General features: G+C 43.5%; 1 protein-coding gene across 5 annotated transcripts; it reads left to right on the top strand.

Moving 5' to 3' along the window:
- Positions 1-4882: 4882 nt before the first annotated feature.
- LOC132886368 (NACHT, LRR and PYD domains-containing protein 3-like) lies at positions 4883-88886 on the top strand. 5 transcript variants are annotated; one of them, XM_060920938.1, is made up of 20 exons: positions 4911-4974; positions 6453-6547; positions 9506-9622; positions 10072-10126; positions 10298-10502; positions 10740-12519; positions 15614-15787; positions 25297-25470; positions 56034-56207; positions 56974-57147; positions 63782-63883; positions 71012-71080; positions 76545-76584; positions 77427-77497; positions 77609-77826; positions 85960-86219; positions 86478-86588; positions 86671-86815; positions 87422-87460; positions 87846-88886. In XM_060920938.1, the coding sequence occupies exons 3-20, from the start codon at positions 9510-9512 to the stop codon at positions 88109-88111; spliced, it is 4170 nt and encodes a 1389-aa protein (XP_060776921.1). In that variant the 5' UTR covers positions 4911-4974; positions 6453-6547; positions 9506-9509; the 3' UTR covers positions 88112-88886. The 5 variants fall into 5 exon arrangements, with proteins under 5 accessions (XP_060776920.1, XP_060776923.1, XP_060776925.1 ...); XM_060920937.1 differs by lacking the exon at positions 6453-6547 and having other exon boundaries at positions 4883-4974; XM_060920940.1 differs by lacking the exons at positions 6453-6547; positions 56034-56207 and having other exon boundaries at positions 4883-4974.
- Positions 88887-144179: the final 55293 nt, after the last annotated feature.

Here is a 144179-nt window from a genome sequence, read left to right on the forward strand (position 1 = left end):
GACACTGAAATTTTTGCCCATTCTTCTTTGCAAAATAGCTCAAGCTCAGCCAGATTGGATGGAGAGCGTCTGTGAACAGCAATTTTCAAGTCTTGCCACAGATGCTCAATGGGATTTAGGTCTGGACTTTGACTGGGCCTTTCTAACACATGAATATTCTTTGATCTAAACCATTCCATTGTAGCTCTGGCTGTATGTTTAGGGTCATTGTCTTGCTGGAAGGTGAATCTCCTTCCCAGTCTCAAGTCTTTTGCAGCCTCCAACAGGTTTTCTTCCAGGATTGCCCTGTATTTAGCTCCATCCATCTTCCCATCAACTCTGACCAGCTTCCCTGTCCCTGCTGAAGAAAAGCATCCCCATAGCATGATGCTGCCACCACCGTGTTTCACAGTGGGGATGGTGTGTGCAGGGTGATGAGCAGTGTTAGTTTTCCGCCACACATAGCACTTTGCATTTAGGCCAAAAAGTTCAACTCTGGTCTCATCTGACCAAATCACCTTCTGCCACATGTTTGCTGTGTCCCCTACATGGCTTCTTATGCCCGTCTTTCAACAATGGCTTTCTTCTTGCCACTCTTCCAAAAAGGCCAGATTTGTGGAGTGTACGACTTATAGTTGTCCTGTGCACAGATTCTCCCACCTGAGCTGTGGATTTCTGCAGCTCCTCCAGAGTGATCATGGGCCTCTTGGCTGCTTCTCTGACCAGTGCTCTCCTTGCTCAATCTGTCAGTTTAGGTGGACGCCCATGTCTTGGTAGGTTTGCAGTTGTGCCATACTTTTTCCATTTTTGAATGATGGATTGAACAGTGCTTCTTGAGATGTTCAGAGCTTGGGATATTTTTTTTATAACCTAACCCTGCTTTAAACTTCTCCAGAACTTTATCCCTGACCTGTCTGGTGAGTTCTTTGGTCTTCATGATGCTGTTTGTTCTTCAGTGTTCTCTAACAAACCACTGAGGCCTTCACAGAACAAGTGTATTTATGCTGAGAGTAAATTACGCACAGTAGGACTCTATTAACTAATTAGATGACTTCTGAAGGCAATTGATTGCACTGGATTGTATTTAGAGGTATCAGAGTACAGGGGGCTGAATCCTAATGCACACCACATTTTTCAGATTTTTATTTGTTTAAAATTTTAAAGACCATTTATCATTTTCGTTTCACTTCACAATTATGTGCTACTCTGTGTTGGTCTATCACATAAAATCTCAATAAAAATGTTTAAGTTTGTGGTTGTAAGGTGGAAAAATATGAAAAAGTTCACGGGGTATGACTGTATTCATCAGCCTGTTTTTAAACCCACTGCTCTGCCGAAGACAATGAGATGAATGTGACACAATTTATCACCAACGATGACTTTATGGGTGCATTTTACTTTTTGTGTTTCCTTTTTTATTTAGTTTTAGATGTAACACAACATGCCACTGGGCCAAGCAATAGTGACACTCAACTGTATGGTTAAAAATAAGAATATTCATAATTTCACACAATGAACAGGCATGACATGGCATCATGCAAACTTCACAACACACAATCACACTGTGTCGAGCAACGGTGACACACAAAAGAGAACTTCGCACAATGAACAGGTGCGATTTTGTTCACCACCAACAGTGACTTTAGTGGGTGCATTTTACTTTTTTCCAATTTAGTGATACTCATAACAAAAATGGCATGGCATCATGCAGTCTTCATAACACACAATCACACTGTGTCAAGCAACGACACATAAAAGAGAACTTCACACAATGAACAAGTGCAGTTTTGTCAGCCTACTTGCAATAGTGGTACTACAGTAATATTTACAGATTAGTATAACAAATAGATTTATAGATATAACTCCTTTTGACATTGGTGCCACCACAATTTCTACCACTTCATCACTTTTATCCCCCTTTCCTTCACAATCCACCTGGAATAACCTCCATCTCTCTCCATCGCTTTCCTTTCTACTATTCCTTCCCCAGACACTGATTTCCCATCTTACTTTCCAGAAAACTGGCAAAGACCAGACAAAACAAGTTCTTCACATCACAACAGGGAATCAATAAATATCATCAGAGCAGACTTGCCCTCATTCTTGGCATTACAGTAAGGCAGGCCTACTGGGTTTGAATTAAATGATAGCTAACATTAAGCTAGCTGATACGTCTCCTAACATTGACTAGCCGGCTCACTGCACTAACATTTCCATTGGGACAAAAGAAACCCGTCCTGTGGGGAAATTCTGACTGACTTTCCACTGCTTTGTAAAGAATGTCCTTATGTCCATTGTGTCTGGGGAGGAGCAAATACTGCAAACAATTCATCATCAACCAAGAATACCCCATTAGGCTAAGCTTATTTCATTGTTTAGTTGAACATTAATTTAACGAGGCCGAGGGTTAATTTTGAGGGCAGATAACAAAAGAATAAGGTTTTAGCAAAAGCCAGCCATTGTGAGGTGGCGATGGGGATGACGTCACCTCCTCCACTTTCCAGCAGCTGCACCAACATGTCTGAGCTCGCGCTGAGGCCCTGTCCACACGGCAACGGATTCGGGTGACTCCGATACAATTGCTTATCGTTTAGGCCTGGCGTCCACACGGCACCGGCGTTTTGGGTGCCCAAAACGCAATCTTTTTGAGAATGGGTCCCAGAGTGGAAAGATCTGGCAACGTTGCCGTTGTGAAGTCGTCTGGATGAGTAAAACGGATTTGTTTACGATGACGTCACAACCACATGACTGTGAGTGCTTCACGCTGGGTAGAAGTGTAACGAATATCACCAGGAAAAAGCCTTACAGAGCACTAGTGAGAGTGAAACACGAGCTTGGATATTATTATTATTATTATTATTATGTTCAGTGTTAGTTCACAGTAGTAATGCAAGAAGCAGAATAGTGACAGTAATAGTGAAGCAAAAACATGCAATTGTACAAACACTGCAGCTCTACAGCAAAATATTCATTTATAAAATGGTCTGATTCTTAACACCAGTAGTGCCAATGATCTCATTGCGATGCGATGCGAGTTGTCAAGAAATCCTATAACTTGGTTCATGAAACGCGCTTACAAAATATTTTCACTGTGAATATTTATTGTGTAATGCCTGGTGCAAAGTGAGAGAGAGAGAATAGCCCTTAGGGCAGAGTCAATCCCGCCAGCAAAAATAAGGGGGAAAAAGGAGCGATCTCACCTCTTCAGATGATGGTTTAAGTCCTACAATACATTCCTCAAAAAAGGGCGTAGAAAAGCAAATTAATCCATCAACGTGTATCATTCAATTTATTCCGGACAATTAAAGACGCCGCCTTCCGCGTACGTCATCCTCGTCGCCATTTTGGAAAGGTCAAAGCGGTGAATAAAGATTAGCTGCGTTTAACTGTACCAACAGGTTTACCGTCCAAAGGAGATCACATGGGATTACCTTTCACAGGTGAGAAACAGCAAATTAATCCATCAACGTGTAGTATTCAATTTATTCCGGACAATTAAAGACGCCGCCTTCCGCGTACGTCATCCTCGCCGCCATATTGGAAAGGTCAAAGCGGAGAATAAAGATTAGCTGCGTTTAACTGTACCAACAGGTTTACCGTCCAAACGAGATCACATGGGATTACCTTTCACAGGTGAGACTGGAAAAATACTTTTCATTGTATTTGGTCATTATAATGTAATTTTACGAACAGATTTTCCTGACTTTGTGGCTAATATGAAGTCTCGCGCATAATAGTTTATGCGCATGCGTCCTTACTTCTATTCCCATACGAAAAAGAACAGTGAAGAACTTATAAGAGTTTACCACTGTCTTAGTAGTAAATCCTTATAAATATAAGGATAAATCCTTATAAGGATTTATAAATAAATATATATGCCATGTATGATTTACTCCTGAAAGTGGCCCATTTTGCATTTTCCTCATACAAATTTTTTATGAAAATCTAGTATGTATGAAGTGAACATTGTGCATGGTTTTTACAGATAATGTGTATGATGAATTACACCGTCTTTGTATGCTTCATGTAATGTTTGTAGTTTTAAATTATATTTTACAGTTTAAAATGTATATGCCTTTTATATGTAAATCCACATATGTTTGTGTTGGATTTACATATAAAAGGCATGTACATTTTAAACTGTAAAATATAATTTAAAACTACAAACATTACATGAAGCATACAAAGACAGTGTAATTCATCATACACATTATCTGTAAAAACCATGCACAATGTTCACTTCATACATACTAGATTTTCATAAAAAATTTGTATGAGGAAAATGCAAAATGGGCCACTTTCAGGAGTAAATCATACATGGCATATATATTTATTTATATTTATAAGGATTTACTACTAAGACAGTGGTAAACTCTTATAAGTTCTTTACTGTTCTTTTTCGTATGGGTTGTTCTGGTGTGTCCGAAGGGACCGTCTTACAGCGCCCCTAGAGGTGTGGCATGTGTATTGCATCGTTTTCAGCAAGCGTTGCGTTGCCATATGGACCTGATTTCTACTGATCGTTGCCCATTTGGAGGCGATATTTTTTTTAAATAACATCACGTTGCCGTTGTCGTGTGGATGTGGCCTGAGAGTCGCTTCACTCGCGCGCGGTGAGCTGTTGTCGGGAACACCCGGAAACCCCGGAGTGGATTTTCAGTGCTCTGTGTTTTCTCTTATCGATCAAGTGGAATGGATTCTTTCACGAAGCAACAGAAACGGCGCTGGGTGAACTCATATTTTATGTTCAATGTGGGCGGGTCCAAACGAAGAATTATGAAATGTGAAGGGGACACGCCCCCTCACATTCAATGGTGGCGACGCCCATGCAGAGAACAAACTAATGGATTGGCTCCTACAGCTCATCTAGTGCACTACATGACCAAGTGTGTGTGTGTGTGTGCCCTTCCCCCACCAGAACAGGAAGAGAAAGTAAAACTCAGCAGCTGGATTTTGTGTCGAGGTGAAAATGAACTCTTTTAGGACGAAAACAAGGTGAGTTTCTCCATCTAAAGCTTTAATAAAACCCTCTGAAAGTATTGGAACAGCAAGAACAACTATTTTATTTCTGCTTCACACCAAACACATTTGGGTTTGAGATCAAAAGATGAATATGAGCCTAAAGATCAGAATTCCAGCTTCATTTCCTGATCATTACATCTCGATGTGTTCAACAACAGAACACGACACCTCTGGAGGCAGACCGCCCATTAGGTGAATGAGCAAAAGTATTGGAACAGATAGTCTGCAAGTAAATGAGAAAAATGTAAGAATTGCCCTTGCTGTTCCAGTGCTTTCAGAGGGGTCTGTATAAACACATGAGACATGACGAGTAAAACTAATCACAATGTACACAAATTGATAATCTGAAACCAAATAACAAGGCATTTAATGCCACTTTTTGCAAATGTTCCTTAGTTTTGAACTGTTGGCTTTGATAAGACTTTTATCAGGCTTTGATTTATTTTGAGACAGACAGGGCCGTAACCCAGGGGCGCAGATAGGATTTTTGAACTGGGGGGGACTGAGCTGTCAGCAATATATATATATATATGTGTGTGTGTGTGTGTACTGAAGCTTCAATATACATTTGAATTGTGAGTTTTCTAACTGAATGAACATTGGTAGACAAAGGCCTACCTGGTCAACATTGCTCGGTTTTTGAAAAAATGCTGTAGCTAATTGTTTTTTGTTTTTTCATTGTTGACCCCACCAGGGATTGCCTGCAGGCCAGGAGGACAATGTTAACATCTTGAATCTCATAATTTCAGTTAACAGTTGCTGCTTACTAAAATAACATTATACATAAAAATAACAACATTAAAAGATATTCACCTACAGCCTAGAATGCTGTTATTTTACATTTAGCCTCCTTCAGGTAAGTCCAAATTCCTTATATTATCAGACTAGCTACTCAACATTACAAAACAAGTATTTGTCACATCTGGGAAAGGCAACAGGCAGAGGATATTTACATCTTTTGGTTCTTGAAACAAACGCTGTGATTTTTTTCCCCCTCTTCTCTGGCTTAATGTGGCAGAAAGATCACCAGCTCGGTCATTAGACAGTTGTTTATGATCACTATGGTTACCGCGACAGGCAAAGTCCCCAGCTCCCCTTAGGACCCCGGGGTCGAGATGGTGCGTTACATTTACATTGGAAGTCGGAACTTGGAGCTCCGAGCAACATAACCTCAGAACTGAGCGCTTCCCAGTTTAAAAACTGGGACATCATGGAACATAGAATTCGAAAAAAATGGCCAGTTAATGAAATGAAACGAAAACCCCAACGTTTATGCTGGGAGATGCTGGATTTCAATGCTTTTCCGACTTCAAACTTCCAATTTACGAGTACAACTTAACGCACCATTAGTCGCAGCAGAAACACCGCTGCTATCAAATGGATGAGCTGTGCAGTGTTATTAACCGAGAATTATGTGGAAAATGAACATCTTGCTTTCCCAACTCTGCAAGGATCTGCTCCAGCCTACACCGATTCAAGAAGGGGAAAATGTGGATTGATCACTGACAAGGCTGCTGCTGCTGCCATTTCAACTTTGTGCTGCAGTGTAAGTTAGTCTAACTAACGGAACATTAATCCTCACTTTTTCTACCTATGTGTGGCGCCTTACGTAGGGACGGTGGGTGGGGGGGACAGATGGGGGTCACTATAAATCTGGGGGGGGACATGTCCCCCCCCCGTCCCCTGTGCTATCTGCGCCCTTGCCATAACCAGGATTTTTCAAATACCGAGGTCAAGCATGGCTGACAGCACCGACGCCCCCCCCCCCCCCGGCACAACTTAAATAAATAAATAACAAACCAAGGATAGATTTGGTGGTGGACACATTTATTTTAACAATTCTACAACTGTGGCACCATAACTGTGGTGTTTTATCTGACATAAAAGTAGAAAGGTAGTGAACTCTTGAACTGAGTATACATACCTAAAATACCAGTTACCTAAATTATTGGCATTATTTACATTGCAGCATACACATGGCAGAAAGGGTGTGAACTGCTGAATTGTAAGCTTTAGTATTACACCTTATAATAATTGTGTGTGTGTGTGTGTGTGTGTGTGTGTGTGTGTGTGAGAGAGAGAGAGAGAGTGACAGAGTTTGTGTGTTATTTGTGGGTGTCTGTATGCGGAGAGACATTCTGAGCAGTAATGTAAAAGCATCAGTCTATCTGGCTGTCTTGAATTGAGGTCCATTTGCATGCATTCTCTGAAACACAGTTTTCTCACCATTGCCTGTAATGTAAGTTTGGCTCACAACACATTTACTTCAACAATTCTAAAACTGTGCCATCATAACTGTGGAGTTTTGTCTGACAAAGTCAAAACTGAACTGAACTGAGTGTATTGCTCGGCTACCTGAAGTATTGGCATTATTTACATTTCATTATCTTAAATTACATTAGAATGTAGAGCTATTAGTTCTGTGTGAAGACTATGTATTAGAGAGAGTGTGTGAGAGTGTATTATTTGTGTGTGTGTGTGTGTGTGTGTGTGTGTGTGTGTGAGTGAGAGAGAGAGAGTTATGAGAGAAAGAGAGTTACTCGAACAAGCCCGTTTACTCAGCCCTGCACAGGGTGGCCTGTAACAACGTAGTTTTGAATGTTTCTCGAAATGCTAACTAAAATGTAATAGGCAATGACAATGAAACGTTTCCCCTTGGAAAGTTGGCATGACACCGCCGAACGGTCTGCCACTGCACTGACAATATTTTCTCAGCTTCCCTCCTTCTCTTTCCCTGCTCTTCTGTTGGCTGTCCAAACCTTCATTTAGTTTGTTGCAACGTTTTCATTTTGCACTCGGGTAAAGCTCTATAATGCGATGTGACTATAGACCAGTTCACACATATCGCCACGCATGCGCAGGGGTCAAAGGTCGAGGCCTCATCGGAGATGAAAACATGGCGGCAAACAAGCCAAACCTTAGTAAATACGCCTTATGGAAGAAGGCAGAATTGCAGAGGCGTATGAGAGAACGGGGATTGCCAACTACCATGGGGGTAGAAGAGTTCAGGGCGCTTGCATATGCCACAGATATTTTGAAAATCCAGCCTGTACCGTCCAAGGAAGACGAAGAAAAATCGAGGTATGTAGCCGGTGATACTGCCACGCCCACTGCAGTTTTTGACAGGTCAACGACTCAGTTATAGTTCTATATCTGACACGGAGAAATAATATAAATTGTGCTGCCTACCAGATTACAGTCGTCTGTTTTATTGTATCAGTACTAGTATCACTTAGTATACTCATCAGTCATAGATTAGTCCAGTACAACATGACCAGCTTGCTTCTTTTCCATTTGACTGTCGCAAGTTTTTTCAGGCTGGTACAGTCAAAAATTGAAAAAAGTTTTGGCCTACTAAACTAGTCATCGATTCTACTAGTGTATTAATTGGAGTCGACATGAAAACGTTAGGTAAAAACTTTAAACCAGTACAACCTCTTCTTCAAAGTTTCATCAAATGGTTTTATTTATGCAATTTAAAGCTCATAATACTGTATAACTTTGGTCGAGTAAAAACACTGAGCAAAAACATGGCTGAATCCTGAATGACTCCTATTTGTTTAAATAGGGGACTACATAGGTGGCAAAATGTAGTTTCTTTTTCCCTGCCATGGAAGTGCACTTGTATACCGAGGAGGAAAGCAATTTGCATTACAGCCGTGAGGCGGCTCGGCTCGGTTTTCCCTTTCGGGCGCTCTCGTTTTCTGTTAGAATTTGGTAAAGAAAAAATAAATAAATATTATTTACCAGCTTACCGGGTCCATTAACATAAATCTGACAGCTGACAAGGTCGGGATATAAATGAACTTTTGCGTTAAACTGTGTGCTTGGATTCACATAATTTCTTCTGTATACACTCACCTAAATGTACACTACAGTCTTCTCACATCCACTGTTCAAGCAGTCTATGTCCATTGTGGCAATCGACAACACAACAGTGTCCCCACAGCGAGCCTGTAGCCTCCGCCATTGTTGACGTGCTCTACTTCCGCTCGTTTATGAGGCCTTAACCTTTGACCTTTCCCACAACTCCTTGCGCGTTGTCGTGTTTGTGAACTCGTCTCTTAGCCTACGTTAGGTTAGGTAGGCATATGTGATAGAGCGTAGACTACACCCTGCCTGTTTTATCCAAAACCCAACTTCCCCGGCCGACAGTAGTATAGGCTATGTCGCGTGACGCTGCGTTAGACACAGCAACGATAGAGATAGAGGCTGAGAGATTTCAGATGACATTAGACAAATGTGAATTTTATTGGGGGGAAATACAGATGACATGTGGATCTGGACGCTGCGTTTTACATTGATCACTGCTCGAATCAGCGTAGACCAATTTTAAATTTCTGAAAAAAAGACAGAGGACATGACCTCGGTGTCCTCAATGGTAGTTATGGCCATGGAGACAGAAGTCTTGTGTTATTTTGTGTTTATTAGATGAAGACTGTTGAAGAGATTCTGTGCTAATATCCAATCATCCATATACTCTGTAATTATATCTCTATTGCAGAAGGATGGAGGGAAAGAGATCAGACTCACCAGAACCCAGCTGTGTGTCCATGAAGAGTGAGATGTCAGTGGGACGTCTAGCTGCCTTCAGAGACCGAGACGGTTCTGCTGATGTGAGGTCAGTACAGTGAGGTGATTTACGGTGCTGTTCCACCTGATCAAACTCACTGGTCTCATGATGAAGCCCTTCATGAGCTTTATCAGGTGTTGAAGCAGTAAAACACTAAACTGTGCAGTGCTGCAGCTCTCGGACTGGCAGTGAGGAAAACTGCTGTGAGAGTTCAGTTCAGCCTGCAGTCCCAGAGCTGGAGGGTCTGTGGTGGAACACGAGAACATTTACACCTGGACATTCATCACTATATCACTATTTCATTCATTCATTCATTCATTCATTCATTCATTCATTCATGTGTTTGTAAGTATGTTAGTATCAGTGAGGAAATCCTGAACTCAGTGTATTGTGTTAAGAGGACAGTGTTAAATATCTGTCTCTGTATTTATTAGTGTGTGTTGGACAGCTATGGTACATATAGTCCATATTACAGGATGTGTTTTGTTTGTTCACAGACCACAAAAGAAGAAATCAAACATCAACAGAAGTCAACTGGAGTCCATATTCAAGGTGTGTGTGTGTGTGTGTGTGCAGTTTTATCCACATACAGTTGCATTATGGGTAATCAGACAGAGTTTCAGTTGGGAATAGAAAGAGACTTTTCTTCTTTTCCTGAAATAAATCCTCTCTCATTGTCTAACATGAAAATATTTCGATCTGTTCCTGTGTGTTTCTAACCAGGAGCTGGAACACAAAGTCATCGCTGTGATACAGAAGGAGCTGAAAAGGTTTAAGAAGCTCCTGAGTCCAGATTCCCCAGCATGCTCTGAGAGGGAGGTGGAGGATGAGGAGGATCAGAGCAGCATCAGAGAGGGAGTACTGAAGATCACACTGCACTTCCTGAAGAACATGAACCACACAGATCTCGCTCACACACTGCAGAACAGTAAGACCTCTGAATCATGGCTTTATTTTATCTCCATACGTTTGGTTCATATTTAAATACATCATCTTAAATTTATCAAGCTGAATCAGTCAGTGATTTTAGAACTCTGGAATTAGTTTCAGTTTGCAATGTTTTCAGTTATAACTTTTTATAATTAATGAGAAACGTACATCAATATTTCATTTATATTGTGCTCAGTGATTTTGCATTAAAAGATGTTATGACTTTGTTTGTCAGAGTCTGCGATCTATGTGTATCAGCAAAAGCTGAAATCCCGCCTGAAAGAGAAGTTCAAAAGAATTAATGAAGGAATCTCACAGCATGGAAGCCCAGCTCTTCTGAATGAGATCTACACAGAGCTCTACATCACAGAGGGTTGGAGTGGAGACGTCAATAAAGAACATGAAGTGAGACAGATTGAGACAGCGTCCAGGAGACCAGCAACACAGGAGACACCCATCAAGTGTAATGATCTCTTTAAAGACACGTCCATCAGAAGGGTGCTGACTAAAGGAGTTGCTGGAATTGGAAAAACAGTCTCTGTGCAGAAGTTCATTCTGGACTGGACTGAAGGAAAAGCGAATCAGGACGTCACCTTCATGTTCCCACTTCCCTTTCGAGAGCTGAATCTGATGAAGGAGAGAAATCTCAGTCTGATGAATCTCCTTCATCACTTTTTCCCAGACATGAGAGAACTAGGATTAATAGACTGTAACATCTCCAAAGTCCTGTTGATCTTTGATGATCTGGATGAGTGTCGATTTCCTCTAAATTCCCAGAACAGTGAGAGATTGTGTGATGTGACAGAGTCGGCCTCAGTGGATGTGCTGCTGACAAACCTCATCAAGGGGAATCTGCTTCCCTCTGCTCTCCTCTGGATAACCTCTCGACCAGCAGCAGCAAATCAGATCCCTCCTGAGTGTGTAGACCAGGTAACAGAGGTACGAGGGTTCAGTGATCCTCAGAAAGAGGAGTACTTCAGGAAGAGGATCAGTGATCAGAGCCTGGCCAATAAAATCATCACACACATGAAGTCCTCAAGAAGCCTCTACATCATGTGCTACATCCCAGTCTTCTGCTGGATCTCAGCCACTGTTCTCAAGAGAATGTTGGGTGAAGCAGAGAGTGGAGAGATCCCCAAGACTCTGACTCAAATGTTCACACACTTCCTGATCTTTCAGATCAAACGCAAGGAGCAAAAGTACCATCAGAAATGTGAGCCTGATCCTCAGCAGACCAGAGAGAGTATCCTGGCACTGGGAAAACTGGCTTTCCAACAGCTGGAGAAAGGAAACCTGATCTTCTATGAGGAAGACCTGAGAGAGTGCGGCATTGATGTGAGAGAAGTGTCAGTGTACTCAGGAGTGTGTACCCAAATCTTCAGAGAGGAGTTTGGGCTTCACCTGGGGAAGGTCTTCAGCTTTGTACATCTGAGTGTTCAGGAGTTTCTGGCTGCTTTATACACATTTCTCTGCTTTAATTTTACAAAGACAAATGTGCTCGGGAATCAACCTCCTGGACATTTTAATTTCGTCAGAAAGTCAAACATGTCTGATTTCCTCAGGAGTGCAGTGGACAAGGCCTTACGGAGTGAGAATGGACACCTGGACCTGTTCCTCCGCTTCCTTCTGGGTCTCTCACTGGAATCCAATCAGACTCTCTTACGAGGCTTGATGCCCCAGACAGGAAGTAGCTCTCACAGCAAACAGGAAACAGTCAAATACATCAAGAAGAAGATCAGGGAGAATCCATCTCCAGAGAAATCCACCAATCTGTTCCACTGTCTGAATGAACTGAATGATCATTCTCTCGTGCAGGAAGTACAACGCTACCTGAACAGAAGAGATTCCTGGTGTCTCAGTGGAACCAGACTCTCTCCTGCTCAGTGGTCAGCTCTGGTGTTTGTGTTACTGAACTCAGAACAGGAGCTGGATGAGTTTAATTTGAGTAAATATGACCCATCAGAGGAATGTCTTCTGAAGCTGATTCCAGTGGTCAAAGCCTCCAGAAGAGCTGAGTGAGTATTTTTATTTTTAACTGTATTAGTGCATGGTTTGTTATTTTAATGTGACACTGAACTGCAGTGTTAGGATTAATGCTTGTGAATAATGACTCTGATCATCTGGAAACCAGCCTCTGGTACTTTTACTGAAGATTGTATTCGTGTGTGTGTGTGTGTGTGTGTGTGTGTGTGTGTGTGTGTGTGTGTGTGTGTGTGTGTGTGAGAGAGAGAGAGGTCTGCAGAGCGTCTTTGAACGCGCTCTTCACAATTGCTAATAGGCACATTATTAAGAGTAAAAGCCTTATGTCAGCCATGTCAAAAGTTTGACCTTTTCCCTACATTAACGCTGGCAGCTAACCAACATATTTAACATCTGTCTGAGGAACAGTAAAGTTCGGGAATCATGGAAAGGGGCTTTGATTTATCGCATCCCTAAAAAAGACAATATACCAAACGATCCCTCAACCTGGAGAGACATTTCCCTACTGCCAACAGTATATAAATTGTTTATGAAATGCCTTCTGTCTCGAATCCTGCCATGGTTAGTAGAGACTGAGACACTTTCACAAACAAAAAGCATATATTAACAGACAAGGAATGAACGAGCACGTCTTTTCTCTTAAAACTGGAATAGATGACTTTAAACACTCTTCTGCTAAACTTTTCACTGTTTATCTTGATTTCCGTGATGCATTTGGTACACTCCCCCATAATGTAATGTATCATGCATTAGAAGAAATAAGACTGCCTCGACTGTATACGGACATTATCAAAGATATATACGAAAACTCCTTCATTCAAGTGATATGTGGAAATGCATTGACCAGTCCAGTTCCACTCAAAATTGGCATAAAGACTGGGTGCCCATGGAGCGCCATTAACTTCGTACTGGCAATAAACTCCTGGCTTAAGTGGATGTGCCAGTGCGCGCCAGCAGGTGCGCGCTCCCCGAACCCCGTGCAAGGTTACGCAGATGACGTGGAAATATCATCTAGGGATGAGCGCACGATTTACAACATGCTCATACGCACTGAGCAGTTCATACAGTGGTCAGGCCTGGACATCAAACACACAAAATGCGCTGCATTCTATGAGAGGCGAAGTGGAGGAAATAGATGGTATAAATCAAAGTCTGATAAACCCCCTGCCTTTTCGATATTGAATAATCCCATTCGTGTGTACGAACGCCATGAAACATATCCTTATTTAGGACACAAATTCAATGTCACTAGCGATTGGGAGGAACAAGTGACAGAGCTGTGCCAGGAGTACACTCAAAGGCTCGCAATGATAGATTCTTCTCCCCTTCCCATCCTGATGAAAATCGAGGCCATTAGTGTCATAGCCCTGGCTAAAATCCAGCATCTCTTCTCTAATGTCCATATTGCACAACAGACGCTGGCAATGTTGAATAATGAAACCGTGAGATTGACGCGAAAATGGCTTGGACTAAATAGTCATACGACAAGAGACATTATTCACCAACCGCGCAGAAGCGGGGGCCTAGGTGTCCCAAATATTGAATGGCTTTACACCTCGGTTAGAATTGCCCATCTGATCAATATGCTGAACAATGACGACCCAGCTGTTAGAGAGCTGGCGCGCAAATCGCTTCTCTTACATCTACAGCGACGCAAAATTCCTGCCGCCTCCCTAAATGAGCCCCAGTTTCTTGGGTTCAAACTAAAAGCAAACAGGAAAGCTAGACATGAAGGCGGCTGGATTCGGTGTGCGCTCGGACTGGATCGATCTCAATGACCTTTGCCAACGTACAGGAGTAGAACTCTCCTGGCTAGGACCCGATGGAGCAGCAGCAGCGCTTGAGGACATTCTATCTAACCATCAAATCTCCACGCTGGTGGTCCTGAATACAAATAACGCCCCACCCTGTCATTTACATCTTAAAAACATTAGACATTCACTTCTACATCACAGACAAACACAAAGCGCACAACATTGGAAAAGTCTTAAATTACAGGGAAAGCTAGCACATTTACCATTTGCTGATCATTTAACTTCACATTCTGTTTTAAAAAACAACTTCATTTCAGAAGAAATCCTTACCTTTACAATTAAGGCAAGACTTCAATGCCTCCCAACAAGATATAACCTGGCAACATGGTATCCTTCCAAATCTGCCCTCAATTGCATACTGCACATAAATGATCAAGAAAATGAAACAGTAGCCCACATATTAACCGGATGTAATTATTACAAGGGACAGTATGTAGCCAGGCATGACCGTCTAGTCAGTTTGGTTGCAAATGATTTAAAAAATATAAATCAAGGAAATGATTGTAATGTTTTTCTACACAGTACTGTAAAAACAAATTGGTTTAACCAAAACACAGATAATGACTATTTCAAAAACATTCCAAATACCCCAGATATTGTGACTGTAAACAAATTAGAGAACTCTGTGCTTATTACAGAAGTGGGGTGCTGCTTTGATTCCTATATGGACATTTGCTATTATTCCAAGCTACTAAAATACCAACCATTACAGGAACGCATCCTCCAGTTGGGATATGAATGCAAGCTAATGGTATTGGTTTTTGGGAGTTTAGGTCATATACATAAGAATGTTGTCAGAGGATTGCAGATAGGGGGACTGAAAAAGGGGGGCGCAAAAGCATTGGCAAAATATTGTTCTGTTTCAGCTATCGTTGGTAGCATGCAAATATGGAAACGAAGATGTTTTGTTTATCCTTGAAAGTCGATTGATTTATTAACAACAATATTAGTATAAGTGTGTAAGCCATTAAGATCTGTCAGCCGGTCAATAACCTCTTCCAAGTTATTTGGATCTTGTACTCTTTGTTTTTCTCTTGGGTCCAAATAAAAATAATCAAATGTGTGTGAGAGAGAGAGGCTGCTTGCTCTCACGTGTGTGTTCTGTCCATGAGCTAATGGTGTGATAATAAATTGTAGCTGAGAGATCGTGGAGTGCAGAAAGACGTCGCTGCTCCTGTAAATGTGCTGATGTGGCGTCCTGTCCTCTGATTTCTGTGTGTGAGAGAAACATACATTTCTGTTCCATGCTAAAGTTTAGCTGGATTATCGCTGTGTTTGAGATCAGTGTTCTGATATTTCATAATTTCTCTTCCAGTCTGTGTTGGTGTAATCTGACAGAGGAAAGCTGTAGAGTTCTGTCCTCAGTTCTCAGCTCAAACTCCTCCAGACTGAGAGAACTGAACCTGAAGGGCAATAACCTGCAGGATTCAGGAGTGAAGCTGCTCTCTGCTGGACTGGAGAATCCACACTGTACACTGGAGATACTGAGGTACACACACACACACACACACACGACTCAGATCATCACTTTTTAACTGAAAATCACAAACAGAATTGATTGATTGTGTCTTTGTGACTTTTATCCCAGTAAAATTATGTCCAAGGCCCAATCTTACTTTCTCTCTCCACACTCATGTCAAGTCACTTTATTTCTCCAGTGAATTTAAAAACAGTTGACACAAAGCGCTTTACAGTCGAGGCAAATGCAGTTAAATACATGATAGGCACAAATAAGAAGAATAGAAGGAAAGAAATAATGAGGCAAGACGAAAGACACAAAACCACATAGAATCATGAAAATCAACCATAAGATTGATTGATTGATTGATTGATTTTAAAATAAAAAATAGTAAAATCAAAAGAGGATATATCACCATAGCTGCCGACTACTACGAATAAATCATATTTATTACGATTTGTCGTTTTGATTACGAAAATACCATGGATTAAAGTTTTCCGTCGCTACGACGGATTTCCGTCAACTGGGAGCACTAAAGATCAGTAATGAGATTGATGCAGATCCGAGGAAGAAAAAAAAAGGGGGGGGGCCCATAGGTCTGACACCGACGTGATTTAGAACTTCACCAAGCTGCTCTGATTGCCTGTTGTTGAACCCTTTCTTGTGCTATGTTTGAGTATATGTAAAGGAATAAGTTGTTGCGCTAGATAGGCATAAATAAATAAATAAATAAATAAATACAGCCTCCACTACTGTCTAGTCCCGGGGAGGCTGGGCGTAGACAGCGAGCCGCGGTGCTCGGCTTGAGTTTCGTTTCTATCGGCGGCTCCAGCCCGACTTTGCACGCTCGTAACTCGGCCAGGGGAGGTCCCAGCCTCTCCAAACTTGGCAGCCAGTGACCTCTGCCCTCTCCCCAATGAACCAGCGCTGCCAGGGCGGGCCAGCCCCACGCCTCGGGACACGATTCACCCCGAGGCGAGCCGCGGCGCTCCGCATCAGTTTCCTTTTAACGGCGGCTCCACTGATGAAACAATCTGGCTGTCCTACTACTAGGCAACTACTTGCCTCCTACTAATACTAGGCCTATTGTTGTAGTAGTAGTAGTAGTAGTAATAATAATAATGATATTTGCCTATTGAAAGGTGATCAGGTAAAAAATCTAAACAGCCCTGTTGAAGCCGCAGCAAGATCTATGCTATTAAGCCTTTTGTAGGTTAAACAGGCTTCGGCAGACAATGTTCTGGAAAGGCTGTGTTTTTCTTTGGTTTGATTAGCCTACGATTTAATCTTTAAACATTATGGTTTCAGCAGTTCGCTTAAACATTGGAGGCTGCAGAGTCGGGCTACAAGATTTCCCGATGCTTCGTTAAGATGCCAAACTTCATAGTAAGGAGAAAATAATTCCACAGTATTTAGTGCCTCGTCAGTCTCAAAAATTAATAGTGAAGGACCAACGCGAATTAAGTCCCAAAAAACATCTCGTAGGCCTATATTTTACATTTTAAAAAAAGTCTGGAATTGGAAGTCGGTCAGTGGAGTGTAATGAAGTGTCTCATTCACTAAGCACAAAAGGTCAGAAAACAGTGGAAGCGAATACTCCGAAGCTCAAAATTCAGGAAAGTGGCTCCGGTGTCGCAAGTGCACAAGAACAGTTATTTGAAAGTTAACCTGATGAATTTGTGCGTGCACGTGCGATTTCATGAAGAACCGGGACAATTGGCATTCGGTGAAAGATTCACACCTATGACTCATTATATTCGCGCACGCCCTCTCGCCCACTGCTGCTTCAGTTTCCCGATTTACACGAGTGTCTGAAGATGGAGTTTTCAGAAATCTCCACTCTGCCCAGAGTTTGCAAAAGTAGCTGTTTTCAGTGACTGAAACCTCCATATACAGTACCAGTCAAAAGTTTGGCAACACCTTCAAATTCGATGTTTTTATTTTTAATTTTTTTCCCTACATTCTAAATGAGTACTGAAGTCATCCAGACTATGCAGCAACACGTAAGGAATCATTTAGTAAACTTTAAAATGTTAATCAAACCAAAATATGTTTTAGATTTTAGATTCTTAAAGTAGGCACCTTTTGCTTTGATTACAGCTTTGCACACTCTTGACATTCTCTCAGCTTCATGAGGTCATCACTCGAAATGGTTTTCCAACAGTCTTGAAGTTCCCAGAGGTGCTGAGCACTCGTTGGCTGCTTTGCCTTCACTCTGCGGTCCAACTCATCCCAAACTTTTTCGGACTGACTGACCTTCATTTCTTAAAGTAATGATGGACTGTCATTTTTCTTTACTTAGTTGAGTAGTTCTTGGCATAATATGGATTAGAGCAGGACTCAAATAGGGCCATTCACTGTATACCAACTCTACCTCTTCACAACACAACTGATGGTCTCAAACACATTAAAGGAACAGTCCACTGTATTTCCATAATGAAATATGCTCTTATCTGAATTGAGACGAGCTGCTCCGTACCTCTCCGAGCTTTGCGCGACCTCCCAGTCAGTCAGATGCAGTCAGACGCGCTGTCACTCCTGTTAGCAATGTAGCTAGGCTCAGTATGGCCAACGGTATTTTTTGTGGCTGTAGTTCGATGCGACCAAACTCTTCTGCGTTTTTCCTGTTTACATAGGTTTATATGACCAGTGATATGAAACAAGTTCAGTTCCACAAATTGAAACGTGGCGATTTTCTATGCTATGGAAAGTCTGCACTATAATGACAGGCGTACTAACACCTTCTGCGCGCTTCGGCAGCGCATTGATATCTGAGCTCCGTATCAATGCGCTGCCGAAGCGCGCAGAAGGTGTTAGTACGCCTGTCATTATAGTGCGGACTTTCCATAGCATAGAAAATCGCTACGTTTCAATTTGTGTAACTGAACTTTTTTCATATCACTGGTCATATAAACCTATGTATACAGGAAAAACGCGGAAGAGTTTGGTCGCATCTAACTACAGCCCCAAAAAATACCATTGGCCATACTGAGCCTAGCTACATTGCTAACAGGAGTGACAGCGCGTCTGACTGCGTCTGACTGACTGGGAGGTCGCGCAAAGCTCGGAGAGGTACGGAGCAGCTCGTCTCAATTCAGATAAGAGCATATTTCATTCTGGAAATACGGTGGACTGTTCCTTTAAGAGGTCAAGAAATTCAAGAAATTAACTCTTGGCAAGGCACAGCTGTAAACTGAAAGCCATTCCAGGTGACCACCTCGTAAAGCTGACTGAGAAAATGCCAAGATGTGCAAAGCTGTCATCTAAGCAAAAGGTGCCTACTTTGAAGAATCTAAAATATAAAACATATTCTGGTTTGATTAACACTTTTTGTTTACCAAATAATTCCATATATATTTCTTCATAATGTTGATGACTTTAGTATTAATCTACAATTCAGAAAATTTTAAAATAATAAAAAACCACTGAATTAGAGGTGTTTCCAAACTTTTGACTGGTACTGTAGGTGTGAATGAGAGGTGCAACCGAATAAATAAATATGCGTCTTTTTTATCCGGCTACATGTAGGCTATCACTGGGCAAAGCCTCTAATGTTGAAATGGTAGTAATATTTGTTAAAATAATAGTAGGCTAATTTCCACATTAGTTCCACATTTCTCGGGTGAAGAGAGGGGCTGAGCTGTCAACTGATCACCACCTGGTGGTGAGTTGGATCCACTGGCGGAGGAGGAAGCTGGACAGACCTGGCAGGCCTAAACGTATGGTGAGGGTCTGCTGGGAACGTCTGGCCGAGCACTCTGTTGGGGAGGTCTTTAACTCCCACCTCCGGGAGAGCTTTTCCCAGCTTCCGAGGGAGGCGGGGGACATTGAGTCTGAGTGGACCATGTTCTCTACCTCCATTGTGGATGCAGCTGTTCGGAGCTGTGGCCGCAAGGTCTCCGGTGCCTGTCGTGGCGGCAATCCCCAAACCCGGTGGTGGACACCGGAAGTAAGGGATGCTGTCAAGCTGAAGAAGGAGTCCTATCGGGCCATGTTGACCTCCGGGACTCCTGAGGCAGCCGACGGGTATCGGCGGGCCAGGCGTGCTGCAGCTCGGGCAGTTGCGAAGGCAAAAACTCTGAACTGGGAGGAGTTCGGGGAGGCCATGGAGAAGGACTATCGGTCGGCCTCGAAGAAATTCTGGCAAACCGTCCGGCGCCTCAGGAGGGGGAAGCAGTACTCTGCCAACACTGTTTACAGTGCGGGTGGGGAGCTGTTGACCTCGACTGGGGACATTGTCGGGCGGTGGAAGGAATACTTTGAGGATCTCCTCAATCCCACCGTCATGTCTTCCATTGAGGAGACTGAGGCTGATGACTCAGAGGTGGACTCGTCCATTACCCAAGCCGAAGTCACTGAGGTGGTTTGCAAGCTCCTCGGTGGCAAGGCACCGGGGGTGGATGAGATCCGCCCTGAGTATCTCAAGTCTCTGGATGTTGTGGGGCTGTCTTGGTTGACACGCCTCTGCAACATCGCGTGGCGGTCGGGGACAGTGCCTCTGGAGTGGCAGACTGGGGTGGTGGTCCCTCTTTTTAAGAAAGGGGACCGGAGAGTGTGCTCCAATTATAGGGGAATCACACTTCTCAGCCTCCCAGGGAAGGTTTACTCCAGGGTACTGGAGAGGAGAATTCGACCAATAGTCGAACCTCGGATCCAGGAGGAACAATGCGGTTTTCGTCCTGGTCGCGGAACACTGGACCAGCTCTATACCCTTCATAGGGTGCTCGAGGGTTCATGGGAGTTTGCCCAACCAGTCCACATGTGCTTTGTGGATCTGGAGAAGGCATTCGACCGTGTCCCCCATGGTATTTTGTGGGGGGTGCTTCGGGAGTATGGGGTTCGGGGCTCTTTGCTAAGGGCTGTCCGGTCCCTGTACGAACGGAGCAGGAGTCTGGTTCGCATTGCCGGCAGTAAGTCAGACCTGTTCCCAGTGCATGTTGGACTCCGGCAGGGCTGCCCTTTGTCACCGGTTCTGTTCATAATTTTTATGGACAGAATTTCTAGGCGCAGCCAGGGGCCGGAAGGAATCCTGTTTGGGAACCACAGGATTTCATCTCTGCTTTTTGCGGATGATGTTGTCCTGTTGGCTTCTTCAAACCAGGACCTTCAGCATGCACTGGGGTGGTTTGCAGTCGAGTGTGAAGCGGCTGGGATGAGAATCAGCACCTCTAAGTCCGAGGCCATGGTTCTCGACCGGAAAAGGGTGGCTTGCCCTCTCCAGGTTGGTGGAGAAGTCCTGCCTCAAGTGGAGGAGTTTAAGTATCTCGGGATCTTGTTCACGAGTGAGGGAAGGATGGAGCGTGAGGTCGACAGGCGGATCGGTGCAGCCTCCACAGTGATGCGGTCGCTTTACCGGTCCGTCGTGGTGAAGAAGGAGCTGAGCCAAAAGGCGAAGCTCTCAATTTACCGGTCGATCTACGTTCCGACTCTCACCTATGGTCATGAGCTTTGGGTAATGACAGAAAGAACAAGATCGCAGATACAAGCGGCTGAAATGAGTTTCCTTCGCAGGGTGGCTGGGCGCTCCCTTAGAGATAGGGTGAGAAGCACAGTCACTCGGGAGGAGCTCGGAGTAGAGCCGCTGCTCCTCCACATCGAGAGGAACCAGCTGAGGTGGCTCGGGCATCTTTTTCGGATGCCTCCTGGACGCCTCCCTGGGGAGGTGTTCCAGGCATGTCCCCCCGGGAGGAGGCCCCGGGGAAGACCCAGGACACGCTGGAGGGACTATGTCTCTCGGCTGGCCTGGGAACGCCTCGGTGTTCTTCCCGAGGAGCTGGCCGAGGTGTCTGGGGAAAGGGAAGTTTGGGCTTCCATGCTTAGACTGCTGCCTCCGCGACCCGGTCCCGGATAAGCGGAAGAAGACGAGACGAGACGATTTCCACATTAATTGGTAAAATGGCCCAAGGGATGCGATGGGGGGATGGCCGTTTTATAAGGGGGATTATTTGAGATTTTTATTTCAGAAGGGGGATGCCTCCCCCCACATCCCCCCCTCAACTCGAGTACTGCGTAGAAGGCCATATTTCACCTGACATAGGCCCTTCGATTTCCATCACTAGAGTGCGTCAAATTACTTTCGGTTTTGCCAGCATGGACGCGCTTCTTTTAAATGAAGGCACAGATGTGTCAGACATCGACAAAACGAGAAAGAATAAGTGGAGATGGGCTTGGCTAAATGAAATGGACAATAATGGCAAGCTCCTGCTGCTGTGCCAAGGAAAAATAAACAAAAACAGGCATCAGGTGTTGCCAAACTAGATGCCTTTGGCTTCACTGCGAAGAAGCAGAAAAAGTGAACTTTCACTTTACTTTTCTTGTTTCCTGGCTTTATTTCAACAGATTTTCTTATTTTTCTTTCTGTTCCACTCTTTTGAAAGCATGGTTCAAGTTCGACCGCACTTGCACTTTTCTCTTAACCACTGTTGTGCATTACTAAAGTATTGTTGAAATAAATTTGCACTTTGCGCTGAAAACTTGATGTTTCATCATTTATAGCCAGTAATGACAATGGTAAAGTCTTGCCATAGCTTTAGTCATTGTTAAAATTACATAAATGTACTATAAGTAGGGGCCGAGGGGATAATGGACAACACGGCGTTTAAAATTTGACGCATCGCTGACGTGGTAGGGGCCAACGACATGGAGCTTTTTTTTTTTCAGTCAGATGATTTTTTTTTTTTTTTGCTTTAATCCATGAAATACGAATTTACTACAATAAAATACGATTTTGCCAATCTTCATGGGTCATTTTCAAAGTCTATCACCGGTGGGATTCGTATTTGAACACGTTGTCTTTCAAACTGTCTCTGTGCGTATAGACCAACGCTCTGACCAATCAGCGCAACAGTGACTGTGACGTAGTCAGAGCGACAGAAAGCAGTGGGGGAGGGTAAACCATAGACATATAAACATAGACGCCGCATTCTGCACTGTACCAACAGGTTTACCGTCCAAACGAGATCACATGGGATTACCTTTCACAGGTGAGATTGGAAAAATACTTTTCAATACTGTTCCTTCAGTCTTCAGTTTCCCAGCTCATCTCCACCGAGTAGGTGTAGAGTTATAAGCAGTGAGAATTAGAGAATACAGTGCCACACAATGATGAACGTTTTTAACCTTTCTGAATGTGAAGGAATCAGTGATGTATTTTGTTTTGGTATGACGTTAGAACCTGGCCGAACTCAGTTTGGCGGTCATTCAGCTCACTTTATTCAGCGAGAGTAGGTCTGTGTGGTGACTCAATAAATAAAACAGTACATTTTTATTTTCATTCACTATTCCCAGTTTTTCCACTATTTCCATCATTTATCATATTCAGTCTTGTAGGTTGGTTATTGTGGCCTCAGGTTTTCTTAGCTTGCTACGGTATGCTGACTGATTAGCTTACCTGAGCTATCTATTGCATATCTGTCGCTAGTTTGCAGTGTACAGGGTATTTCGCACACTATTTATAACCATCACATTAAAAGTTATATATGTTGTTTTGATGCCTGTTTGTTTCCCAGGTATATACGTGTGTGTCTTAATGGGTGAATAAGAGGCATCGAGTTAAATATTATTGTAGAAAGGGGCTTTATGAAGTTCAGTCCATTTACTTGCATTGGTTTACGGGGAAGTTTTGCCACATCCAATATGGCGGACACTCTGACGTATCCCAGCAACGGGCCACCAGCTCAATGCGGCGTCCATGTTTATATGTCTATGGGGTAAACAAACAGCATGTGGAGAGGGACACCATTGGAGCGTCGAGTGTTTTGATGAAGATTCAGCGATCATGGAATGAGCGGAGAGCCTCTTCCTGTTCATGTTTCAACGAAAACTCCAAGTCTAATTCTTCTTAAACTGATTCCAAAGTGGAGTCAAACGAGCGCTGTTCAATAGCGCTTTCTCCAGCGTCGTGCAGCCTTGTCGTCACTCCTGCAAAAGCCCGCCCAAAGAATCCAAACAAAAACCTTGCGTTGTGATTGGTGGGCACGATTTGATGCCCGGGGTGTGTTGTTGATTCTGTTCTGTTTGATTTGTAGTCATGTGAAGAAGCAAGTTGAAATTGACACTTTTTTGAGCTGTTTCACTTTGTGCCAAGCATGTTTTGAGACATTATGTTTGGTGTTGATTACAAGAGATTCCTTTTATGTTTGATCTGTGCCAAATTGCTTTGATGTATGTATTCTAGTTCCAGGTAAATTTGTTTCCATTGTTGAAAAGAACTTGCAAATTAATGTAAGATGATAGTTTAGTTTGTAGAATAAATTTTGTCAAACTATTTTGTTTTAGTGTGATTTTTTTTTTTTCAGGGTAGTTTTGCTAGAAAGCTTTGGCGGCGGGGGGACCCCCCCACCAAGACTCAGTACCCAACCTTGTATTACTATTTACAATTTCGGAATGTTGGCAGCTATGTATCATCAATAAAATCATAAAGTTAATCTACAGTGTGATAAAAAAAAATGTAGCTAAATAAGATAAATATAATAAACATGTAAAAGAGGTAAAAATAAATAAGATCAAATAAAAGTATGATCAAGTAGATTATAAAAATACTGGTGCTGTCAAAAATGTCGCATTATTAACGTGTTAACTTGACTCAATTTTAACGGCGATAATTTTTTTTATCGCGAGATTAACGCTCTGTGACATGATGTAGGTTTTTCATAAGCTTTTGAAACTGCCAGGAACTTGGAACAGAGACTTTGCTGAGAAAAACGATAGCAGCTAGACTGTAATGCCACGCCCCTCACAGCCAGAGTCCTCTGCCCTCCCCCGAAGAGCCACGGTGCTCGGCTTAGGTTTCGTTTTCCCATCGGCGGCTCCAGCCCCACTTTGCAGTGGCTGTGACAAGACGTGTTATGCTCTGCAATAAAAAAAAAAAACATTGGTACAACCAGTGTTCGAACTATGCCAATATTTTCGGGGGTCCCTTTTTTCCCTTGGGGGGGTGCTTGCGTTTGTCTCAGAGCGCGGATCTCCATCGCGCGCTCACTTCAGATATGCAAATGCTTCCCGTTACACACGATTGCTATGTCAATAAACAGCATTTTGCCAATATTTTAGAGACCCCCCAACATTTCCCAAATCATGTTTTCAAGGGATCTCCTGTCTGTTTCAGGGGATCTCGGATCCCCCGAGTACCTCCGTAGTTCGAACGGTGAGCAAGCCCATTCACTTTTTTATGCTGATAAGAGAATTACATGGTTTTTCATGTGACAAAAATGTGCGATTAAATTGCGATTAATCGCGAGTTAACTATGACAGTCACGACATTAATCGCGATTAAATATTTTAATCGCTTGACAGCACTAAAAAATACATTAAAAATATAAAATAGAGAATAAATAGATTATAAAAAAAATGTTAAATCCATCGTCTCCTATGAGCTGAGACAGGTGGATCTGTCCAAGTACACAAACACAGTTTCTTTATTTTATATTTTTATTCTGACTTCAGAACCTTGTGTTCAGGGAGACACTTTATTCCCCAACTGCTGGAACACACCTCATTTATCCATCAGATATTCACAGATTTCATCGTTTCTCTTCCAGTCTGCGTCGGTGTAATCTGACAGAGGAAAGCTGTAGAGTTCTGTCCTCAGTTCTCAGCTCAAACTCCTCCAGACTGAGAGAACTGAACCTGAGTGACAATAACCTGCAGGATTCAGGAGTGAAGCTGCTCTCTGCTGGACTGGAGAATCCACACTGTACACTGGAGACACTGAGGTACACACACACACACACACACACACACACACACACACACACACACACACACACACACACACTCTCCAATACAATACAATAGACTGGGATTAATACTAACTCTCCCCTCAAAGGAAAGCACACAGTGTGTTGAGGAATTGAAAAATATATACAGGAAAAATGTGGAAAGGAAACTTATCAAAAAGATTGTATAGAGAAATATTATTTGAGGAAAGGAAACTTATCCATGTGAATATGCTCTAATGAGCTCCTCTAAAAAGATTCCGCACCCACTGAGCAGACATGGTCTGAATTAGCCTATTCACTGGCTTGACCAGTCTACCCTGCCTAGTGCACACATCACCCCCTTGCTGACCAGGAGAACCACCTGATGCCACGTTCCCAGTGTGGGCAGGAAAAGAAACATCTGACCGGGAGTCAACAGACAAACCCACCAACACACACATCCAACACAGCACATACAGGACTCTCGCAGCCAGAGGACACAGAGGCACCCTCGTTTGCAACTTCAACTGAGGCAGGCCCCATCCTATTTCCTCTGTCCACAGTGTCAATATCTCCTGTGCCATCACTGTGTGCATCAGTCACCAGGAAGACCAGCAACCCACCTGACTGTCCTGTCATCAGTGCCATTGTCTAACTTGGTCTGGGAGCTGAGAGCCACACTAACACTGCCCCCAGAAACTGACAGTTGATCATCAGCATCATCAGAGTCATCAAATGGCAAGAAGTTAACTGACATGATAAGGTTCCTCTGCACTATTTTCACATTACCTGATGGACTCTTGATGCAATAAGTGTGAATAGCATCATTTTTTTGAGACAACCATGTACACTGTGTGCTCCCATCTATCTGCCAGTTTTCTTTTTCCCCCAGAAACTGACAGTTGATCATCAGCATCATCAAATGGCAAGAAGTTAACTGACATGATAAGGTTCCTATGCACTATCTATCTTCACATTACCTGATGGACTCTTGATGTGACTAGTGTGAATGGCATCGTTTTTTGAGACAACCGTGTACACTGTGCCCTCCCATCTATCTGCCAGTTTTCCTCTTTCACCCTTGTTGGTCAGTAGGGCTCTGTCACCAACATTAACAGGCTGACCCTTTGATCTCCTGTTATACAACCCCAATTCCAAAAAAGTTGGGACAAAGTACAAATTGTAAATAAAAACGGAATGCAATAATTTACAAATCTCAAAAATTGATATTATATTCACAATAGAACATAGACAACATATCAAATGTCAAAAGGGAGACATTTTCAAATTTCATGCCAAATATTGGCTCATTTGAAATTTCATGACAGCAACACCATACATGTCAACCTTTGGTCAATCAAACCTGTATAACCAACCTCCAAAATCCTTATTTCCCTTATAAAATCCTTATAAGATGCAAATTAAAATAATTTACCTAAAATTTGAATGATAATTAACAATGATATATCCCAGTTACTTTTTATTCAATATTAATAACAATAAACCTTCAGAATGAATACAAAGCTCCAATGTTTGACAAAAACACAACGTGTTACTCTAATGTTCTGAATTGTACTCCATGACAGCTTTTTTAGCAGTCTGCACCAATACCTCACTAGGCTGCATGTCACAGCAAGTGTCTAGCTGTGTTGAGCTTGCACTGCAGTAGGCCAGGTCAGTGTGTCTGCATTCAGGTTCTTTCTGCTCTCTGTGTGTATCTTCCTGATTTGAGAGAAAACTCTCTCACAGTCAGCATTACTGTGGGGTAAACAGAGCACTGCCTAACTTGAACTAAAACGCCCACTACCTTGTGTTTTCTGTCTTTTCCAGTTGTTGGCATATCAGTTTTTGAGTGCGCAAATACTGTCATCAGTGGCTGATTTTGCCTTTGGCTTGCATTCCGCTGATGTAGTTTCGATTTGAAATGTTCTTTCACATCATACACTCCCGATGCTGTAACTTTGATGTCACGCACACACAGTGTGCAGCAGTGGCGGCTGCTGGTTTTTAAAACAGGGGAAGCCCATTTTACGCATTCATCGTAAAACCTGTAGGCCGGATATCAAAGCATAGAAAGGTGTGCCCCATTAGCATAGTGAACTAGACAACCCTACCTAGTGGCAGAAAGTATTTTTGCTTGTACATTTCATGTTATAGTCTGGCTTGCCAGGCTAGTGCCTCATATCCTTAATCAAAAATATCAAACATCCAAAAATCACTGGCTATTCAATGAAGAGCCTTGAACATCACACCCTGATATGCAACACAGAGTCTTTAACACAACACCCAGCTGTGCAACACATCCTTGAACATCTTCTGCAACACAGTCTGGAAATTCATAACCAAGTAGGCTATGCAACACACAGAACCTTGAATATTATACCCAGGTATAACCTATAACACAGAGCCCACCATTCTCTTAACATTACTGAACAATATACACACTTCACATTCATGAACATGAACACTATTTATGCACAAATTCTGCCCTCGGCTCCTTTTCCAGAAAATGGTCTGTGACCCTGTCATACTAGCTGGTTGTGCTTTCCAGAGACTTTACCAATTTCTGTTAGCAGCTAGCACTGCAGATCCCAATAAGGCTCAAGCTAGCCTACAACCAGATTGAACTACAAATTAAATAAACGAGTGAATTCACGAATGATCAAACTGATAGAATGGATGAAAGTTAACGGAGCACAACGAGTAATATTTACATTTATTTACAGAGTAATGTACAGAGACATCAATGAGAAGAAACGTTTATATGAAAAGAAATTCGGACAGCACTTTGGCACACGACTACACTTTCTCAACATCCGCTAGGGACTGACTGATCATACTTCCGTGTTCCTCGCCGAAGTACCGCCCTCCTCATGTCTTTCAAACACTACCTCCAATAATCCTTTATCAGCCCGGCTTCTTGCCCCTCCCACTGTCTCGTTTAGTCCCAGAGAAGCCCGGCTTCCCTGGAAGTGACGATTTTGTTGATTTTAACCAATAACAACTAGCCGAAATTGGCTGTTCAGAGCCGTCTCGTAGACTGCAATGGATACCCGGCTGCCAGTCAGTGTTGCCAGATACTGCTGACGTTTTCCATCCCAAAATATGTTCAAAACCCGCCAAAATGCACTTAAAACCGCCCAATCTGGCAACACTGCTGCCAGTCCATAGAGCCCATTGAAATAAGAAAGGTTACAGCCTGGCAGCAAAAGTGATTCTCGTAGCGAACTGCAAGTTCGTCAGACATCACTCAAATAAGTTACAGGATAGTTATGAACATAAATACAATCTTGGGCATATATTATGTTATGCAAGTTATTGTTTTAATGAGAATTCAACGTCGTAGACGCCGCAGTTTGGGGAGAGAATTTTAGGGGAAGCTTGGCTTCCCTTGTTGTCTCTGAGAAATCGCCCCTGGTGTGCAGTGGGCGTATTCTTCATTTTTGGAGGCTGCCGGTTGGATTATGCCATTGAAAAGGTCCTTCCATTCAGGGAGAAACCTACTACTGGATTGTGTTTTGAATTTCTTTGCCGGAGTGCCCATTCAGAATCTTTTCAGTCGCTAGTGAAAGTCGCTCAGGTGGAAATACACTTTTCAAACAAAATGTTGCGTCACGGTTGGCGGGATCATAGACATATAAACATAGACGCCGCATTGAGCTGGTGGCCCCGTTGCTGGGATACGTCAGAGTGTCCGCCGTATTGGATGTGGCAAAACTTCCCCGTAAACCAATGCAAGTAAATGGACTGAACTTCATAAAGCCCCTTTCTACAATAATATTTAACTCGATGCCTTTTATTCACCCATTAAGACACACACATATATATTTGGGAAACAAACAGTCATCAAAACAACATATATAACTTTTAATGTGATGGTTATAGTGTGCGAAATACCCTGTACTGTGCAAACTAGCGACAGATACGCGATACATAGCTCAGGTAAGCTAATCAGTCAGCATACCGTAGCAAGCTACCAAAACCTGAGGCCAAAATAACCAACCTACAAGACTGAATATGATAAATGATGGAAATAGTGGAAAAACTGGAAATAGTGAATGAAAATAAAAATGTACTGTTTTATTGAGTCACCACACAGACCTGCTCTCGTTGAATAAAGTGAGCTGACTGACCGCCAAACTGAGTTCGGCCAGGTTCTAACGTCATACCAAAACAAAATACATCACTGATTCCTTCACATTCAGAAAGGTTAAAAACGTTCATCATAGTGTGGCACTGTATTCTCTAATTCTCACCGCTTATAACTATACACCTACCCGGTGGAGATGAGCTGGGAGACTGAAGACTGAAGGAACAGCTCCCTCTCTGATCCTGACTGTCTGACCTGTTCTGTCAAAATCCTCCGTTCTGAAGTGTTCACTGCACAGCATGGATGACGGAGTAGCAGAAAACCCTTCCCGTCGCACAGCTGTCTCCCACTGCTTTTTCATGTCTTTATTTTTGGGAAACCTATATAGTATGTGAAAAGTTAGCTAAGCAACTAACAACAATCAGCGTAGTTATGAAGGAAATACTTCGTTGTTTGGAGACAGGTTTCACTGAGCGACTATTATGCGCGAGACTTCGTATTAGCCACAAAGTCAGAAAAATCTGTTCGTAAAATTACGTTATAATGACCAAATACAGTGAAAAGTATTTTTCCAGTCTCACCTGTGAAAGGTAATTCCATGTGATCTCGTTTGGACGGTAAACCTGTTGGTACAGTTAAACGCAGCACATGAATGAGGCATCTTTATTGTCGGCTACTGTCTAGACACTATACCAGAGACGGTTGAAGAATCTCCACTTTGCCACATCCAATATGGCGGCGAGGATGACGTATGATTCTACGCAGAAGGCGGCGTCTATGTTTATATGTCTATGGGCGGGATTCTCGCAATGCGGTGTGCGCATGATCAAAAGTGGAACGAAGTCTCGCTATCACGAGATAATGTGCGATTTCATAAGACTCTTTACTGGCTGTTTGTGCTTTCTGTGGTGTACAGTACGTTTGTAAATGTTATGCGCTCTTATCATCGTGGGAATTGATTATAGCTCTAAATAAATATTGAAGTTTTTTTTTTTTAAGAATCCATATAACTTTATTTGTACGCCCGTATACTACGTTTATTGAATCAAATCCGTATAAAATACGGACATTCCGTATAGGTTGACATGTATGCAACACATCTCAAAAAAGTTGGGACAGGGGCAGTAAGAGGCTGGAAAAGTTAAAGGTACAAAAAAGGAACAGCTGGAGGACCAAATTGCAACTCATTAGGGCAATTGGCAATAGGTCATTAACATGACTGGGTATAAAAAGAGCATCTTGGAGTGGCAGCGGCTCTCAGAAGTAAAGATGGGAAGAGGATCACCAATCCCCCTAATTCTGCGCCGACAAATAGTGGAGCAATATCAGAAAGGAGTTCAACAGTGTAAAATTGCAAAGAGTTTGAACATCTCATCATCTACAGTGCATATCATCAAAAGATTCAGAGAATCTGGAAGAATCTCTGTGCGTAAGGGTCAAGGCCGGAAAACCATACTGGGTACCCGTGATCTTCGGGCCCTTAGACGGCACTGCATCACATACAAGTCAAGTCAAGTGCTTTTATTTGTCACATACATTTTACATGTAGTGAAATGTTAAAGGGGTCATCAGCTCAGCATATAAATAAATAAATAAATAAATAAATAAATAAAGAATAAAAACAACATATGCAAATAAGTAACCGCAATAGAAAAGTAAAAGATGACTCCTGAAGCATGACGTAAAAAATAAGTCTAAAATACTAATGAGTAAGTTAAAATAGCCTAGGGATAACAACAAGATTAAAATGAAATGTGCACAGTTAGAAAGAGGAAAATGAGTCCTCTAACACTGATATAAAAACTGTAGTAAAAGGGATTATTTAAAATGTACTGAGTTTAGCAGTCTAACTGCCTGTGGATAAAAACTCTTCCTCAGTCTCTCTGTTCGTGCATGGAGACTTCGTAGTCGTCTGCCCGAATTCAGCAGGGTAAAGAGGTTAGAGTTTGGGTGTGAGGCATCCTGCATGATTTTCCTGGCCCTAGCTCCCACCCACTTTGTGTATATGTCCATCAGACTCGGTAGGGGGGCTCTGATTGTCCGTTCCGCAGAGCGCACCACTCTCTGCAGTGCTTTCTGGTCACATGCTGTACAGTTCCCAAACCAGGCCGTAATACAGCCTGTTAGGACACTCTCCACCGCTGAGGAGTAAAATGTGGTCAAGATGGAAGGGGAGACCTTAAACTTCCTCAGTCGACGGAGAAAGTACAGCCGCTGCCTGGATTTCGCTGTGAGGTGTTGTGTTTGTAGTGACCAGGAGAGGTTCTCAGTCAGATGTACCCCCAGGTACTTGAAGCTGGGGACCCTCTCCACAGGCTCCCCGCTAATGGTGAGTGGTGTATATGTCCTGCTCTGCACCTTCCTGAAGTCCACCACCATTTCCTTTGTCTTGCTGACATTCAGGGCCAAGTTGTTGGACTGGCACCACAGTGCTAGGTCAGCCACCTCCTTCAGGTAAGCCTGCTCGTTTTTTTGTGAGATGAGACCCAGCACCACGGTGTCGTCAGCAAATTTGATGATGGAAGTGGAACTGCTGGTGGTTGTGCAGTCGTGTGTGTAGATGTTATAGAGCAATGGACTTAAAACACAACTCTGGGGCGAGCCAATGTTGAGGGTCAACTTCCCTGAAGTGACACCCCCCCTATTCTGACCACTTGGGGGCGATCCGTGAGGAAGCTGAGCACCCAATTTCACAACTGGGTGTTAAATCCCAGCGCCCTTCTCTTATCAGCCAGGCGAAGGGGGATTATGGTGTTAAATGCTGAACTATAATCTATGAACAGCATTCTCACATAATTTCCCCTCCCCTCATCCAGATGGACCAATGTAGTGTGCAGTAGGCTTGAGATGGCATCGTCCCTACTTCTGTTTGCTCTGTAGGCAAATTGGTGAGGATCGAAAGAACTGGGCAGGGTGTGGCATATGTGTTTTTTCACAAGCCTCTCAAAGCACTTCATTACCGCTGATGTAAGGGCCACTGGGCGGTAGTCATTCAGGCCTGCTGGCTTGCTGTTCTTAGGCACAGGAACAATGATTGATTTTTTTAAAGCAAGATGGAACCATGGCTTCAGCCAGTGACATATTGAAGATCGCAGCATAAACAGGGGCTAGCTGATCAGCACAGGATCTCAGAATCCTGCCAGGGATCTGATTGGGGCCTGTTGCTTTCCTCCCATTTACGCCTCTGAACACTCCCCTCACATCACTCTCACTGATAATGAAAGGAGGAGTCCCGTTACCACTAGACTTTTCGGTCACAGCTACCATGGGGTTAGCAAGGTCAAAGCGAGCATAGAATGTATTTAGCTCATCAGCAAGTGAGGGGTCAGAGCTATGCATGGAGCTGGGCTTGTTTTTAAAATCTGTCATGACCCGAAGGCCCTTCCACACACTGGCAGGATCACCAGCCTGGAAGTCAGCTTCCACTCTGTCCTTGTAGTGGAGCTTTGCAGCCCTCACAGTCCTCCTTAGGCCATAAACTGCTTCTTTATAGCCTGTCATGTCCCCTGATAGAATGCCAGCCTTGTATGAAGCAGTTCGAGCTGAAAGTGCTTTCCTCACAGTTTTATCTACCCAGGGTTTCTGATTTGGGTAAACTTTTATTTTGACAGTTTGTATGATGTCATTGATAAGGAAGTAAATGTAGCTCCCAACCGCGTCCGCATATTCACTGATGTCATTTGAAGATGCCTGGAAAATCTCCCAATCCGTGTTCTCTAGCGCGCCTTGAAGCAACATTTCTGATTGGTCAGTCCAACGTTGTACTGCTTTCGTCACTGGCGCTTCCTGCAAGATCTTGTGTTTATATTTTGGTACTAGGAAAACCGCAACATGGTCGGACTTGTCAAAAGCGGGCATGGGAAGGGCTTTATAACAGTCTAAAAACGGAGTATAGCAGTGATCAAGGATATTATCACCCCTCGTTGGAAAGTGGATGTGTTGCTTGAATTCTGGCAGACCGCAGGAAAGTTTAGCCTTATTGAAGTCACCGAGGACGATGAAGGCAGCCCCAGGGTGACGATGCTGTTGTTTATTTATAACCTCCTGTAGCTCAGATATGGCGATATCAGTGCTTGCACTTGGGGGGATATAAACTGCAGTCATAATAACTGCTGTGAAATCACGGGGCAGGAAGTGTGGTCTGCATAAGATAGACAAGTGTTCCTGATTAGGAGTACAGGCATTGGAGAGAACAGTGATGTTCCTCGGCTCACACCACCTGTTGTTGTTCATAAAACAAACTCCCCCGCCCTTGGATTTCCCGGACTCCTCGGTTCTGTCCATGCGAAGGATGGAAAAGTGGTCGGCAGGCATGATTGAGTGATCCGGTATTGAAGATGACAGCCAGGATTCAGTAAAACACAGAACATTGCAGTCCCTGATGTCCCGCTGGAAGGCGATCCTTGCTCTCAAGTCGTCCAGCTTGTTCACTAACGACTGGACATTAGCTAGCAGGATACTGGGCAGAGGTGGACGGTTTGCCTTACTTCTCAGTCGATTTCGGATGCCTGCTCGTCTGCCCCTGTGTTTCTTGGTCCGACGCTTGGGCCTACTTGCGTCTTGAGTCCCATCACTGTACCGGAGTATCTCAGGTAGAAACGCCGTGTTGTTGTCAAAGGGCATGTCGCCAGGTAAGCACTGGTTTCTAATTTCTAGAAGTGTCCTGCGATTGTATGTAATCATACTTAAAACTGGTCAGTGAAAACTTAAAAAGGGTAAAAACAAAAAAGATAAGGTTAGATAAAGTTAAAATCTACAGAGCAACCCCGACTGCATCTGGATGCAGCCGCGCCATCTAGTGTTTAGTTAGGCATACAGGCATGCTTCTGTTTGGAAATCACAAAATGGGCTCAGGAATATTTCCAGAGAACATTATCTGTGAACACAATTCACCATGCCATCTGCCGTTGCCAGCTAAAACTCTATAGTTCAAAGAAGAAGCCGTATCTAAACATGATCCAGAAGCGCAGACGTCTTCTCTGGGCCAAGGCTCATTTAAAATGGACTGTGGCAAAGTGGAAAACTATTCTGTGGTCAGACGAATCAAAATTTGAAGTTCTTTATGGAAATCAGGGACGCCGTGTCATTCAGACTAAAGAGGAGAAGGAAGACCCAAGTTGTTATCAGCGCTCAGTTCAGAAGCCTGCATCTCTGATGGTATGGAGTTGCATTAGTGCATGTGGCATAGGCAGCTTACACATCTGGAAAGACACCATCAATGCTGAAAGGTATATCCAGGTTCTAGAGCAACATATGCTCCCATCCAGACGACGTCTCTTTCAGGGAAGACCTTGCATTTTCCAACATGACAATGCCAAACCACATACTGCATCAATTACAGCATCATGGCTGTGTAGAAGAAGGGTCCGGGTACTGAACTGGCCAGCCTGCAGTCCAGATCTTTCACCCATAGAAAACATTTGGTGCATCATAAAACAGAAGATATGACAAAAAAGACCTAAGACAGTTGAACAACTAGAATCCTACATTAGACAAGAATGGGTTAACATTCCTATCCCTAAACTTGAGCAACTTGTCTCCTCAGTCCCCAGACATTTACAGACTGTTGTAAAGAGAAAAGGGGATGTCTCACAGTGGTAAACATGGCTTTGTCCCAACTTTTTTGAGATGTGGTGTTGTCATGAAATTTTAAAATCACTTAATTTTTCTCTTTAAATGATACATTTTGTCAGTTTAAACATTTGATATGTCATTGTAGCAAGTGTTCTAGGTGGGTGGAGCACAGAAGCACGGCAGGCCAGAACTGAGTTCTCAAAACCCTTTTATTATCAGCTTTTCAGCTTCTACATACATACACTCACGCCACACACACGTGTTCGGGTCGGGAGAGAGTCCGCTCTGCTCTCGCTGTCTTCCTTAAATAGGGCGCGGCTGCTGGGAAGACACACAAACACAGGTTAATTTACATCAGGTGTAGTGATTCTGCCACTTACCTTCCCTGACTCCGCCCTCTGGTCACAGACCGACGCTTGACCACGCCCCCACTGCCACATACCACCACCGCCCGACTCAGGCCGGGCAGCCGTCCGGCCCGCAGCCGACTCCCCCCCCCCCCGATGGGAGAGGAAGTCCGCCACGACCATCTGCACCCCCGGTCTGTGGACCACCTTGAAGTTAAAGGGTTGGAGTGCCAGATACCAACGGGTGATCCGCGCAGTGGAGCCACTGGAGGGGCGCGTGGTCCGAACAGAGGGTGAAAGGGCGTCCCAGCAGGTAGTAACGGAGGGCGAGGACCGTGCACTTGATGGCCAAGCACTCCTTCTCTATGGTGCTGTAGCGCCCCTCACGCACTGACAGCTTCCGACTTAGATACAGCACTGGGCGATCCTCCCCCTCCACCTCCTGGGATAAAACAGCCCCCAGCCCTCTGTCCAACGCGTCCGTCTGCAATATAAAAGGGAGAGAAAAGTCAGGGGAGTGTAACAGTGGCCCCCCACACAGTGCAGCCTTTACCTCAGAAAAAGCCCGCTGGCATTGCTTCGTCCACTGGACCGGATCTGGTGCCCCCTTTTTAGTGAGATCAGTCAGCGGGCTTCAGTGTTTCCCACAGACCAGGTAGCAATTTGTGGTGCTCCACTGTGCCGATGAGCGAATCGTGCACGGTGGTGTCGTGGCGGTCGGTGGAGTCGGTCATTGGGGTGTATGCAAAGTGTTTCCAGCGGGCGGTGTTCAAACACACAGTTTTTTTTTTTTCAGAGTCACCTGCTGGGACTATTTTAAAGCTACAAGAAGCATTTGAGATTATTTAGTTCAAGAGAAGACAGCTAAAACAATTTTTACCAGAACCCTGCCTGGTTTCATTCCTTGACCCAACTTTACATTACAGGGCAGGCCATTAGTTTGCTGGGCTTGATGTTGGTGGAAAATCTGTCTTTTAAATTTATGAAAATTACTCACCAAAATTGAAGTTAAAGATTAGTTTTTACTAGAGCTGCACCGATTGCAATTTTTTGGGCCGATTCCGATTTTTCCATGGAGTGTGACCTGCCGATACCGATTTTGGCTGATTCCGATTTCATTTTTTTCAAACCACTTCACAGCACACACACAGACTATTTTCTTTTTATCTTTTCTTTAATAGAACATTCTGCCAGATTTTCAGGAATACATTTTCAACACCTCAAAGGTTGAAAACAAACAAAAAGACATTGTTCTTTGTAAAATCTTTCTTCATGTTTGGTATTAACATATTAATTCCTGAAATAGGAAATTCACACAAACATTTTTTCATTTCCCATCAAATATCTGGCACAAAAACAACTTCCACCTCATATATTATTTGCCTACTGCTATGGAACACACCTTTCATAAGCCTATTTAGATCTGAAAACTTATGCCTTATGGAACAACCCATTTCTTCATTCAGTATCAAAATACAAAAATAATTTCCAGTCATACTTATTACCATAGCCATTCTACCATCTTTGTCAAATGTGTATTTGTAGAGTAATTTCCAATGGAATCAAGTGCAACCAAGGTTGTAAAACAAAGACTTTTTCTCTCTCTCTTTGTACAAATCTAACTAGATGTTTGGTAATAGGCTAACGTATTAATTCCTGTAATGGGAAATTCACACAACCACAAACATTTTCTTCTTTTCACATCCAATATCTGGCACAAAAAAATCACTATATTTGGATACCCAAAAAAATATAGTGAATTTTTTTTTTTTTTGTTAACGGCGCGCGCGCCGGAGCTCATTAGGCGCGCAGGACTGACACTGTTCTGCGCAAGCGCAACACAATCGCACTAGAAAGCATGTTCAAGCTGCCAGTGTAGCTGCAGTCTTTTTAGTTGCGAATTACGAGTATTTCCACTTTCATCTCTCTGTGATACACAAGTTTTGATTGGCAGAAAATCAGCATATTTTAATTTTGACCGGCCGGTCGCCGGTCATGGCCGATCACGTGAAAATCGGCCGATTCCGATCGGCAGCCGGTCAATCGGTGCATCTCTGGTTTTGACCTTAGTTTTTTGCCTTTTTGGTGGCAATCTTTCAATCATTCTTTAGTTGACATTCAAGGAATAAATTGCAAAAAACAAACTGGAGGTTTTTATTTTAAATATTGAACTCAACACTTACCTCAACCAATACTAAAATGAAATAAATAGTATAATGTAACAACAAAATAATAAAAAATATCATAATTAGATGTAAGAAACCACTTAAAGGAACAGTCCACCGTACTTCCATAATGAAATATGCTCTTATCTGAATTGAGACGAGCTGCTCCGTACCTCTCCGAGCTTTGCGCGACCTCCCAGTCAGTCAGATGCAGTCAGACGCGCTGTCACTCCTGTTAGCAATGTAGCTAGGCTCAGCATGGCCAATGGTATTTTTTGTGGCCGTAGTTAGATGCGACCAAACTCTTCCGCGTTTTTCCTGTTTACATAGGTTTATATGACCAGTGACATGAAACAAGTTCAGTTACACAAATTGAAACGTAGCGATTTTCTATGCTATGGAAAGTGCGCACTATAATGAGAGGCGTACTAACACCTTCTGCGCGCTTCGGCAGTGCATTGATATCTGAGCTCCATATCAATGCGCTGCCGAAGCGCGCAGAAGGTGTTAGTACGCCTGTCATTATAGAGCGGACTTTCCATAGCATAGAAAATCGCTACGTTTCAATTTGTGTAACTGAACTTGTTTCATGTCACTGGTCAAATAAACCTATGTAAACAGGAAAAACGCAGAAGAGTTTGGTCGCATCTAACTACAGCCCCAAAAAATACCATTGGCCATACTGAGCCTAGCTACATTGCTAACAGGAGTGACAGCGCGTCTGACTGCATCTGACTGACTGGGAGGTCGCGCAAAGCTCGGAGAGGTATGGAGCAGCTCGTCCCAATTCAGATAAGAGCATATTTCATTATGGAAGTACGGTGGACTGTTCCTTTAAGATAACACCAAGGCAACTAACAATAATGAAAAAGCATTACCCTAATTGGTGCAAAGCCTGCATGCCCTATCAGAACATTTAATTCTGCGTGGCTTCCTGAAAAAAAAAAAAAAACTCAAGTGCCCTATCGTAAGGGAAGTCATTGCTGAAGCGGGATAAACGGGATAATGCAATAAGGCCGGTTCCTCGCATCAAGCTGCTACTGTATGCATCAAAATTGGTTTATAGCCTGACTCAGGGATGTCTGTTTCCTGTAAGCCAAGAAGGCTATGATAAAGCTCATCACGAGCACGACGTAGGCTACCTTTTAAAATAAGGGGTCAGAAGGCAAATCGGGAAGGCTGTGTTATTTTTAATTAGCCTAACAGGCTACTTGCAGTCCGGGTATATGTGCACCGGCAGGCCTGTGGACACGCCTCTCCGTCTCTCTCTGTGGACACGCCTCTCTCTCTCTCTGTGTGGACATGCCTCGCCGTCTCTCTCTGTGTGCACGCGCGTGAACGAGAAGAAAGAGCACTATGAATGAACGGAACGATACGCAACGGAATTTTTTTTTTTTCAAAATCGCGAGTCTGATTGTGTGGCGATAGGAATCCATTCTGTGGCGCTGCGCCACACAATGGTCTATGTATGGGAAACCCTGGGGCTGGTGACGTCCAAATAATTAGGTATAAACCTATGATAATAGCCAGCCAGCCTCAGGAACTGTCTCACCCTTTTTGGTCTTGGGCCTCGGGCAGGCCGCAATTGCCGTTGTCTTGTTAATTTGGGGACGCACCTGCCCATTGCCCAAGAGGAAGCCCAGATACCGTACTTCCACCTGCCCAATTGCACACTTCTTCGGGTTGGCTGTGAGACCCGCCCGCCTCAGTGACCTAAGGACGGCCCTCAGATGTTGGAGGTGCCTCGGCCAGTCATTACTGTAGATAATGATATCGTCGAGATAGGCGGCCGCATAGGTGGTGTGGGGGCAAAGGACCCTATCCATCAGCTGCTGAAACATAGCGGGCGCCCCAAACAGACCAAAAGGAAGTGTGACAAACTGGTGTAAGCCGAACGGTGTGGAAAAGGCCGTTTTTTGCTCAGGGTAATGGAGTCAAGGGGATCTGCCAATCACCCTTTGTTAAATCCAGTGTCGAGTAAAAGCGAGCCGTGCCTAGTCGATCGAGCAATTCATCAATACAAGGCATTGGGTACGCATCGAATTTAGACACCGCGTTGACTTTTCTATAGTCTACACAGAACCGGACCGACCCATCGGCCTTGGGTACCAAGACCACCGGGCTGCTCCAGTCACTGTGGGACTCCTCGACGATGCCCATTTCGAGCATGGCCTCGAGTTCTTCCTGAACCACTTTTTTTTTTCTTGTGTTCAGGTAGCCTGTAAGGGCGGCTACACACTACCACCCCCGGGGGCATCTCAATGTGGTGTTCTATGAGGTTGGTGCAGCCGGGCAGGGGCAAGAATATGTCCGAAAACTCGGTCTGCAACTGGGCAACCTCCGCGAGTTGGGTCGGGGAGAGGTGGTCTCCACAGGGGACCGGAGAGGTACGCGATGCCAATGTTCCCTTTTGAACCTCCGGCCCCAGCTCCGCCTTCTCTGGAACCACTGACACCAATGCCACGGGGACCTCCTCGTTCCAGAGTTTGAGCAGGTTGAGGTGGTAAACTTGTAACGTCCCACCCCTGTCCATTCGCCTCACCTCATAGTCAACATCCTGACTTGCCGTGTGACCTCAAAGGGTCCTTGCCACTTGGCGACTAATTTGGAGCTCAATGTGGGCAACAGTACAAGTACTTTATCTCCCGGTGCGAACTCCCTGAGGCGCGTACCCTTGTCGTACAGGCGGGTTTGTCGTTCTTGGGCCTGCCGCAAATCCTCCTGGGTTAGGTGGGTGAGTGTGTGGAGTTTTGCACGCAGGTCAATAACGTATTGGATTTCATTTTTACTTTGTGAAGGTCCCTCCTCCCAATTTTCCCACAGCACATCTAGAATGCCGCGCGGCTTACGCCCATATAACAATTCAAACGGGGAGAACCCCATGGAGGCTTCGGGGACCTCTTGCACTGAAAACAACAAGGGTTCGAGCCATTTATCCCAATTACGTGCATCCTCACTTACGAATTTAATTATATTTTTGAGGGTGCAATTGAACCGTTCAACTAAACCGTCCGTTTGTGGGTGATACACGCTGGTGCGGATCGGCTTAATACCTAATAACCCATACAGTTCCTTTAGTGTACGTGACATAAACGCAGTGCCTTGGTCAGTTGGAATCTCTTTTGGGATTCCAACTCGGGAGATGACGCAGAAGAGCGCCTCCGCAATACTGCGTGCTGAGATATTGCGAAGAGGCACTACTTCCGGGTATCGCATTGCATAGTCCACCAGAACTAATATAAAGCAGTACCTTCATGCTGACTGATCTAATGGCCCGACGAGATCCATCCCAATTCTTTCGAACGGGGTCTCGATTAATGGGAGAGGGCGCAAAGGCGCTTTTGGAATGGCCGCTGGTTTTACTAACTGGCATTCGCGGCACGCCTTACACCACCTATGGACATCGCCGCGAATCCCCAGCCAATAGAATCGGGCCATTAATCGGGCTAGTGTTTTATCCTGCCCTAAGTGTCCAGCCATGGGATTAAAGTGAGCCGCCTGGAATACCAATTCCCGGTGGCTCCTCGGAATCAAAAGCTGCGTGACTCGCTCTTTAGTTTGAGTGTCCTGCATCACTCGGTATAATCTATCCTTCATAATCGTGAAGTAGGGGAAGGACGGGGTGGCATTTGGCTGGAGCATTTGACCATCGATTACTCTCACTTGGTCAAATGCATGCCGCAGAGTCTCGTCTCGCGACTGCTCTAATGGAAAATCCGCTAGGGATTCCCCAAGAGAGAGAGAGAGGAGGGGCCAGCGGCTCCTCACTCTGACGCGGAGCTGACGTAGACGGCTCTGTGACAGCTACTCCCGCCAACGCGACCCTGGGACCTCCCCCTGTTAACCTATGGCAGGACCCACTCTTCACTAGATGACTCATTAAATCCCGAAATCCCGGCCAATCAGTCCCCAAAATTATAGAGTGGGTGAGGTGAGGATTAACTGCCGCCTTTACTATAAATTTCTCCCCTTGAAACAGAATGTGAACTGACACTAAAGGGTAGCTGTGAACATCCCTGTGCACACACACCTTCATCAATTGTGCTCCCCCCAATGCCTCGTCTTGCACCAGGCTTTGGTGGATTGAGGTCTGATTACAGCCGAAATCCACCAAAGCCTGATACGTATCCCCTTGGATACTCACCGGTATGCGATACGCTCCGGCCCGATCGAGGGCGGCTCCTGGCGCGTTGGGGATCTGGACCACCGTGCCCACCTCCATCGCCGAGCACTGGTGCTGGAGGTGCCCCGGCTCCCCGCAGCGCCAGGACACCGGCCCGGGCTCTTTCTCTGCACCGGTGTTCCGGATATCACTCACCTGAGGGGGGGAAGACACAGACATGGAAGTAGGAGAAGATAGGACACTGCGGGTGCAGTGCGCCGGCTGGGGTGGAGCCGGCCCCTGCCTCCGTGGTGGGGGAATGGGGCGAGGGAGAGGAACAGAAGGGGAGGGGAGAAGAGGAGACACGCTGTCCTGCCGTTAGAACGGCCGCCATATGGTCCTCTGCCAGCTCAATGGCCTGATCCAGCGACGCCGGGCGATGGCACTGGACCCACTCCGCGGTTCCCTCTGGAAGTCGAGTGACGAACTGCTCCAGTGCCACCAGATCGATGATCTCCTCAGTGTCGCGGTTGACGGCCCTCAGCCACCAGCAGCAGGCGTCCCGGAGTTGCTGGCCAAACACGAACGGCCGGCTGACCTCCTCCAGGCGCAGCGCGCGGAAGCGCTGCCGCTACTGCTCCGGAGTGCAACCCACATGCTGGAGGACGGCCCTGCGGAGGTCCGCATAGACCAGCTGGCTGTCGGCGGGGAGCTGTAGCGTGGCCAGCTGCGCCTCGCCCGTGAGGAGGGGGAGGAGGTACGCCGCGTGCTGTTCCACTGGCCAACCCCATGCCTCTGCTGCCTGCTCAAAGAGAACGAGGAAGGCCTCAGGGTCGTCGTGCACGCTCATCTTCATCAGGGTGAGGTGGGAAGGGCCCGTGGAGGTGGTGAACCCCGCCGACGCGAGTAGATGCCGGAACGCCCGGCGATCTTCCTGCTGCGCCAGCACCAGGGCCTCGAACCTTTTGCTCCTGTTCTTCCCGGAGGGCGACCAGCGCTTGGTGCTAGCTCTGTTGGGCCATGGCAAGGGCATGGACCAGGTCCTTGAAGGGGGAGGACTCCATGGGGCTGTTCTCTCCTGCGCTCCATTCCCGGGTTTCAGTACCACTGTAGCAAGTGTTCTAGGTGGGTGGAGCACAGATGCACGGCAGGCCAGAACTGAGTTCTCAAAACTCTTTTATTATCAGCTTATCAGCTTCTACATACATACACACATGCCACACACACGTTTTCGGGTCGGGAGAGAGCCCGCTCTGCTCTCGCTCTCTTCCTTAAATAGGGCACGGCTGCTGGGAAGACACACAAACACAGGTTAATTCACATCAGGTGTAGTGATTCTGCCACTTACCTTCCCTGACTCCACCCTCCGGTCACAGACCGATGCTTGACCACACCCCCACTGCCACAGTCATCTATGTTCTATTCTGAATAAAATATGGAATTTTGAAACTTCCACATCGTTGCATTCTGTTTTTATTTACAATTTGTACTTTGTCCCAACTTTTTTGGAATCGGGGTTGTACATCTCTGTCTGTCTCAGCTGCTGTTTCTCAGCATTAGATTGAGCCAAGATCATGGCTTCCCTCAGATCCCTCCCCAAAGGTTCTACATTTGTGTCTATGTCCACTGTATCCCCATCCAGCAGAACACTTTTAAACATCAAGTCGATGGGCAACCTGGGAGTGCGACCATACATTAAAAAGAATGGGAGGAAGCCCATGGTTTCATGTATGGTGCAATTGTATGCAAATGTCAGTGTGTTAAGCATCTGAGGCCACTCGGCCTTTGACCTGGATGGTAGCGCTCAAATCATGTTCCCTAAAGTGCGGTTCATCCTTTGTGCTTGACCATTCCCCATGGAGTGATGCGGTGTGGTGTGAGATTTCTCCACACCAGCCAAGAGGAGTAGCTCTGCAATCAAAGAGCTCTCAAAATCCCCCCCCCCCCCTTGATTGGAGTGTATACACGCAGGGAAACCATACACGCAAGAAATTATTCCACAGAACCCGAGCTACAGACTTTGCAGACTGATTAGGGCAGGGATATGCACACGCCAGTTTAGTAAAGTGGTTGGTCACCACCAAGACATCAATAGACTTGTTATTAGAATCTTCTGCTGACCAAAATTCAATGCATACTAATTCTAAGGGAGTTGAGGTAGCAATGGAAACGAGAGGGATCCGAGCCTCAGGTTCCAGAATCATGCTAATGACACACAACTTGTGAACATAATCCCTGATGTCTTTTTCAAGGGTGTCCCAGAAAAATCTTTGTCTGGCCAGCCACAAAGTTCGCCACTGGCCCTGATGATTTGCCTCATCATGAACCCCTTTTAACACCAGACGTCTCAGCAATTCAGGCACCACATACTGGAAGGTATTCTTTTTACTGACAGGATTCTTAGACACCCTGTAAAGTACACCCAACCATATGGTAAGTTTACCCCACTGCCTCAAGGTTCTCAGAGTTTCCCAGAATTCATGAAAACTCTCACACCTGGATGGTCACGTCCTCTATGAACAAAGAACCTAACTCTGCTGATAGTAGCATCCTGACACAGCCTGTCACACAGCCCATCATGATGAAGAACAGGCAAAGGACTCTGATCAGTCATAGACATAGCCTTCAACTGCTGAGTATGAGAAATGGCCCCAAGCCTAGCACCATGCTCCCAGTGATGAGAAGACTGCAGCACAGTTGAGACTTCTACACGCAAGACTCTGCATCCTGTGTCATTCTGAACAACATGTGTGGCCCCAACACACACACACACACACACACAGCCAGACATGGAAGCTGCTTGCTGCTCTCTAATTTCAGAAAGCTCAGAAGACAAGCAAAACATATCCTGGACTGAAGCCACATGTAAGCTCTCTGTCTCTTTAAGCAGATCGGCCTAAGGGGTTCTGGTCAGGCGATACATTATTCTGGGCCTTACAAAAGAGTCTCTGCTCAGGGCATCAGCCACCACATTCTTGGGACCTGGAATATACAAGATCTCAAAATCAAAAGGAGCCAGCTTGGCCACCCAGCATTGCTCACAAGCATCAAGCTTCTGCTTCATCAGACATACTTAAGCGGGTTATTGTCTGTCCACGCTGAACTTGTGGCCTCGCAACCAATGAATAAGCTTGTTCCAGAAAGCCCACTTCATAGCAAAAAATTTAAGCTGACAAGAAGGATACTTTGACTGAGCATGATTCAATGAATTACTCGTGAAAGCAGTCAGCCGAGCTTTGTCCTCATTATGCTGCACCTGAGACAGAACAGCCCTAAGGCCACTAATGGGTGCATCGACAGACAAGAGGAAAGGTTAGTGAAATCTGGGTGAGCTAATGGCACACTGTTCACCAGTGTCACCTGAAGATTCTGAAAAGCCTCTGTACACTCAGGGGACCAGTCCTGAGGACAGAGCTTTCACTTCTGCACAGGCCTGCTCACACCCTTACTTTTGCACGGCCGCTTAGAACCCCCTGTGAGTGCAAACAGTGGCATCACAAGTACAGAACAATTTTCAATGAAATGCTGGTAGTAAACCACCATGCCAAGGAAGGAGCAGATCTTGCTTGCAGATGGCATGATGCCGTTAGACTCCATCAGATCTGACCGTGAGATATTCACAATCACCTCCACCTTATCTGGATCATTAGCAATGCCATCCTGAGAAATTATATGACCCAAAATTTTTATGGATTGCCGAAGGAAGTTGCACTTGGCAGGTGAAAGCTTCAGGTTGTGTTCTTTCAACCAATTAAACACCATGCGCAACCAATGTAACTCTCTTCCTCTGATCTGCCAAACACTAGCAGGTCATCCAAATAACACAGAAGACTTAAGAAATTTAGATCTCCAAAGATGGAGAGCATCATCCACATGAAAGTAGCAGGATTATTACAAAGACCCTGAGGAAGCCTGAGATACTCATGCAAGCCCAAAGGGGAAGAGAACACTGCATTTCTTATCCTCATGCAGCAGCACATTATAGTAGCCTGACGTTAAATCCATAGTGGAGAAAAATACATTTCCACCCAGAGCAGCAAGGACATCTGCTTGGTGAGGAAGCAGGTGGGCATCTTTAACAGTGCATGCATTCAGCTACCTGTCAGTGCATATCTGCAGGTCTCCATTGTTCTTCCATGCCAATACAAATGGGCAAGCATACTCACTGCTAGATTTCCTGATGATTTCCTTCTCCTCCATCTCATCCAGAGTTTCTTTCAACTTCTGATCATGAGTTGGCCACAACCTGTGGTATGGCAACCTGAAGGGACAGTCATCTATCAATCAATCTAATTCTGTGGCAGAACTCGCAGGCCTCACCACAGTCAAAATGATGCCAGGAAAAGACGCCTTCATATTCCTTCATCAGATCCACTAACTTATCCTTCCAGTGAGAGGAGACCTGACAGCTGTCAGTGGGTATAACACCCAGGCCAAGAGACTGCAAAGTACAGTCACTGTTACCTACATGACTGCCAGAACCACTCTTGACTGATAAGCTACCGTGGGAACTGCCCAAACTGACCTTACCCACATTCTGAGAGACCATGTCATAATCAAAATCCACCAGCGCAACGCATGGGGTATACATCAGCTATTGTTGCATTTTGGCGCAAAGTTACTGCAGCCAAAGTTGGATTAACAACCTTTACAGGGAGCCACCCATCCCCCCACAGAGGAGAGACAACTCGTCCTACTAGCATCTGTCTGTTAATACAGAGGGAGGTGCTGGGTTTCACCACAACAGTAATGCCAACAGAGATACGAGTCTTGGGTGGGAACCTACCACACATGAGATGCTCAGATATAAGCTGGAGCATGACTGTGCTCCTCAGCCTCAGTGTGCCCACTTTATCTGGGATGGACTCACCTTTCCATCTTTCCAGGTTGGACAAAAGATGTAGGAACTGGCTGCTGTCTTGCTGACCCACAACATCAGGCTGGCCCACAACATGCCAGAAACCATTATTGGATTTAAACTGTCTGAGTGGTTTCAAAATGTTTGTGCCTACAATCAATGGATCCACCTGTCACCGGGACTTGAATGAATGAATGAATTTATTTTTATTTCAAACATATATATATAAAAATGTATGTAACTATTTGTACATACAAAAGAAAGAAAACGAGAAATTGACAAAAAAAAAAAAACACAAAGAGCTAAGACATTACAAAACACCGCACATTGTTCGAAAAAGTTCAAAATGAAATCAATAAATCTTGACAGTTATATCACAGACACCCAGAGGACTAGTCTGCTTACCTCCACAGCCAACCAGGACAATATCAATGGGGCTGGAGACTCACCTGACAACACCACCTGCTTCCCTCAGATGTGGCACTATGCCTGCACTAAGCATGGTCACCATCAACCCAGTATCTAACATCCCCTTTAATTCAACCTTGCCCTGCACTAACGCTGAAGTGTAAAACAAACTGTCACTCTGGGCAGCTCTCAGGGTCTTCTGTATGACTATCTTTCTTGATTTTGGCAACATCTCACAGAAATATGAATACACTAACCTCAGCATCATCAGTCAAATTGGAGGGTAAACTCAGATGCCTGCCACTGTCCTCCTTTGAATGGAGGCTCTCTAGTTTCCCTGAGACGGCTTCTCTGTAGTCCCCACTACAGCAGAAACACCAGCATGACCCACACTCTGAGACCTACCTTGGCACTGTGGGCATGTGTGCCCAGGGCTGAAACACAAAAAGCACAATTTATGCATCCTACAGTGTGCCCAGGTAGTATGATCAACACACTGACATACCTCACAGCTAGGGCTTCGCTTCACACACTGCCGAGGCCGGCCATTTTGGGTAGCTTGAGCATTGCATACCAAAGCCTTTTCCAGCATGCCCAACAACCTGTCCAGTGTGGTCCCCTCTACAGAAGGGCTATCCTGGCTTGACCACCCCCACTGGACACTAATGTATTGCAACCCACAGACCCACCTACAGGCATGACAGCAGAAGCAGCATGCTGTGATAGATGGCCCCTCTGTCCCTTGCAGTTTCTGAAAAACTCATCTAGACATGCTTGGACTTCACAGGCCATCCACTCACTCTGAGGCTTACTTAGAAACATCAAGGCAAGATCTTGGTGAGGGCAGTGCCTAATGAACATGGCAGCGACCTCTACAGTCTGCAGCCGTAATGCTCTGCCTTCATGTTCCAATGACTGTTCCACTACCTCAGCTGCCTTATTTAACCTCATCCAGTAGTCCAGCGGTTGCTCACTGACATACGGTGTAGTGGAGTAGAAATCGGCCAGAGGCATACCTCAATATTCAGCACTATCAAAATGATGTCTGAGGATGCAAAAGACAGCATCCACATCACCAGAATCTGACACCTGATCACTGTTGCAAAGCCAGATTCTAACTACATCTCTGTTTGGTGCAAAAACAACACTGCACAACACCAAAAGAACACCATACCCATGGTGAAGCATGGTGGTGGCAGCATCATGTTTTGGGGTTGTTTTTCTTCAGCTAGAACAGGGGTTCTCAACCTTTTGCAACCTGGGCCCCACCAAAGCTGGTTCATTGCAGTTGGGGGCCCCTCTTCTCGCCCCGCCCCCATCCCCCCCCCAAACACACTCACCCGCAGTGACGCCACCCGACCTACAGCACCTTATATCGACCGATAGATAGATAGATAGCCCTGGGCTAGATTATTATTATTATTATTATTATTAGTAGTAGTAGTAGTAGTAGTAGCAGTAGCAGCAGTAGTAGCATTATCCATTCCATAGAAATACATAGGCCTATTATCATTATTAGGCTATTGTTATAATTGGCAGTAGCACCACATTTCTAATCTGCTTTCGGGCATTATTATAATTATAATTATTATTATGGCCTATTATCATTACTAAGCTGTTGGCAGTAGTACAAGACTTATGTTCTTTCTGGCATTATTATTATTATTAGGCCTATTATTATTATTATTATTATTATTGCTGTTGTTGGTTGTTGATTATTATTATTATTATGCTATTGTTATTAATAGGCATTATTATTATTATTATTATTATTATTATTATTATTAGTGTTTTTATTAGGTATTTTATTAGGCTTATCATTAGCTGGCTATTGATATCATTGGGAATTGGGACCAGGCGTGAATTTAGGTTTTACTTTTTACTGTGCCTTTGTGATCCGCATTTGCGTTAATGCGAGACCTGAGCCTGCTTTGCCTTACAAAGATCCTCAATTCTTGGCGAAATGTTTGACAAGCACAGTCTCAAGTCATCCTCAATTTGCGCACGATTGCGATATTTCGTTTTGAGCGCAGTCATTTTTGAAAATCCTGCCTCACACAAGTAGGTCGATGCGAATGGGATGAGCAGTTTCAAGGCTACGTCACACAGTTGCGGGTACTCCTGCATCAATGCTGCCCAGAATGTCGAAAGAGGGCATGAGGTGAAGACTGCCTTAAGTCTACTGTCACTCTTCAGCTCAATAAGCTGTTCCTGCATGTCAACTGGAAGTTCGTCAGCAGTACACACAAATGGATCTCGAACCCACGCAAAAGAGCGATAATCCTCTGTGAAGTATGCCGCAAACTGTTTTCTCATTACCGACAGGTGCTCTGACGCTGCTTGAAAGACAGATGAGAAATCGTGGGAAGTGCCTGCATTACTGATAAAGTCTGCAAGGCTTGGGAACATATCACAGTTCCCCCGACTGATGCGGCCACACCAGAGGTCAAGTTTTTGCTTGAAGGCATCCACTTTCTCTGCGAGAAGCAAAATGTGAGTTTCTCGGCCTTGCAAAGACAGGTTCAAGCCATTCAAGCGGTCAAATATATCGGCCAAATAGGAGAGACACGCCAGCCACAAAGGGTCATCCAGATTTTTCGCCAGGTCTGAATTGATTTGTGTCAAAAACCGCTTCCCCTCATCTCGCAGCTCATACAAACGTTGTAACACCCGCTCCCTGGACAGCCAGCGAACCTCAGTGTGCAGAAGCAGCTGTTCGTGCTCTGACCCCATCTCCTGACAGAGGACCTCAAACAAGCGAGAGTTTAGCGGCCGTGACTTGATGAGGTTGATCATTTTTACTGATTGGTTCAGCACGGATTCCAACAGAGACGGCATTTTTTTTTGCAGCGAGTGCTTCGCGATGAACCATGCAATGGGTCCATTTTACAAGTGGAGCTACCTGCTTAACGCGAGCAGCTAGACCTTGCTCACGGCCCGTCATTGCTCGTGCGCCATCCGTGCACAAGCCAACGCATCGGTCCCACGCCAACCCATTCTCGCGAATAAATGAATCAAGGACATTGAAGATGGCCTCTCCAGTTGTGTGTGACTGAAGAGGGCGGCAAAAAAGGACATCCTCCTCAATTAATTTATCCCTGACATACCTGACATATGTAAGAAGCTGTGCCTGTCCAGCAATATCGGTAGACTCATCCAACTGCAAGGCATAGTATGGACTATTTTTAATAAACTGTATTAATTGCTCTCTGATATCATTGGACATATCAGCAATTCTCCGAGCAACTGTGTCATTTGAAAGTGGCACGGTGCCTAATTTGGCTGCTGCACTATCCCCGAAGAATATTCTGCACATGTTCTGCGCAGCTGGCAAAACGAATTTCTCGGCATCAGTGTGCGGTTTGCCTAGCTTACCTATTCTTTTTGCCACCACATATGATGCCTCCAGGCACTGCTTAGATACAGTGCTGTGCACGGAAATTGTTGCCTGTTGCTGATGCAGGCCATCACGCTTTCTTTGAAAGTATTCAAGTGGTTTGTCCTTCAGGCCAGCATGCTTCGTTTCGAGGTGCCTTTTAAGTTTGCATGGCTTCATGCTTTCGTTTGCCAGCACCTCGGCACACACGACACACTGAGGATGAAGATCAGAGGTGACAGTAAAACCAAACTGCAGGTATGATTCATCGTACCTCCGAAGCTTTCTCGCAGCTGGTGGTAGACCTACGTCAGTTGTCTTGGGTTTTTTGACAAGAAATCTATCCATTTTGTTAAAGTATTTGTGAATAAACGTGTGTAATAAAGTTGTAACGATAAGTCTGTAGTAGGCCAAGTCTGTAGTAGGCTAAGGGGGCTAACCAGAGGGAACGTATGGGGCTTATCAGTGAGAAACAATATCGATATCTTTATTCGGGGATTTTATAGTTGCAAATTTTAACGAGGTGTGAATGGTGTACTTACTCGTGTGTGTGTGTGTGGGACAGTTGGATTTTTCAGACGCAGGGTGAAAAAGGCAAAGGGGTAGTAGACTAGCAGTAAGAAAACAACAAAAACAACAAATTATTTGGGTAGAGCTGAAATGGGGAAAGCAAAAATACAGTGTGGGGTAGTAGTCTTTAAAAAGACTGTTTGGGTTTTGCGCTGTATCGATGGATTGATGATAGTAGACTAGCGAGAGTCGGCACGAGTTAACTCGGCAAGAAACCAGACTAGTGTGTGTGTGGCAAGCACTCACACGGTGGCCACGGTATGCAGAGTCACTCACGTGACGTTGCGTCATGTTCGCGTCACGGGCTTAAAATAACCTACACACAAGATTTTATGATAGATTGATGATAGATTTTATAATAATATTGATTTGTATGTAATAGTCCAATGTCCTGCATTTTGACATGGGTAAATGTGTTGCATCTGCTTAGCTACTATAGCCTGTTAGCCCCAGATTTTTTTTTTCCTCCATACATGAAGCCTACTTGCGACCCCCCTGGAGTACCTCCGCGCCCCACCAGGGGGGCGCGCCCCCCCGGTTGAGAACCACTGAGCTAGAACATGGGCTTTAGTCAAGGTGGAGGGAATTATCAACAGTTCTAAATACCAGTACATTTTGGCCCAAAACCTTCAGGTGTCTGATAGAAAGCTGAAGATGAAGAGGAATTTCATCTTTCAGCATGACAATGACCCTAAAAAAGTTTCAGAACGGCCCAGCCAGAGCCCAGACCTAAATCCAATTGAAAATCTGTGGGGTGACCTGAAAAGTGCTGTACCCAAGAGATGCCCTCACAAACGGAGAGCTTTTGCAAGGAAGAGTGGGCAAATATTGCCAAGTCTAGATGTGGCAGGCTGATAGACTCTGACACAAAAAGACTGAATGCTGTAATTAAATCAAAAGGTGCGACAACAAAGTATTTAGTTTAAGGACGTGCACACTTTTGGAACCAGCTTCATCTCATCTCATTATCTCTAGCCGCTTTATCCTGTTCTACAGGGTCGCAGGCAAGCTGGAGCCTATCCCAGCTGACTACGGGTGAAAGGCGGGGTTCACCCTGGACAAGTCGCCAGGTCATCACAGGGCTGACACATAGACACAGACAACCATTCACACTCACATTCACACCTACGCTCAATTTAGAGTCACCAGTTAACCTAACCTGCATGTCTTTGGACTGTGGGGGAAACCGGAGCACCCGGAGGAAACCCACGCGGACACGGGGAGAACATGCAAACTCCGCACAGAAAGGCCCTCGCTGGCCACGGGGCTCGAACCCGGACCTTCTTGCTGTGAGGCGACAGCGCTAACCACTACACCACCGTGCCGCCCTGGAACCAGCTTATTGTACGTTTTTTATTTTATGTTTTCCCCCTAACAGATTTGTTTGTTTTTAAATTGAATTGTACAGGTTATAGGTCACATTAAATGTTGGAAAAGTTTTTAAATTATTTATCTTTTTTTTTTTTGTGTTCGGTTTTTCTGTTGTTAAAAAAAACATTTTAACAGGGTTTGTACACTTTTTATATCTACAGTATGTACACCAATATAATCAATATAAAAGCTGGAAAATTACTGAGTTAAGAAATGAATGAACTCTGAAAATCCTACCAGAGCTGACTCTGCCTGTTTCCCAAAGAGATAAAAGAGTACTTCATGCACTTTTCAAAGCCCTTGCATTTGTTTGATTCAAGACAGAGGCATAAAATTGCGAGGAGTTCACACTGGCAGGAGGTGATGCTGCTAACAAGCTATTAAAGGCCTGTGCAGCCTTTACTTTTGCAGATATGGAGTCACCAAATGTGCATTTTCAGCTCTGATGACCGCCAAATTTTGGGGTCTCCGCAACCCCATATCTCAAAGACTGTTAAAGATAATGGCTTGAGCTTTTCTGTGTATTCTCTTTGTCTCATCTCATCTCATTATCTCTAGCCACTTTATCCTGTTCTACAGGGTCGCAGGCAAGCTGGAGCCTATCCCAGCTGACTACGGGTGAAAGGCGGGGTACACCCTGGACAAGTCGCCAGGTCATCACAGGGCTGACACATAGACACAGACAACCATTCACACTCACATTCACACCTACGGTCAATTTAGAGTCACCAGTTAACCTAACCTGCATGTCTTTGGACGGTGGGGGAAACCGGAGCACCCGGAGGAAACCCACGCGGACACGGGGAGAACATGCAAACTCCGCACAGAAAGGCCCTCGCTGGCCACGGGGCTCGAACCCAGGACCTTCTTGCTGTGAGGCGACAGCGCTAACCACTACACCACCGTGCCGCCCCTATTCTCTTTGTTTTCTTGATTATTGAAAAATAATCCTCCGAACACCATTTTAAAATGTTGTCTGTTCGTACCTATTTCAGGGTACCCGCGGAGTCTTAAAAGTATTAAAAAAGTATTGAATTTCATTTTCCAGAATTAAGGCCTTAAAAGTATTAAATTTCATCTTGAAAGTCTTAATTTTTTCCATGGAGGTCTTAATTTTCCAAAGAAAGTCTAACATCGTTGCGTAACCTAGATTAAATTCTCTGTGATGAAAATGAAGCAAAATCTAAAATGTTTTGCACTGCCCTGGCGTTCACACGCAAACAGCGGGAAATTCACGTGGCGCCGTAAAGGGTTCACACGAAACGAGAGCAGCAGGCGCATAGAGCAGAGAGGGTGAGGGGGAGAGAGCATGGGGAAGTGCAGATTCAACCCGAAGTGGCCGCTCGACCCTAAATACGCCTGGGTTAAGGGGGTTCCATAATGACCGTGAGGCATTATCAGGGTTCCCGCGGGGTTTTAAAAGGTAGTGAAAGGTAGTTAATTAAAATAGGCTAAATTATGGCCAGTAAAAGGTAGTAAACGTAATCTGACGTGGTAGTACATTTTTTTTGACCCCCATCCAACTGGGCCTATGTGTTTTCTAATTCATTTAATTAACCTGCATGCCATAATATCCATAAATTACTACATTTGGGCGAATTTATTTTTATGTATGGAGGAGGACCGCAGTGAGGAGTTGGTGGCGCATGCGCATTGAATTCCAATAACGGTCGAATCCAGTATAAATTTATACCAGAGATTGTTTAGTACGAGACTGACTTTGTTTATACGGCTCTAGTCGAATCTATCTGTTGACCCGACTGGCGACATCTGCACGAGAATTAAACAATGGGGAAATGCAAATTTTCAGACCTCTGGCTGGAGGAACCTGATTTTAAAGACTGGCTAAAGGCGGTAGATGGCAATCAGCGAGAGGCGTTCATTGAAAAGTTGATCGAGGCACATGTAATGCGTTGTGTGCGCGCGCGCCTGGTGCGTTGTGTGCGCGCCATTTGAGGCATCCAAAATGTGATAAGCAAATCTGTTGAACTGTTCAAATGATTAAGATTAACCCTCTAAAACACTGATCTCTGGGAGGAAGGTGCTGACTCTGCCCACGGGCCTTCACCACTACAGGACTGGTGCAAATGACTATCTTAAGCAAACTTGGCAATGTGTTGAGAGACTGCCAAAATAGGGCTTGGGTTATGTGTGTTTTGTATCTTTAGGGTGTGTGTCTTGTCTTTGTCATGTGTGTGTGCGCTTTTTGTGTGTGTGTGTGTGTGGGGGGGGGGGGGTTCGTGTTTGCCATTTGACCTGATCTAAATGTAATGAGTTGATGTACCTAAGCACATAAGATTTTTTATGCAAATCTGTTCACCTGTTCAGAAGATTATTCCACAAACAAAATGTTGGCCATCTTGAAAGCGTTGGCCGACAAAATGTAATCAGATCTTGTACCTCATGTGAAGTGTTGACACACAAGGTTTAGTGCAAATCTGTGTACCCGTTAAGAGGTTATGGGCCACAGTTTCACAGTTCAATAAAATTATAACTTATATGTGGAAGTTTGTTTTCTTTTATGTAAATATGCATTACTCCATGTGTAGCCCTAGCAATGGGAGGTTCTATTATGCGTCCAAAGGGAAAGAGTTACACTACCGGTACGTTCAGATTTTCTTTCTATCTTGTCTCATCAATCCAACTCTTTGGGTAGAGTTGTCACTAACTTATATGTAGCACATTCACTTGGACTAACACACACACTCAGAGATTACCTTGTTAAATTGTGAGAAAATGTCCAAATCCAAATTGTCGCTGTGGTAGTAAAAAAAAATTGTGAAGGTAGTAAAAAGGTAGTAAATTCAACATAAAATATCTGTAGGAACCCTGATTATGCACTTTGTGTAAAAAAACCTTTCAACTAGGGACAATGGGGCTTACAGCTCTGGATTCTCACATGAAAAGTGGTAAACATATTTCGTTTGCATCCACAATTCAGAAGCAGGCAGCTATAGCACAGTACTGTGTGCCAACAACACCCAGTAACGTTAGCAGCACAGCCGAAAATGAGACCTCAACTTTTTGTCTTTTGAATGCTTCTCTGGCGTGTGTGTGTGTGTATGAGGGGTGATTGTCTGGACTTACATGGGGGTGCTCTCCTCTGCATGGTGTCCAGGGGGTGTGAGTAGAATGAATTCTGATTGATTATTTTAATAAATGTAATTTTGTTATTTCAAACACTCATAAATAGTATTTATTTGAGGTTTAATCTGGTGCTCAATATGATTTATTCTTTCCTAATGAGTGCGACAAAGGTATTAAATTTCACTTGAAATGGCATTAAAAAAGTCTTAAAAAGTCTTAAATTTTGGTTTAACAATCCTGGGGGTACCCTGTATTTATACCAACATTAAACCAGAACAAACTTCAAAGAACACAGATAATTGCTCTCAAGTTAAAGTTAAAATACCTTGTTGATCTGAAAGTAGTAAATTTTTTTTTATCAAAATTGAAGTGTGACAGATTTTCAGAAAAATGTATCTTAAAATTGTAGTGTACTAAAGCTGCTTCACTGCTGTTAAAATGCACCAGAATGCACCATGTTAAGTATAAAGTGTCCGGGGGGGGGAGACTCCCCCCATAACACAAGCCTCAGTGCCGCACTCCTCACTGTGGGGCCCCCTTCCCCTGCTATTCTTCCTTCTACTCAGAAACTGATTCAGATGGATTCATTTATCCATCAGATATTCACATAAGTCATCATTTCTCTTCCAGTCTGCGTCGGTGTAAACTGACAGAGGAAAGCTGTAGAGTTCTGTCCTCAGTTCTCAGCTCAAACTCCTCCAGACTGAGAGAACTGGACCTGAGTAACAATAACCTGCAGGATTCAGGAGTGAAGCTGCTCTCTGCTGGACTGGAGAATCCACACTGTACACTGGAGATACTGAGGTACACACACACACACACACACACACACACACACACACAGAACTCAGATCATCACTTTATAACTGAAAATTCCAAACAGCATTGATTGTCTCTTTATTTGCGAATTTTATCCCAGTAAAATTATATCCAAGGCCCAATCTTACTTTCTCTCTCCACACTCATGTCAAGTCACTTTATTTCTCCAGCACATTTAAAAACAGCAGGTGACCCAAAGCGCTTTACAGTTGAGGCAAATGCAGTTAAATACATGATCGGCCGAATAAGAAGAATAGAAGGAAAGAAATAATGAGGCAAGACAAAAGATATAAAACCAAACAGAATCATGAAAATCAAACACAAGATCATAAAATCAATCAAAAATAGTAAAATTGATCATGAAATCATAAAATCAAATCATACAGTCAAAATTGGATATAAAACCAATAAAATCAAAGTTAATGTGCAGTGTGATAAAAAAATGGTATGTACTTTAAGATAAAAATAAAATATATAGAATAAACATAAAATAGAGGTAAAAATAATGAGGTCGAATAATAAAGTAGATTATAAAAATTGATTAAAAATAGCATCTATTCTATAAATAGATCATAAAAAATGTAGTTAAATCCATCATCTCCTATGAGCTGAGACAAACACAGTCTCTCTATTTTATATTTTTATTCTGACATCAGAACCTTGTGTTCAGGGAGACACTTTATTCAACAACTGCTGGAACACACCTCATTTATCCATCAGATATTCACAGATTTCATCGTTTCTCTTCCAGTCTGTGTCGGTGTGATCTGACAGAGGAAAGCTGTAGAGTTCTGTCCTCAGTTCTCAGCTCAAACTCCTCCAGACTGAGAGAACTGAACCTGAGGGACAATAACCTGCAGGATTCAGGAGTGAAGCTGCTCTCTGATCTACTGGAGAATCCACACTGTACACTGGAGACACTACAGTGAGTTCCTGATCCCCCCCCCCCACACACACACACACATACATGACTCAGATCATCACTTTATCACTGAAGATTACAAACATAACTGATTGTGTTTTTTATTTGTGACTTTTATCCCAGTAAAATTCTATCCGAGGCCCAATCTTACTTTTTCTCTACACACTCATGTTCATGCATCATGTTCCTTCTTCTACACAGTGAACTCAACTGATTTATTTTGTTTAAACTGGAATGTATTATTCCACTTTAGGACAGGAATTTTTTAGGAAGGACTTTAGGAAGGACGCACTTCCTGCTTCCTGAGTTGTTCGCGCCGAGTCCTTTTTCCCACGAGTGCCGGCGTTAATTACTAATCCTTTTTTAACTTTTTTTCTACAAATAAATTTCCAGTATCCTCTTCATTTTTATTGTACTGTCGCTTTCATTTTTGTACTTTTCACTTTCGCTTTCCTTTTTCCGTTTTTTTTCCCGGTTTTTTCTCTTTCTTTTTTCGGAAGAACGCCGAGATCAGAAGCTTTCTTTTTCTCTCCTCCTGTGTAAAGTCCACAAGCGGAGGCCATCTGATCTGCTTTAATATCAACAGATCTTCATTTAAGGTACGTGAATCTTTTCATCATGGCACACCTTCAGCCTGTTCAGTGTGCTGAGTGCAGGATGTTTAGTCATTCTTCCTCTATTAGCTTTACTTGTGATAAGTGCAGATTAGTTAGCTCTCTGACGGAGAAGATTACAGTGCTAGAAGCGCGTGTCCAGGCTTTAGAGCAGGTTAGTGAGCATGAGAACAGTGTAGTTTCTGTTAGGGAAAGTCTGGACGCCCTAGGTGGAGTTAGCAATCCCCCAACTCCGGCATTAGAGCCCTTACAGCGGGGCGAATGGGTGACGGCTCGGCGGCATAAGCGTAGAGCCAAAGCTACCGCTGAGGCTCGCCCACGGGAGCACCACTCCTCTCCGCGTCACGTGTCGAACAGGTTTGCTCTCCTTAGTGATGCACCCACTGAGAAACCTGAAAGAGCTCTGGTTATAGGGGACTCTATCATACGGCACGTGAAATTAGCTCAGCCTTTAGGGGCACCAGCAGCTTTAGTCAGGTGTATACCGGGAGCCAGGGCGCCGGACATAGCAGGTAATCTTAGGGTCCTAGGCAAGCATAGGTTCTCAAAGATAGTTATCCATGCAGGAGCTAATGATATACGCCTTCGTCAATCTAAGGTTACTAAGAGTAACTTTTTGTAAAGGTGTTTAAATTAGCGAAGGCAATGTCCGATGCTGTAGTATGCTCTGGCCCCATCCCAATGTGGTGTGGCGATGTAGCTTACAGCAGGTTATGGTCGCTGAACTGCTGGCTGTCCAGGTGGTGCTCTGAAAACAGTGTGGGCTTTATAGATAATTGGGCTAATTTTGAGGGCACTGCTGGCCTGTTAGGGCGGGACGGTATCCATCCCACTCGGGAAGGTGCTGCTCTCATTTCCTGCAGCATAGGTCATAGTCTCAGAACAGGCCTAGTTAATTTCTGACAATCCAGAGCCAAGGCCAGGGAGCAGACGAACAGCCTAAACCGACTGTCTGCTAGCTGCACAGAGTCGTCACTCAGGGCCCACTACATCGAGACTGTGTCTGTTCCCCGAGCTCAACAAAAAGGTAGAAATACTCAGAGAGTTTGTTCCAGTAACCTAATCAATATAAAATTAGATCATACTGACTGTACAGCTGCTGCCAGCACCTTTGATCTAAAGGTGGGGCTATTAAATATTAGATCTCTTACATCTAAAGCACTAATGGTTAATGAACTCATAACTGATCAGGAGTTTAATGTACTGTGTTTAACAGAAACATGGATTAAGCCAAATGAATATATAGCATTAAATGAAGCGAGTCCTCCTGGATACAGTTATATACACCAGCCTCGTCTAACTGGCAGAGGAGGAGGCGTCGCGGTTATTTATAACGATTATCTAGGTGTAACACACAAACCTGGTTATAAATTTAATACATTTGAAGTTCTTCATACTCATATAATGTATGTAGCCTCGAAAAATAAGTCTACCCAGTTAATTCCATTGCTTATTATTTACAGGCCCCCGGGGCCATATTCTGAGTTTCTTTCTGAATTTGCAGATTTTATCTCAGATCTGGTTATTTCCTTAGACAAAGCTTTAGTTGTCGGAGATTTTAATATTCACTTCGATAACCCAGAAGACTCTTTAAAAACAGCATTTGTGTCCATCTTAGATTCAGTCAGGATTAAGCAGAATGTCATAGGACCGACCCATAATGGTGGTCACACCCTTGATCTAATACTAACATTCAGATTAAACGTAGACAATATAGTCACACTTCCACAGTCTGAAGTTATCTCAGATCATTGTCTCATCTCATTCAAAATATGTCTGAGTAATAATATATGCACCTCACCACGCTACTGTATTAAACGTACTTTCACGTCAACTACTGCACAGAGCTTTATAAATGATCTCCCAGATCTGTAAACTTTGATTGGGTCACTGTCAGCTCCTGCAGAACTTGATCAGGCAACTGAATGCTTAGAGTCAACATTCCGCCATACTTTAGATAATGTAGCTCCTCTAAAAAGGAAAACGGTCAGAGACAAAAAATTAGCACCCTGGTATAATGATGACATTCGCACATTAAAACAGACCACTTGAAAATTGGAACGTAAATGGCATCAAACAAAATTGGTAGTGTTCAAATTAGCTTGGAAGGAGAGCTTCGTGAAGTATAGAAAAGCTCTTAGTGCTGCGAGATCAACATATTTCTCCTCCCTAATAGAAGATAACAAAAATAATCCTAGATTCCTATTTAATACTGTAGCAAAATTAACCAGGAATAAGTCCACTATCGACACATGCACACCTGCAGTATGTAGTAGCAACGACTTCATTAATTTTTTTTAATGACAAAATTGAGAATATCCGACAAAAAATTCACACTGCTAATTTAAGGTTAGACAATGAAAGTGACCCTGTAGTTAACAATATACAGTGGTGCTTGAAAGTTTGTGAACCCTTTAGAATTTTCTATATTTCTGCATAAATATGACCCAAAACATCATCAGGTTTTCACACAAGTCCTAAAAGTAGATAAAGAGAACCCAGTTAAACAAATGAGACAAAAATATTATACATGGTCATTTATTTATCCAGGAAAATGATCCAATATTACATATCTGTGAGTGGCAAAAGTATGTGAACCTTTGCTTTCAGTATCTGGTGTGACCCCCTTGTGCAGCAATAACTGCAACTAAAACGTTTCCGGTAACTGTTGATCAGTCCTGCACACCGGCTTGGGGGAATTTTAGCCCGTTCCTCCGTACAGAACAGCTTCAACTCTGGGATGTTGGTGGGTTTCCTCACATGAACTGCTCGCTTCAGGTCCTTTCACAACATTTCCATTGGATTAAGGTCAGGACTTTAACTTGGTCATTCCAAAACATTAACTTTATTCTTCTTTAACCGTTCTTTGGTAGAACGACTTGTGTGCTTAGGGTCGTTGTCTTGCTGCATGAACCACCTTCTCTTGAGATTCAGTTCATGGACAGATATCCTGACATTTTCCTTTAGAATTTGCTGGTAAAATTCAGAATTCATTGTTCCATCAATGATGGCAAACCGTCCTGACCCAGATGCAGCAAAACAGGCCCAAACCATGATACTACCACCACCATGTTTCACAGATGAGATACGGTTCTTATGCTGGAATGCAGTGTTTTCCTTTCTCCAAACATAACGCTTCTCATTTAAACCAAAAAGTTCTATTTTGGTCTCGTCCGTCCACAAAACATTTTTCCAACAGTCTTTCTGGCTTGTACACGTGATCTTTAGCAAACTGCAGACGAGCAGCAATGTTCTTTTTGGAGAGCAGTGGCTTTCTCCTTGCAACCCTGCCATGCACACCATTGTTGTTCAGTGTTCTCCTGATGGTGGACTCATGAACATTAACATTAGCCAATGTGAGAGAGGTCTTCAGTTACTTAGAAGTTACCCTGGGGTCCTTTGTGACCTCGCTGACTATTACACGCCTTGCTCTTGGAGTGATCTTTGTTGGTCGACCACTCCTGGGGAGGGTAACAATGGTCTTGAATTTCCTCCATTTGTACACAATCTGTTTGACTGTGGATTGGTGGAGTCCAAACTCTTTAGAGATGGTTTTGTAACCTTTTCCAGCCTGATGAGCATCAACAACGCTTTTTCTGAGGTCCACAGAAATCTCCTTTGTTCGTGCCATGATACACTTCCACAAACATGTGTTGTAAAGATCAGACTTTGATAGATCCCTGTTCTTTAAATAAAACAGGGTGCCCACTCACACCTGATTGTCGTCCCATTGATTGAAAACACCTGACTCTAATTTCACCTTCAAATTAACTGCTAATCCTAGGGGTTCACATACTTTTGCCACTCACAGATATGTAATATTAGATCATTTTCCTCAATAAATAAATGACCAAGTATAATATTTTTGTCTCATTTGTTTAACTGGGTTCTCTTTATCTACTTTTAGGACTTGTGTGAAAATCTGATGATGTTTTTGGTCATATTTATGCAGAAATATAGAAAATTCTAAAGGGTTCACAAACTTTCAAGCACCACTGTATCTGTATCAGATCATCAGTTAGAATGTTTTAATCCCCTAAAAGAAACTGAATTACTTTCATTAATCTCTACATCAAAAGCCTCGGATACTGGATGCTTATTAATTTCCTTCTGCTTAACTCTGACAAGACTGAAGTACTTGTACTAGGACCACATACAGCTAGAAGTAAGTTTTCTGATTACACAGTGACTCTGGATGGCCGTTCTGTTTCTTCACATGCAGCAGTAAAAGACCTCGGAGTGATTATTGACCCCAGTCTTTCATTCGAAACTCACATTGATAACATCACCCGGATAGCTTTCTTTCATCTCAGAAATATTGCAAAGATAAGAAATTTAATGTCATTGCATGATGCAGAAAAACTAGTCCATGCTTTCGTTACCTCCAGGTTGGATTATTATTATCCAGCCTTACTGTCTGGATGTTCCAGTAATTGCATAAACAAGCTCCAGTTAGTTCAAAATGCAGCAGCAAGAGTCCTTACTAGAACTAGAAAATATGACCACATCACCCCTGTCTTATCCACACTGCATTGGCTCCCAATCAAATTTCGTATTGATTATAAAATACTACTATTGACCTTTAAAGCACTAAATGGTCTCGCACCACAGTACCTAAGTGAACTTCTGCTCTTTTATGACCCGCCACGCCTACTTAGATCAAAAGGTGCAGGCTATCTGCTGGTACCTCGTATAGTGAAGGCTACATCAGGGGGCGGAGCCTTTTCTTACAAAGCCCCACTGTTATGGAACAGCCTTCCAAGTAATGTTCGGGAATCAGACACAGTCTCAGCATTTAAGTCTAGGCTGAAAACATATCTGTTTAGTCAAGCCTTTTGTTAATGGTGTTTATGAGGTAAAGGAGTAGATCTGGAGGGTCCTCAGACATAGTGTTTTGGTAAACTGGGATGTATGGATGCTGTCAGTCCCCACTCACTTGCTCACTCGAGTTTGTTGACGGTGTAGTGGCTGGCTGCTTTATGTCCCGGGGCTCCCTCATGCCTGTGTTACCTTCTGGCTCTCTCCTTTTAGTTATGCTGTCATAGTTAGTTGCCAGAGTCCCTGCTTGTACTCGGTGCAATATGCATACTGTTCCTTCTTATTCAGGTGACATTGGGCATACCTAACCACCTGTGTTTTCTTTCCCTCCCCTCCACCCCAAATCTGTCCCTCTGAGTTACATGGAGTCAACAGAAAATCTTTTGGTGGAGAGGGTGGAGACCTCGACTGGCTATCGTAGCCTGCAGGGAATCGGCCGTCAGACTTCTGTCGCATGTCCCAGACCTGGTGAAATGTAACTGAATTGTCTTGGCCAGCCCTAAGGGTCCCATCTGCATCTCATCATTGCTGAGGAGTGTGCTCCCATCACCCAATCAAGCATCCAGCCAGAGCAGGTCATGATATATTTTACCATATTAACATGCCGTTGTTGTGTGTTATGCCTGATGTAAAGACTCTTGTCTCTGCGAGCCTACCACACAGATTTAATACTTGTCATTTTTAGGGCATACCTAACAACGTGTTTTCTTTCTCTCTCCCCCCCCCCCAAATCTGTCCCTCTGAGTTACATGTTGATCCTGGGATTGAGATGCTGGCCTCTTCTGCCCCTCGAACCTGCTTGATCCATCCTGGTGCCCTGTGTCTGGTCGGAGTTTTATCGCACCGCTCCTGTGAAGGACGGCCCCATGAGGACAGTTGAGGGTTATACCTGTTAAAACTGTTAATATTATAGTCAGGCTGTCTGTTGTTGCCCAAATGAGGATGGGTTCCCTTTTGAGTCTGGTTCCTCTCGAGGTTTCTTCCTCATGTCGTCTGAGGGAGTTTTTCCTTGCCACCGTCGCCACAGGCTTGCTCATTGGGGATAGATTAGGGATAAAATTAACTCATGTTTTAAGTCGTTCAAATTCTGTAAAGCTGCTTTGCGATAATGTTTATTGTTAAAAGCGCTATACAAATAAACTTGATTTGATTATTATTCTGAGACACTGAAATGTGGACATGAGAATCAGATTTACTTTCTCCAGTCTGACAGGACTGAATCTCAGTGGAAATAAACTGCAGGATTCAGGAGTGAAGCTGCTCTCTGCTGGTCTGGAGAATCCACACTGTACACTGGAGATACTGAGGTACACACACACACACACACACACACACACACACACACACACACAAACCCAACCACTAATCTTACCTTCAGTCAACAAAAGGTAATATGAGCTCTAATCTATCTCTTGGTCATGTGAAAAAATAAGTGAATCCCATGGAAATTGGAGACTTTTCTCAACATATTTAAACAAGCAAACATTTCACCCTTTTGATACAGTGTCTACAGATAAAGGTGATGAACACAACAAGGGAAAATGAGCTCTTTCAATCATTTATTCAGCAAAAATATTAATAGCTGTAATATTATTCAGTGGAGAAAGTAAGTACACCCTTGGCTTCAGAATTTAGTATTGCTCCCTTTAACAGAAATAACAACTTGTCTGCATTTTGTATAATGGTCCACCAGTCTCTGACTTTGGCTTGCTGAAAGTTTGTGACCACTTTTCAGGCAAAATTCCTTCAGTCACAAGATGTTTGAAGGTTTTTTTGCATCAACTGCCCTTTTCAAAGCTCCCCACAACATTTCAGTGGGGTTCAAATCTGGGCTTTGACGAGGTCGTTCCATAACACTCCATTTCTTCTTTTTGAGCTGTTCCTTGGTGGATTTGCTCATGTGCTCAGGATCACCATCTTGTTGAAAAGGTCCACCTCAGGTTCATCTTCAATTTTTGAACAAATGGCCTCACATTATCTTCAAGCACTCTTTGATATGAATTAATAATTGAATCAATGAATGCAAGCTTCCCAGTCTCTCAGGCAGCAAAGCAAACCCAAACCAGAACATTTCCACCACCATGCTTTATAGTTGGTATGAGGTTCTTGTGCTGAAAAGCCATCTTTGGTCTGCACCACACGTGTACTCTTACTGTGCCCAAACAACTGTACCTTTGATTCGTCTGTCCAGAACACATTACTTCAAAATACCTGGGCTTTGCCTATATGTTCATTGGCAATGTCCTGATCCAGTCCAGAACTTCCAGATCCTGACCTGTGCCTTGTGCTCTGCTCTGCATTTTTCCCCAGTCTCTCCGTGCTGTGTTTGCACACCTGCTACATGTTTGTCATCTGCCTCTCTAAACACACTGAGGAGATTCACCCGGTGCAGATAAATACTCATGGTAAGTTTAGTCTTGCTCATGTTCACGCTTCCACTTGGTTCCTCGACTTTGTTTGCGTTTTTTGGATTACGATTTTTGCCTGCCGTTTTTGGGACCTGTCACTTTGCATTTGGACTTTATGTTGTGGATTACGATTTGCTTGCCATTTTGGGACCTGCCACTGTGACTTTGGCTCGGGACTTTGTTTACATTGTGGATTAAGACTTTTCCTGCTGTTTTTCGGGACTTAACACCATCTTTCTGGATCTCACCAAGTTGGTTTTGGACTGTGCTGCTGTGCCTGTCACCTGCCTGCCCGCCTGGCGAATCAACTCCTCGCTTTCACTCATTTCCTGTAGTTGTACATTGGGTCCTCTCTGTTTCCATGGCCTTTGGGTCATGACAGAATTGATCCACCATACTATGGACCCAGCAGAATACAAGGCACTCAAATCAGTGTTTTTTGGCATTTGCTAACTTTTACCAAAGGTTCATCAAGAACTACAGCACTATTGCTGCACGTCTGACCAAACTCACATCCTCCAAACACCCCTTCTCTTGGATGGACCATGCTGAGAAAGCCTTCTCTGAAAAACAGATTCACTACTGCGCCAGTTCTCATCATCGCAGATCCCACCATTCAGTTCATTCTCAAAATGGACACCTCTGACACTGGTGTCAGGACTGGTGTCCCAGAGGTCAGCCAAGGATAACAAGGTACACCCCTGCACATTCTTTTCCTGTCGCATGACCCTAGCCAAACACAACTATGGCATTGGGGATCGTGAATTGCTAGCTATCGAGCTGGCCCTAGAAGAATGGAGGCATTGGTTGGAGGGGACTGAGATCCCATTTATCATTTGGACAGACCATAAAAATATTGAGTAGCTCAGGACTGCAAAGCATCTCAATGCATGCCAAGCCAGATGGTCTCTGTTTTTCTCCCAGTTCAACTTTGTGCTCTGCTTTAGACCTGGCTCCAAGAACATCAAGCCAGATGCTCTTTCCAGGCAGTTTTCTTTGGACTCTCAGCAAGACACTACTGAGCCCATCCTCCCTGCCCATTGCCTTTTGGTTGCCACCCAACTTGACACAGAAACTACGGTCCTAAACGCCTTGTCCAATGATCCAGGACCAAGCAATGGTCCACCCAACTGTTTGTATGTGCCCCCTTGCATGCGCTCCCAAGTACTTCAGTGGGGGCACAGCTCCCTCCTAGCCTGTCACCCTGGGGCAGTCCAGACCCTTACTGTCCTCAGGCAATGCTTCTGGTGGCCGACAATGCGGCAAGACATTCGGACATTTGTGACAGCCTGTGATGTCTGCTCCAGGAACAAGACTAACAATCAACCTGCTGCTAGATTATTCAGACCCCTACCTGTACCGTGCCATCCTTGGTCCCACATTGTGGTGGATTTTGTCACTGGCCTCCCAAGCACCAAAGGCAAAACTCGCATCATGACAATCATCAATCGCTTCTCTCAGGTGGCTCACTTCGTTCCCTCCCTAAGTTGCCTTCAGCTAAAGAGACTATGGAACTGTTTATCTCCCACATGTTTCGAATTCACGGTCTGCCTACGGACATTGTGTCTGACTGAGGCCCTCAATTTTCCACTCATTTCTGGAAAGAGTTCTGCAAACTCATTGGGGCCACTCCCAGCCTCTCCTTGGGTTACCACTCCCAGATTAACAGGCAGACAGAGTGCACCAATCAGAAGTTGGAGGTCGCTTTACAGTGCCTAACATATGGTGATCCATCTTTCTGGAGCCAGGTGCTCCGCTGGATCAAATGCACCCACAACAGCCTTCCATCATCATCATCCACCGGGCTGATTCCCTTCTAGTGTTGCCTTGGTTACCAGCTCCCTCTTTTCCCTGAACAGGAGGAGGAGGCAGCATCTGTTCCTTCAGCCCAAGCCTTTATCCAACACTGCCACAGAGTTTGGGCAAATGCCAGATGTCATCTCTTGTGCAACAACCAAACGTACAAAAGGATGGCAGATTGACATCGCAGGCTGGCTCCTGCCTACCATCCAGGACAAAAGGGTGTCCACAGCCAGTTTCCTCTCAGGGTCTGCTCACGCAAGCTGGCCCCCAGGTTTGTTGGCCCCTTCCCCATTTCTTAGGTCATCAACCCCACCATTGTTAGATTAGTGTTGCCCAGGTCTATGCGACCTTCACCCATCTTTTCATGCCTCTCAATTAAGACCCCTGGTTTCCAGCCCCTTCCAAGACCCTTCCCCCTCCCAGGATTGTCGATGGAGGAGAGGCCTACACAGTCAGGAAACTACTACAGGTCCATCGAAGAGGGTGAGGGCAACAGTATCTGGTCAACTGGGAGGACTATAGGCCAGAGGAGAGGTCCTGGGCGCTGGCACATTTCATCCTCGACCCTGTGCTCATCAGTAATTTCCACCACAAGTACCTGGGAGCCCTGTCTGGGACACCCAGAGGCATCCTTAAGGGTGGGGGGTACTGTCACAATCCAGCCTAGAACTTCCAGATCCTGACCTGTGCCTTGTGCTCTGCGCTGCATTTTTCCCTGTTCTCCCTGCACTGTGTTAGCACACCTGCTATGCATTTCTCATCTGCCCCTCTATATAAACACACCAAGGAGAGTCACCTGGTGTGGATAAATACTCGCTGTAAGTTTAGTCTTGCTCATATTCACGCTTGGCTCCTAGAGTTTGTTTTTTGGATTATGATTTTTACTTGATGTTTTTGGGACCGCACGTTGTGACTTTGGCTTCAGACTTTGTTTACGTTGTGGATTATATGACTTTGCCTGCCATTTTTTGGGACTTAATGCCATCTTCCTGGATCTCACCAAGTTGGTTTTGGACTGTGCTGCTGTGCCTGTCACCTGCCTGCCCACCTCATGAATCAACTCCTCAGGTATGCTTCCACTCATTTCCTGTTGTTGCATATTGGGTCCTATCGGTTTCCGTGGCCTTTGGGTCGTGACAAGCAAACTGTAGTCTTGCTTTAATGTTTCTTTTGGAAAGTAAAGACGTTTTTCCTGGCATGCCTCCCATGCAGGTCAAATTTGTTCAATCTCTTTCCGATTGTAGATGTTTGTACTTTCACACCAACAGTTGCAAGAGTTACCTGCAGACCCAGTGATGAAAGTTTGAGGTTGTTCTCGCCTTCTTTTAGCATCAAACAATCTGTTCTTGGGCTAAATTTGCTGGGGCTGCCAGTCCTGGACAAACTGGCAGTTTTTTGAAATCTACATCACTTGTAGCTGATTTTCCTCACAGTGGAATGATTTATTTCTCATAATTTAGAAATCTTTTTAAATCCCTTTCCAGATTCATTGGCATCCACAGCTTTTTTTTTCTGAGGTCCTTAGAGCGCTCTTTAGATCTTGGCATGATGACACCACACACTTCAAGAGCAAAGAGGACACTATACCCAAGATGTCAGGTTTAAATAAAACGGGTTCCACCTGCACGTTCACCTGCAGGAGGTTCTAAACAATGGCACCTTATCTGGAACACCGGAGTCGAATTTTATGGACTTAAATGTGTGATAAAGGTCAGGGTATACTGACTTTTTTTTTTTACTTTTTAAATTTGAATTATGAAAATGACTAGAAAATGTGAATTTTGTGTGTTGTTTGTTGGAGTATACCACCTTTATCTGTAGGCACTGTGTCAGAGATTGAAATGTTTGCTTATTTAAATATGTTGAGAAAAGTCTACAATTTCCATGAGATGTACTTATTTTTTCCCATGACTCTATTGATGTATTTATTTAAATATTCAGAATTTTAAATGGAGACATTCAAGTCTGTCATTTTGAGGCTATTGGAGTCTTTTTTTTTTTTTTGTCCTCAAAGACTGTTAATTATTCTATTCTATGAAATATTGAGCATGGTTTTGTGATGTGTGTGTGTGTGTGTGTTTGATTTTATATATATGTACACACACACACACACACACAACCCCGATTCCAAAAAAGTTGGGACAAAGTACAAATTGGAAATAAAAACGGAATGCAATAATTTACAAATCTCAAAAACTGATATTGTATTCACAATAGAACATAGACAACATATCAAATGTCAAAAGTGAGACGTTTTGAAATTTCATGCCAAATATTGGCTCATTTGAAATTTCATGACAGCAACACATCTCAAAAAAGTTGGGACAGGGGCAACAAGAGGCTGGAAATGTTAAAGGTACAAAAAAGGAACAGCTCGAGAACCAAATTGCAACTCATTCGGTCAATTGGCAATAGGTCATTAACATCTCATCTCATTATCTGTAGCCACTTTATCCTTCTACAGGGTCGCAGGCAAGCTGGAGCCTATCCCAGCTGACTACGGGCGAAAGGCGGGGTACACCCTGGACAAGTCGCCAGGTCATCACAGGGCTGACACATAGACACAGACAACCATTCACACTCACATTCACACCTATGGTCAATTTAGAGTCACCAGTTAACCTAACCTGCATGTCTTTGGACTGTGGGGGAAACCGGAGCACCCGGAGGAAACCCACGCGGACACGGGGAGAACATGCAAACTCCGCACAGAAAGGCCCTCGCCGGCCCCGGGGCTCGAACCCAGGACCTTCTTGCTGTGAGGCGACAGCGCTAACCACTACACCACCGTGCCGCCCGGTCATTAACATGACTGGGTATAAAAAGAGCATCTTGGAGTGGCAGCGGCTCTCAGAAGTAACGATGGGAAGAGGATCACCAATCCCCCTAATTCTGCGCCGACAAATAGTGGAGCAATATCAGAAAGGAGTTCGACAGTGTAAAATTGCAAAGAGTTTGAACATATCATCATCTACAGTGCATAATAGCATCAAAAGATTCAGAGAATCTGGAAGAATCTCTGTGCGTAAGGGTCAAGGCCGGAAAACCATACTGGGTGCCTGTGATCTTCGGGCCCTTAGACGGCACTGCATCACATACAGGCATGCTTCTGTATTGGAAATCACAAAATGGGCTCAGGAATATTTCCAGAGAACATTATCTGTGAACACAATTCACCGTGCCATCCGCCATTGCCAGCTAAAACTCTATAGTTCAAAGAAGAAGCCATATCTAAACATGATCCAGAAGCGCAGACGTCTTCTCTGGGCCAAGGCTCATTTAAAATGGACTGTGGCAAAGTGGAAAACTGTTCTGTGGTCAGACGAATCAAAATTTGAAGTTCTTTACTGAAATCAGGGACGCCGTGCCATTCGGACTAAAGAGGAGAAGGATGACCCAAGTTGTTATCAGTGCTCAGTTCAGAAGCCTGCATCTCTGATGGTATGGGGTTGCATTAGTGCGTGTGGCATGGGCAGCTTACACATCTGGAAAGACACCATCAATGCTGAAAGGTATATCCAGGTTCTAGAGCAACATATGCTCCCATCCAGACGACGTCTCTTTCAGGGAAGACCTTGCATTTTCCAACATGGCAATGCCAAACCACATACTGCATCAATTACAGCATCATGGCTGCGTAGAAGAAGGGTCTGGGTACTGAACTGGCCAGCCTGCAGTCCAGATCTTTCACCCATAGAAAACATTTGGCGCATCATAAAATGGAAGATACGACAAAAAAGATCTAAGACAGTTGAGCAACTAGAATCCTACATTAGACAAGAATGGGTTAACATTCCTATCCCTAAACTTGAGCAACTTGTCTCCTCAGTCCCCAGACGTTTACAGACTGTTGTAAAGAGAAAAGGGGATGTCTCACAGTGGTAAACATGGCCTTGTCCCAACTTTTTTTAAATGTGTTGTCATGAAATTTAAAAATCACCTAATTTTTCTCTTTAAATGATACATTTTCTCAGTTTAAACATTTGATATGTCATCTATGTTCTATTCTGAATAAAATATGGAATTTTGAAACTTCCACATCGTTACATTCCGTTTTTATTTACAATTTGTACTTTGTCCCAACTTTTTTGGAATCGGGGTTGTGTGTGTGTGTATATATATATATATATATATATATATATATATATATATATATATATATATATATAAATATAAAAATTTGTGTCTGTGTGTGCTCATGGAAGTGTTTGATTCTCTGAGCAGGTGTCCAGATGAAGAAGAGCTTCAGGATTCTGATGAACAACCCAGACACCAGGAAACTGACAAACAGCAGTGAGGAATGAATCCTCTCATTTACAATAAATATTTCTTCTGACGATATACAGTCGGGTCCATAAATATTCAGACAATGATAAAATTATTGATCCCATAGTACATTGGAAGTGGATTTAAGTCAGGAGTATGACTTCAAAGTGCAGACTTCCAGCTTTAATTTGAATGTATTTACATCCAAATCTGTTGAACGTTGAAGAAGCAGCCTTTATTTGTTACATGCACACTCAAGCACAAAGAAATTCATCCTCTGCCTTTAACCCATCTGAAGCAGTGAATGAACAGACACAGACAGACAGAACAGTGGGTAGCCATACTATAGCACCCAAAAAGCAGTTAGGGGTTAGGTACCTTGCTCAAGGGCACGTCAGCCCAAGGCCACCCCATGTTAACCTAACTGCATGTCTTTGGACTGTGGGGGAAACCGGAGCACCCAGAGGAAACCCATGCGGACACGGGGAGAACATGCAAACTCCACACAGAAAGGCCCCCTGTCGGCCACTGAGCTCGAACCCAGAACCTTCTTGCTGTGAGGTGACAGTGCTAACCACGACACCACCGTGCCACCTGTTGAAGGAATTACAGCACTTTGTGGATGGTGCTGACACCCCAGCCTCTTTTTTTCAAGGGACCAAAAGTATTCGACAGTTGGCTGCTCAGCTGATCCATGGCCAAATGTGTCTTCTTCCCCCATTATTTCACTTACAGGTAAGCAGATCAAAGGTGCAGAGATGATTTCAAGTGTGGGATTTGCCCTTGGAGCCTGTTGCTGTGAACTCTTTTATGAAGTCTAGAGAGCAGTCACTGCTTGTGAAGCAGGTGATCATTCTGAAGTCCAAGTCATCATTAATCTGAAAAATCAAAATAAACCCATCAGAGTGATGGCAAAACATTAAGTGTGGCCAAATCAACTATTTGGTACATTCTTATAAGAAGCAATGCATTTGTGAGCTCAGTGACACCAAAAGGCCTGGAAGACCTTCAAAAACAACTGGTGGACAATAGAATTCTTTCCCTGGCGAAGAAAAATCCCTTCACAACAGGTAGCCAGATAAAGAACACTCGCCAGGATGAAGTTGTATCTGTGTCAATGTCAACAGTAAAGAGAAGACTTCACCAGAGTAAATACAAAGGGTTTACCAAAAGATGTAGTGTGTGTGTGTGTATATATATATATATATATATAATATAAAAAAAATATTCTACTTGCCCCTCTCTCTCTCTCTCTCCATGTTTAGTGCTAGTGTGTGTTCTAGTGTATGTCTGTGTGCTTTGTCTATGCACGTGTCTGAGTAGTGCACCGACGACATCGCTCACAAGATATTGTTGCCACTGCCTTCTGGCCATTGGAAACAAGACCAAACATCTTGTCTTGGGCCAGAAAGTCAGAGAGAAACTTCAAGGCCTGGGTCTTCTCTGCCAGATTACTACTTCACCGGACTTGCCTGCTGTGTCTCACCTAGAGAGGAGGTGCCAGAAGTGGTGTGAGAGGAAACAGAAGCGTGGCAAGCATGGCGGCATCAGGGCTAGGCTAGCCACAAGCCCGCACAGACCTGTGATACCATCCCTCATTCTGGCCAACGCATGCTCACTAGACAATGAAATAGACCACATAAAACTCATGAGATCTGCATTACGTGATGTGGGGCCTGCTGTGTTTTCATCTTTATGGAATCCTGGCTGAATGACAAGATCCCAGACTCTGCTATTCAGCTAGCTGGGTTAACATGCTACCGCGCCGACTGAGCCTTTATGGAAGGAGGCAAGACCCATGGGAGGGGAGTGTGTGCTTACATCAGCAACACTTGGTGCTGGAATGCTACTGTTGTCCACAAACACTGTTCGCCACTGGCGAAGTTTCTCATCATCAAGTGCCGACCCTTCTACCTACCGAGGGAGCGTACATCGATTCTGCTCATCACTGTTTACATCCCTCCCACCGCTAACACCAATGTTCGGCGCGAGGCACTTGATGAACTCTACCAGGCCATCAGTGAACAACAGCCAGCTCACCCAGATGGATTCTTCATCACAGCAGGAGACTTCAATCACGCAGATTTAAATATTTTACTGTCCAAAATACATCGACATGTGGACTTTCCAACAAGCGGAGACAACTTACTGGACTTGGTGTACACAACCCACAAAGGAGCTTACAAAGCCTCCCTCCTCCCCCACGTAGGTCTCTCTGATCAAATCACCATCATGCTGAGACCTGCATATAAACCCAGAGTGAGAGCCATCAGACCAACACAAAAGCAGGTATCTATGTGGCCAGAGGGGGCCTCCTATGCTTTGAAGGACTGTTTTAGCACCACACACTGGGACATTTTCAAAGAAGCAGCCACTTACAATGACCACATAGACATAAAGGAACACACCAAGGCAGTCACTGATGATCAAATGCACTGATGTCACTTACTGCAAAACCATCACTGTTCATGCTAACCAGAAGCCTTGGGTGACAGGAGAAGTTCACAGGCTCCTGAGGGCTCAGGGTGCAGCCTTTAGGGCCGGTGATACCGCAGGACGAGCAACAGCAAGAGCCGACCTATCCTGCGGCATCAGGGAGGCAAAACATCAGTCCGGTAAGAAAATATCTAGACGCTTCAGCAACACCAGAGATGCACAGTCTCTCTGGCATGGCATCCAAACCCTCACAAACTACAAACTCCCACCACAGACCTGTGAGAGTGACAACACGTTGCTAAACTGCCTCAATGACTTCTTTGGATGCTTTGAAACAAACAATACACCAGCACAGAAGACCACTCCTCCCCCGGACGAGCAGGCTGTATGTCTGGCTCCAGCCAGCATGGCGAGGACCCTCTCTAGGATCAACCCACGTAAGGCAGCTGGACCAGACAACATACCTGGTCGTGTTTTGAAGGACTGTGCCATGGAGCTCAAGGATGTCCTCACTAACATCTTCAACATCTCCCTGAACCAAGCTGTTGTCCCCACGTGTTTCAAAGCCACAACCATAATACCAGTGCCCAAGAAGCCCCTCCCATCCAGCTATAATGACTATTGACCTGTAGCACTGACTTCTATCATCATGAAATGCTTTGAGCTGCTGTTCATGCAGAACATCAAGTCCATCCTCCCTCCCTCTCATGACCCATTCCAGTTTGCATATAGGTCAAACAGGTCCACAGAGGATGCTATTTCCGCTGCTCTTCACCCAGCCCTCACTCACCTGGACTCAAAGAACACCTATGTGCGAATGATGTTCTTGAATTACACTTCAGCATTCAACACAATCATTCCCCAACAGCTAATACAAATATATATAAAAATTACACACACACACGATTTTACAAGTAAGGTGAGAAACAGTATTTCTATTCTCCTATATGTCCTGGATATATAGTGAATTGACAAAACACAAAATATTTGAATTGAATATTAAAGGTCCCATGGCATGGTGGTTTGTTGATGCTTTAAACGGGCTCATGGAGGTTTCCGGATGTTATATCCGCAGCCTTTCTCGAAATGAACCCTTGGCACGTAGATATAGCCTCCTGGGAGAAAGCCCCATTTCAGCGCTTTTCCCAGTGCGTCGTTTTGCTAATGAGAAGCAGGAGGCGGGGAAGGGTAGAGGGTGGGGGCGGGTCTTATTAATATTCATGACATGTAAATGTGTTACCTCTGATTGGCTAACAGCACTGTGACGCTACCTCCAGTGGGTCAGAACAAGCGGATGTGTGTGTCTTACTATGGCGAGAGAGAAGGAACAAACCGCGAAGGGAAAAATACCGCGCGCTGATGTCATTTAAGGTGCGACTCGAGGAAATAAAATAAACTCAACAAATGTTTGGGTTTTTACTGAACAAACAAACAAAAATGAACGAGTGACTTAAAAAAAAAGAATGTGTGTGTCTTTGTAAAAACTGTTTTGATTGGCTATTATAACAGAGCATGCTGCATGCTTTTTGGTTTTGTAGCGCAGAGTACCTGGCTAACTGCAGGAAGCGGTTAGCTGCACAGCTAATGCAGCCATTGCAAGGCTAACGTGGCACCGATTTTAAAACACGGCAAAACGACTTAACAGTTATACACTTACTTGTTCGGTGTTTGTTGCTGATGCGGCAGGGATGCTTGGTACGGACCCAGGCTTCAGTGACAGTTGATGTGCAAAACCTGCCCTGTACTGTCCCAAGTTGTGGAAACATTCATCAGGAAAATGCTTCCGACAAACATACACCGTCTTAGGTAGACTCGATGGCGTATTATTGGAGTAAATAAAATTAAGCCACTGCGTCTTCAGGGGCTCTCCCATCGGCAGTAAAAACAGACTCCTTTCTGTGTTGTCACATCCATGTACAGCGCAACTTCCATGTTTGGTGGCAACTTTTAAGCTGGGCGGGCAATCCATACAGTGGGTGGGAATCCAGAGGGGGGGGCGTGGGGATCATCTCCCTTGCTGACGTAGGCAAGGGAAGAGTTTATTAACGTGCCGTTTTGACGCGCCATTCTCAAATGTTGGGCATAGTTTGGTTTACACATTATGAAATTTCTAGCCACTGGGGTGAATTACGAAGGTCAGAGGAACTCATTTTAACGTTAAAAAACCTCAGAAAGTGAAAATTTCATGCCATGGGACCTTTAATAATACACACACATTTATTTATTAATCTGTCCTCTTTGAGAATATCTTGTGGACAGATGAGACAGAGATCAACCTGATGGGATGGGAATGATGGGAAGATATCATGGGGAGACAGTGTGGGGAAGGGAAGGGACTGATTATGGAGCATATCACTCATGCTGTGGGCATGGACGACTGCCAGTGGAACTGTTTCCTTTGTGTTTATTGCCTGTGTGACAAAAGCAGCAGGATCACTTATGTTGTGTTGAGAGCTGTATGATCTGATCAGAGTTAGCCAAATGCTTCAAAACCCTTTGGAAGATGTTTTAAAGGGCAAATGGACAATGAGCCAAAGCATAATTCAAAAGCAACCCAGTGCTTCTTCAGACAGAGAACTGGAATGTTTTGCAACGGCCAAGACAATCACCAGACCTGAATCCTACTAAGCATGCATTTCACTTGCTGAAAGTAAAACTGAAGACAAAATGCCCTCAAGAACAATCAGGAACTGAATACAACTTCAATAAAGGCCTTCCAGAGCATCACCGAGGAAGAAACCCGGCATCTGGTGAATATGGGTTCCAGACTTCAGTCAGTCATTTACAGCACAGGATTTGCTACCAAGTATTGAAAATGACAAGATTGTACGATATTCATTCTCCAGTAATTTTGGATACAAAAATGCTGTAATTCCTCCATTGTTCACTTGATTTGGATGTAAATATCCTCAAATTAAAGCTGAAAATCTGCACTTTGAGCTTCATTTTTAATTTCAAATCCTATACATTGTGGTAGACACCTAAAATAACTTCACTCTCCAAATATTTTTGGACCCATCATTAATTATCATCTTGTCAATCTGTTTTTAAACAGTGAACAAAACCAGAAGTTGCAGCAGGAGAACAGAGAGCAGGTAATGTCATGTTTTTTCAAATAAGGTTTATCAATACAGTGTAGGTGAAACAAACAGAAAATACTAGTCGGCTGTAATAAATCAGCACTCTGTATGAAGGGAAAAAGATGAGGCATTTAAAATGAAGAATACCATCCTTACTGAGAAGCATGGGGTTGGCTGCATCATGTGTGGGGTGTTTTCTTGGAAAAAAAGAGACTGGTGCACCTCAGAAAATGGACATCATGTGGAAGGAGGATTATCTCGAAATAATGAAGCAATATTTCAGACATCAGGCAGAAAGTTAAAATTTGACCACAACTAGGTCTTCCAGCTGGACATCGATTCTAAGCATACTCTATGTCCAAATTATAACAAAATGCTATATAGACAACAAAGTGAAAATATTGGAGTGGCTATCACAAAGCCCAGACCTGGATTCAATAGAACATTTGTGGTCTGAACTGAAAACTTGTTTCTGAGCAAAGAGGCCCATAAACCTCACTGAGTGATACCAGTCTTGTCAGAAGGAACGAGCAGAAGTATTGTGAGAAGCTTGTGAAAAGCTACCCAAAGTATTTGATTCAAGTTCAAGCAATTAAAAGGCAATGCCACCAAATGTTAATAAAGTGTATGTAAAATTCTGACTGACAGGAAACCTGATACAGGAAATAAAAGCTTTTCTGAGCTATTATTTTCAAATGATCTCCTTTGGAAATAACATTGATATGAGTGTATGTAAACTTTTGGTCTCAACTGTACTATTTTTGAGTCTTCATATATGTAGGTTCACTGGCACCACAGAATAATTATTCATCTCTGGATAATGTGTAAATTTATTATGACTGTTTTCTCCTGTTCAGAAGCATTCAGTCATCACAGAGGTATTCATCCCTGAATTAGTGAAACACGGTGATGACGGCGGTGCATACAGGTACCTCAGGCATATTTTATTCTGTCCTTCATAAAAATCTGCTGAATTATTGATGTAAAAAAGCAAGCCAATTTTTTGTTTTTACTGTCCTTTCTGTATTTTACTCTGCAGATTTCGTTGCTCTCGTGCTGGTCAGTTTCATTGTAAATTGACCAACCTTGGCTTTGAGATGAAAGAGAATGGGGAAGTGCTGTACACAATCGTGTCCTGGGATAACGGTCAGTTGCAGGGCCTGGGCCAATTCCAGCCTGCAGGACCCCTGTACAACATCAACTGCTCAGAAGGTTCAATTCTTTATCTGCACGTCCCACACTGCGAGATACAAACAGGTGAGATCATTTTGAGTTCCATGTTTATCATCAATATAATCCAAGAGAAATGCAGAGTTCTCTGTGAGAATTAACATGGGATGGGAGTGAAACATTAATCTAACAAACAGACATAACAAGTGGTAAGCCTGTTTTTTTTTTTTTTTAATTATACATCTTTAAAATCACACGTGTGCACTTGTAATGTCATCAGTAAACAATATTGTAAAATATGCCAATGATCCAAAACATTTTGACCACTAATATGCTGCCAAAGCCATGTGATGTCAAAGAAAATGGGAAGACCATCTTCTGTTGATCCAAGGTCCAGTTCTGGTGATTGTGTGCTTCTTGTGGGTGCTTTTACCAGAGGACAGGGCTGAGCACGGGCACTCTGCCAGGTCTGAAGCTACGCAGCCCCATATACAGCAGGGTGTTGTGACACGTTCCTTCAGGAACCATCATTAAAATATTCTGTGACTTATGCCACAGTAGCCCATCTGTTGGCTCGGACCAGATGGAATAGCCTTTGTTGCCCTCAGGCATCGATGAGCCTTGGGTGCCCAGCAACCTGTTGCCGGTTCATGGTTCATCCCTCCTCAGACCACTCTCAGGAGATTCACACCACTTCTGGCCAGATGCACCCCACAAGCCTCGCTATTTTGGAGATGCTCTGACCATCTAGCTCCAAAGATTTGACTATTGTCAAAGTCACTCAGATCTTTACACCTTAAGTCAAGTCAAGTTTATGTGTGTTGCACTTTTAACAATAAACATTGTCGCAAAGCAACTTTACACAATTTGAATGACTTAAAACATGAGCTAATTTTATCCTTAATCTATCCCCAATGAGCAAGCCTGCGGCAACGGTGGCAAGGAAAAACTCCCTCAGACGACATGAGGAAGAAACCTCGAGAGGAACCAGACTCAAAAGGGAGCCCATCCTCATTTGAGGGGAGCGAAGCTGCGCGAGAGCGGGCCGAGAGGTTGCGCGGGAGCGAAGCTGCGCGAGAGCGGGCCGAGAGGTTGCGCGGGAGCGAGGCTGCGCGAGAGCGGGCCGAGAGGTTGCGCGAGAGCGGGCCGAGAGGTTGCGCGGGAGCGAGGCTGCGCGAGAGCGGGCCGAGAGGTTGCGCGAGAGCGGGCCGAGAGGTTGCGCGGGAGCGAGGCTGCGCGAGAGCGGGCCGAGAGGTTGCGCAGGAACGGGCCGCGTAATAACAAACGCAATGCCCCCGAAGAAAGCTCCTACGGTCGAGGAGATTGATGATATTAAAAAATCCCTCGACTTTCTGGGGGAAGAAATCTCTGCTGTCAGGGTGCAGCAGAAGACCATCCTGGACCTGGTAGAAGAGGTCAAAGCTCTGAGGCTGCAGAATTCAGAGAAGGCAAAGAGGATCGCCATTCTCGAGAACCGAGTGGAGGAGCTGGAGCAGTACACCCGGATGAATGACATCATTGTGACCGGACTGCAAATTCAACCCCGCTCATATGCTGGAGCAGTGGCGAGAAGAGATGGAGAGGAACTGAATGAGGAGGATGCTAACTCTGTGGAGAAACAGGTGTTAGCATTCCTGCACTCCAAGGGGATTGAGGTAAAAAGCAATAACATTGAAGCATGTCACCCTCTCCCACGGAGAAGCAACACAGGCAAACCAGCTGTAATAATGAGATTTGCCAACAGAAAGCATAAGATGCAATTGTTAAAACAAGGGAAGAAACTGAAAGGCTCAGATGTGTTTTTAAATGAGCACTTAACAAAAAAAAATGCAGATATTGCAAAAAAGGCGAGACTACTAAGGAAACAGGGGAAAATCCAAAACACTTGGACACAAAACTGCAAGATTTTCATCAAGTTGAGGGGATCTCCAGAAGAGGCCAAGATCTTGGTCATCCGAGATATTGGGGAACTGGACAAATTCTGAGGGAGCCAAATAAAGCAATTTACAATCATGACACAAGGACTGGACACTGGACACTGGACACAAGAACTGGACACTTTCCATTATACTGAGCACAAAATACAAGATATGGAAAATAATATTGATCCGGAAAATAATCTTTTCAGCAACATCAATATCAGCTGCCGGTATTACACTGAATATCAATACAATGCAAAGATCAGAGACGGAAATAAGATATCAATTATTCATTTCAATATCAGAAGTCTGTATGCCAATTTCCATAAAATGAAGGAATATCTCAGTCAGTTCAATACTCCATTCAATATAATAGCCATATCAGAAACTTGGATCAACGATGAGATGGGAGTAGATTTTGAGCTGAACGGGTATGAATTAAATTATATCAATAGAAAGAACAAAAGAGGAGGGGGAGTGGCAATATATGTTGATAATAGTTTGGAATACAAAATTAATAATAAAATGACGGTAGCTGTTGATGATTGGATGGAGTGTATTACAATAGAAATATGCTGTGAAAAAATGAAAAATATAATGGTGAGCTGTATATACAGATCTCCTGGATCAAGCATAGAAGTTTTTATAGATTGGATGGAAAGTATGTTTATAAAATCAACTCAGAAGGTCATGTACATCTGTGGTGATTTTAACATCGACCTCTTAAATCATAAGAAACATAAAATGACAGAAGAGTTCATTAATTCAATGTTAAGTATGGGACTGTACCCAACTATTACCAGACCAAGCAGGATCACTTCTCACAGCACCACTTTAATAGATAATATATTTACTAATATCCTGGAAAATAATATAGAGAGCGGTCTACTATTAACAGACATCAGTGACCACCTACCTATTTTTAATGTATATTACTGTAATTATAGCAAGAAAAAGGATAATAAAAATTATAAATATATAAGAATGAAAACTGAAGAAACCATGATTGCACTAAAAAATGACTTAATAATACAGGACTGGAATGTAGTTTATAAAGAAAAAGATGTTGATAAAGCATATGAGGAATTTTTAATAATATTCAATGAACTATATAATAAAAATTGTCCTATAAAGAAATACAGTAATATACATAAATATACAAATAGTCCGTGGGTCACCAAGGGGCTACAAAATGCCTGCAAAAAGAAAAATATATTATACAGACAATTCTTAAAGCATCGAACTATAGAGGCAGAGGAAAAATATAAAAAATATAAAAATAAATTAACTAATATTATGAGGATATGTAAGAAAGACTATTATAATAAATTAGTGGAGAAAAATAAAAACAATATTAAAGGTATATGGACTGTATTGAATGGTATTGTGAGAAATGGATCCAAAACTACAAATTACCCAGAGTACTACACTGTAAATGATAAGACCATAAATAATATGGAGGATGTGGTGAATGGTTTTAATCAATTCTTTGTAAATGTGGGACCAGATTTAGCGGCAAAAATAAAGGAACCCGAAACAACACAATGTGGGGACATAGAAGATATGGGGGACAGAAATCCAAGTACAATTTTTCTAACTGCAACTGATGAGGAAGAAATTATCCAAATTGTAAGAAAATGTAAAAACAAAACCTCTGCAGACTGGAATGATATAGACATGTTAACAGTAAAGACAGTTATTGAGGGAATTGTGAAACCACTCACCCACATCTGCAATTTATCTTTTCAATCAGGTACATTTCCAGACAAAATGAAAATTGCAAAAGTGATACCATTGTTTAAAACCGGAGATAGACACCATTTCACAAACTACAGGCCTGTTTCTTTACTCCCCCAATTCTCCAAAATACTCGAAAAACTTTTTTCAGATAGACTGGACAAATTCATTGAAAAACACAACCTCCTTACAGACAGTCAATATGGATTCAGAACGGACAGATCAACATCGATGGCACTAATGGAACTAATAGAGGAAATCACAAAATGTATAGACAATAAAAAAATAGCAATTGGAGTATTTGTGGACCTAAAAAAAGCATTCGATACTATTGATCATAGTATATTATTAAGTAAACTAGAAAAGTGTGGTGTTAGGGGAGTTGGGTGGAGCTGGCTGTCGAGCTATCTAAGAAACAGGCAACAGTTTGTGCAGATAGGTGACCATAAATCTGATTTCATGAACATTACATGCGGGGTACCACAGGGGTCAATATTAGGTCCGAAATTATTCATAATATACATCAATGACATATGTACAATTTCGCAAGAATTGAAATTTGTTTTGTTTGCAGATGACACCAATATTTTTTGTTCCGGTGAGAATTTGCAGCAGACTTTAGAGATAATCACAACTGAAATAAATAAACTAAAACTATGGTTTGACAAAAATAAATTATCATTAAATCTAAGCAAAACAAAGATTATGTTGTTTGGGAGACATAAAATAGATTGTAATGTAGAATTGATAATAGACAATACTAAGATAGAAATGGTACAGGAAATTAAATTTCTTGGTGTGATTTTGGATCCTAAAGTCTGCTGGAAACCTCATGTAGGATACGTACGAGCAAAACTGGCAAAGTGCTCGGCAATTCTGTGGAAAACAAAATATATTCTTGATTGTAAATCTTTGCATACTCTATATTACTCATTATTTTTGCCATATCTGACTTATTGTGTCGAAGTCTGGGGAAACACCTACAAAACCACTCTGCAGCCGATATGTACAATACAGAAAAGAGCAATAAGGACAATAAACAAAACAGGATACAGAGATCACACAAACCCACTATTCATAAAATCACACATGTTGAAATTTATGGATCTGGTCAAATTCAGAACAGCACAAATAATGTACAAAGCAAGAAATAATCTATTGCCAAAAAATATACAAGGAATGTTCAGTGAGAGAGAGGGGGGATATAATCTAAGGGGAGACCTAAATTTTAAAAAACCAAAGGTTCGAACAAATATGAAAAGCATGTGCGTATCGAGCTGTGGGGTGACTTTATGGAACAGACTGGAGACAGAAATAAAACAAAGTGCAAATATAAATCTGTTTAAAAAAAGGTACAAAAAAATATTTTTAAACAAGTATATTGCAGAGGAAATATGTTAATGGAGGATGATGAGGGATAAATAGAATAGGGTTGATTGTTATATTAGAACTAGCTTAGTATATGGTATATATTTATTTATGGGGATAGATATCTTCATATTTACAGGGATAAGTATGTAGTAGATATTTTTTTTTTGTAATTATATATTTATATAGATAGTTATGTGTATATGTATATATATATGTATATGGATATGGTATGTAGTATATATTTATTTTTGTAATTATATATTTATATGGATAATCATGAAGTGTATATGTGGTATATATTTTTATAAGTGTATTAATGTAGTTTGGATTTCGGGGTAGTTAAAAAGGGGTGGGAAATTAAAAAAAGTATTGTACTTCTTCCCACTCCTTTTTCGAACAATGTGCGGTGTATTGTAATGTATTAGCTCTTTATATTATTTTATTTATTCTTTTTTTGTCACTTTTTTTCATTTTCTTTCTTTTGTATGTATAAATAGTTACATACATTTTTATACATGTTCGAAAATAAATGTTCGAAATAAATAAATTCATTCATTCATTCATTCATTCATTTGGGCAACAACAGACAACATGACTATAACATTAACAGTTTTAACAAGAAGTCAATTTTGTTGATGTTATAAACTCTTCATTGATGGGAACTTGAGTGCAAAACTGTTCATGACAACTGCAGTCCTAAAGTTAGCAAGTCAACTGTAGTCCTCAGCCATAAAAGCATTACTGTTAGAGTCCAGTGCGTCTTCCAAGTGCGACTTTCAACTGTCCTCATGGGGCCGTCCTCCACAGGAGCGATGCGATGAGATGCCAACCAGACACAGGGCACCAGGATGGATCAGGCAGGTCCGAGGAGCAGAACAGGTTCAGCATCTCGATCTCAGGACCAACATGTAACTCAGAGGGACAGATTTGGGGAGAGAGAGAGAGAGAAAACACAGGTTGTTAGGTATGCCCAATGTCACCTGAATAAGTAGGAACAGTATACATATTGCACTGAGTACAAGCAGGGACTCCGGCAACTAACTATGACAGCATAACTAAAAGGGGAGAGCCAGAAGGTAACACAGGCATGAGGGAGCCCCGGGACATAAAGCAGCAGCCACTACACCGTCAACAAACTCGAGTGAGCAAGCGAGCGGGGACTGACAGCATCCATACATCCCAGTTTACCAAAACACTCTGTCTGAGGATCCTCCAGATCTACACCTTTACCTCATAAACACCATTAACACAAGGCTTGACTAAACAGATATGTTTTCAGCCGAGACTTAAACACTGAGACTGTGTTTGATTCCCGAACACTACTTGGAAGGCTGTTCCATAACTGTGGAGCTTTGTAAGAAAAGGCTCTGCCCCCTGATGTAGCCTTCACTATACGAGGTACCAGCAGATAGCCTGCACCTTTTGATCCAAGTAGGTGTGGCAGGTCATAGAGGAGCAGAAGTTCACTCAGGTACTGTGGTGCGAGACCATTTAGTGCTTTAAAGGTCAATAGTAGTATTTTATAATCAATACAAAACTTGATTGGGAGCCAATGCAGTGTGGATAAGACAGGGGTGATGTGGTCATGTTTTCTAGTTCTCGTAAGGACTCTTGCTGCTGCATTTTGAACTAACTGGAGCTTGTTTATGCACTTACTGGAACATCCAGACAGTAAGGCATTACAATAATCCAACCTGGAGGTAACGAAAGCATGAACTAGTTTTTCTGCGTCACGTAGTGACATTACATTTCTTATCTTAGCAATATTTCTGAGATGAAAGAAAGCTATCCGGGTGATGTTATCAATGTGAGTTTCGAATGAAAGACTGGGGTCAACAATCACTCCGAGGTCTTTTACTGCTGCATGTGAAGAAACAGAAAGGCCATCCAGAGTTACTGTGTAATCAGAAAACTTACTTCTAGCTGCATGTGGTCCGAGTACAAGTACTTCAGTCTTGTTAGAGTTAAGCAGAAGGAAGTTAATAAGCATCCAGTGTCTAATGTCCTTAACACATTCCTCAATTCTATTAAGCTGGTGTCTCTCATCAGGTTTTGCAGAAACATACAACTGTGTGTCATCAGCATAACAGTGGAAACTAATACAATGTTTACAAATAATATCACCCAGAGGTAACATATATAAAGAAAAAAAAGCAGTGGACCCAAGACAGAACCTTGTGGAACACCAAACTTTACCTCAGTACGCCGAGAAATATCACCATTTATATCAACATGCTGATAGCGATCAGTTAAATAAGAGCTGAGCCAGGAGAGGGCCGTTCCCTTAACTCCCACAACATTTTCTAGTCTATCCAGAAGAATGGAATTATCAGTGGTCTCAAATGCTGCACTAAGGTCAAGCAACACAAGTAGCGAGACACAGCCCTGATCAGACGCCAACAGCAGGTCGTTTACTACTTTAACCAGTGCTGTCTCTGTGCTATGATGAGGTCTAAATCCTGACTGATACATTTCATGGATCTTATTCCTATGTAAATATGAGCATAACTGCTGTGCCACAGCTTTTTCAAGGATCTTGGAGATAAAGGGGAGGTTTGATATTGGCCGATAATTGGACAGCTGACAGGGATCAAGGTCAGGTTTTTTAATCAGGGGTTTGATAACTGATAGTTTCAAGGATTTGGGTACATAGCCGATCGTAAGAGAATGTATTATTTTTAGAAGCAGTTCCATTACTTCAGTTATTATCTGTTTGAATAGACATGTAGGTCAGGGATCTAGTACACAAGTTGAGTCTTTTGATGCCGAGATTAATGAAAGTAATTCAGTTTCTTTTAGGTGAGTAAAACATTCGAATTGATGATCTGATACAGTTGTATTGTTAACTACAGGGTCACTTACATTGTCTGACCTTAAATTAGTAGTTTGAATTACAATTTAATTCAAACTACTTACAATTTCTCTCACCTTCAACATGCTGACCATGAGACCAGACTGTTCACTCATTGTGTAATATATCTCTGACCTTGACATGCACCGCTGTTATGAAATAATCAACAGCATTTACTTTCTCTGTCAGTGGTCATGATGTTTTTGCTAATCGGAGTATCTAATGGCACCATACACACCATAATAATTGGAAAAATAACTTGTATAAAGATGTTTGGGTTTGTCTGCTGGATCTTGGATTTTACCTCTCGGTTCCTTCTCAGCACCACTGCTTATGTTCTAGATCACAATCAGATTGAACTGTCTGTGGCACATTTCATTGAGGGTAATGTGGAGATCATTCAGCCCCTGGAAATAACAAACACACACGTGATCTTGGAAGTCCAAGGTCTCTCCATGCTTGGCCTGATTATAAAAAAGATCTTTGGGGAAACCCCCATCAGTGCCCAAATCCTTCTCTTCTACAATGAAAAGCCTGGAATGAAGGAAAGGAGAAGAGAAGTGAACATTCACTTGTTGCCAGGAAATGTGCCAGTTGAAGAGGTAATCTACAAACCCACCTTTATCAACTTATTTATTTTAATTACATTTTAGTGTTTGCATTCAATTTATTCCAGATGGTGTTCACATGTGAAGTTTCAGTTTGTCTTTATGATGAATACAATTTCTACCAAACTATCGATTATCGGATATTTTAGATTTTCTTTTTTAATTCATTAATTTAAAGTTCACTGAAATGAAGCTTTTTTTAATTCAGTTCATTTCAATCTTTTTCTTGAATGTTCTTCAATGACCATGAAGGTGCAGAAACGACACAACTACAGCACATACATTCCTTTCACCTCCGGATGTGAACTGACACCTGGTAAAAAATACAGGCCACTCTGTGAACCTCATAAATCCGAGCCAGAGGTAAACTACAGTTTTGTTTGTGGAGAAATAAGATTTATTAACCCATTGAAATAGTGCATTCAGCTAGCTTTGTTATTTTTAGGTTGAGAAATTTCTCGATAACAGTGGACCCAACTATCACATCACGTTTGCGGTGATCCTTAAGATGGAGGATGAAGTCCTCACATTAGGTCTTTCAAATGAAATTGGTGAGGTGGTTTGGGAGCCTCGTCAGGTCTTTCTTCCAGGTACCAAGAGTTTCTTTTTGTTTTCTAATTTGACAGAAAGGATTAGTGTAGGGCGGCATGGTGGTGTAGTGGTTAGCGCTGTCGCCTCACAGCAAGAAGGTCCGGGTTCGAGCCCTGTGGCCGGCGAGGGCCTTTCTGTGTGGAGTTTGCATGTTCTCCCCGTGTCCGCGTGGGTTTCCCCCACAGTCCAAAGACATGCAGGTTAGGTTAACTGGTGACTCTAAATTGAGTGTAGGTGTGAATGTGAGTGTGAATGGTTGTCTGTGTCTATGTGTCAGCCCTGTGATGACCTGGCGACTTGTCCAGGGTGAACCCCGCCTTTCGCCCGTAGTCAGCTGGGATAGGATCCAGCTCGCCTGCGACCCTGTAGAACAGGATAAAGCGGCTAGAGATAATGAGAGAGAGAGAGAGAGAGGATTAGTGTAGCTTTCATCCTGCCACAGTCAACCCAGAACGTGACCACTCCAAACCTCCCAGGTCCACACTCACCTTCACTGATGTATAAGGCCCGGGATGCTCATCTATATGTCGTTCTCGGTTGACTTTATTATGATATGACTTCAGGAAACATTGTACTGAATGTTGGTTTTTCTCATGCTTCCTCAGTGAATAGTCGAGAAGCAGCTCCAGTTGTAATGGATAAAGGTAAGATTTTCTGACTGAACTTTGCATAATTTCTCTTTAAACTTCATCCGCTCTTTTCCAGAAGAAGAAAGTGGGCATTGCAACATTAGATTTAGTTTTTGCTTGATTGAGCACAATTTGTTAGATTGAAAACCACGAAACAAGTTCTGACCCCACAAACTCTATGTATTGTATGTTCTCAAACACTTGAATCTATTTTCAAGAACTTGTAAAATATTGTAAAATATAATTTCCAATCCATGATCCTGACATTTGTATGAAATTTATTGATCTTAAATTCTTTTGATTTGTCAAAATAAATGTCCTTATGATGAATTGGGATGAATTCTGTTGAAAGAGTCCTGTGGTGTACATTGTTATAAGTTAATGTTTCTCTCTATTTTAGGTGTTGAATTTGTAGATAAATACAGACACACGCTCATACAGAGAGTTGCATCAGTACTGGAAATAGCAGACGCTCTACTCGCCAAGAAAATCATCACCAGTGAAATGTACAGTGTTATCATCGAGGCAACAACACCACAGGAGAAAATGAGGAAATTGTACAGGTTTCTCGACTCAGGAGGAAGAGCTGCCAAAGCAGAATTCTATAAAGTCCTGAAGGAGAAGGAGCTTCCTGTAGTGAAAGACCTGGAGTCAGGATTCGAATAATCCAACACTGTCACAATAAAAATTAGTACTTAATGTGTCAGGTTTTTAAAACTCAATAATAGCCATTGTAATGTCACTTTCATGAATAATTTTATTATCCAATGGCAGACGGCAGTAAAACAAACAAAAAAATTAAAATGTTCCTGTAGTCAGGAACTTACTGTTCATGAACCATGATGTTTTGAAGGCCGTCCATAAGCGACGCCTCCTCGTTATTTGTAATCTATAAATATTTCCAATGAAATGGGAGTGATAGAAATATGTTTGGTGTGCTTAAAACTGGTCCAGGCAGAATCTCCTGGTTGATAGAGGTCGACATTCCTCGATCATACTTTGTCAATTCAACCTCCTTCAGTACAGACAGATCAAAACCTATCAGGGTTGTAAATGTGTATACATAATGTATTTAAAACCAAAGATATAAAAACAATGCAGCCGGTTTAAAACGTGATGCAGTTCCTGCAATAAACTGCAGATCTCTGCAACTTCAAGAGACCCGAACATTACATGGTTTTATATTCTCGGTGAGGGCCCATATTGTTGTGTGTCATTCATGTGCAGATTCTACAGCATCCAAGGTGACAAACTTGTGTTTCTGTTTTTCTACTGCAATCTTATCACAAAATCCTTTATGAAAATTAGATACACAAAGGAAAGCTTTAATGTTTCCGAATTAAAGCAGTTTCTGATTGAATACTCAGTTTTATTGACATTCTTTGATGTTTCCTCCATGTTTTATGCTTTTCCCAATAAAAATTATAATGGTGAAATGCTTTATCGGTGAAGAAGCCTTTTTTTTTTTTTTTTTTGTCGCATGTACACTCCAGCACAGCGAAATTTCTCCTCTGCCTTTAACCCATCTGAAGCAGTGAACACATGCAGGCGCACACACACACACACACACACCCCCAGAGCAGTGGGCAGCTACGCTCCAGCAGCCGGGGAGCAGTTGGGGATTAGGTGCCTTGCTCAAGGGCACTTCAACCATGATACAGAGGGAGGGGGAAAGTGCTGTTCATTTACGCAACTCCTCTCACATTTTTCCTGCCGGTTCTGGGAATCAAACCGGCGACCCTTTGAGCCCAAGGCTGCTGGCAAGGCCATGGCTGCCCCCAGGTTTGTAGTTTCTCGCACAAAAACTTAGCAGATAAAGTTTATAGCAGACAAACTACAGGCAGTGAAATATTTTTATCTGATTCACCAGCTGTGACCTGTGATACCCTTATCAAAAAGAAGTTTACTTCAAGTAAAGTTAAAGTAGATTTACTTCAGTATACTTTGTGTACCGAGTATACTGATATCAATGCACTTACAGTGTACTTGGCAGTAAACTAATCTAATATTTCTTGGGACTAAATTGGCCCACTTTTAGTTTATAAAAATTATTCTTTAAGTCTCAGAGAAGTAAACTTTGTGGATACAACTAGTATGCTTTATTTTGTACTGCAAGTAAACCACAAGTAAACTTATAGACTAATAGTTTCCTAGTTCTATACTTGTAGTCCACTCTTTAGTTTACAAAAGCAGACTTCATAGTGTCCTGGAAATATACTATGAGTTTACTTGTTTTCTACTTCTAGTCCACTTTTTAGTTTACTAAAGTATACTTTACAGCATATTGGAAATATACTATTAGTTCCTGGTGATCTACACCTCTGTAATGAGTCCCTGATGTGGGTGGAGGACAGAAACAGCAGGTGAGAGCTGATGTTCTCACACACTATTTTACTTATTTTCTTGCTTTCCAGCTTTACTCACTTACTGCTCTCACACGGTTTCTGGTCAGGAGAGCCTCCCTCTTCTTCTTCTTCTTTGGTTTCTTGGCAGATCACGTCTCTTTGTTGCATACCGCCACCTACTGTACAGGTGTGTGTACTTCTTCTTCAGGATATAATGGCGGATTGGACACCATCCGGTGTATTACCGCCACCTACAGGATAATTAAGTCCACTACTAGTCCATCAGTCTCTTAGATTCTGGCATAAAGGCCAGAGGATTTTAAAAATCTAACTAGACTGCATGCAACTTTAGAATCCTTCAGTTGAAGCAGAACAGGGAGGGAAACAGTAGTAACACCCAAGTCGGACAAGTCGTTAAAAAACGTAGGTCTAGACTCACAATATTGCACACACTCTAATAAAACATGAGAAACTGTCTCAGGAACTCTGCACACTTCGCATAATCCGTCTCTGTGTTTATGAATCAAATGTAACGTAGAGTTTAGGGCGCAATGCCCCAATCTGAGACGGGTCAGCACCACTTGTTGAGCTAACTCCTGATAGAGTGCAATGTGCATTTACTGAAGGCTGGATTGAATACAAGTGTCTCCCCTTTAAATCCTTGTCCCATTGAGCTTGCCATGTCTGGAACACTTTTTCCATAAGCTGGCTCCTCAACTCAGTCCTTCCTGGACTAACTGGCAACGTAACCACATCATTATTTAAATATTCTTTTGCCAGTTGGTCAACTACCTCGTTCCCCTTTATACCTATATGGGCAGGAACCCACAAAAATGATACGTCACAACCTCTCCTATGTAGGTTGTTCAGCAGCATAAGAATATCAGTACTTAAATCGGGATGAGCATTGGAAGTGTACACTTTCAGACAATGTAGGAGTGAAAAGGAGTCAGAGCATAAAACCACATTTTTGGGCTGTGCCTCCACTACCCACTGTAAAGCTTTTAGGATCCCCATAGACTCAGCTGTAAAAACAGCCATATTGTCACAAATGGCCCTTTTCCACTACCCTTTTTCAGCTCGCTTCAGCCCGACACGGCTCGCGTTTCGACTACCTCAGAACAGCACGACTCAGCTCGCTTCAGCCCTACTTAGCACCCAAAACTCGCACGGTTTTGGAGTGGGGCTGAAGCAAGCCAAACCGAGCCGAGTGGGGCTAGGGGCGTGAGGAGACACTCCCCTGTGCACTGATTGGTGAGGAGGAGTGTCCTCACATGCCCACACACGCCCTGCGAGCACGCTGGGATCTGTAAACCATAGATATACATAGAAGACTAGATGCCTCGTCCCCGTTGCCCGTCAACGAAGTCGAATGTCCGCACATGGCGGCCATCTTACCTCAGACAGCTGGCTTACCCATTACATTGTGTTGGTAGCGATATGTACTTTTCAGATGACCGTAACTTCCTCAAATTTCAATCGATATTCAAACGGTTTGGTTTGTTATATTAAAAAAAAAACAAATGGAAGTATGTATTTATGATAATGATGAATAATCATTTTATGTTTTAAAAAAATACATGGCACCTTATCCACCTGAGCCACGAAGTCCTGCTCCCACAGGTCGGAATCAAACCCGGGTCCCCGGATTTATGGTATGGCACCTTAAAAAAAAAAATACATGGGGCGGCACGGTGGTGTAGTGGTTAGCGCTGTCGCCTCACAGCAAGAAGGTCCTGGGTTTGAGCCCCGGGGCTGGCGAGGGCCTTTCTGTGTGGAGTTTGCATGTTCTCCCCGTGTCCGCGTGGGTTTCCTCCGGGTGCTCCAGTTTCCCCCACAGTCCAAAGACATGCAGGTTAGGTTAACTGGTGACTCTAAATTGAGCGTAGGTGTGAATGTGAGTGTGAATGGTTGTCTGTGTCTATGTGTCAGCCCTGTGATGACCTGGTGACTTGTCCAGGGTGAACCCCGCCTTTCACCCGTAGTCAGCTGGGATAGGCTCCAGCTTGCCTGCGACCCTGTAGAAGGATAAAGCGGCTAGAGATAATGAGATGAGATGAAAAAATACATGCTGAAATTCCTATGCTGTGAGAAGCCTAACACTGCATACTTATGGATAACTGCGGCCTTAGGACAAATAACCATACAATTTATTTCCAGTTTTTAGTGAAAATATTTTTACATGTGATAGGGCCGTAGGGGAAGCTAAAGTTAAATAAACAGCTTACTCACTTCTGAAACTTCAGAAATACTTCATCCACCTCAAAAACCTAATGCACTCACATCATAGCATAATAACAAATGCAAACTCACATCACAGCATAATAACAAATATAAACTCACATCACAGCATAATAACAAATGTAAACTCACATCATAGCATAATAACAAATGCAAACTCACATCATAGCATAATAACAAATGCACTGCCCGAGTAAGTAATAGTATAAAACAGTGACAGCGACTCACGGTAGTTTGTGACAAAAAAAGCATTTAATTAAATCACATGTGGTTATACTTCCAAGGATAAAAAGATATCTTTACATTTACAAAAAGAACATTCAAAGCTGATTATCATGTCAAAGTCAATATATGTTAGCACAGAAGATTGAAATTTCATTTGACTAGGCTCCAATGTGCAGTTAAAATAAAACTAAACATACTGATATAAACATCTACAATTAAAACACACGCAGACACACACATCATCTTGTCATCAAAGTCAGTTCTTTGATTTCCTCTAGAAATCATAATGTAAGTTGTTTTAAATTAACCAACCCGAAAATGAAAACCATGTGCAAGTGCAACTTCAGTTATTGAAAATATTATCTCATGACCTTCCATGTAAAATTACTTGGTGCTACAAGCTAGCCTAGCATGAAACACAACTTTGACAAAGCTGCAGTAAGTCATTTTTGAAGAGAAAAGGTACGATTTTATCATGTTCAAGCACCCAGAATTACAACCACATTAATAATGTTTTAAGAAATCAAACCATTTGTATATACGTCAAAATTTCAGTGAGATAAGAGTATAAACATTTAAGCATCTCAATGGTCTTACCTCAGTGTACCGCAAATTCTGTGGAAAAGCTTGCCTGTGGTAAGATGGCTGCCCTGTGTGGACGTTCTGGAATACGCGGTGAGGCATCTAGTCTTCTATGTATATCTATGCTGTAAACACCGTAAACCCAGAAGAAGAAGAATTACGAATTACGAGAATTTCTGAAGCCTTATGCGCCTCGCCTCATCTATACGCTCTTGCCAGTATCTGTTGGCGTTGTCGGTGACAACAAGCCACAGCACCAAGACCAGCAACACTAACGACTCCATGTCCTCCATGTTTATTGTTTACTATCCGGGTCGTGAGACTACCGCTTAAAAGATCACTGATGTCACTGTTTGCGCCGCCTAACGACATCACGTGACCTCCACCCACTTTCGCTAACTCCACCCAATGTGTCCACCCACTTCCAGCCAGCACAGTTCAGCGCGGTTGTAGTCGAAATGCAACTCCAACAGCCCCACTCAGCTCGACTCAGCCCAACTCAGCACGGCACGGCTCAGCCCAACTCAGCCGCGTTGGTAGTGGAAAAGCGGCATAAGTCTATACCCATTTTTGATATTAAGCTGAGGGATATAGAAAGCACAACTCATTCTTCCTGAATCTGGGTCTTTGGATCCATCAGTATAAATTTGCAAACAAGAGTTCCAGTTAAGCTGAATATACTCTGTGGCAGAATCACTAGAAAATTCAACCTCTTCATTATGTTTGTCCTCGTATAACCTAAAGTCCACCTGGACAGGGGGGAGGAGCCAGGTTGGGACTGGTCCCCAATAAGTACTTTTAACTGGGACCATGTCAAGTAAGTTAAAATCTTTGGCCCATGTCATACATTGTTTTAGAAAAGGCTGACTCCTCACCTGATCAGAGGCAAATTCATAACAGTCAGTTAACATGGAACTTGCGGTGCAGATGCTGATTCTTTCCCAAAGTCTGTTCCAATAGTGAAGAGAGAGCTGGATCCTTCTTAACATTAATGGCTTCTCTCCTGTTTCAACAAGAAGAGCAGAAGTTGATGTGGAGGCAAATGCACCACAACAGACTCTAAGGGCCTTTGACTGAATAACATCATCAAGTCTTTTTAAGACAGAGCTTGCAGCAGCTCCATAAGCTTGACAACCATAATCAAAGATAGACCTAATCATAGCTTGATAGATGGTCAGAAGGGTGCTCTTTTCCGCCCCCCAAAAAAAGCCAGTCAAACACCTCATGACATTTAACACTTTGTTAGTTTTAGCTGTTACTTTAGAGACGTGATTGTTCCAATTTAGTTTGCTGTCAAACCACACTCCTAGGTATTTAAAACTTTCTACTTTCTCTATGGGAGAGTCATAAAGAGTTAAGGACATGTCCCATTTTTTCCAACTACGGCTAAAAAACACATGTTTAGATTTAGAGACCGAAATCTTAAAGCCCCATTTCCTAGCCCACTTTTCTACGACATTCAGCTTTCCTTGCAACCTATTTAAAACGAAAGGAATATTTCTTCCTTTAACCCAGAGGGCCCCATCATCAGCATACAGTGACTTCCCAGTCCCTTGGCTTAGATCTAAAAATATGTCATTAATCATAACGTTAAAAAGTACGGGGCTGATTACACTTCCCTGCGGAGTTCCATTATCTACCAAAATTACATCTGAAATGGCATCCCCTACTCTTCCCTGAATGGTGCGGTCTTCCAAGAAATTCTTGATCCAGCTAAACATCCTTCCATTGACACCATGTCTAGACAGTTTCACAAGAAGGCCTTCCCTCCACAACATATCATATGCCTTCTCTATATCTAGGAAAACAGAGATAAGAGACTCCTTATTAGCAAAAGCTCTTCTAACCTCATAGTCCAGTGCAACCACATTATCCATAGTGCTCCTTCCTTTCCTAAACCCACTCTGGTAATCTACCAATGCTCCCTTTACTTCTAAGAAGTGGACCAATCTGTCAGTCACCATTCGCTCCATCAGCTTACACACAACAGAGGTAAGGGCTATAGGCCTATATGAGGATGGAAAACTAGGATCTTTCCCGGGCTTCAAAACAGGAACAATAACAGCATGCTTCCATGCCTTTGGTAGCCTACCTTGCTTCCAGCTTTCATTCCTTAGGCTGAGGAGCTCTTCCAAAAGGACATCAGAGACATGATTAAACATTTCATAATGCAGGTTATCCATTCCAGGAGCTGTATTTCTCCCTGCAGCTATGGCTCGCTTTAATTCCTCTAAGGAAAAGAAGACATTGACCTCATTACACACTGATTCTTGGGGAAACATAAACCCCCTCACAGACTGATCCCTGGTCTCCCTGCTTTCTTCATCTAAATTATCAGAGCTGTACACCTTTCTAAACGTTTCCACTAGAAGATTGGCCTTCTCTACAGATGTTGCAGCAATCTTAGCCCCATGTACCAGGACAGGGAGATTTGCCTTCCTTCCTACACCATTCATCTTTCTTACAGTGGACCACAGTTGGGAGATGGGAGTTTCACCAGAGAGAGAAGAACAATATTCCCTCCAACTACTTTTCTTGGCAGACTTAATTACTTTCCTAACCAGAGCCCTACAGTATTTATACTGTATAAGGTTATCAGGAGTGGGGAATCTCCTCAAAACTCTAAAGGCTTTATTTCTTTTCCTGATTGCCTCATCACATTCTTTATTCCACCAGGGAACCATTTTCTTCTGTAGGCCTATACCTTTTTTAGGAATCGCTGAAGCTGCTGCTGTTGAGATTATGCCTGAAAGACCATTGTTCCACTCATCTATTGAGTTATCCTGAAGGCCTGGTAAGAGATCATCACACAAAGTTTCAAACTTTTCCCAGTCTGCTTCTAAAAAGTTAAACCTCCCTCCTATCCTGTCCAACTCAACAGGTAATCTCAGTCCAAAAGTTCCTATAGTTGGAAAATGATCGCTGCCCAAATTATAAGGGTCAAGCACTTCCCATTCACTCTTACCTGCCAACTCGCCAAAAACTAACATCAAGTCCAAACATGAAGGGGTTAAAGAACCTAGCTGCACTCTCGTAGGATGCCCATCATTAAGACACACCAAATTAAAATCCTGCATAATATTCTCAACTACCACTCCATTACCATCAGTCTTACTGCTTCCCCATAGTACATTATGTGCGTTGAAATCCCCTGTCCATATAACTGGAGGGCGTACTTGTCTCATTACATCTTCAAGCTCAGCTGTGCTCAGACATAGACATGGATTATAAAAATTGAGCAGTGAAATTCTTCCAGTAATGCTCCAAATTTCTATCACAATTAGTTCTAAAGTACTCTATTGGCACAACTCTATATTCTATGCCGGCCTTAATAAATGTTGCGCATCCTCCCCCTTGCCTGTCACTTCTATCTTTGCGAACAGACACAAACCCAGGCAAAACAAAATCTAAAGTGGGCTTAAGCCATGTCTCCTGGACACAAATAACATGACAAACAATTTCACTGGTGGTAACAAACCTTTTAAATTCCTGACCATTCCCAATCAGACTGTGGGCATTCCATTGCAGGAGATTAAAGGACATCTATCCTTCCCCTCCCCCCTCGCTACTCTGAGACACCATAGCACAGCCCTCACTATCTTTAAGAAATTGAAACAAAGATTCAGGGGATATGTTCACTTGTAAATATTTCCCTGCGGCCATTGAGACAAGTTTGATCACATCAGACCTATTGGAAACCTTAGAAAACTTCGACCCAGAGACTACATCAGAGATAAACATCAGAAAATCAACCTTCTTGATGATAAAGCTATCACTTGGAGGGGAAATAACTTGAACTCTAGGAGGCAGCGGCTGCTTGATAAATGGTTACCAACATCCTTATTCACCCTTTTCAAGGCCTCAGCATATGACACATGTTCATTTGTTCTAATTTTCTGCACTTCCAAGGCATTCGCATAAAACCGGCACCCCTTTTAAGCTGCACTATGTTCTTCCCCACAATTTGGGCAGCATAAGGCCGACGCACAGTCCTCGTAACTATGGTCCCCCCCCCCGCACTTACCACACTTTCTTTTCCCTCTGCATACAGCCACGACATGTCCATACCTCTGACAATTAAAGCACCGCAGAGGGGGTCTAATATAAGGCTTCACTTGAAAACTCAAATACCCAAGTCCAATCCGTCTCGGAATAGACTCTGAGTCAAATGTCAACAGTACTGTTTGACTGGCCATTTTCTCATTGTTTTTAGTGATTTGAAAACGCTTAACCTCAAAAATCTTTGCCCCTTTCACTCTACTCAAAATTTCTTCATCAGTGATTTCAGTAGGCACTCCATAAATGACACCTTTAGCCCTGGAGCCTGTCCCCGGTTCATAAACCTCCACATCACAATTTTTTAAGGATGTTACGGCAAGAGCCCGTTCTTGTTGAGTTTTGGAATGACAGACCACTAAAATCCTTCCATTAGCAAGTGATTTCACATATTGGAAACTCCCTATTTCTCCCGCCAAACATTCAGCCAGTTGCATTTTGTTCAAAGTCTTAGCCCCATTGCCTTTCAATTTCACAATTACAAAACACTCGCCAGCTTTCCTTACTTTTAAGCGCAGTGACTCCCCATCACTCCCTGTACTAAATTTACTATGTCTCTCTCTTGTACGTTTGTTCCCTTGGCTTTTACCCACAAGGTGATATTCCTCTCCCCCACTATCCATACTATCGGAGAACCCCATACCATCCCCCGAATAAGACGAAGGCATACTACGAAAAATCGTAGTTTAGCCTTAATTTGGTGTTACTACTGCTTTCTGCCACCGAGATTTGCCAACCTACATGTTTCTCCTGTTGTTTTTACAAAACCATCGCCACTCAACTCAAACCAGCCTACAGGTGTGTGTAAAGGGACTTAGCAGACTATCATGGCTGTCTGAAGTTTAAGAGAAAAAAAAGGGATCCTAGATCCTTTTAATTAAACCTGTATCATTAAGAAAAATAAATAGGGTTTTGATCCTCTCTCTCTGCATTCCTTCTTCCTTAAGGATGTTTTCTATTCCATTATCAGCCTCTCTTTCTCTCCATTGCTGTCTGTGTTCTGTGTATTTATTGCAATTAAATAAAACATGAACTACATGTTCTCGAACATGACATTTACTACATGAACAATTACTCTTCCCTATTAACCGTAGATTGCCATTAAGACCTGTGTGACCCAATCTTAGTCTACTATATACCACCTCTTCCCTTCTGTTGAGAGCTGATATTATCCTTTTCCCCCAAACATTTTCCTGGATCTCATGATAATACCTTGCATTGAATTCTACCTTCCATTCATTTTGCCATTTAAGTAGAACTTCTGTTTTTATTTTAGATTTAACTTCTCCCTTCCCCACTGAAATATTAATTCCTATATGTTCTTTTTCCAGCATTTTCTTAGCAATTTTGTCAGCCATTTCATTTCCTTTAATCCCAACATGGGCTGGAACCCAACAAAACTGAACCAATAATCCAAGGTTCTTAAGATTCAATAAAACATGTCTTACCTCTATTATCAAATCCTCTCTTATTGAGTTTCCTGTTTCAAAGCTGAGTAAAACTGCCAATGAATCAGTACATATGACAGATCTTAGTGGTTTGACTTCTTCAATCCATCTCAGAGCAGTTATTATTCCCGATAATTCTATAGAATATATTGACAAAGTTGCTAAGCCTATATCCGTACTTTTTGTTGAATTTGGGAATATATATCCCAATTCCACAATGCCCATCTTGTGGATCTTTTGACCCATCTGTAAATATTTTAATAAAACCATAATATTTAGACATAAGATGTCTTTGGCTGCATTCTGCAAGGCTTTGTTCATTAGGCTGCTCTGCTTTTTCATTCAGCAGTTTTAAGTCAATGGATGGAACAGGCAGCACCCATGGAGGAACTGTACTCAACACAAGTGCAGGGCTTAAGTTAAAATCTTTAATTCCATATTCTACCCGTGTTGTTAATATGCCATCCAAAACCAGAACTCTTTGAATGGTATTCCCAACACTCATTTAGAACTGATACAGCAGGACTATTTATGCTCCCTTTAAGTCTCACCCAGTATGTTAAGGACGATTTCTCAAATCTTAATTTAAGTGGGGTTTCTTCAGCTTCTACTAAGAGTGCACAGGTAGGAGTTGTTTTGATAGCTCCTGTAGCAATCCTTAAACCTTTAAACTGAACTCTGTCAAGTTTCCTGAGAGATGTTGCACATGCAGAACTATACACTATGCAACCATAATCTATGGTTGATCTGATTAATGCTTTATAAATATTCATCAGTGATTGTTTGTCTGCATCCCAGTACTGCCCAGAAATCATCCTCATAAGATTCAATACTTTTTTTACACTTAGTTTCTACATGTACTTTATGATATTTCCATGTCATTCTTTCATCCATGAAGATTCCAAGATATTTAAACTTATTTACTCTTTCAAATGGTTGGTTGTACAATGTTATTTTGAAGTTCTCTGGGATCTTCTTTCTGGTAAAAAACATTACCTTAGATTTTGGTAAAGAGAATTTAAATCCCCAATCTATTCCCCATTGTTCTAATATTTGCATTTCTTTTTGTATGCTATCTATTATATATGGGACATTACGTCCCCTTTTCCATACAACAGCATCATCTGCATACAATAGTCCTTCACCTCCTTTCTCAAATATGTCATTAATCATTATCTTAAATAGAACAGGGCTTATAACGCTCCCCTGGGGAATTCCACTTTCTACCATATATTCTTCTGACAATCCATTGCCTACTCTTACCCTCAAAGTACGATGTGTCAAAAAATCTAAAATGAAATTGAACATTCTCCCATTTATCCCAATTTTCTCCAACTTAATTAATAGGCCCTCTCTCCACATGGTGTCATAAGCTTTTTCAGTATCCAGAAAAACAGCTGCCATCACCTCCTTCATAACTAAAGACTTTTCAACCTCATTACAAAGTTTAACAAGAGCATCAGTAGTTGATTTACTCCTAAATCCTGTTTGATAGCTTTTAAGCAAGCATTTCTTTTCAAAGTAATAATTCAGATGACCCACTACCAATTTTTCCATAAGCTTTCCTAGGTGTGAAGTTAAAGCTATGGGCCTGTAATTACCTGGGTTACTAGGGTCTTTCCCTGGCTTACTAGGGTCTTTCCCTGGCTTAGGAAATGGAAGAATTTTGCCTTTTTCCATGTTTTAGGTAATTTTCCTTCTTTCCAAATTTGATTAAATAACTCAAGTATCTTTTCCAGTACTTCCACAGGAAGTTTTCTAAACATACCATAACACAAATTATCACTTCCTGGTGAGGAATATGCTGTATTAGCTATTGCCATTTTCAATTCTGACATATTAAACTCATTATCAAGTATAGACCCTGTTTCAGGTTTAGCATTTAGGATACCTTCATTCGCCTTTAATATATCCTTTTTCCTTTTTTTAAAACAATCTTCTAAATGATCACCTTTATGAATATCTGCAAATATTTTACCCAACATATTAGCCTTTTGCTTATCTGATACAGCTTTGAAATTCTTGTCATAAGTTAGTACAGGAATACTTGCAGGCTTATACAGTGCCTTGCAAAAGTATTCATACCCCTTGAACTTTTTCACATTTTTCCACCTTACAACCACGAACTTAAAAGTTTTTTTTTTTTTATTATTGAGATTTTATGTGATAGGCCAACACAGAGTAGCACATAATTGTGAAGTGAAACGAAAATGATAAATGGTCTTCAAAATTTTAAACAAATACAAATCTAAAAAATGTGGTGTGCATTAGTATTCAGCCCCCCTGCGTCAATACTTTGTAGAGCCACCTTTTGCTGCAATTACAGCTGCAAGTCTTTTGTGGTATGTCTCTACCAGCTTTGCACATCTAGACACTGAAATTTTTGCCCATTCTTCTTTGCAAAATAGCTCAAGCTCAGCCAGATTGGATGGAGAGCGTCTGTGAACAGCAATTTTCAAGTCTTGCCACAGATGCTCAATGGGATTTAGGTCTGGACTTTGACTGGGCCATTCGAACACATGAATATTCTTTGATCTAAACCATTCCATTGTAGCTCTGGCTGTATGTTTAGGGTCATGGTCTTGCTGGAAGGTGAATCTCCTTCCCAGTCTCAAGTCTTTTGCAGCCTCCAACAGGTTTTCTTCCAGGATTGCCCTGTATTTAGCTCCATCCATCTTCCCATCAACTCTGACCAGCTTCCCTGTCCCTGCTGAAGAAAAGCATCCCCATAGCATGATGCTGCCACCACCATGTTTCACAGTGGGGAAGGTGTGTGCAGGGTGATGAGCAGTGTTAGTTTCCCACCACACATAGCGCTTTGCATTTAGGCCAAAAAGTTCAACTTTGGTCTCATCTGACCAAAGCACCTTCTTCCACATGTTTGCTGTGTCCCCTACATGGTTTCTTATGCCTGTCTTTCAACAATGGCTTTCTTCTTGCCACTCTTCCATAAAGGCCAGATTTGTGGAGTGTACGACTTATAGTTGTCCTGTGCACAGATTCTCCCACCTGAGCTGTGGATTTCCGCAGCTCCTCCAGAGTGATCATGGGCCTCTTGGCTGCTTCTCTGACCAGTGCTCTCCTTGCTCAATCTGTCAGTTTAGATGGACGCCCATGTTTTGGTAGGTTTGCAGTTGTGCCATACTTTTTCCGTTTTTGAATGATGGATTGAACAGTGCTTCTTGAGATGCTCAGAGCTTGGGATATTTTTTTTATCACCTAACCCTGCTTTAAACTTCTCCAGAACTTTATCCCTGACCTGTCTGGTGAGTTCTTTGGTCTTCATGATGCTGTTTGTTCTTCAGTGTTCTCTAACAAACCACTGAGGCCTTCACAGAACAAGTGTATTTATGCTGAGAGTAAATTACACACAGTAGGACTCTATTAACTAATTAGATGACTTCTGAAGGCAATTGATTGGACTGGATTGTATTTAGAGGTATCAGAGTACAGGGGGCTGAATACTAATGCACACCACATTTTTCAGATTTTTATTTGTTTAAAATTTTGAAGACCATTTATCATTTTTGTTTCACTTCACAATTATGTGCTACTCTGTGTTGGTCTATCACATAAAATCTCAATTAAAAAAAAACTTTTAAGTTCGTGGTTGTAAGGTGGAAAAATGTGAAAAATTTTAAGGGGTATGAATACTTTTGCAAGGCACTGTATCTACCGGACATCTTTTTGACCATCATCAACATCTTATCTAAGGTTGTTTCCCTTCCAATTGTAGAGCAAAACTGTCTCCAAGATTCCCTTTTTACCTCTTTAATTACCGTATTTTCCGGACTATACGTCGCTCCGGAGTTTAAGTCGCATCAGCCAAAAAATGCATTATGAAGACGAAAAAAACATATATACGTCGCACCGGACTATAAGTCGCACTTTTTTGAAGGGTTATTCTATCCATAGAATCTGTGATTGTATCTGATAAGCGGCGCGTGGTTACTGCGCGACTGCATTGTTTATTTAATAAACGAACAGCTGAGCAGTGATAACGCGCCCTTTGCCCTGTAAGTAGCCTCGTCTGATTATTTTAAATATCTACTACTATCTTTAATACTATCACTATCGTTATTACTAATAGCCTATATTATTATTATTATTATAACTAATACTAGTAGCCTATTACTGATGCATTAATCAGTTTGCTTTTAGAATATTTTTACCGGTAGGGCTTATTATCGCCCCATGGCTCTTTCATCTTTGTTATTAAAGCTGTAGTCATCATCGAGGAGAGTCATTCTTCATTTTTGTCGAATTTTATTTCATTAAATCAGAGGTCAAGTAGGCTATAGGTCTATCATCTCCAAAGACAACCGTCTAGTGAAAAAAAAACAACAACCGCTTTTAAATCCCCTACTTAAATCCTTAAAAAGAGTAATTTAACTCATGTCTTGTGTGATCTGATCTCCAATGGTGAAATAAACCGGTTGTGATATGAGTAGTCTGTTATTTTAGAAGATAAATTTAATATATAATTTAATATATAGCCTAATAAAAATAATATTTTATAACATATCACGACATATTACTGTCTGTAACTGTTCGTCACTAAAGCGTTTTCTAAGATCATAATGTCTGATATTATTATTATTTTTTTACACACACAATAAGCGCGTGTGCGTAAAGTTATAGTAAACCACCCCCCACCTTTTTTTTTTTGAGTCGCCGGACCCACCCACCTCCTGCGTTCCGGGACCTCCCACTTCACAAATTAAGCACTGCCTAAAATCATTACATAACTTATTTAAATAACTATAGCCCTATCATTAATAATAAAACACAGGTCAATCAAGTTTATCAAGCTGATGATTTCACTCCAAATCAGCAAATCCATTGAATTCCTCATCCTCGGTGTCGCTTCTGAACAACTCTGCCAACTCCAGCGGCAGACCAAGCGCCGTTTCCTCTTCTTCTGCGTGGCTGTCGTCAGACTCAGCATCAGCTCCAGTTATTCCACGGTGAAAAAAAAAACATATATACGTCGCACCGGAGTATAAGTTGCATGGCTAGCCGAACCATGAAAAAAAGTGCGACTTATAGTCCGAAAAATACGGTACTTTCCTCACGAGAGCCTTTTTCCTTTGGTATTCCACAAGGTTATCTGTAGTTTGTGTTTTACGCAGTCTTTTTAAAAGCTTTATTTCGGTCTTTAATGACTTCTTTACATTTATCACTCCACCATGGAACATTCACTCTCTTCTTCTGACTCTTACTAATAACTTACTCTGACTAGCTGCAGTAAGAATGAGGATGCTTAGGTTATCATTCATCTGCTCTATCATTTGATCAATTTTTGGAATATTTTTCATTTCTTCATTGCAACTTTTTAAAAAATTTCTCCCAGTCAGCTTTCATAAAATGCCATTTATGATGAATGTAACTTTCTTCAGTCTTCATTTCAACTTCAATTTTAAAAAAGACAGGAAAATGATCACTACCAATTATTGTATTCTGGTCTACCTCCCATTCACTGGCTAATTTCCTATCAACTAAAGTCAGGTCAATACATGAGGTTTCATTCTTATATTCATCCGTGTACCACTGCCATTATTTAGAAATACTAGCATTCTTTCATTTATCACTTCTTCAGCAGTCTCCCCATTTAGATCTGTGTGTTTACTTCCCCATAAGCTATTATGGGCATTAAAATCCCCACACCATATCTCTCTATGAGATCTTTTGATAATGTTTCTCAACAGTTCATTTGTTAAAGCTTTACATGGATTATAGTAATTGATAATTATGTATTTACCATTATCTCCATTAAAAATTTCAGTCACAATACATTCATGTTTCTCAGCTGTACTCAAATGTCTGTGTAACCCCATGAGTTATTGCACCACATTCAGTCAGTGATTTTTCATACATCAACCCTTTCTTTCACTTGTCCATAGTGTACTGTATAAAGGCCTCTGCATGCTTTTGCGACAAGGCTTTCGCAGATAGCTTTTTGCAGACAGTTGTAATTTATCGTTGAGCGGGGAGTAATAGGCGTGCGCGATGTTATTCACCGCTACAACGCAAGGGGGCGCGAAGTCGCGAAATCACAAGGAGTAGTTGGTGGGTGTGGTTAGTGGAGTGTTTATCCTCCGGTTACTTATAATGACTAGAACTGGAGTCGTATAGATGTACGTACTTCCTCACTTCCTCGATCAACCGCTCTTCGTGCTGCTCCATCTTCGCTCGTGTTTTTAAAAATGGCAGTCATAAAACCAAACCAAACCGGGAAAGTAGGGAAGCGGAAGTGCGTGTACAGCGGATGTAGAGTGGACCAATCAAAGCCCTCTTGTCTGCGACGCTGTCTGCGAGGCTTCTGCGGTGGTCACAATTTTTGGGAGGTGCGCGCAGAGCGTCTGCAAAGGTGGGGGGGCTACGCAGATGCTATCTGTGACACCGTCTGCGAAGACTGCGTTGTCAGCATAAATTGGCCTTAACCCCCTTGCTGTTAAGTTGTTGTTGGGGGTAGGGAGATATTTACAGATGCTCCCTGGGGAATTCCCATAGGTATTAGCTATGACTGTGGTTGGATATTCATAGACACTCCCTAAGGAATGTAAGCATCAAACACATAGGCTAGCGTTGGTCTTTTTTTCCTCAGACCAGATGCCCCATTGATTCCACGGATAAAGCATAGATTTAGCGATCAAATGAATAAATAGATTTTGATTACACACACACCACACCAACACATCCACACAACATACCCACACGACAATAGTGATCCCCCAAGATTTTGGTTCCCGCAGAAGATTTTTGTTCCATTTGTAATTGAAAGATATCCTGGCTGGTTTTTTCCCCTCCCTTCAAGTGCCGTACGACTTGTGGATTCTGCCCTGGTCCTGGACTAACTCCGTCGCTGCCACATAATTCGCCTTCGAAGGATTGATGTTGAAGAGAGCGGTAGGAGTGGACTGATACTTACGAACTCGGAGTACAGAACTGCATAGGTTTTTTTTGAGACACTTTCTTCATCCCTTTTGATACTTTGTTTTGACACTTTTCTTTTTTCCTGAGATCTCAGAGGACAATCTTTCTTTTATTCCTTTTGCTTTTGGGGTTGTTGGATCCAACAAAGGGTAGATTTAGATTTTGAATTTTCCATATATTTCACTCTGTTCTGCACCTGTTTAATGATTGTATAGACTGCAAGTATTTTATATCATTACTTTATATTGTCTTGTGCCTATTATACCTGATTGATACTTCTTCCTTTATATCCTGATATTGGGTATGGTACACCGAATGCCCTAATTTCACGGTGATTGCCATTTAGCTTTACACAACACTAAATTTACATTTCACCACACTCATTTAACATCACACCCCATTTATTTAACACTACATAACATTCATTGATATTATATATTGATATTACACAGTATTCCTTCCACATTACAGATATTCATGTAGTACTACACCACATTTGTTTCACACCTTACATTCATTTCCCATCACATAATAATTCCCTCTGCACACTGAAACTAGATCCATTTTAGATTTAGATATTGACTTCTATTGATCCTCTTCTGCGTTAAATGTAACAATACAGAATAATTTTTTTATAAACCTTAATTGTTGTTGTCTGTGTTATTGTGTGGTGTGGCGGTAATACTATAATATAATAGTGTTCACTACTGCAGTCCTCCTGTTCGAACCCAGGGATAATAACTCAGTGGACTATTAGATGCATTAGATTTATTAGATAGCAACGAGAAGCCTACCCAGGTAGGCAGAGTTACATAATTAGTGGCCAGCCAGCCAGGAGGATTGCTTTATGTAGTTTAACCCCACCTACCCACAATACACAGTAGTTAACCTTTTTAACTTAAGCACAACCCCTAAAGCAATGGATCTTTGTGATCGTTTTAGTGTAAATGGACAAAAATCCCTCTTTGCCACAGGCATTGAAGACATCTTCACCAATGAAGAAATAGAGCAGGTATTTTCAATTAATGGAAATATTAGTAAAATTGTTAGGATACCAGATAAAGAGAATGAGCCGCAGGGTAGAGTTTTAATAGAATATTCATCAGATAAGTCCATCACTAAAATTGACCCGATAGTGTTAGGCAAGATAGCAAGCCCACATGACCCCAATGAGACATGGCATGTCAGGACCATAAGAGGAATGTATGAAGAGGAGGCAGGAAAGCAACTAGCCCAATGCTACTTGTATGAACTCAGGGCTGTGGCAGGTTCTAACACCGCAGGCTTCCTCAAAGCACTTCAAGATGAACTGCAAGTTGCCAAAGATACTGATCATAGCTCACCCACTACCACCTGTGATCCTAGAATGACACACCAAGCCATGTCAAGTCCACGCATTCCCAGTACACCCTCTCCCAGTGTTCCAGCTAGCCCTGTTCACATGGATGATAGTGTAGTAAACCCTTCACACATTCAGAGAATGATCATTGAGCATGTCATCTGCACTGAGTCTGCCCCACTGCACTCTCTCCATCACCCCAGGCTTCACACCTTTTCTGGCTGCACCCCAAGGGCCAATGGTGAAGTTGATTATGAGACCTGGCATGCCCAGGCTGACCTCTTGATTAGTGACCCCTCTTTAAGTGACACTCAAAAAGTGTGTAAGATCCTGGAAAGTTTACTGACCCCCGCTACTGATGTAGTAAAGCCACTCAGCATAACCTCATTGCCAGGCACTTATGTTACTCACCTTGACTCTGCATTTGGCATGGTGGAAGATAGGGAAGAATTGTTTGCAACCTTTCTGAACTGTAGCCAGAACAGTGGTGAAAAGTCCTCCATGTATCTAAATAGACTGCACACACTCCTCACCAAAGCCACGTCTAGAGGGGGAGCCTCATGTGATGATGCAAGCAAGCTGCTACTCCACCAGTTCTGCAGGGGCTGTTGGGACCAGAACCTTATCATGAGCCTGCAGCTGGAGCCCAAGAAAGAGAAACCACCATCATTCCCTGACCTGCTCCTGATGTTGAGAACTGAAGAAGACCGTAGGTCCACCAAGTATGACCGTATGAAGAGGCACTTAGGAACCACTAGAGCTGCAGCACATGCCCACTCCATTCTTGGCATGCCCTCTTACGATGTTGACCCTGTCCGGATGGCCCAGCACCAACAAAGTGAGGACTCAAAGCAGGAAAAGAAACCAGCAAAGCTGGATGCACAGGTGGAAACCCAAGACAACAGTGAGCTGGAAAAGAAAATTGAGGCATTAACGAGGCAAGTTGAAAGAGAAAGTAGTAACATCGAACGCAGTGGTCATCCTCCAGCCAACTACACTCACCAAAAGACTGCAGTGTCTCCAGGGATGCCGAGGGCATGGTTCTGCTTCAGGTGTGGTGGAGATGGGCACATCGCTGCCAAGTGTTCCCACGATGCTAACCCAGGGCTGGTGTACCAGAAGAAAGCCGAACTGAGGGAGAGACAGGACAGTCTCAGATGCCAACAGAACACCTTTCACCCTCATTTAAACTGCTGACAGTGCCTGTACAGGGACGCCCAGGAGCTGAGAGTTTAAGTAACTTTAGTCCCACCACAGCAGAATGTAAAGCCACTACGCAGAGACATGCTGGAACAAACTACCATGTCATTCCTCCCTTACCCTCAGGACTTATTGGCCCTCACTGTGCAGCATCAGTTTACATTGAAGGTGTGCCATGTGAGTCCATACTGGACACTGGTTCACAGGTTACGACAATCTCAGAGTCTTTCCACAATTAATTTTTGTCTCCTCTCCCTATCCAAACTATCCATATTCTTCTTGAAATTGAGGGTGCAGGTGGCCAGAATGTCCTGTATCTGGGCTACATGGAAGTGAACATCTCCTTTCCCCAGACCATAACCAGAAAGAAGGCAGATTTGATGACTCTTGTGCTTGTAGTTCCAGAACATCACTTAAACAGTAAAATTCCCCTTTTGATTGGAACAAACATCCTTGACCAACTTTACCAACACAGCATTGGACAAGATGGCCTCAAATCCCTTTTCTGAGCTCACTCTGATGACAGCTATGCATAGCTTTTCCAACATATTGCAAAGACCCATGAGACCACAAAACGCCCAGACACTGTGAAGCTGCAAGGATGGAGAACCCTCACCATACCTGCTAAGCAGAAGCTATGCACCACTGGCATTGTCAGGGTAGGAAAGATTGCCCACCACACTGACTTTGTACTTGAGCCACATGAACACTGTCCATTGCCAGGTGGAGTACTCCTTGAGTCTGCTCTTGTAAATGTCCCAAGTGAAGCCAGCTGTAAAGTCCCCATCATCCTGCGCAACTTGAGTGACCATGACATAACGTTACATCAACAGAGCATTCTTGCACAGCTATCAGCAGCTCAGTGTGTTACCCCACTCGATCCTGACCGACGTGCTTCTGGCCTTCCTGACTCATCTCCGGGCCTACTCAGATTTGACCTTGAGAATTCCCCTATCCCTGAACAATGGAAAAGGCATGTCACAGAGAAACTTAACAGTATCCCTGAAGTTTTTGCCACAGACGATCTGACATATGGCCATACCACTGTAGTGAAGCATCACATTAGGTTACAAGATGATACCCCATTCAAAGAAAGATCAAGGCCCATCCACCCGTGTGACAGAGAAGCTGTAAAACAGCACCTGAGAGAACTGCTTGACGCAGGAATCATCCGAGAGTCAGAAAGCCCATTTGCTTCCCCGATCGTAGTTGTACGGAAAAAGAATGGAACCATCCATCTATGTGTTGACTACAGAAAGCTGAATACCCGCACCATCAAAGACGCGTACGCCCTCCCGAACATTGAGGAGACCTTCACCACCCTAAATGGAGCCAAATGGTTTTCTGTGATGGACCTCAAGTCTGGGTATTATCAAGTTGAAGTGGCTGAAGAAGATAAATACAAGACTGCATTCGTATGTCCATTAGGCTTCTACGAATTCAACCAGCTGCCCCAAGGTGTGACAAATGTGCCAAGTACTTTCCAATGCCTTATGGAGAAGTGTGTTGGCAATCTACATCTGAATGAAGTGCTTGTCTTTCTTGATGACTTGATCTTCTTCTCAGAGATGTTAGAACATCATGAAGCTCGATTAATGAAAGTACTCACACGCTTGAGAGATTATGGATTGAAGCTATCCCCAGAGAAATGTCACTTTTTCCAGACATCAGTCAAGTATTTAGGTCATGTTGTAGATGCTCAGGGAGTTCACACCGACCCTGACAAAGTCTCAGCCCTCAAAACCTGGCCCTGCCCCTCTAACAGAAAAGAGCTTCAATGTTTTTTAGGCTTCGCAGGGTACTATAGACATTTTGTTGAAGGCTACTCAAAGATAGCCAAACCATTAAACCAGCTAACAGCGGGTTATCACCCAGCAAGGAAAAGAGGAAAAGTGTACAAACGGCCCAGTACAGAGAGTCACTCCAACCCAAATGTTCCATTTGGAGATGAGTGGACCCCTGAATACAACACTGCCTTTCACACCCTGATTGACAGATTGACCTCTGCCCCCATTCTTGCCTTTGCCAATCCACAATTGCCTTACATTCTCCACACAGACGCCTGCAGGCAGGGGCTGGGTGCTGCCCTCTATCAAGAGCAAGAAGGACGGCTCTGAGTAGTGGCTTACACCAGCAGAGGTCTCTCAAAGAGTGAACAGAACTATCCCACTCACAAGTTAGAGTTCTTAGCCCTTAAGTGGGCAGTCTGCAAAAAATTTAATGACTACTTGTATGGGGGTGAGTTCACTGTCCTGACAGACAATAACCCCCTTACATATGTGTTGACATCGGCAAAACTGGATGCTGCTGGTCATAGGTGGTTAGCTGCCCTCTCCACCTACCACTTAAATATCAAATACAGAGCAGGCCAGGCCAATGGAGATGCTGACGGGCTATCCCATCTGTCATGATATGTGTAATTCTACCTCCTACCACAAGGTGTCAGTAGAGTTCCTTATTAGTGAATAGTTAACATTGTACACAGAGGAGATTTAGCACAGACCTGATTCAGTGAAGACGCATGTAAATATGTTCCGTGTTTAATAAAATACAAAAAGTGCTAAATAATGTCCTTTTATTTCAAAATGAAGAACAAAACATGGTACCAGGAGTGAACAAAGTAAACTGAGTGAGGCTACGGTTTGTAAAGCTGACTGCAACGCCAAGGAATCGACGATGATGGAGTTGAAACCACCGGAGCACCTGAAGTTGACCGGGAATGTCGACAGCAATTGGCACACTTTTCAGCAGCAGTTTTGGCTCTACATCGAAGCAATGGGGCTGGACTCGAAACCAGACACCAGAAAGGTAGCTTTACTGCTAACTATAGCTGGGCCACAAGCCATTGAAGTATACAATACTTTCATTTATGAGGAGGGAGAAGACCGTTTAAAGTTGGACACTGTGCTAGCCAAGTTCGAAGCTCATTGTTCTCCTAAGAAAAATGAGACATACGAGAGATATGTATTCCGTTTGAGGCTGCAACAGCCAGGAGAAAGTTTTGATAGTTTTGTCACAGACCTCAAGATAAAGGCACAGTCATGCAATTTCGGTACTCTCAAAGACTCAATGATCAGGGATCAGATCATGTTTGGCATCGAAGATAAGAAGGTTAGGGAAAGACTGCTAAGAGAAACTGAACTGAAGCTAGAAGAAGCAGTGAAGATTTGCCATCCTAGCGAACTTAGCAAAAAGCAAGTACGGACGTTCAGCGAAGCAGCAACTGGCAGCGTGAATGTGAGAGAAACAGCAGATGTTGGTGCCGTGTCCAAGCTACACAACGCTCGTCAAGGAAAGGGTAGTGGACAGAAAACGGGGCAATTCCAGTGCAAACGATGCGGCACACAGCACACGCCAAGAGAATGTCCTGCCTTTGGTAAACAGTGCAGCAACTGCCAGGGCAAGAACCACTTCGCCAAACAGTGTTTTTCAAAAAGAAAAGAGAAAGGAAAATTGGTGAATGTTGTGGAAGATCCGGATTCAGATGACACATTCTTTGTTGGCATGGTGAACTGTGAAAAAGAACCAAAAGCACAGATACAGTGGCAGCCATTGAATTTGTTCCACGTTTCCATGACTGGCCCTCTGCAAACCCTTGGCCATCCCCTGACTGGTTCTTGATTGTCTGCCGATTGGTCAGTGCAGATAATTTATCCCCCACAATGACGTAGTCAATGCAGTCCTGACTGGTGACGCCCTAAGCAGCTTGTGTGAAAACCAGCTGCTATCCATCATTTTTCCACGGGGAGGAGCAGTGATTGTCCGTTTCACAAAGCAGGTTTATCAAACGCTGAGAACAGCTGATTTCAGTTAGTAAATTCAACCCGGAGGACTTTCACCAGGAGTTAAAAAGCCATACGATTTTGGTGTGCTCATACAGCGAGTTTGAATATGTTTTCTGAAAGAAGCGTAACACTGCTGCAGCTGCCAATCACACTGGGAAATCCTAATAGAAATGAAATTACTCATCGGTTACAGCACAATGTCAATATAATAAAAAATTAATTCAACAGATCTGACAGGTGATTTATGTACGGTATGTGAAGGGAAAACGGCAGGGACTATATGCGCCTTGGTAGCCCGGGGGTTACACTGCATGCCTGGGTTTTCCGTAGAGGTCTGCGTGGGACAGAATTTTCAGTCCTGCTCCTGCAAAGAATTATTATTTTCAGTCCCGCTCCCGCCCGCCATATTTTGTCCCGCTCCCGCCCGCAAATCCCGCATGATGCAGACATTCGCGTTATTTCTCACGAAAGTTCTTGTCATTGGCTTGGGGAATTAAACATGCTGATCTTAGCTGAGCTCTCCACTGACCGATCCTTCACCTAGCGCACGGAGCGAGGGTGTGCGTTGCCAGGCGGCATGCGCAGCTGAGGCTTTACATGTACATCTATCTATCTATCTATCTATCTATCTATCTATCTATCTATCTATCTATCTATCTATCTATCTATCTATCTATCTGTCTGTCTGTCTGTCTGTCTGTCTGTCTGTCTATCTCTGTGTCTGTCTGTGTCTATCTGTATGTCTCTCTCTCTCTCAATCTTTCTCTATCTGTCCGCATGTTGTGTGTGTGTGTAAAACCCTGACAGCGTTTGGCCAGAGTGTCATATTACACTGAGGCTATTCATTCTCTCTCTCTCTCTCTCTCTCTCTCTCTCTCTCTCACACACACACACACAGGAAATGAAGAAAATAAAAAGGAATAAGAAAAAATAAATAAAAAGAAAGAAAGAAAGAAAGAAAGAAAGAAAGGAGTTTGAAAGTGAAAAAGAAGAGTGCGTGAGAGAGAAGAGTGTCAGTGTATGAACAAAATAAAAAATAATAAGACTTTACACACACACACACACACACACACACACACACACACACACACACACACTTATGTATGCACACACACAGACACACACACACACAGGCAAAAATATTAGAATTGCACATTGGCAGTAGTGCATTAGCATTGTGTGTGTGTGTGTGTCCCCTCTGAAAAAACATGTGTGGAAAGGAATCGGAAACGTACGCGAGATTAGACCACATCCACAAATTTAGGCATCTTAAAATGTTTTTATTAATGCCAAATAAAATATCCAGCACAAATTATATATGATAGACATAAATTAATATTTAATTCGGTTTTTCCACAGTTTATCCAAAGTATCATTTTTTTCAGTGTGTGTGTTCTGAGTGTTTGCCCTTAGCAGTTTACAGGAGACAGAAAAACAGGTTCTGAATGTTCTGTTTTGGGGGATGCCTTTTGCATTGTTCAAAGAGAATGGTCCCTTTTCACTGAATGGGGGTAGGGCAGCTTGCGCATTCCAGCCAAACGAGCTGTTACGCATTACAAAAGGTTAGACGCCATACTGTAGTTTACCCTGTAAGACCCATTGTTTCAATATTACAACATCACTTTTAGCGATTTTAACAAAAGGTCTGCAAACATGTTTTTTTTTCCTCAAGACCACATTTACACTGTAATGTAATCATATGAAAAATACCATTACAGACTGGTGGAGCAGCGTGCTGAAAATATGTATTTGGTCCAAGGTGTGGGTTTTTTTCATACGTCGCTGGCTCTTTTGCCAGTAGCGCATCACTTGTGCTGGTCTGGGGTTACCCTGCAATTTTCGGGTTGTTCTATTATTATTAGGCTACCGCATAAAAGCGGTCACATTGTGTGCTCAATACCTGTATACAGCGCTGAAATAAACATTTTGCAATGAATAAGAAGTGTTTTGAGTTAACAGCATATTTTTAACACTAGAAGGCCCAAAGTGCAGACTTTAGTCTGCAATGAAATCCCCCCCAAATTTGTGAATAAGTCTAATGTACCATTACCTGCCTCCCATTGTTGTGTAAAGAAGCCTAATTATTGTGTTACCTGAGAAATAGCCTCTTTGTTTCTAACCCTAACCAGACTTCACAATGTCACAACCAAGGCAACCAAGAAGGATCAGTTCTAACCCTAACCCCAAATCCTGGATCTAACCCCAACCTGAGCTCACCCCTAACCCAACCCCTAGCCTTAGCCCCTAGCCCAAAACCTAGCCTCAAATAATAATGGAATAATAACCCAAATATAACATGGGGGTACTGACCAGGCACTTGTGGAGCATTGAGGATGGGGCTTGGGAAGGACAGTGCACAACACGGCCTTGGCCTAGGCCAGGACGTGGATCTTTCCGGAAACCCTAACCCAAGTATGTGATTGAGCAGGACAGTTCAGACACAGAGGCCACATCAGATGAGGAGGAAGACACAATGCACATCAACCCCCCTTATAATAAAAAAACAAAAAGTTGCAGATGTGGGCATAACACCTGGATCCACAGAGAAGGCGAAAGATGGCACTGTGTGGTTCCACCACAAAGTTGGAGACTTTTCTGCTCATGAAACTCCACAGACAGCATTCAATGGATCTGGAGGGCCAACAGAGTTTGCAACATGCAAAATCATGAGTCGCCTTCAAAGCTTCCTGTATTTGTTGGATATCAGCATGTTGTTGGCCATCAGAGACTGCACAGTCCAGGAGGGCCATAGAACAAATCCCAGCTGGCAGATGAGTGTCTTCGAGCTGATGGCGTTCCTTGCAATCCTTTTTCGAAGGGCTGCCAAGGGCTACATTGGTGCCATGCGACTCATGTGGGCCAATAGATTTGGCAACCCCAATATCAAAGCCATAATGCCCTGTAACCACTTTCTTGAAATAAATTGGTACCTTTGCTTCGACAACAAGGACACCCGCAAGGAGCACATACAAACAGACAAATTTGCAGCAATTTCAGACATCTGGCAGGAGTTTGTTCAGAATTGTGTGTCATCCTACAGTCCAGGGCAACATGTTACCATGCATGAGCAGTTATTTCCTTCAAAGGTTCGTTGTCCCTTTCTGCAGTACATCGCATCCAACCCTGACAAGTTTGGAATCAAGTTTTGGATTGCAGCAGATCTGGACACAAAATACATGTTTAATGCCATCCCTTATTTGGGAAAAGATCCCACTTGTCCAACAGGAGAGAGGCTATCAGAGAATGTTGTTTTGAAATTGATGGAACCATTTACCGTATGGACCAGGGAAGGACTGTAACTATGGATAATTTCTTCACCTCTCTGTCTTTGGCTAACAGGCTTCTTCAACGAAAAACAACTCTGCTTGGCACCATCAACAAAAATCGTCAGGAGCTACCAGCAACTGCAAAGGAAACCTCGGGGCGCCAGTTGTACTCCACACAGGTGTTCACATCTGGAAGTGCCTTGCTGATGGTGTTTGCAACAAAAAAAATAAATCTGTTTGTCTTCTGAGCACCATGCATCAGAAAGTGGAAACTGTGGACACCCCAAAACAAAAACCAAACACTGTTGTTGATTACAACCATTTCAAATGCAGCGTTGATATCATGGACCAGAAATTACGCAACTACTCAGTGCATGTAGGAACACGGAGATGGCCCGTGGCTGTGTTTTACAACCTGCTTGACATGGCTGTCACAAATGCACGTCTTGTACATAGCATGTACAGGATCCAAAGAAAGTTGCCAATTGTTCATGCTGGAGCTTGCAGAGGAACTTCAAAACAGGCTTTTGCAGGAAAAGGCACAAGGGGAAGAACACAAACAGCAGTATGAGATGAAAGTTTCTCAGAAGAAAAAGACACAGTGCCAGGTGCGCATACCCTGCAATAATAACAGAAGCACTGAACTTTGTGTACGCTGCCACAAATATACCTGTGGCAAATGTACCGTAGGAAAGACTCACCATGGGAATGTGGAAACTACTAGATGGGACAACTGTTTGCTACATTTCTGTGCTTTGTATAGCTTCCATATGTAGCGAGCCTGCTTTTCTTAGTGTGAAATAAATGTTTATTTTCTTCCTGAAGTTATACCGTCTGTAGTTTTTCCAAGCTGAAATTGTGTTTTTTGGGGCACTAATTCCAGTCCTCTGTCCTCTGACATTGTGAGCTTGGCAGAGTAAATTGTCATTGAAATTGGGGTGTAACCTAAAACCAAATTACCATTCATGAATAGCAACCTCAGTGGGGGGTGGAGTGGCTATTCACAATACAATGGAGACAGTTAGCACCTTGAGAGGAATACACAATTTTTGCAGAGAGGAGGGGGCATGCAGCAGAAGTGAAAATCTCTGGGCCTTTTAATGAACCGTGTTTATCATATACGATAACACATTATCAACAAAGAAAAAAAAAACAATGCCAAGGATCAGGAAGAGAACCACAGAGCTGTGATTAGTTTGGCTATCAATGACTGACAGAGCCCCGGCACGTAACTCATCTCATCTCATCATCTCTAGCCGCTTTATCCTGTTCTACAGGGTCGCAGGCAAGCTGGAGCCTATCCCAGCTGACTACGGGCGAAAGGCGGGGTACACCCTGGACAAGTCACCAGGTCATCACAGGGCTGACACATAGACACAGACAACCATTCACACTCACACCTACGGTCAATTTAGAGTCACCAGTTAACCTAACCTGCATGTCTTTGGACTGTGGGGGAAACCGGAGCACCCGGAGGAAACCCACGCGGACACGGGGAGAACATGCAAACTCCACACAGAAAGGCCCTCGCTGGCCCCAGGGCTCGAACCCAGGACCTTCTTGCTGTGAGGCGACAGCGCTCACCACTACACCACCGCCCGGCACGTAACTAAGCATTATAAAGTTAAAAAATATTATTTTTATTGAAAAAACAAGAATGTAATGATTTCTAAAATTTCTAAAATGATTTTACCTAACGAAATTTTCTGCTTTAATCCACATTTGCTGGTGTTGAGTGTTTTTTTTTTTTTGCTTCTCAAAATCATCTCATCACAGATCACTCGCTGCTGGAGTGTGCGAGCTTCCCTGCCCCCTATTTGTTGAAAATCTTCTGTCGGGTTTTATATTGATTTATTATTATTATAATTGTTAATAATTAAACATGATAAATCTGGTTATTAGGAACAAAGGAGGGCATAGTGGGAAATGATACGGTAACTGTCTCTTGTCGGTTCAAATACGATACTGTTTTGTAATTACACTGTATCGGTACATTTTAATAAAAATAGACAAATGGCATGAACCTCTCTACTGTCTCTTATTACACTAAAGAAAGGGCCTGGCCGAGTCATTGCGTATTACTGAAAAAAAGAAAGAACGAATGATACACAGATTGTGTATCATTCGTTCTTTCCAGTTTTAATTGGCAATCAAAAAATGACTTTCATTTCAATTTTAGGCTCATATAAAAAAAATATGAAAAACCAGTCATTTTTTTCATTTTTTGTGTTAAAATAAAAACAAATAACCAGTCACTTTTTCATTTTTTGATTGCCATTTTTGATTACGGCGGCTGTGCGGGACACACCAGCGCTCTGCATGGCAGAGCTTCTCTGCTCGCTGTGTGGATCCACGGCAAGGTGTTCAAGCGATGTTGCTGACCGTGTCATGGCGGCGGTGCTGGAGATGTGGGACTTGTTTTCGTGCGCCTTTTGGTGGGACTGTGGCTGCTACACCACGGGAATTACATCCTGACCCCTACTTGGTGGACTTTTTACTTTTTATTTTTTATTATATTTTTATTTATTTATTTTTCTTTCCTTGTCTATAATTGTAAAGCGTCCTTGGGTTTTTTGAAAGGCACTATATAAATTTAACTTATTATTATTATTATTATTATTAGAAAATAGAAAGAACGAACGATACACTGATTCAAACAATTAAGCTATACGGTACTTTCATCACAAGCATGTTGTTTAGCGTGCCCTATAAGGCCTACTTCATGAAACAGTAATCAGTGGTAACATTCAACTTGTAATAGATTTCAGTAGTTAGTAAAGTCTTATAAGCAAAAAAAAAGTCTGTTTTCAGTCATCCCAACATTGCCACTATTTAATATTGTCTAGCCTATTTGAAAGCAGGACCTACATGTAACACTAAAAAGTGCACAGTGATTGCAAGAGTCACTTTTTTAAAAATATTTATTTTTGAGCGAGTTTGCCTTTGTTTAACAGTAGCTGGTATAGAGGTTGGCAGAAAACAGGGAGAGAGGGTGAAAAACCCAAGGCAAGAATCGAACCATGTTTCAGGAGTTACCGGTACAAGACATATGCAGTAACCACCAGACTACCAATACCCGCAGTTTCGCCTGCTCCTGCACTGAAAAAAGTAACCTACCGTATAGAATTTACCCAATAAATCTGAAGTAACAATTTGCATTGACTTGTTTGGGGTAGATTTCATTCCATATACTGAGTATAAAATAACTGAAATAAAAAGTTATGAAATACTTAAATTGGGTAAAATTTACCTCACATTTATCACATGTATCTATTCAACAGCTACTTTCTCATTGAAATTGGGTAAAATTATCTCTTGTTTGCTAGTAGGTAATACCTGATAATTACTACTCAAAGGTAATTAATATCACTTATGGTAGTAACCATTACTTATTCGGAGAAGGTAAGATGTACCCCCCCAAAAAAGACTTTCAGATGGTTCATCATCTCAATGTTTTTAATCCATAAAATCATCAAAAAAAAACCCACAGAATAAAGTGCAGTACAACAGCTTCACACAACATTTCAAGTAATGAACCTGTTTTATAACTCACTAACTAACAGCTTCAAATGTTGTTTCTGGACTGACCAAATCTGCAGTCCAGGTGAATTTATACAACAAATAACTGAACCGCCTTGTTTATATGCAGCAATGATGCACCAAATGATCAAAAAACACAAAATAAAGTGCAGTACAACAGCTTCACACAACATTTCAAGTAATGAACCTGTTTTACAGTATACCGTAGCTCACTAAACTACCGTAACAGCCGGAGAGACGAAGATGGCAGTCCGAGAGTTCCTTGGCTGACTGCAATAATCGAGTAAATTTTATCTGGTTTGCTTAGATTATATTTACCACTCTCCAAAATCACTTCTTACAGTGCACACTGAAAAAAGTAACCTACGGTATAGAATTTACCCAATAAATCTGAGGTAACAATTTGCATTGACTTGTTTGGGGTAGATTTCATTCCATATATTGAGTATAAAATAACTGAAATAAAAAGCTATGAAATACTTAAATTGGGTAAAATTTACCTCACATTTATGTATCTATTCAACAGCTATTTTCTCACTGAAATTGGGTAAAATTATCTCTTGTTTGCTAGTAGGTAATACCTGATAATTATTAATCAAAGGTAATTAATATCACTTAGTAACCATTACTTATTCGGAGAAGGTAAGATGTACCCCCCCAAAAAAGACTTTCAGATGGCTCATCATCTCAATGTTTTTAATCCATAAGATCATAAAAAAAACAGAATAAAGTGCAGTACAACAGCTTCACACAACATTTCAAGTAATGTTTTTTTTTATGAGAGAAGCGCCATCTAATGGCGACACCGTGGAATCGAATGAATGGGCGTGTTTAGAATTAAAATAGGAGAGGGAGGGGGTCTGAGCCATCCATGGCAGCCCCCTGGCATTCAGCTGGGAACTGCACGGCAGTCGCATGGCAGTCACATGGCATGCGGCTGGAATGGGAAAAATTCAATAGTTGCTACCGTAAACGCTGTTAAAGCAGACAAATGGATAGCACCACTGCAAATAAATGGGACTATAATCACACTGAGTGCGTTTCCATGCACATAGAGAAAATCGAATTTCTGCTGTTGCTCGACTGAAATTGAAGTTCTAAATGGCATGGAAACACCTTAGCTAGGCTGAAATTGAACCAAACTTGATTTCTCGTAATCGAGCTACACGACCTAGATTATGCGATTTTAGTCGAGCTACTTACTTCAGCACTGCCCCTTCCAGAAGTGACGAGTGACGAGACCACAAGCGGGAAACACAACAGCCTCGGTCGGCATGACACTTCACCTTAGCCGCCACTTTATTAGGAACACTTGTGTCTGGGCATGTACACACCCATTTCCAATTAGTTGGTAAGTTATTAGCATGTTAGCAGGCTAACAGTTAATATGTTCACCATTACAGATCAACTTCAACTTAGTGGCCATTTTATTAGGAACACTTCTGTTTGTACATACAAACTACAAACACTCTTCTTGTGAACATGGAACTGATAACTTTGTTTATACTCTTGAATAGCTCTTCTTCATGACGACAACCGGAAGTGTACCAACACGATGGGGCGTGTAGCGCCACCTGTGGCTCGGGTGCACAATGTACCTCACACAATAGCTTGATTTCCTTGTGTGCATGTAGGATTGGATTTCTCTGGCACCCCTGCTGGGACCCTTTGCTCGATTACCGACAGCAGCTCGATTTGGATGTGCCTGTAAACGTACTGACTGAAGCTGGACACTGGCGCAAAAACAAACTTAATCAGTATGTCAGATGTGAAGGCAATGAGAGAAAAACCAAAAATACAGAAGAAAACACTTGCACTGAAAGACTACAATGGACAGAGCATCGAGTGCTTAGGCACATGCAAGCTGAAAGTCACAGTCAAGGATCAAGTGCATCACCTGCTCTTCTCAGTTGTTCCCGAAGGACTTGATTCACTGCTGGGGGACAAAGCCTGCGAAAGTCTGGAGCTTGTGAAAAGAGTGTATCGGATCAATACCAGCATAACTGACGCACCTGACTCTGTTGACGCGATTGTGCAGAACTTCTCCGACGTCTTCAGAGGTTTTGGTGTGCTGTCATTCACATACAAAATTCAGCTGAAAGACAACGCACAGCCAGTTGTACATGCCACAAGAAGAGTTCCACTGGCACTCAGGGACAGTTTGAAAAAAGAACTGGAGCGGATGACAGTGCTTGGTGTGATAAAGAAGGTAGAAGAACTGACAGAGTGGGTCAATTCCATGGTCTGTGTGAAGAAAAAGAGTGGAGAGTTGAGGATATGCATGGATCCGAAAGACCTCAATGAAAACATCAAGCGTGAACACTATCAAATACCCAAGTGAGAGGAGATCACCAGCGAGATGGCAGGCGCCAGATACTTCTCCAAACTTGATGCATCACAGGGTTTTTGGCAACTTAGGCTGGATGAGAGCAGTACCAAGCTGTGTACGTTCAATACACCCTTTGGACGATATTGCTTTCAGAGGCTGCCCTTTGGAATTATATCCGCCTCTGAGATCTTTCATAGGGCAATGGAACACATAATCGAAGGCCTGGATGGAGTAAGAGCCTATGTGGATGACATAATCATATGGGGGTCCACAATCCAGCAGCACAATCAGAGACTGACCAATGTCCTGGAGCGAATACAGAAGAATGGATTAAAGCTCAACAAAAACAAATGCAAGTTCGCTGCTCAAGAGATCGTGTTCCTGGGATACAAGCTCTCAGCTCAGGGCATACAGCCAGATGAGGAAAAGATCAACGCCATACTGAACATGCCAAAACCCACAGACAAAGCAGGCGTCCTACGCATCATGGGAATGGTAAACTTCATCGGGAAATTCATACCCAACCTCTCAGCAAAGACAACTTGCCTGCGTGAACTCCTCCACAAAGACAACAACTTCGACTGGACAGTCAACCATGAGCGCGAGTGGCAAAAGCTCAAAGATGCACTCACTGCCACACCTGTGCTGACATTCTTTGACCCAACCAAGAGAATCAAGATGTCTACAGATGCTTCGAAAGATGGAATCAGTGCAGTACTACTACAAGCTGAAGGTGAGCACTGGAAACCTGTAGCATATGCATCCAGGTCTATGACAGAGACCGAGTGCAAATACGCACAAATTGAGAAAGAGTGTCTCGGATTAGTGTTTGGCCTTGAGAAGTTTCACAGCTACACATATGGCCTACCCACCTTCACTGTAGAGACTGACCATCGTCCACTCATAGCAATCATGAAGAAGAACTTAAATGAAATGTCACCAAGGATACAGCGCATGATGATGAAGATGCAGAGGTATGACATTGAACTCATCTACACACCTGGCAAACACCTCATTCTCGCTGATGCATTGTCAAGAGCACCTGTAAAGGGTTGTGCGAGCACGACTGAAGATGTCGTCCAGGTGCACGTCAACACGGTGTCTGCAACGCTTCCTGTGTCCAACACCAAGACCAGGCAGATCATCGATGAGACAGCGAGAGATCCAGAACTACAGCGCGTGATGGAGAACATGCGGAATGGATGGGCTGCAGGATCATGCCCACAGTTCTAGCACGTCAGAGGTGAGCTGAGTGTAGTTCATGGACTTTTGTTAAAACAAAACAGAATAGTCATTCCAAGTATGCTCAGACAAGAGCTACTGCAGAGAATTCATGAAGGACACCTAGGTGTCGAAAAATGTAAAAGAAGGGCGAGAGAGACGGTGTTCTGGCCTGGACTTAACAAAGACATTGACAACATGATAAGCAGATGCGAGACATGCCAGAAATATAGAAACAAACAAACAAAAGAACCAATGACTATAACTGATGTGCCAACAGCACCGTGGCACAAAGTGGGAATGGACTTGTTCCACCTGAAAGGAAAGGACTACTTAGTAGTCATTGACTATTTCTCAAATTACCCCGAGATGGCATTACTCTCAAGTACATCGTCCAACTGTGTCATTACACATGCTAAATCCATCTTTGCCAGACATGGCATTCCACATACAGTAATGAGTGACAATGGACCATGCTTTAGTAGCAAAGAGTGGCAAGACTTCGCAAAAGTCTATGATTTCAAGCATGTCACATCTAGCCCTCTGTATGCACAGTCTAATGGCAAAGCTGAGAAAGGCATTCACATCCTCAAGCAGCTGTTGAAGAAGGCTGCAGATAGTGACTCCGATCCTTACCTGGCTCTACTGAGCTACAGAGCATCACCTCTGGAGTGTGAGCTGTCACCTGCTGAGCTGCTGATGAAAAGAAAGCTCCGAACAACACTTCCAACCTGTTCAAAGCAAAAGAAACACCTTAAGCTGGAACAAAAGTTGAAACATCAGAAAATGAAACAAAAGACTTTCTATGACAGAGCAGCAAAGCAGCTTCCACCACTGTCCAGGGATGACACAGTCAGGATTGAAAGTCCTGAAGGATGGACAACGAAAGCCACTGTTCTTCAAGAGGTCGCTCCACAATCCTACACTGTGAGAACTCCAGAAGGACAGACCATCAGATGAAATCGGCACAGTCTCCTGAAGACACCAGTGACACCAGAGACTGTTCCAGACCAAGAGCTCAGTTAAGCACAAACTGAGTCTGAGTCCAACTCTACACACACTACACACTGCAACACAGACACACACACTGAAAATCTAACCAATGCATTTATTCCAGATGAAACGGCGACAAGAAGATCCACAAGAACAATCAAGAAACCTGAAAGACTTGACCTGTAAAAAAAAAAAAACAGAGTTAGTGAGCTTTGTTATATGTTGTGGGTTATGGTTACATTAATGCTCAAGTTAGTCACAGTAATTTGCCATTGTGATTTACAGTAGCTGAGTACTGAGAAGTGAATTATGCAAGTTAAATGAAAAGTTATCTAAGGTAAATGGTTAAAAAAAACCTGACACCTGTAATGCATTTAATTTGGTGAGTATCTACTTTAAAGAAAGGGGGATGTCATGATATGTGTAATTCTACCTCCTACCACAAGGTGTCAGTAGCGTTCCTTATTAGTGAATGGTTAACATTGACCACAGAGGAGATTTAGCACAGCCCTGATTCAGTGAAGACGCATGTAAATATGTTCAGTGTTGAATAAAATACAAAGTGCTAAACAACGTTCTTTTATTTCAAAATGAAGAACAAAACACCGTCGACCTCAAGATCCCCCTTGTGAAGATGACACCTTCGTTGAAGAGAGAGACAGAGTAGAAGACCTAAAGAAAAGGCTCATGGATGTGGCTGGACCCACCATCTCCTGCGAGGTGCTCTCCGCCATATGCCAACGTCATCAAGTGGTCTCCATGAATGAACCTTGCTCAGACACAGTCATCGCTGAGCCACTTGCCATTGATGCATCATCAGTCCCTGATTCCTTTGGTCAATACGTTATACCAACAATGACATCAGCCGATTGGTGCAGAGCACAAGCAGATGATCCACACATTCGTCATGTTGTTGGCCTTGTAGCAAGAGCGGCAAAGCCCAGTCACACAGAAGTCCGCTCAGAACACCCTGAAGTAAAGCTTCTGTTACGACAGTGGCATAAGCTGGAGCTGAAAGATGGAGTGCTGTACCGCAAGTGGGTTGAGCACAACAGGCCTGTGAATCAGCTGGTGCTGCCCAAACAGTTTCGCCAGAGAGCTCTACATGGCATACACGACGAGGTTGGCTACCTTGGCGCAGAGCGTGCCCTACATCTTGCCCGTGCCTGATTCTTCTGGCCTGGCATGGCCAAGGATGTTGAAGAGAAGTGCCTGAGGTGTGAATGCTGCTTCCGAAGGAAAGCTGTCCCCCAAAGAGCTGCACCGATGGAGAGCATCACCATGACATACCCCTTTGAGCTCACCTGCATGGACTACCTGTCTCTGGAACCAGACAGTCATGACACACGGAATATACTTGTAATCACAGACCACTTCACAAAGTTCTCAGTAGCAGTACCTACAAGGGACCAAAAGGCAAAAATCATCGCTAAGGCCCTGTGGGAGAACTTCATTGTGCATTACAGGTTCCCCAGTCGTTTGTTGAGTGACCAAGGTCGGGATTTAGAATCCAAAACCATCAAAGAACTCTGTGCAGCCATAGGAGCAACTAAAGTGCAAACAACCCCAGACCATCCTCGTGGAAATCCTGTGGAGAGATTTAACCGGACACTGCTGGGAATGCTGGGAACCTTGGAAGATAAAGAAAAACACCACTAGAGAGACTTTGTTAAGCCCTTAGTGCACGCCTGTAACTGCACGAGAAATTATACGACAGGCTACTCACCATATGAATTGATGTTTGGAAGGCAGCCAAGACTTCCTGTAGATTTCATCCTGGGAATCAGTCCTGACACTGGGAACCCTCAGACACACTCAGAGTATGTTGAAAGCCTCCGATGGTGCCTCCGAGAGAGCTACTCATTGGCCACTGAGAGTGCTCAGAAATCAAGGGACAAAAACAAGGTCCGATTTGACAAGAAGGTCAGAGCTGCAAGACTCCTTATAGGAGACAGAGTTCTTGTCCGGAATGTGAACCTCAGGGGCAAACACAAGCTGGCCGACCAATGGGAGCACAAGATCCACGTGGTGACAGAACAGATTGGTGACAGTCCAGTCTACATCGTAAAGCCTGAAACTGGAAGGGGCCCCCACAGAACCTTACACAGAGACCTTCTGTTGCCATGTGGATTATTGCCTGTGCAGGATGCAGAGGAGCCAGATCCTCATGTCATGGTCACCAGGAGACTGAGATCTAGAGCCCAAGGAGACAAAGACCAGCCAGGATGTCCAGATGGCCTGCAAGGTGACTCCTCAGACAGCATGGACGAGCTGTATCCAGTAACCCAAGTGCCAGACTTCATCACTAATGGACCCTTCATGCTGCAGAGAGACCGTACGGCTGAACCAGCTGTCAGGCCACAGCCCAGGCCACATGTTGAAGTGCCCACAAATGTCCCACAGACATCTGAAGTTGTCTCTGAGCCCCAGAGTGTTGAAGCCCATCTTGAGCCTCAAGTAACCCCTCCAGAGAGTAACACTGTTATCTCACCCCCCAGAGCTCAGAGCCCAGACCATGTCATAATAGAAATCCATGAACCAGAACCTGAACCAGAGTCCATACCTCTCGTTAGTTCAGAGCCTGAGAACCCTGATGATATAGTTATGCCAGAAGAACAGCCTGAAGTCAGACGCTCAAGTAGGGCCAAGAATCTGCTCCGTCGACTAACTTATGATGAGTTAGGGAAACCCCTAATTTTAGCAATTAGCTCACTGTTTGAGAATTTAGAAACTACACTTCTCCAGGCACTACAGGTCTCTGTTAAGCCTTACTCACATGCAGAGACTCATGCGCTTTAGAGGGGGAGAGTGTAACCCCCATGAGTTATTGCACCACATTCAGTCAGTGATTTTTCATACATCAACCCTTTCTTTCACTGGTCCATAGTGTATAACCCCCTTGCTGTTAAGTTGTTGTTGGGGGTAGGGAGATATTTACAGACGTTCCCTGGGGAATTCCCATAGGTATTAGCTATGGCCGTGGTTGGATATTTGTAGACACTCCCTAAGGAATGTAAGCATCGAACACATAGGCTAGCATTCGTCTTTTTTTCCTCAGACCAGATGCCCCATTGATTCCACGGATAAAGCATAGATTTAGCAATCAAATGAATAAATAGATTTTGATTACACACACACCACACCAACACATCCACACAACATACTCACACGACAATAGTGATCCCCCAAGATTTTGGTTCCCACAGAAGATTTTTGTTCCATTTGTAATTGAAAGATATCCTGGCTGGTTTTTTCCCCTCCCTTCAAGTGCCGTACGACTTGTGGATTCTGCCCTGGTCCTGGGCTAACTCTGTCGCTGCCACATAATTCGCCTTCGAAGGATTGATGTTGAAGAGAGTGGTAGGAGTGGACTGATACTTCCGAACTTGGAGTACAGAACTGCATAGGTTTTTTTGAGACACTTTCTTCATCCCTTTTGATACTTTGCTTTGACACTTTTCTTTTTTTTTCCTGAGATCTCAGAGGACAATCTTTCTTTTATTCCTTTTGCTTTTGGGGTTGTTGGATCCAACAAAGGGTAGATTTAGATTTTGAATTTTCCATACATTTCACACTATTCTGCACCTGTTTAATGATTGTATAGACCGCAAGTATTTTATATCATTACTTTATATTGTCTTGTGCCTATTATACCTGACTGATGCTTCTTCCTTTATATCCTGATATTGGGTATGGTACACCGAATGCCCTAATTTCACAGTGATTGCCATTTTGCTTTACACAACACTAAATTTACATTTCACCACACTCATTTAACATCACACCCCATTTATTTAACACGACATAACATTCACTGATATTATATATTGATATTACACAGTATTCCTTCCACATTACAGATATTCATGTAGTACTACACCACATTTGTTTCACACCTGACATTCATTTCCCATCACGTAATAATTCCCTCTGCACACTGAAACTAGATCCATTTTAGATTTAGATATTGACTTCTATTGATCCTCTTCTGTGTTAAATGTAACATTCATCTCATTCTCATCTCATCTCATTATCTCTAGCCGCTTTATCCTTCTACAGGGTCGCAGGCAAGCTGGATCCTATCCCAGCTGACTACGGGCGAAAGGCAGGGTTCACCCTGGACAAGTCGCCAGGTCATCACAGGGCTGACACATAGACACAGACAACCATTCACACTCACATTCACACCTACGCTCAATTTAGAGTCACCAGTTAACCTAACCTGCATGTCTTTGGACTGTGGGGGAAACCGGAGCACCCGGAGGAAACCCACGCGGACACGGGGAGAACATGCAAACTCTGCACAGAAAGGCCCTCGCCGGCCACGGGGCTCGAACCCGGACCTTCTTGCTGTGAGGCGACAGCGCTAACCACTACACCACCGTGCCGCCCCGTTAAATGTAACAATACAGAATAATTTTTTTTATAAACCTTAATTGTTATTGTCTGTGTTATTGTGTGGTGTGGCGGTAATACTATAATATAATAGTGTTCACTACTGCAGTCCTCCTGTTCGAACCCAGGGATAAGAACTCAGTGGACCATTAGATGCATTAGATTTATTAGATAGCAACGAGAAGCCTACCCAGGTAGGCAGAGTTACATCTGTATGACATGCCTTCTCTGACAAAGGTCATACACCCTCCTCCTCTATCTTTCTCCCTGTCATATCTAATGTTCTTATAACCTTTTAAGACAAAATCCTAATGTGGTTTTAACCATGTTTCCTGTATACAGATAACATCTGGTTTACTATTTAATTCATGCACATACCTTTTAAATTCTTGTCCATTTGCAATCAGACTTCTTGCATTCCACTGAAGAATGATTAACACCATTAGACATTTAACCAATTTGAGATTCTCCATAGTTATGATTTAACATTTCATTAATTTCATCAGCTTTGGTTGTGGTACCCAAAAATTCATTTGCAGTTTCCACAACTGATCTAATTCTGTCACTCTTCCTAGAGTGCTGTATTGTGACATTAACTATAGAACAGATAAATGCTATGAATTCATTTTTCTTGATCAGTAGAGTCTCCTTTGAAATTCTTGTTTTGTATTCACAACATTCTATCACTGGGTTAGACCTTGGCAGGCCTACCTTTGTCTGTTGATATATATGGTTCCCACCATTCTGTCTTGGAGTCCAAGAATTTTGCTCTGTTGGAGATACAAATCTGTTAACGTTCATGTCTTTCTTATTTTTATTTCTCTCCTTTAGTGCATTAGCATATGACACCTGATGAGTTAGTTTGTATTTCTGAACTTCCTTTGCCTCCTTCGGTCTCTCACACCCTCCATAGGCAGCACTATGCTGACCTCCACAGCTGCAATATTTTAACTGAACATTCTCCCCACATTTCCCATACTCATGTTCACCTCCACATTTTGCACATCTAAGTTTACCTCGACATTGTGCTGCTACATGACCAAAACGTTGGCATTTAAAACATCGTATTGGAGGGGGAATGAATTCTCGCACTGGGTAGCTCATGAAACCCATTTGGACTTTGGCAGGCATTTCGTTCTTTAAAAAAAGAGTAAAACTGACAAACTTTTTTCTTTGCCTTTAGTCAAGCGGTTTGCATCGACTATTTCTCCCCCTTTCAGATTGTTCTTGACCTCAATGGACACTGAAACTGGAATCCCAGTTATAACTCCTTTTCTTTGCTGCTAATCCTGGGATGTGTGATGTTATTTTAGAACAATTTAATGTAGTCTTTTTTAAGATCTTATCTCGCTGAGCTTCTGACGCTGCAAAAATCAGTAGCCTACCATTTCCCATAAATCGAGCATGATTAATTTTACCTTTCTTTTTCTATTGCTTTGGTAACATGAATGGGGTGTAGGTCTGGCCCTCCTTGTTGATCAAATACTATGATTACTTTCCAAACCTCTTTGTCTGGCTCCTTGGTTCTAGTTCTTAATTCCTGTTTGTTCCTTTTAACAGTGTCTACGGATTCATTGCTGCTGTTAGAATCTAATCTTGGTCTCGCTTCTTTTTTCCTCACTTTCTCCCAAAACATTTCATCATCATCCAAACCATAATGATCTCTCATATTACTGCCATCTGAATCCTCTGCCATTGTCCACTTTACATTCACTGGACAGTATTTTACTTTCAAACCTTCCGCGTTTGTTATCCAACTGAACTTCTCACTGAGGCGCTTCAGCTTTTGTCCACCAACCACTTTCTGTTAAAAATGTCCCCAGACAAACAGTAAAACAAGTGCTGAAGGTCAGCCTCCCTCTCTCTGCTCTCTCCCTCCTTTTCTATCCTCTGTCACTGCAACAACACACACAACATTAATTAACCACAGGTGCACTGACTTTGCCACTCACCTTCACTGGCCCTGCCCTCCATTTGCAAACTGATGCTAGGCCACGCCCCCACTGCCACAATCTAGTCCACTTTTTAGTTTTGAAGTTTTCTGCAATTATCCTTCTCGGTATGCTATTAGTTTTCTTGCCCTAACCCTTACCTCATTCACACTACCAGGAGACAACTTGTTTTGGACCTTAAGTTACAGTGAAGTTCTAAAAGTAAGAATTCACAAAATAACAACAGATCTTCAGGAATAAGAACATATTCATTTCCTTTAAAAAATCTAAATTTAAAGCAACATTGTATAAAATGCCAAAGTATAAAACCATGGCAATGACAACTGAAACTGACATCCAAGCTCTAAAGAAAAATAAATAAATAAATAAAATTTATTATCCCAATCAGGAGAAATAAATAAATAAATCAAACTTTGCATGGAACTAAGAGTCAACAATGCTGTCTATAAGACACAAATATTTTAATACTTTATTACATTTTTGTTCAGAATATCTTGATCAAATGTTTAAGTATCAGGAGAAGCTTAATATACTTAAGGGAGAGGCTGCGCGGGAGCGGGCTGAGAGGCTGCACGGGAGCGAGGCTGCACAGGAGCGGGCTGAGAGGTTGCGTGGGAGCGAGGCTGAGCAGGAGCGGGCTGAGAGGCTGCACGGGAGCAAGGCTGCGCGGGAGCGTGGCTGCGCGAGAGCGGGGCTGAAAGGCTGCGCGGGAGCAGGCTGAGAGGCTGCACGGGAGCGAGGCTGCACGGGAGCGGGCTGAGAGGCTGCATGGGAGCGGGCCGAGAGCTACCTGCGGGCTGCGTAACAACAAACGCAATGCCCCCGAAGAGAGCTCCTACAGTCGAGGAGATTGAGGACATCAAAAAATACCTCAACTTTCTGGGTGAGGAAATCTCTGCTGTCAGGATGCAGCAGAAAACCATCCTGGACCTGGTGGAAGAGGTCAAAGTTCTGCAGCTGCAGAACACGGAGAAGGCAAAGAGGATCACCTTTCTCAAGAACCGAGTGGAGGATTTGGAGCAATACACCCGGATAAATAACATCATTGTGACCGGACTGCAGATTAAACCCCAGTCATATGCTGGAGCAGTGGTGAGAGGAGATGGAGAGGAGCAGAACAAGGAGGATGCTAACTCTGTGGAGCAACAGGTGACAGCACTCCTGCACTCCAAAGGGATAGAGATAAAAAGCACAAACATCGAAGCATGTCATCCTCTCCCACGGAGAAGCAACACAGACAAACCGGCTTTAATAATAAGATTTGCCAACAGAAAGTATAAAATGCAACTGTTAAAGCAAGGGAGGAAACTGAAAGGCTCAGACGTTTTTCTAAATGAGCACTTAACCAAAAAAAATGCAGGCATTGCAAGAAAGGCGAGACTCCTGAGGAAACAGGGGAAAATCCAAAACACTTGGACACAAAATTGCAAAATATTCATAAAGCTGAAGGAATCTCCAGAAGAGGCCAAGATCCTGGTCATCCGAGATATTGGGGAATTGGACAAATTCTGAGGGAGCCAATCAAAGCAAGGAAATGATCAAACCTAGGGTAAAAAACAAAACAAAACAACTTACAATCATGACACAAGGATGGGACACTGGACACAAGAACTGGACACTTTCCTTTATACTGAGCATAAAACACAAGATATGGAAAATAATATTGATCTGGAAAATAATCTTTTCAGCAACATCAATATCAGCTGCCGGTATTACACTGAAAATCAATACAATGCAACGATCAGAGAAGGAAATAAGATATCAGTTATTCATTTCAATATCAGGCCAATTTCCATAAAATGAAGGAATATCTCAGTCAGTTCAATACTCCATTCAATATAATAGCCATATCAGAAACTTGGATCAATGATGAGATGGGAGTAGATTTTGAGCTAAACGGGTATGAACTTAATTATATCAACAGAAAGAACAAAAGCGGAGGGGGAGTGGCAATATATGTTGATAATTGTTTGGAATATAAAATGAATAATAAAATGACGGTAGCTGTTGATGATTGGATGGAGTGTATTACAGTAGAAATATGTTGTAAAAAAAATGAAAGATATAACGGTGAGCTGTATATACAGATCTCCTGGATCAAGCACAGACGTTTTTATAGATTGGATGGAAAGTACGTTTATAAAATCAACACAGAAGGTCATGTACATCTGTGGTGATTTTAACATCGACCTCTTAAATCATAAGAAACATAAAATGACAGAAGAGTTCATTAACTCAATGTTCAGTATGGGACTGTATCCAACTATTACCAGACCAAGCAGGATCACTTCTCACAGCACCACTTTAATAGATAATATATTTACTAATATCCTGGAAAATAATACAGAGAGTGGACTACTATTAACAGACATCAGTGACCACCTACCTATTTTTAATGTATATTACTGTAATTATAGCAAGAAAAAGGATACTAAAAATTTTAAATATATAAGAGTGAAAACTGAAGAAACCATGATTGCGCTAAAAAATGACTTAATGATACAGGACTGGAATGTAGTTTATAAAGAAAAAGATGTTGATAAAGCATATGAGGAATTTTTAATAATATTCAATGAACTATATAATAAAAATTGTCCTATAAAGAAATACAGTAATATACATAAATATACAAATAGTCCATGGGTCACCAAGGGGCTACAAAATGCCTGCAAAAAGAAATATATTATACAGACAATTCTTAAAGCATCGAACTATAAAGGCAGAGGAAAAATATAAAAAATATAAAAATAAATTAACTAATATTATGAGGATATGTAAGAAAGACTATTATCATAAATTAGTGGAGAAAAATAAAAACAGTATTAAAGGTATATGGACTGTACTAAATGGTATTGTGAGAAATGGATCCAAAACTACAAATTACCCGGAGTACTACACTGAAAATGACAACACCATAAATAATATGGAGGATGTGGTGAATGGTTTTAACCAATTCTTTGTAAATGTGGGACCAGATTTAGCGGCAAAAATAAAGGAACCCGAGACAACACAATGTGGGGACATAGAAGATCTGGGGGACAGAAATCCAAGTACAATTTTTCTAACTGCAACTGATGATGAAGAAATTATGCAAATTGTAAGAAAATGTAAAAACAAAACCTCTGCAGACTGGAATGATATAGACATGTTAACAGTAAAGACAGTTATTGAGGGAATTGTGAAACCACTCACCCACATCTGCAATTTATCTTTTCAATCAGGTACATTTCCAGACAAAATGAAAATTGCAAAAGTGATTGTTTAAAACTGGAGATAGACACCATTTCACTGTTAGGGTTTTGCACCCAGGTGGCTGGCGTGATAATCCAGCAAACCCCCACTAGGCCACCAGGGGGATGACTCAAGTTCAGAGGCATGAGGCGAAAGTAGAGTATCAAAAACAGTTTAGTTACACTATATACAGTCCAAAGGGAAAAACAAAAGGATAATCCAAAAGTTCAGAAGATGTACAAAAAACAAAAATATCCAAAAGGGTCAAAGTCCAAAATCCAACTAAGAAAAGAAGAGGCAAAACTCAAACGCTCAGAAGATCAAAAGGTCAAAACAAAATCCACAAAGTCCAAAAGAAAGAAGCAAAAACCAAGAATACAAAAGACACAGGCAAGGTACATAGGACAGAGGGAACTAGCACTAACAGCATAGCATAGGAAAAAGACTCCGTGACAAGGGAACAAACAGAGGGGTATTTATACACACACTAATTAAGGAACAGGGCGGGGCAGGAAACAGGAAATGAAGACAAACACAAAAACACAGTGGCGGCCTCTAGAGGCCAAAACAAACATGACACGATGGAAATAACAGTGGCCTCTAGAGGCCAAAACAGTCCCAGTCCTAACAGGACCCCCCCCCCCAGGAGCATCTCCTGATGTTCCCAGGGCGATCCGGATGGGCCGAATGGAAGTCCCGGCATAGTCCTTTATCTAGAATGTCCCGGGCAGGGACCCAAAAGCGGTCCTCAGGGCCATAGCCCTCCCAATCTACTAGATATTGAAGCCCGCCGTGGACCCGGCGGGAGTCAAGCAGGCGATGCACGGTGAACACAGTCTGACCCTGGAAGATGCGGGGGGTGGGGGGTTCCTAGGGGCAGGGGCATACGTGGACGTCAGTACGGGCCACAACAGGGAAACATGGAATGTGGGGTTAATCCTCAGAGTCCGGGGCAACTGGAGCCGGTAGGCGACAGGGTTCACCCTGCGCACCACCTTGAAGGGGCCAATGTAGCGAGGAGCAAGCTTGCGGTTCTCCACCCGCAGCAGAAGGTCCTTAGTGGACAGCCAAACCCACTGCCCAGGGCAGAAAGCGTGGGCAGGTCTTCTATGGCGGTTGGCCTGAGTCTGGTTGGTTCTGGAGGTCTGGATGAGGGTCTTCCTGACCTTGCTCCAGGTCTTGCGACACCGTCTCACATATTGGTTGACCGAGGGCACCCCCACATCCTCCTCCTGGTCCGGGAACAGAGGTGGCTGGAAGCCGAATTGGCACTGGAATGGCGACAGCTTGGTGGCCGATGACTGCAGGGTGTTGTGGGCGTACTCTGCCCATGGCAGCCAGGTGCTCCACGATGTCGGGTTATCCATAGCCAGGCCTCACAGGGTGGTTTCCAGGTCCTGGTTGAGCCTCTCCGTCTGGCCATTGGACTGTGGGTGAAACCCAGAGGAGAGGCTGGCAGTGGCTCCGATGACCTTGCAGAACCCGTGCCACACTCGGGAGGAGAACTGGGGCCCTTGGTCTGAGACAATGTCCTGCGGGAGACCAAAGACTTGGAAGACATGAGTGAATAATAGTTTAGCAGTTTCAAGAGCAGAAGGGAGCTTGCACAGTGGTAAAAAGCGGCAGGCCTTGGAGAATCTGTCAACTATGACCAATATGACAGTGTTACCTTGTGACTCAGGGAGACCCGTGATGAAGTCGACTGCCACGTGGGACCAGGGACGCCGGGGTTAGGGTTAGGATGCAGGAGACCCTGGGGACGCTGTCGCGAGTTCTTGGTTCTGGTGCAGACCTCACAGGACAGGACAAATGACCTTACTTCCTTCTCCATGTTAGGCCACCAGAGGCGTCTTTTCAGGAAGTCCAGGGTCCTCCGAGCTCCCGGGTGGGTGGTGAGAGGGGAAGAGTGACCCCACTGGAGAACCTTGGCCTGCGCTTGATGTGGAACATACAAGAGGCCCGGTGGCCCCGTCCCAGGACTGGGGTCCTGGCATTAGGCTCGTCGGACGGCCTCCTCAATACCCCAGCGGACAGGGGCCACAATCCGGGACACAGGGATAATAGGCCCGACTTCACTCTCCCTGTTAGTGGCAGAGAACAGCCTGGACAGTGCGTCAGGTTTGGTGTTCTTGGAGCCGGGGCGGTACGAGAGGGTGAAGTCAAACTGACTGAAAAACAGGGCCCACCTAGCCTGTCGTGGGTTCAGTCTCTTGGCTTGCTGGAGGTACTCCAGGTTCTTGTGGTCCGTCCAAACCAGGAATGGATGTTGCGCTCCCTCCAGCCAGTGCCTCCACTCCTCAAGGGCCAGTTTGACCACTAGCAGTTCTCGATCCCCCACATCGTACCGGGACTCCGCAGGACTCAGGCGGTGGGAGAAGTAAGCGCAGGGGTGCAGCTTTCCTTCCGAATGTTGAGAGAGCACCGCGCCGACCCCACTGTCCGAGGCATCCACCTCCATGATGAATGGTTGGGAGGTGTCCGGGAGGACCAGAATGGGTGCCATGCAGAAGCGGTGCTTGAGGTCTTTGAATGCCTTTTCCGCCTGAGGAGACCAGACATAAGATCCACCTGTCCCTTTGGTGAGGTCCGACATGGGTGCTGCTACAGAACTAAACTTCCTGATAAACTTGCGGTAGAAGTTAGCAAATCCTAAGAACCGCTGAACCTCTTTGACGGACTTGGGAGTGGGCCAGTCCTGGATGGCCAGGGTCTTGGCTGGGTCCATTTGGAGTTGGCCTGTCCGTACAATAAAACCCAGAAAAGAGACCTTGGGAACATGAAATTCACATTTCTGGGCCTTGGCGAACAGATTGTTCTGTAGCAGCCTCTGGAGAACCTGGTGGACATGATGGCAGTGCTCCTGCATGGTCTTGGAAAAGATACGGATGTCATCAAGGTAGACAAAAATGTACAGGTTAATCATGTCACTCAAGATGTCGTTGATTAGGGCCTGAAAAACAGCTGGTGCACTGGTGAGTCCGAAGGGCATCACCTGGTATTCATAGTGCCCAGATGGGGTGTTAAAGGCAGTCTTCCACTCGTCGCCCTGTCGGATACGGATGAGGTGGTATGCGTTCCGTAGGTCCAACTTGGTGAAGACGGTGGCGCCTTGGAGCAGGTCGAATGTTGTGAACATCAGCGGAAGAGGATATCGGTTGCGCACAGTGATCTTGTTCAGGCCCCTGTAGTCAATACATGGTCGGAGCCCCCCATCCTTCTTGCCGACAAAGAAGAAGCCGGCACCAGCAGGTGAGGTGGAGGGTCGAATGAACCCAGAGACCAGGGCGTCTTTGAGGTATTCCTCCATGGCCTTGTGTTCTGGCTGAGAGAGGGAAAACAGTCTGCCACGAGGAGGGGTAGTCCCAGGGAGCAAGATGATGGCACAGTCGTAGGCCCGGTGCGGAGGAAGAACGGCGGCCCTGCTCTTGCTGAATACCTCCTTCAAATCCCAGTACTCTGTGGGAACTTGAGATAGCTCGGTGAGATCAGGGGGCTCGGGAGGAGACACAGGAGAGCTAGAGAGCAGACAAGAGGCATGGCACGCAGGGCCCCATTCCACAACCTGGCTAGTGACCCAGTCTATATGAGGGTTGTGGCGGGTAAGCCAAGGAAGACCTAGAATAACTGGGAACTCTGATGAAGGAATCAGGCGCAGGGATATTTCTTCCTTGTGACCTTGAGACTGGAGGAAGACTGGAGAAGTAACTTGGGTGACTCTTCCATCACCTAACGCTTGGCCATCAAGGGCAGACACAGACAGTGGGACTTCAAGAGGTGCAGTTGGGACATTGATGCTTTGGGCAAAGTGGATATCCATAAAGTTTCCAGCCGCCCCTGAGTCTAACAAGGCTTGACAAGAGTGGATGGACTCACCCCAGGAGATGGAGACCGGGATGTAGATTCCTTGGCCAGGGAGTCTGGGAGAGAGGGTAGGCCCCGTCACAACCCTCCCTCGGCTGGACAGGGCGGTCCTTTTCCCAAGAGCTTGGGACATGATGCTCGGAAGTGACCAGGCTTGCCACAGTAGATGCAGCACTTGTCCCTCCTTCTGCGCTCCCTCTTGGCTATGGAGAGACGAGTATGGCCAACTTGCATGGGCTCTGGACAGTCACTGGAGGAGGTAGACGGGCTCCATGTAGAGGTAGTGAGGCCGGGGAGACTCAGGACTTGGCGGCGTTCTCTAATCCTGTTGTCCAGACGAATAGCATGTGAGATCAGAGTTTAGAGGTCACTTGGGCATCCAATAGAGGCCAGGCCGTCTTTGATGGGGTCAGACAAACCATGGTGAAAGGCTGAAACCAGGGCAGCCTCATTCCATCCGCTGACTGCTGCGAGCGTCCGGAACGATATGGCGTAGTATGCAACGCTTCCTCCTTGCCGGATGGACATGAGCTTTCTGGCTGCGTCGGTACTGATGTCTGCCTGGTCGAAGACCCGAAGCATCTCTTCAGTAAACAGTTCAAAATCAGAGCACTCAGGTCCCAATCTCTGCCAGATAGCTGTTGCCCAAGCTCGTGCCTTACCAGCTAACAAGGTTATCACAAAGGCAATCTTGCAGCGACCTGCAGTGTAGGTGGTAGGCTGGAGCTCAAAGGTGAGTTGGCACTGGGTAAGGAACTCCCAGCACTCACTGTGCTTGCCGTCATACCTCTGTGGTGCAGGAAGGCTGGGTTCGCAAGGTGAAGGAGACAGTGTGGCAGGAGGCACTGGAGCAAGACATGCAGGCAGAGGTGTCAGCTGTGCCAGGGTTTTCCCAATTTGCTGAAGCAGTACCTCATGGCAAGCAAGGGCCTCACGTTGGCTTGTGAGCATTCGTCCATAATCGCTCCGAAGCATGTCAAAGCTGCCATAATTCCCTGAAGGTTGGCCGGGTAGACAGTTGAAGCAGCCTCTGCTGAGTCAGTCATAACAGAGTCTTTCTGTTCAGGTTTTGCTAGGATTCGAACCCAGGTCACTGGCATGATAATCCAGCAAACCCCCACTAGGCCACCAGGGGGATGACTCAAGTGCAGAGGCATGAGGCAAAAGTAGAGTATCAAAAACAGTTTATTTACACTATATACAGTCCAAAGGAAAAAACAAGAGGATAATCCAAAAGCTCAGAAGATGTACAAAAAACAAAAATATCCAAAGTGTCCAAGTCCAAAATCCAACTAAGAAAAGAAGAGGCAAAAACTCAAACGCTCAGAAGATCAAAAGGTCAAAACAAAATCCACAAAGTCCAAAAGAAAGAAGCAAAAACCAAGAATACAAAGACACAGGCAAGGTACATGGGACAGAGGGAACTAGCACTAACAGCATAGCATAGGAAAAAGACTCCATGACAAGGGAACAAACAGAGGGGTATTTATACACACACTAATTAAGGAACAGGGCAGGGCAGGAAACAGGCAATGAAGACAAACACAAAAACACAGTGGCGGCCTCTAGAGGCCAAAACAAACATGACAAGATGGAAATAACAGCGGCGTCTAGAGGCCAAAACAGTCCCAGTCCTAACATTCACAAACTACAGGCCTGTTTCTTTACTCCCCCAATTCTCCAAAATACTCGAAAAACTTTTTTCAGATAGACTGGACAAATTCATTGAAAAACACAACATCCTTACAGACAGTCAATATGGATTCAGAATGGACAGATCAACATCGATGGCACTAATGGAACTAATAGAGGAAATCACAAACTGTATAGACAATAAAAAAATAGCAATTGGAGTATTTGTGGACCTAAAAAAAGCATTCAATACCATTGATCACAGTATATTATTAAGTAAACTAGAAAAGTGTGGTGTTAGGGGAGTTGGGTGGAGCTGGCTGTCGAGCTGTCTAAGAAACAGGCAACAGTTTGTGCAGATAGGTGACCATAAATCTGACTTCATGAACATTACATGCGGGGTACCACAGGGATCAATATTAGGTCCGAAATTATTCATATTATATATCAATGACATATGTAGAGTTTCGCAAGTACTGAAATTTGTTTTGTTTGCAGACGACACCAATATTTTTTGTTCCGGTGAGAATTTGCAGCAGACTTTGGAGACAATCACAACTGAAATAAATAAACTAAAACTATGGTTTGACAAAAATTAATTATCATTAAATCTAAGCAAAACAAAGATCATGTTGTTTGGGAGACACAAAATAGATTGTAATGTAGAATTGATAATAGACAATACTAAGATAGAAATGGTACAGGAAATTAAATTTCTTGGTGTGATTTTGGATCATAAAGTCTGCTGGAAACCTCATGTAGGATACATACGAGCAAAACTGGCAAAGTGCTTGGCAATTCTGTGGAAAACAAAACATATTCATGATTGCAAATCTTTGCATACTCTATATTACGTGTTATTTTTGCCATATCTGACTTACTGTGTCGAAGTCTGGGGAAACACCTACAAAACCACTCTGCAGCTGATATGTACAATACAGAAAAGAGCAATAAGGACAATAAACAAAACAGGATACAGAGATCACACAAACTCACTATTCATAAAATCACACATGTTGAAATTTATGGATCTGGTCAAATTCAGAACAGCACAAATAATGTACAAAGCGAGAAATAATCTATTGCCAAAAAATATACAAGGGATGTTTAGTGAGAGAGAGGGGGGATATAATCTAAGGGGAGACCTAAATTTTAAAAAACCAAAGGTTCGAACAAATATGAAAAGCATGTGCGTATTGAGCTGTGGGGTGACTTTATGGAACAGACTGGAGACAGAAATAAAACAAAGTGCAAATATAATCTCTCTCTAGCCGCTTTATCCTGTTCTACAGGGTCGCAGGCAAGCTGGAGCCTATCCCAGCTGACTACGGGCGAAAGGCAGGTTACACCCTGGACAAGTAGCCAGGTCAGTGCAAATATAAATCTGTTTAAAAAAAGGTACAAAAAATATTTTTAAACAAGTATATGGAAGAAGAAGTATGTTTACAGAGGATGATGAGGGATAAATCTATAAATAGAACAGGGATGATTGTTATATTAGAACTAATTTAGTATCTGGTATATATTTATTTATGGGGATAGTTTATATATTTATATTTATATTTACAGGGATAGGTATGTAGTAGATATTTACTTTTGTAATTATAGATATTTATGAAGTGTATATATGGTATATAGTATATATTTTTGTAATTATATATTTATATAGATATTCATGAAGTGTATATATGGTATATATTTTTATAGGTGTATTAATGTAGTTTGGATTTCGGGGTAGTTAAAAAGGGGTGGAAAATTAAAAAAGTATTGTACTTCACTCCTTTTTCGAACAATGTGCGGCATTTTGTAATGTCTTAGCTCTTTATGTTATTTTATTTTTTTATTTCTTGTTTTCTTTCTTTTGTATGTACAAATAGTTACATACATTTTTTATACATGTTTGAAATAAATAAATTCATTCATTCATTCATTCATTCATTCATACTTCGACTTTTCTGTATACTTTTCAGTATAAGCCAAATATACGTATGTATAACTTTATTAAGTATATCTCTGATAAGTAAATAAAAAGTAAACTGAAAGCATACTCCCTTATTTTTAGTTTAAAAGAAATATACTAGAAGCACACTGTGGCAGTTCTTACGGAGGGGTGGAGCACAGAGGATGGCAGGACAGAGATCAGGTTCAACAAATAGTTTTATTGTTACACTTTTCAGTGAACACAGTATGTTGGGCACAGACACACGCGCACACACACATCAGGTGTCTGGTTCGGGAGAGATCTCCTCTGCTCTCGCTCTCCCTCCCTAAATAGGGCGCGGTCACTGGGAAGACACACAAACACAGGTAAATTGCTCTCAGGTGTAGTGATTCTGCCACTCACCTTCCCTGACTCCGCCCTCCTGTCACAGACCGGCGCTTGATCACGCCCCCACTGCCACATACCCCCACTGCCCGACTCAGGCCGGGCAGCCGTCCGGCCCGCAGCCGACTCCCCCCCCTTGACGGGAGAGGAAGTCCGCCACGACCATCTGCGCCCCCAGCCTGTGGACCACCTTGAAATTAAAGGGTTGGAGTGCCAGATACCAACGGGTGATCCGCGCGTTGGCATCTTTCATGTGGTGGAGCCACTGGAGGGGCGCGTGGTCCGAACAGAGGGTGAAAGGGCGCCTCAGCAGGTAATAACGGAGGGCGAGGACCGCCCACTTGATCACCAGACACTCCTTTTCAATGGTGCTGTAGCGCCCCTCATGCACTGACAGCTTCCTACTGATGTAGAGGACGGGGCGGTCCTTCCCCTCCACCTCCTGGGACAAAACGGCCTCCAGCCCTCTGTCCGACTCATTGGTCTGTAACACAAAAGGGAGAGAAAAGTCAGGGGAGTGTAAAAGTGGCCCCCCACACAGTGCAGCCTTTACCTCTGAAAAAGCCCGCTGGCATTGCTCCGTCCACTGGACCGGATCTGGTGCCCCCTTTTTAGTGAGATCAGTCAGCAGGCTGGTGACATCCGAATAATTAGGGATAAACCTACAGTAATAGCCAGCCAGCCCCAGGAACTGTCTCACCCCCTTTTTGGTCTTGGGCCTCGGGTATGCCGCAATCGCTGCCGTCTTATTAATTTGGGGACGCACCTGCCCATTGCCCAAGTGGAAGCCCAGATACCGTACTTCTACCCGCCCAATCACACACTTCATTGGGTTAGCTGTGAGCCCCGCTCGCCTCAGCAACCTAAGGATGGCCCTCAGATGTTAAAGGTGCCTCAGCCAGTCATTACTATAGATGATTATATCATCTAGATACCCGGCCGCATAGGTGGCGTGGGGGCGGAGGACCATATCCATCAGCCGCTGAAACGTCGCGGGTGCCCCAAACAGCCCAAACAGAAGTGTGACAAATTGGTGTAAACCAAACGGTGTGGAAAAGGCAGTTTTTTCTCGGGATAGTGGAGTCAAGGGGATCTGCCAATATCCCTTCGTCAAATCCAGTGTCGAATAAAAGCGAGCCGTGCCTAGTCGATCGAGCAACTCATCAATGTGAGGCATTGGGTACGTGTCGAATTTAGACACCGCGTTGACTTTTCTATAGTCCACACAGAACCGGACCGACCCGTCAGCCTTGGGTACCAAGACCACCGGGCTGCTCCAGTCACTGTGGGACTCCTCGACGATGCCCATTTCGAGCATGGTCTGAAGTTCTTCCCAAACCACCTTTTTTTTGTGTTCGGGTAGCCTGTAAGGGCAGCTACGCACTACCACCCCCGGGGGCGTCTCTATGTGGTGCTCTATGAGGCTAGTGCGACCGGGCAGGGGCGAGAACACATCCGAAAACTCAGTCTGCAACTGGGTGACCTCCGTGAGTTGGGTCGGGGAGAGGTGGTCTCCACAGGGGACCGGAGAGGTATGTGATGTCAATGTCCCTTTTTGAACCTCCGGCCCCAGCTCCGCCTTCTCCGGAACCACCGACACCAACGCCACGGGGACCTGCTCATTCCAGAGTTTAAGCAGATTGAGGTGGTAAATCTGTAGCGCCCCACCCCTGTCCGTTCGCCTCACCTCATAGTCGACGTCCCCGACTCGCCGTGTGACCTCAAAGGGTCCTTGCCACTTGGCGATCAATTTGGAGCTCGACATGGGCAACAGTACGAGTACCTTATCTCCCAGTGTGAACTCTCTAAGGCGCGTACCCTTGTTGTACAGGTGGGCTTGCCGTTCCTGGGCCTGCCGCAAATTCTCCTGAGTTAGGTGGGTGAGCATGTGGAGTTTTGTGCGCAGGTCCATAACGTACTGAATTTCGTTCTTGCTTTGTGAAGGTCCCTCCTCTCAATTTTCCCGCAGCACGTCCAGGATGCCGCGCGGCTTACGCCCATATAATAATTCGAACGGGGAGAACCCCGTGGAGGCTTGGGGAACCTCTCGCACTGAGAACAACAAGGGTTCGAGCCACTTATCCCAATTACGTGCGTCCTCACTTATGAATTTTTTAATAATATTTTTGAGGGTGCGGTTGAACCGTTCCACTAAACCGTCCGTTTGTGGGTGATACACGCTGGTGCGGATCGGCTTAATCCCCAATAACCCATACAGTTCACGCAGTGTTCGTGACATAAACGTAGTGCCTTGATCAGTCAGAATCTCTTTCGGGATTCCAACTCGGGAGATGACGCGGAAGAGCGCTTCTGCAATACTGCATGCTGAGATATTGCGCAGAGGCACGGCTTCCGGGTATCGCGTTGCATAGTCCACCAGAACTAATATAAAACAGTACCCTCATGCTGACCGATCTAATGGCCCGATGAGATCCATCCCAATTCTCTCAAATGGGGTCTCGATTAATGGAAGAGGGCGCAAAGGCGCTTTTGGAATGGCCGCTGGATTTACGAACTGGCATTCGCGGCATGCCGTACACCACCTACGGACATCGCCAGGAATCCCCGACCAATAGAATCGGGCCATTATTTGGGCTAGTGTTTTATCCTGCCCCAAGTGTCCAGCCATGGGATTAAAGTGAGCCGCCTGGAATACCAATTCCCGGCGGCTCTTCAGAATTAAAAGCTGCGTGACTCGCTCTTTAGTTTGAGTGTCCTGCGTCACTCGGTATAATCTATCCTTCATAATCGCGAAGTAGGGGAAGGACGGGGTGGCATTCGGCTGGAGCATTTGACCATCGATTACTCTCACTTGGTCAAACGCATGCCGCAGAGTCTCATCTTGCGACTGCTCTAATGGGAAATCCACGAGGGATTCCCCAATAGAGAGAGGAGGAGCTGGCGGCTCCTCACTCTGATGCGGAGATGACGTAGATGGCTCTGTGACAGCTGCTCCCACCAAAGCGACACTGGGACCTCCCCCTGTCAAATGGCAGGACCCACTCTCTACTAGGCATGTCATTAAACCCCGAAATCCCGGCCAATCAGTCCCCAAAATTAAAGAGTGGGTAAGGCGAGGATTAACCGCCGCCTTCACTATAAATTTTTCCCCTCTGAAAATAATGTGGACCGACACCAAAGGGTAGCGGTGAACATCACCATGCACACACAACACCTTCACCCCTTGTGCTCCCCCCAATGCCTCGTCTTGAACCAGGCTTTGGCGAATTGAGGTCTGATTACAACCAGAATCCACCAACGCCTGATATGTAGCCCCTTGGATACTCACTGGTATGCGATACGCTCTGGCCTGATCGAGGGCGGCCTCTGGCGCGTCGGGGATCCGAACCACCGCGCCCACCTCCATCGCCGTGCACTGCTGTTGAAGGTGGCCCGGCTCCCCGCAGCGCCAGCAAACCGGCCCGGGCTTTCCCTCTGCACCGGTGATCTGGGGCTCACTCACCTGAGGTGGGGGAGAGACAGACACAGAAGGGAGAAACGGGAGGGCACTGCGGGTGCAGCGGGCCGGCTGGGGTGGTGCCGGCCCCCGCCTCCGTGGTGGGGGAAAGGGGAGAGGACGGGACACAGGAGGAGGGGGAGAGAGAGAGAGAGAAGAGGAGAGAAGAGAAGATGCCATCTGCTGTCCTGCCGCCGGGACAGAAGCCAAATGGTCCTCCTCCAGCTCGACTGCCCGATCCAGCGACACCGGGCGGTGGCACCAGACCCACTCCACAGTTCCTGCCGGCAAGCGAGCGACGAACTGTTCCAGTACCACCTGGTCGATGATTCCCTCGGCGTCGCGGTTGTCGGCCCTCAGCCACCGCCAGCAGG

This window comes from Neoarius graeffei, chromosome 5 (assembly GCF_027579695.1).
Source record: "Neoarius graeffei isolate fNeoGra1 chromosome 5, fNeoGra1.pri, whole genome shotgun sequence".
NCBI lineage: Eukaryota > Metazoa > Chordata > Actinopteri > Siluriformes > Ariidae > Neoarius > Neoarius graeffei.

Excerpts from the sequence above, each read along its gene's own strand:
- LOC132886368 (XM_060920937.1), top strand. The coding sequence starts at position 4,949 with ATGAACTCTTTTAGGACGAAAACAAG. Across the intron at positions 9,623-10,071 it reads GACGGTTCTGCTGATGTGAG|ACCACAAAAGAAGAAATCAA; the intron begins GTCAGTACAGTG and ends GTTTGTTCACAG. Across the intron at positions 56,208-56,973 it reads TGTACACTGGAGATACTGAG|TCTGTGTCGGTGTGATCTGA; the intron begins GTACACACACAC and ends TTTCTCTTCCAG.